Source organism: Salvelinus namaycush, chromosome 40, assembly GCF_016432855.1.
Source record: "Salvelinus namaycush isolate Seneca chromosome 40, SaNama_1.0, whole genome shotgun sequence".
Taxonomy (NCBI): domain Eukaryota; kingdom Metazoa; phylum Chordata; class Actinopteri; order Salmoniformes; family Salmonidae; genus Salvelinus; species Salvelinus namaycush.
This window is the reverse complement of record NC_052346.1, coordinates 4,604,939-4,749,117: the sequence shown is the minus strand read 5'-3', so window position 1 is coordinate 4,749,117 and position 144,179 is coordinate 4,604,939. Positions and strand designations below refer to the sequence as shown.

Below are 144,179 nucleotides of genomic sequence, written 5' to 3'. Positions count from 1 at the left end.
AAGGATCATATCACCTCCACCTTACCTGCCACCCTAGACCCACTCCAATTTGCTTACCGCCCCAAAAGATCCACAGACGACGCAATCGCAACCACGCTGCACATTGTCCTGTCCCATCTGGACAAGAGGCATACCTATGTAAGAATTCTGTTCATTGACTATAGCTCAGCATTCAACAGAATAGTACCCTCCAAGTTTATCATCAAGCTCGAGGCCCTGGGTCTGAACCCCGCCCTGTGCAACTGGGTCCTGAACTTCCTGATGGTTCACCCCCAGGTGGTGAAGGTAGGAAACAACACCTCCTCTTCGCTGATCCTCAACATAGGGGCCCCACTAGGGTGCTTGCTCAGCCCCCTCCTGCACTCCCTGATCACCCATGAATGCGTGGCCAAGCACACCTTCAACTCAATCATAAAGTTTGCAGACGACACAACAGTAGTAGGCTTGATTACCAACAGCGATGAGACAGCCTACAGGGAGGTGAGGGCTCTGGGAGTGTGGTGCCAGGAAAATAACCTCTCACTCAAAACCAACAAAACTAAGGAGATGATCATGGACTTCAGGAAACAGCAGAGGGAGCACCCCCTTATCCACATCAATGGGACCGCAGTGGAGAAGGTGGAAAGCTTCAAGTTCCTTGGCGTACACATCACTGACGAACTGAAATGGTCCACACACACAGACAGTGTGGTGAAGAAGGCGCAACAGTTAATACCCTCACAAACTTTTACAGATGCACAATTGAGAACATCCTGTCAGGCTGTATCACAGAGTGTCTTCACAAGTGTCTTCACATTTTCAATCTATCCTTGTCCAAGTCTGTAATCTTAACATGTTTCAAGATGACCACCATTGACCCTGTTCCCAAGAGCGCCAAGGTAACCTGCCTAGATGACTATATCGCTGTAGAACTCATCTGTAATTATGAAGTGCTTTGAAAGGCTGGTCATGACACACATCAACACCATCATCCCAGACACCCTAGACCAGGTATTCCCAAACTGTGTTACGGGCTACGCGCAATACCGTCAGGGGTACGCCAAATAAAAATGTGATTCACATTTTAAAATATATATATATATATATATTATTATTTTTTCTTGACATTTTCAAACAGTCCATTTATATTTTCCAACGGGGCTATACAATTGGGTGAGGTTTTTTTCTCACCTGAGTAGCCTCGTTACACTGCCAAAAATAAAATTTAACCATCTAGTGTTCAGCAAAATAACAACACAATGTCAAATACAGGTAGCCTAGTCAAATATTTGAATAATTAGCATCCAATCACATTAACCGTTACTCTCTCGCGGGAATTCCACTAACGGTCCGTACGTAGCCAAACGTAGCTTCTGCTCATTCCTTTTGCTCGAAAATTGATAAATGGTTAAAAAATGTAAGGCCCGTGTCCATAGAGACACATAACAGCTCTACTGGAAGTACTGCTACTACCATCAGTACTACACCTGCACCTGTCAACGACACAAGTTGTTCTGTTTCCACGAGCACATCCAATGCCAGCATCAGTAATTCTACATTTGTTGTTAGCCCAGCTAGCATGGACACTGACAGTTGTGAATCTGATGAAGCCGAAGAGCTACTGCCCCCTTACCTGGGAAAGCACCGAACAACAGACAGGGACGTTGGACCATCGAAAAGGTGCAAATATCATGAGAACTATAGAACCGTTCAAAAGTTTGGGGTCACATAACTGTCCTTGTTTTTGAAAGAAAAGCACATTTTTTGTCCATTAAAATAACATCAAATTGATCAGAAATACAGTGTAGACATAGTTAATGTTGTAAATTACTTCGCAAGCCCCATACTATTTTGGAGGACTTAATTCTTCCTGCCGCGGATATGGCTGGGACAATGCTGTGAGAAAAGGCCCAAAAAACTATACAGACAATGTCTTCATCAAACAACACTCTTTCACGACGCATCAGTGACATGGCAGGAGATGATCTGAAACAATTACTGCTTCACATACATACCATTGAATTTTATGCATTACAGTTGGATGAGTCAACAGACATGGCGGGCCTGGCACAGCTCCTGCTATATCCTGTCTAGGACTGGGGTTCCGCTAGCGGAACGTTTCACAAAGAAAAAAAAAAAAATGGCGAAATGACATAATTATAAATATTTAGCTTCAATTAAATCAGAAGTGTTATACACCATATCAAAGCTATACCTCTTGTTAATCTAGCCAATATGTCCGATTTCGAAAAGCTTCACTGCAAAAGCGATTATCGATCAGTAAACAACACATTAGGTACAGTTACAACAAAGTACATTAGTCACGAAAGTCTGAAATAGCAATAAAAGTCATCAATTACCTTAGGAAATTTTCTTCTTTTGGCAATCCTAAAGGTCACGACGAAACAATGAAGTGGCGTTTTGTTCGATATAATCCATTTTTATAGCCTAACACGAAACATTTTGTAAACGGCTTGTGTGGAAAATTCAGCTCCTTCAACTTTGGACGTAACATTCATTGTAATTACTCACTCTAAACGGACGTTTATCAAGTCATGTTTGGTCTCATTGCAATCCTCGGTTTGTTAGTAAAACAACCAAACATCGTGGTTCTTTTCCCGGGACATATTGACCGAAGAAATTTGATTTGAACACACCTAACAACGACGTCATTACGCGCCAATCGATTGACCTGTTCTTCGTTGATTGACTGTATTTCGGACCAATGACCACTGATCTTCTTGAAATCTAGCTGGATAGATAGCCAATGAGCAGAGGTACATGGGGACATCAAATGGTTCTACCCGGAAATAATAGGCTTCGTTGTAAAGCCATGCGTACACGCAGCTATTCGCCATTGAAAATCCGACAAGAAGGAGACTCGCCGTTTTACGCGCCGCAAAAGTTTTTTTGGAGCATTTTCAAGGCACAATTATGGCAAATAAATCAGCCAAATCAAAGACCAAGACCAAGTACACAGATGTGCACGATATAATTGGTGAAATAGACCGTAAAAGTGATAGTGAACATCTAATTGATTCCAGTGAGATTGAATCCGTTGATTCAGAATTTGAAGACATGTTTCTACACGGTGAAGACCAAGTTTTGGATCGGTGAGTAACGTTGTTTGGAATTAGTAATATCAAATATAATTCATTTGAGTTGTTTGAGATATTTGTATTTTATTTGCCTTATATAAAAATATGACTAGGACATGAAATATAAAGTACAGAGGTATATTGAAATGTAGAAAGTACATATTGCTCTACATTGTGGGTGTATGTCTGTGTGTCTGGACAAAACCTCACCATGGTCACAAATTGTGCTTCTATAATAGGTAATAATTATACAGACACATAATGCAATGGACAAAACCTCACCATGGTCACAAATTGTGTATATATAATATGTGTCTGTCTTTATTTCACAGTCCCAGCGATTCTGATTGGGAGCCAAGGTGCAAATCCCCCACTGAAGCTGGTCCATCCAGCTGGACCCCTGCTGTATCCGGCACCACACCTACCCCCGCCCGGCCATCAAGGGGTGGTAAGCCGGCGGCAAGGAAGCGGAGGAAGGGCAGCGTGGAACCGTCCAGCGTGGAACCTGCCAGAGCGGAGGAGGACCGTTGGCACTCTGTTCTTGAGGAGGATGTGGCCCCACCACCTCCACTTTTCCGCCCAAAACGCCCAGTAGGCCCTCAATTGGACCCAACTTCTAAATACAGCCCCATGCAACTTTTCCAGTTGTTCTACACCTCGGCAGTTGTTGATACCCTGGTGATGAACACTAATAAATATGGGGCTAAGAAGCAGGAAGGCAAGACAGAGGCATGGAAGGACATTTCCATTTCAGATCTGTTTTGCTACCTGTCTATGGTCATTTACATGGGGCTGGTAAAGTTGAAAACCCTGAAAGACTACTGGAAAACTGCACCCCTCTATCAACTGCCTTTCCCCTCAACGGTCATGTCTTGTAAGAGGTTTCTGACAATTTCACGGGCACTTCACATTAGTGACCCAGAGGTTGATAAGGACAACGAGGCGAAACGAGGCACAGCAGGGTTTGATAAGCTCTGCAAGATCAAACCTCTCTACCACGATATCGTTGAGGCATGCAAGACCTATTTTCAGCCCGCCCAGAACCTTTCCATAGATGAGAGAATGGTAGCCTCAAAGGCCAGAATTGGCCTAAAACAGTACATGCGCAACAAACCGACAAAATGGGGATACAAGCTGTTTGTTTTGGCCGATTCTGCGTGTGCATACACGTGCAATTTTTTTGTCTATGAGGGGAAGAACACTTGTGCGAGCGGTAAGGGACTCAGTTATGACTCTGTGATGCAGTTATTAGATTTCCAGCTGCTGGGGAAGGGCTACAAACTATGTGTAGACAACTTCTACACAAGCCCTACCCTGTTCACAGACCTGAGGAAGCTGGAGATGTGGGCCTGTGGCACCATTCGGACCAACAGAGTGGGTTTCCCAAAAACCAGGGTGAACGACATGCCTAAGCGGGCTGAGCGGGGTACCATGAGATGGATCCGTGAAGATGGTTTGCTGTTTGTGAAGTGGATGGACACTCGAGAGGTAGTCATGTGTTCTACTATTCACAAGTCGTTCGGTGGGGATCACGTTGTTCGACGTTTGAAAGGTCCTACAGGCGCTTGGACCGCCAGAAATGTCCCCATTCCAGATGCTGTGAAGGATTACAACAAGAGCATGGGGGGTGTAGACCTATCGGATGCGCTGATAGGATATTATAATGTCCTTCATAAAACCATGAAATGGTACAAAACTCTGTTCTATCATTTTATTGACATTGCTGTGGTGAATTCCTTCATCCTGCAGAAGGAAATGGCCAAGAACTGTGGACAGCCCCCCATCTCACAGCTAGCCTTTAGGGAGCAGCTCATCCAGGAGCTTGCTAACTACAGCAAGAACACTGTAGCACCTTCTGTCCCCTCTACCTCTGTCCCACCTGCTCCAACCAGCGGTACGCACATGCTGAGGTTCATCATTGCAGGCAGGGATGTGCCTCAGGGAAAAAGGGGCTCAGTAGGGCGGCTTCGTTGTGCCCTGTGCCACAAGAAGTCCCCTGTCACCTGCACCACCTGTGCTGTGACCCTCTGTTTCACGCCAGAGAGAGACTGCTATGGGATATGGCATCAGGAGCGCAACATTGTGTAGAGGACAGAGAGTCTTCACATGATTGAACATTTGAAGTGTAAATAGTTCCCCTTGTTATTTTTTTATTTTTTTGAAATATTCATTTTTTTTTCTTGAATTTTTCAAATATATATTTTTTGGGGTATGTTAGAATAATTGTTTTGTATTTTGTATATAGGTTTTGTATCATTGTATCATTGTACCAATTCGGCCACTTGGGTACATTTGGGAAACTTGTGAGGGACACCTGGTTGACCTCATGCTCAATGGCATGTACCTCACTCATTCCTGAATGTATCCATCTGAAACTTTGGTAAAATACTGTTGCCTACCTATGTTCTCATTTGAAATGATCCCCAGTATCATAACTGAATGTTTGGCCTTTCTTGTTGATTTTTAAAGATGCAACAACAGTAAAAGAACAAAAAACGTCTGTTGATTTCCTTGTATTTTCTTCTACCAGATCTATTGTGTTATATTCTCCTACATTCAATTCACATTTACACAAACTTCAGAATGTTTCCTTTCAAATGATACCAAGAATATGCATATCCTTCCTTCTAGGCCTGAGCTACAAGCAGTTAGATTAGGGTATGTTTTCAGGCGGAAATTGAGAAAAAGGGGGGCTATCCCAAACAGGATATGTCCGTTACGTTTATGGGGGGTCAATTAAGGAAGACATCCTCTTCTGCAAACCACTGGAAACCAGGACAACAGGAGAGGATATTTTTTAAGTACTGGACAGCTTTGTGACATCAAATGGACTTTGGTGGTCAAGATGTGTTGGCATCTGTACTGATGGCGCAAAAGCCATGACAGGGAGACATAGTGGAGTGGAAACGCGCGTGCAAGCAGGTTCTCCCGATGCCACTTGGGTACACTGCAGCATCCACCGAGAGGCTCTTGCTGCCAAGGGAATGCCTGAAAGCTTGAAAGAATTTTGGCAAAGAGATTTATTTATAGACTAATACACTTGAAACAAATAGCAAATAGATGTATTCATAGACTAAGTTGAAACAAATAGCCAAACCGAAAACTGCAGACATTACTAGTGCCTCCCCGTGATCAAAACGGCATAAAAAGAAATGAAACACAGCCTAACGTGATCATTGACAGCTGACTTGAAGGACACAAATAAAAAATGCTAAATACAGGCACGGACTGTGTGTGGAAAATTATTTAAGACTCTCTCCAATACAACCCAACATTGCAGAGTTATGTACATCCTTTCAAGCACACCCTTCTCATTAACCTGTGGTGAGTTATTCACAATTTTCGATTACCAAACAAGGTTTTACATGAAAGATGGTTAAATAAAGAGCTAAATTATTGATGATTATTATGTTATTATTTGTGCCCTGGTCCAATAAGAGCTCTTTGTCACTTTCCACAAGCCGGGTTGTGACAAAAACTCACACTAATTTTTATGTTAAATAAATGTATCGTATAGTGTGTGTGCGACAGGCTTACAATGATGGCAAAAAACAACATTTGAGAGTGCGCTGACCCTGGTGCTAGAGGGGGTACGCAGCTGGAGGTTGAATGTTTGAAGGGGTATGGGACTATAAAAAGTTTGGGAACCACTGCCCTAGACCCACTCTAATTCGCATACCGCCCCAACAGATCCACAGATGACACAATCTTAATTGCTCTTCACACTGCCCTCTCCCAACTGGACCAGAGGGGAAATAACTGTGTGAGCATGCTATTCATAGACTACAGCTCAGCGTTCAACACCATAGTCCCCTCCAAGCTCATCACCCTGAGACTGTACCCCTCCCTCTGCAGCTGGATCCTGGACTCCCTGATGGGCCAGCCCCAGGTGGTGAGGGTAGGCAACAACACCGCTGCCATGCTGACCCTCAACACAGGGGCACCTCAGGGGCATGTGCTTAGTCCACTCCTGTACTCCCTGTTCACCCACGACTGTGTAGCTACGCACAACTCCAATAAAATCATCAAGTTGGCTGAAGACACGACAGTGGTAGGCCTGATCAATGACGGCAATGAGTCAGCCTACAGGGAGGAGGTCAGAGGCAGTGTAGTGCCAGGACAACATTCTCTCCCTCAACGTCAGTAAAACCAAGGAGCTGATCGTGGACTATAAGAGAAAGAGGGGAGAACATGCCACATCAACGGGGCTGTTGTGGAGCAGGTCGAGAGCTTAAATTCGCTTGGCGTCCACATCACTAAAGACTTAACATGGTCCACACACACCCACACAGTCGAGGGAAAAGAAGCATCTCTTTCCCCTCAGGAGACTGAAAGATTTGGCAAGGGCCCTCGGATTCTCAAAGAGTTCTACAGCTGCACCATCGAGAGCATCACCATTTGGTATGACAAATGCACCGCCCTTGACCTCTAAGCGCTACAGAGAATGATGCAAACACCCAGTACGTCACTGGGGCCGAGCCGGAATCCCCCCCCCCCCCCCCCCCCTTCTAATTTCCTTAATTTTGTGGCTAGAGTCAAATACTTTCTGTGGCACACATCAGAGTCAAATACTTTCTTTAGAACAAACTTCAAGTCAGGATAGGCAACCGAAATGATGTATGTGTGTTATATTAAACATACAGGAGGGAGTAAAATGTAGGCAAGCAATAACCATTTCAGAACAACTACTAGTCGAATAAGACATGGGAGAGATGACGAATTTTGGCAAAGAGATTTATTTATAGACTAATACACTTGAAACAAATAGCAAATAGATGTATTCATAGACTAAGTTGAAACAAATAGCCAAACCGAAAACTGCAGACATTACTAGTGCCTCCCCGTGATCAAAACGGCATAAAAAAAATGAAACACAGCCTAACGTGATCATTGCCAGCTGACTTGAAGGACACAAATAAAAAATGCTTTCTGCTACTAAGATCAGTGAAATGTAGGCTAAACTGACAACGGAGTGAAGAGCAGAAATCTCAACTAGCAAGCAAGTCACAGCAATGAAGAATTGAGTGAGTGTGCGTTCACGCGAAGGGGGTGGAGAATCCTGGCTACAGTAGCATAGGCCTACTGTACTTTCAGTTTGGTGCCAGCATTTGAAGTCATCATTGTGGATTTAAAGCCTGTATTGTGTGGCTTTAATATTTCATGTCATAAAGCTTTCAAGACGTTTATGCATTTGAGCCTAACCAAAGACAATTTTGTTGAGCTGAGACAGTTTTCTTTGATGTGTAAATTATCAGACTGTTCGTTTATCTTCTTGAAGACATTGAAATAAATGAAATTACCTTTTGTTGGCATAATTCAAACTATAGGCGATGCAAATTAGTTTAAAACTAAACGATCCGATGGAGGAACATGCCAGGCTTAAGTCCTCTGAAGGACCTGACCTGAATATCACCATATATAGTTTTCTCTTTCAATGGTGTAATCAGTTAGCAAAGCATCTACTGTTGCTTGCTAGGTCTGCAGCCTGGTCTCATAGACTACACGTAACATAGTAAATGTACACTCAAATTAGTATGCTATGTTACATTTGGTATGGTTACATAAGACATATGGTTACTTAAGGCAAAAAAGATGGATGGGTGGGTGGATAATGCAAACGTCTGGTAACCCAAAAGTTGCATGTTCAAATCTCATTACGGAGAACTTTAGCCTTTTAGCTTATTAGCAACTTTTCAACTACTTACTACTTATTAGCTACTTTCCAACTACTTAGGATGTCAGCTAACCCTTTCCCTAACCCTGACCGTTCAACCTAACTCCTAACCTTAAGCCTTACCTTAACCATAACCCTAACGTTAGCCACAACAAACTGTAATTCGTAACATATCATATGAATTGTAATTCATATCATATCATAACAATTGGAGGATGGACATCCACAAATGAATACATATCATACGAAACGTAACATGTCATACTATATGTGGTGTATCGGATTTACGTAAAGAATAATACAAAATGCTCTGAGACCAGGTTTGTGCATGTTCTATGAATCAATTTAGCCTACCTTGTATTATTTATAATCATGTTTTATGTTGGCCTTCCGCTCACAATCTAACAGTTTTTTTCCAAAGATTTTTTATTTCTTAATGGCCTTGTCAAGTAACTGGCATGTGCCTCCTGAGTAGTGCAGCAGTCTAAGGCACTGCATTGCAGTGCTAGAGGCGTCACTACAGATCCGAGTTAGATCCCGGGCTGTGTCGCAGCCAGCCGCGACCGGGAGACCCATGAAGCGGCGCACAATTGGCCCAGCGTCGTCCGGGTTAGGGGAGGGTTTGGCCAGATGGGATGTCCTTGTTCCATCACGCTCTAGCGATTCCTTGTGGTGGCCGGGTGCATGCATGCTGACTTCAGTTGCCAGATGTATGGTGTTTCCTCCAAAACATTGGTGCTGCTGGCTTCCGGGTTAAGTGGGCAGTATGGCTTGGTGTGTGAGATATGACATTCCTCATTGTATGTTTATATGATTACATGATGAGCCCTGTATCTTTATATGGCCACGTAATGAGCGTTTCGTAATATAATAATAATAATATATGCCATTTAGCATACGCTTTTATCCACAGCATTTATCCAAAGTGACTTGCATTCCTCTACAATTATCCAAAGGGTGTTTTTATATGGCACAGTCTGTGGGTGGTGAACATAGGCGTTGCCATAAGGTGGACCTTATACAGCATTCCAATTAACAGGCTATAGCAAACACATTTAGACACTATATGAAGTGATCAGAAAGTACAAGTGTGAATGCTTTTGGGACACACCCAGATAGAGAGCTTCTAGGTCAAAGGTCATATCCTGCTCCCTGCGCTGGTAATTTGTCAGGCATGCACATGTAGATAGAGTTGACCTTCTCTTTGTAGCTTCTGTGCCCTCTGCCTAGTTTCTTCTCGCGAATACCAGAGACCTGAGAACAACAGAGGCTACATATCATCACATACTATATGTTAAACAGACACATGTATAGCTGGCTTTGCAGAACAAACATAATTTTTTTAAACATTTTAACACCTTTCAACCACTTCTATGTAAATAGATCAGTTAGCTACCTCGGGCTTGTGTTGTAGCACATCCTGTTGAGACAAAGTCCTACAACACAAGCAAAAAAAGCAGTCACACAATTAACCCTTCATGTCACAATATTCAATAACACTTGCAGGTAAATAGTTTCAGATTGATATGCAGTCTTAAAGGGAGAGATCACTTTCTACATTTAAGTAATTTAGCAGACACTCTTATCCAGCACAATTTACAGTATGGAGTGCATACATTTTTCATACTGTTCCCCCATGGGAATCAAACTCACAAACCTGGCGTTGCAAGCGCAATGTTCTACTAAGTGAGCTACACAGAACTACATTGAGTTTAAGGTCTTAGTCCTATTTCCATAAATACCGTTCTTTTATCAACCAGCACATTTGAGTTCAACCATAATATTTGTTGTAATATTTGTTCTATCTTTTCTGCGGGATGAAATTGAAATTGTAAACAGCTCTGCAATGCTTGGTTGAAAAAGAGAGATACTTTGAAGAAGTTTTCATTTTCAATGAATCGAATATGAGACATGGCAATCTGCACAAAGGCAAAAAGGTCATTTTTAAACAATGGATGAGCTTTTCTTAGTAATCTACTTGAGAACCATTTTTGGTTCAAGTGAAACTTGTGAAGCTTTTAGAGAGAGGTTTAGTGCTTTTATTTTTAATAATCTCAACCAACCCAGTTCATATTCATTATATAGATAGGCACGCTTCATCTTATCTGGTTTAACATCCCAGATAAAGCAAAGTATTCTTTACTCATATGATTTGAAAAAAACGAATCATCAGGAGTAAGCAGCGCCATAAGTAAGTGAGTAAAGTGATATATCACTATGGAGTTAATCAGTGTAGTTTTTCCATAAATAGACAGGTATTTACCTCTGCATGGTTGCAGGATCTTGTCTATTTTTACTAGTTTTCTATTGGAATTCATTGTGGAGAGCTAATTAATATATTTTGTGATATGAATACCAAGTATGTCTACTTCACCATCAGCCCATTATATAGGTAAACTGCAGGGTAATGTAAAAGCTGTGTTTTTTAAAGATCCAATGCTTAATATGGTACACGTATCATAATTGTTTGTCCAGAGAGGCCAGAAAAGTTATCTAGATCTTCAATGAGAATTTTCAGGGATCTAGATTGCGGACTTTATATAAAACTTGAGTCATCAGCATACATGGACACCTTTGTTTAGATTTCATTGGATTTCTAATCCTCTAATGTTATTATTTGATCTGATTTTAATTGCTAGCATTTCAATGGTCATAACGAGTAGAATGGTGACAGCGGACACCCTTGTTTAACCCCTCTAGACAGTTCAAAACTCTCTGAGAAGTAGCCCGTTTTTACTATTTTACACCTGGGGTTGCTAAGATGTTGTAGTACTCAAGACCGGTCTCGGTCTCGAGACCACATATTGAGTGTCTCGTCTTGTCTTGGTGTTAGATACATTTGTACTCGGTCTTGACTCGGTCTCGGACAGTGAGGACTTGTAATTTCTTCATGAGACCAGCGGAGTAAAAACACAGAATTATCATCTTCCGATAAGTCAGCACATGAAAGCACTTCACAAGGCCAAATATATACACTTCTTTCTTGAAACATGAATACAGTATCTTAACAGCCTTTATATGTATTATAGACATGTTGGCAAAGTGGCGAACCTATAGGAGAGTGCACTTTTTGTAAAACACAAAGGGCTAGTGGTGTAGTGTAGGCAATACGCAGGTACAGTATAAACCATCAACCCCATTTTTTTCAGTGGACATTGCGTATACTCACTTCTTAATTCCTACTGATGCATATCAAAGTAGTGTAGTGGAGGTATACGATTTATGAATTATGTAGTACAATAGAGAAATCATGCACAAAGTAGCCTACACAATCGCAAAGCACGTGAAATATATTCACATGCGCGCCACACACAGCCTAGTTTTAGCGGAATATCATCTGCAGACAGCAAGAGTGTGCAGCTCTCAACTGAAATTCTATTAAGAAATAATAGAATCTTTCACACAGGAGGTCTTTCCTTTGATGGGCTGTACATTTAGGAACTTCTTGGCAAAATGTGAGTTTACCCACTTCTCCAGGCACCACTACACCACTGCATAGGGCCGATGGAAAGACAGCAGTCACACACAGCATGATGTTAAAGGATAAGCAGTCCATAAACTCTGACATAATAAGCCAGTTGGTCCCAATCATAGGAATACAAAAACACCACCATTAAGCATTTCCCAATCTAAATTATTACTTCCCATTGAAGAAAACGTTTCACGTTTAGAACACAAACTTAAAGTGGAACTGACAGCAGTTTAACTACTTTGCAGATATGAAACAAACAGACAATCATACAGTGCATTCGGAAAGTATTCAGATCCTTTGACTTTTTGCACATTTTGTTACTTTACAGCCTTATTCTAAAATGGATTAAATTTAAAAAAATCCTCATCAATCTACACACAATACCCAATAATGACAAAGCGAAAACAGGTTAGCAAATTTGTCAAAAATAGAAATACCTTATTTACTTAAGTATTCAGACCCTTTGCTACGAGACTCGAAATTGAGCTCAGGTGCATCCTGTTTCCATTGATCACCCTTGAGATGTTTCTACAACTTGATTGGAGTCCACATGTGGTAAATTCAATTGATGGGACATTATTTGGAAATGCACACACCTGTCTACATAAGGTCCCACAGTTGACATTGGATCTCAGAGAAAAAACAAAGCCGAAGACTTCCAAGACAGGATTGTGTCGGGGCACAGATCTGGGGAAGTTTACCAAATTTTTTTTGCAGCATTGAAGGTCCTTAACCAGTGGCCTCCATCATTCTTAAATGGAAGATGTTTGGAACCACCAAAACTGAGCAATCGGGGGAAGGGAGGGCCTTGGTCAGGGAGGTGACTAAGAACCCGATTGTCACTCTGACAGCTCTTCAGAGTTCCTCTGTGGAGATGGGAGAACCTTCCAGAAGGACAACCATCTCTGCAGCACTCCGCCAATCAGGCCTTTATGGTAGAGTGGCCAGACAGAAGCCACTCCTCAGTAAAAGGCACATGACAGAACGCTTGGAGTTTGGAGACTAGTCAGGATTGAGGGAAAGATTAATGGAGCAAAGTACAGAGAGATCCTTGATGAAAACCTGCTCCAAAGTGCTCAGGACCTCAGACTGGGCTGAAGGTTCACCTTCCAACAGGACAATGACCCTAAGCACACAGCCAAGACAATGCGGGAGTGTCTTTGGGACAAGTCTCTGAATGTCCTTGAGTGGCCCAGCCAAAGCCCAGACTTGAACCCGATCTAACATCTCTGGAGAGACCTGAAAATGGCTGTGCAGCGTCGCTCCCCATCCAACCTGACAGAGCTTGAGAGGATCTGCGGAAAGGGAGAATCTCTCCAAATAGAGGTGTGCCGAACTTGTAGCGTCATACCCAAGAAGACTTGAGGCTGTAATCACTGTCAAAGGTTCTTCAACAAAGTACTAAGTAAAGGATCTGAATACTTATGTAAATGTATTATTTCAGTTTTTTATTATGGGGTATTGTGTGTAGATTGATGAGGGGAAAAAACAATATAATCAATTTTAAAATAAGGCCGTAATGTATGTAACAAAATGTGAAAAAAGTCAAGGGGTATGAATACTTTCCAAATGCACTGTATTATCAGTCAAATATATCTAATTCCCAGTTTATGCTACAAAACCAACTTTGTGGGGGGTTTTCAAAATAGGTTATATTTGACTCAACGTTCAATGTTGGACATACACCACGGCATTTTGGCAGAATAGATGGATGCAGTTCAATGCATGATTAAGATAATTCACCAATACATTTTTTGGTAGTCCAAAAAATATTGCTATCAGGTTGTAAATCACAGCTGGCCTGGTACATTGTTTGTTGCCTCCATTCGGGATGCACCGTTTCAGTTTCAATGACTCAATATTCTGGACAAAAACAGATGAATGTAACTAAGGCTGGGTGTCATGCCCTGACCATAGATTGCTTTGTATGGTTCTATGTTTTGTTTGGTCAGGGTGTGATGTGGGTGGGCATTCTATGTTGTATGTCTAGGTTGTCTATTTCTGTGTTTGGCCTAGTATGGTTCCCAATCAGAGGCAGGTGTCGGTCGTTGTCTCTGATTGGGAGTCATATTTAGGTAGCCTGTTTTTCTTTGGGTTTTGTGGGTGGTTGTTTCCTGTGTCTGTGTTATCACCATACGGGACTGTTTCGTTTTCGTTTTGTATTTCATGTTGTTATTTTGGTATTTCTTAGTGTTCAGTTAATAAACTGAATATGGACACTTACCACGCTGCATATTGGTCCGACATCTCTTCTCATTCCAACGACGAGCGTTACACTGGGAATGTCAATACAATCAAACTAGCAAGGGCAATGATCACAAGTCAGTCATAACGTGGCTAATAGGCTAGCGAATCTATTTATGTAGCAAGGTAGGTAAAAACCAGGAGCCCAAGTCCCTTTTGGGACCCTTTTTTTCTAAGAGTGTATATCACATCAGCTGTGTCAAATGTATTGTACATCAGTTGTGTGTACAGGGCCTTTATGTTTTGAATAAGATGTGCATATATGATATATTTAATAACTACAGTGGTGTAGTACATTTTCATGCCATCCTGTAACTCACCATGGTTTTTTTCATCTGTTGTCCCATCAGTTCCAGTGGTTCCATTGTCACTATGTTTCTTTTGGTTGGGAGAATGTGCACCTGTGTGTCCAATAGGTTGATAAAACGTAATCATAACCATACATAAAGCTGTTTTGTACACAACCAACAATATCGACAGACTGTAGAAATCAGCGGAATACATCACACAAAAGAGCACACGTCTTTGCAAAAAATCACAGTTAGATTCTGTGAAAGAATTAAGGCTACTGGCTACCTGACAGGCTCACTTTCCTGTTGAACTTGTCATCTTTCATCTCGAATCCGCAGGACATAAAACAATATAAAGTGCCTTGCAAAAGTATTCAGACCCCTTGGATTTCTCTACATTTTTATTGTGTTACAAAGTGGAAATAAAATGGATTGAATCGTCATATTTTTAAAGATAAATACAAATACAAAACTTTGCATAATATGAATGTAAAACCTTTGACTTCTTACCCCAGCATGTTGAAAAGACAAACAGAACCATGAAAAAACCATTGGCCATCCTCTCAAAACTTCTCTCTTACTTAATATTTAAATACAGTAGTACAAAACAATATGCAAGCAGCACCTTATCGTTTCTTGGCTAGTGCCATCTTTACTGTCTTGATACATTAAGTCCAAAGAAGTAGCAAAAATGTATTTCTCACTTTTCAACCGACACGTCAGAAATGCTAATGATTGTATTAGGATATCCTGTCCCCCCCCCCCCCCACACACACACACACACACACACACAAACAAACAGTCTCATCGCTCTCATCTTGGTCTTTATTGTAGCAGAAAATGTGTTCTCAATTAATTATCTGGTTAAATAAAAGGCACAATAAAAAATGAACACACACACATTATAAATGGTCATGACTTTCATCCCTTGCACTTGTTCGAGTGTCTGCTAGTGTCAAATACTGTGATAATGCAATAAATGTTTGGTTATTGCTGTAGGCCAAATACACTCCACAAAGAGCTCATATTGAGAAGCATGTTTCTGTACATGTGAAAAGATAAACAATTTGAAAAGACATCATGTTTCATCACACTGTGACCAATAGGGAGCAGCAGAAAACTAAACTCTTGATCAGCTCAGATTGTTGTAGTAGTGTAGTCATAGCAAGCAACATGATGGCTGGGCATAGAGCATAGTGTGCTTCAAACTCTGCGGTAGTACAGTATCTTATGTTTTATTGGAATTCCTGTGTGTGTCTGTGTGTGTGTGTGTGTGTATACACCCATGCGGACTCCGGCATAGGTGTATTGTAGTCAGCAGCTGTGACCGCTGGACCACACAGGCACTGAGGCCACTAGTCATTTATTCTGCATATTGATTGCCTTGAACATATAAAATAATTGAGCTAAAACAATTGATCTAACATAAAAATACATTTGCCCCCACAAATATGTCCAGTTATTATAATCCACATATGAGATGCGCTGTAGCCTACATAGACTACTTGAACTGGCACCCAGTGAACCTGCAGTCTAAGGCACAATGTAGGTACGGTCTGTATTGTATAAATACCGCTTCTAGCTGCCCCCTGGCAGTCATTCTAAATATTTCTTCAGCTATTCAAACCCTTCTGCTGCAGGATTCTTTTCCTACTGCTATTAAACAGGCCAAATTATGATCCGACATCTGTACGATAAAATTCTACCTGTTTGCGTATCTGTTTCACACACATTTTTTAAAGAAAAATACATAGGAGGTCAATACAACCTGTCAATTTATATTCGCACATTGTAAAAAAATAAGTAAAATAGCCTAATGGCCTTGTCAAATAACTGGCACGTGCCCCCGTTACCATTGGTGCCAGGTGGCGTACACCACTAAGGCGGTAAACTCTGAATCTTCGAGTTGCAGTAACTGTGCGTTCCAGGAAAAAGCTATTCACTTCTGGTCGCATATGTGACGAAGTGGATGATTATTATAACAATGCATATAAAAGGTTGTACATTTAAGTGTACACGTCTCCATACTGTGTCTAATAGCAGGTTAAAACTGAAGATTTGACTCCATCCGTGCTGGTAATTTGTCAGGTATGCACATGTAGATAGAGTTGACTTTCTCTTTGTAGCTTCTGTGCCCTTTCTTCTCACTCATACCAGAGACCTGAGAACAACAGAGACTACATATCATCACATACTATATGTTAAACAAACATGGTTTGCGTCATCATCAAACAGGGGATATAGCACATGCATAGCAGGCTTTGCAGAACAAACAGAATTTGGCCTTTTCGTTTGAACAACTTTTAATCACTTAAATAGATCAGTGATCTACCTTGGGCTGGTGTTCTACCACATCCTGTTGAGACATAGACCTATAACACAAACAAAGAGGATCAGCACTGTCACATAGACACACAATTAACCCTTTAAGTCAAAGAGCCTAATTGGTTTGTAAAATAACTGGCATGCTATTGTCACAATATTCAATAACACTTGCAGGTAAATAGTTTCAGATTGATATGCAGTCAGAAAGGGAGAGATCACTTTTTACATTTAAGTCATTTAGAAGACACTCTTATAAAGCACAATTTTCAGTAGTGAGTGCATACATTTTTTGAGCCACACGGGACTACATTGTGTTTAAGGTCTTAGTCCTGATCTTAATCTTAATCTAGTGTCCTCCAAATCGCTTTTTATCCATTAGCTGGATTAAACTGTGTCGTAGCTGAATCAGAATTAGTTAGGTAACATAGATAAATAAGATGTTTTATTTACTTTCATAATATGCTTATGTGAGATACTTGTCATTAGAATGTGTCTTTTTGGACTATACTGTTGGCAGTTGCATTTTTCCTTTCTTCTCTAGGGAAAAGTCACTTGGGGCCCAGAGAGGGGAGAGGTCAGGCTTGTCTTTTACATGTCTGGTAATATGCAGAACATCAGAAAGGGAGAGGTCAGAATGGAACATTGTCTTCATATGTGAATGTATCTGTTAAACCATGTGAAGGGATGGCGTGATTAAGGGGGAAACCAATTATCTCTTGGTCTACAATGTCTGTGCACAAGTCACTCCCCTCAGTGAGCTTGTCCAGGGGTGGGGTGTATTTGAGATGGGAGTATCTAAAGTTGACAATTGATATATGCCATTGGATGAGGTAATGTTTTGGTACTATGAAGTACCAAGAACGAGATTAGAACCTCGTCTTAGAGACCAAACTGAACGATAATTTATAGCTAATGCTATCTGGCTATGGGATACTCCTCTCTCAAGTAAAAGGCCCTTTGTGAAGTTCCTGAGATCTGTTGTTCAACATGTGAGTTGAGAGGGGTGTATCTTGGCTATAAAAGATACTAGAATTCTTTTGTAAGCACTCTCAGAATTCATTTATAAACACTGAATTGATCTGAGAGTCAAAGGGCTATGGTGAAGCTCATATGAATTAAATATGAAGTTTAAGTATAACTCTGACTTGTGTGTGGTTTAAAACTCTCCTCATTTAGTAATACAGGAAATTACCACGACAACTGTCAACATCCAGAATAACCTGGCTACAACTTTTGGAGAATGAAGTAATTCTAGCAGAAACTGATTGTTAAAAAAAAGTAATTACATTGTTGGGGTATTTATTGAATATTAAAACATACAACCTACCTGCAGTGAAGCCGCTCAACATTTACATTACATTCAGTCATCTAGCAGACTCCCATGCAGCGCGGCCCACAGGAGAAACCAGGGTCAAGCGCCCCGCCCAAGGGCACGTCGACAGATCTCCCACCAAGTCAAATCGAGGACCCGAACAAGAGACTTTTCGGCCACTGGCCCAAGCTCCCAACTGCTAGGCTACCAACCATCCAAGATCCCCTGACAGTTCCCCAAGAGCTGCCCCTCTGTCACGTTCTGAGCTTGGCCTGGTATGGTTCCCAATCAGAGGCAGCTGTCATTCGTTGTCTCTGATTGAGAACCATACTTAGGTAGCCTGTTTTCCCACTTTTGTTTGTGGGTGGTTGTTTTCTGTGTCTGTGTTTTCACCATACAGAACTGTTTCGATTTTCATTTCTTTCCTTCACTTTGTTATTTTGTATTTTCCGTGTTCTGGTATAATATATTATCATGGACACTTACAACGCTGCATTTTGGTCCGATCCTTCATACTCCTCATCAAACGAGGACGACAATCGTTACACCCTCAACCATCCGAGACCCTCACCCAAAGTCCCTCGCCTCACTCTCCACTTTTTGTTGTTGTTTATTTTGACTTTATTTTAGACTTTTATCTTTGACCGTCATTCTATCCCTCGCCCAGCAACTCCAGTCCCACTTGTCTCCAGTTCCACATACCAACCCTCAGTTTCCCTCAGCCCATCCCACCTATCTCTGCTGGCCACCCTCTCCGGATTTCTACGCCTCATATATCTTTCAACTATGCTGTGATGTTTAACATACAATTTGAATCTATCTAATCGAATAGAATCCACAAATTGCGAGTTGAAGATAAATACTTTTACTAAGAGTATTAGTATATTATTAATTGACCGACCAGGTCTCTTCAGATCTCCCAACAATGCTATTTCTATGGTCAATTTTAGATTAATGTTATGCTTTTTCAGCCATTCCTGAACCGGAGACCAGAAACAGGCTACCTGAGAGCAATACAAGAACAAAAGGTCAATTGATTCTGTATCCTCACAACAAAATCTGCAGAGCTGCGATGATTGTATGCCCCAAGTATTCAACATTTTCTTGTTGGCAAGAATTCTGTACAAGCATTTTAGCTGAAAAGCATGATGTCTTGAATCTTACGCCTTTTTATATATCAAGTCCTACAACCTGTACCATGAAATCCGTACATAAAAAATCTATTCACAGCAATTTTTTACAATCTGTATGGCACAGCTGTCAACATCCTGGTCCTCAAATGAAACTGGTATACATTCCTATTTTTGCTATTTTTGTTCCTCTGCCAGTTTTGATCCTTTATATTGGACAGACAGACGAGTTCCCTACTTCCACTTGCTGTCACGTTCCTGACCTGTTTTCTGTTGTTTGGTATGTGTTTAATTGGTCAGGGCGTGAGTTTGGGTGGGTAGTCTATGTTATGTGTTTTCTATGTTGGGTTAATGGGTTGCCTGGTATGGCTCTCAATTAGAGGCAGGTGTTTGGCGTTTCCTCTGATTGAGAGCCATATTAAGGTAGGTTGTTTCACATTGTTTGTTGTGGGTGGTTGTCTTCCATGTCTGTGTACGTGCACCACACGGGACTGTTTCGGTTTGTTCGTTCGTTTTATGTAGTCTGTTCCTGTTCATGCGTTCTTCGTGTTTATGTAAGTTCGTTAGTTCAGGTCTGTCTACGTGCGTTTGTTATTTTGTAATTATCAAGTGTATTTCGTGTCAGTGTTCGTCTTGTCAAATAAATCATTATGCATTCACAACCCGCTGCATTTTGGTCCTCCGATCCTTCTCTCCTCTCCTCGTCCGAGGAGGAGGAAGATCTAGACAACCGTTACAGAACCACCCACCAACATAGGATCAAGCAGCGGTGTAACGGGAGAGAGAGACAGCGCACGAAGGAGGAATGGACATGGGAGGATGTTTTGAACGGCAAGGGTTGCTACACATGGGAGGAGATCCTGGCTGGAAAGGATCGCCTCCCATGGGAACAGCTGGAGGCAGCTCGGAGAGTGGAGGAAACCGGAGAGAGGAACCGGCGTTATGAGGGGACGCGTCTAGCACGGAAGCCTGTGAGTAAACCCCAAAAATTTCTTGGGGGGGGGCTAGAAGGGAGAGTGGCGAAGTCAGGTAGGAGACCTGCGCCCACTCCCTGTACTTACCGTGGAGAGCGAGAGTACGGGCAGACACCGTGTTACGCAGTAGAGCACACGGTGTCTCCTGTACGTGTGCATAGCCCGGTGCGGGTTATTCCACCTCCCCGCACTGGCAGGGCTAGATTGAGTATTGAGCCGGATGTCATGAAGCCGGCCCTACATATCTGGCCACCAGTACGTCTCCTCGGGCCGGCTTACATGGCACCAGCCTTACGCATGGTGTCCCCGGTTCGCCTACATAGCCCGGTGCGGGTTATTCCACCTCCCCGCACTGGTCGGGCGACGGGGAGCATACAACCAGGTAAGGTTGGGCAGGCTCAGTGCTCAAGGGAGCCAGTACGCCTGCACGGTCCGGTATTTCCGGTGCCACCTCCCCGCTCCAGGCCAGTACCACCAGTGCCTACACCACGCACCAGGTTTCCAGTGCGTCTCCAGAGCCCTGTTCCTCCTCCACGCACTCTCCCTGTGGTGTGTGTATCCAGCCCAGTGCCTCCAGTTCCGGCACCACGCACCAAGCCTCATGTGCGTCCTCAGAGCCCTGTACGCACTGTTCCTTCTCCCCGCACTCGCCCTGAGGTGCGTGACCTCAGCCCGGTACCACCAGTGCCGGTACCACGCACCAGGCCTATAGTGCGCATCGAGAGTCCAGTGTGCCCTGTTCCTGCTCCCCGCACTAGCCTTGAGGTGCGTGTCTCCAGTCCGGTACCACCAGTTCCGGCACCACGCACCAGGCCTACTGTGCGCCTCAGCGGGTCAGAGTCGGCCGTCTGCCCAACGCCGCCTGTACTGCGCGTCTGCCCAGCGCCGTCTGAGCCATCTGTCTGCCCAGCGCCGTCTGAGCCATCTGTCTGCCCAGCGCCGTCTGAGCCATCTGTCTGCCCAGCGCCGTCTGAGCCATCTGTCTGCCCAGCGCCGTCTGAGCCATCCGTCTGCCCAGCGCCTTCTGAGCCATCCGTCTGCCCAGCGCCTTCTGAGCCATCCGTCTGCCCAGCGCCTTCTGAGCCATCCGTCTGCCCAGCGCCTTCTGAGCCATCCGTCTGCCCAGCGCCTTCTGAGCCATCCGTCTGCCACGAGCCATTAGAGCCGCCCGTCTGTCCCGAGCCATTAGAGCCGTCCGTCAGTCAGGAGCCGCTAGAGCCGTCCGTCAGTCAGGAGCTGCCAGAGCCGCCAGCCAGTCAGGAGCTGCCAGAGCCGCCAGCCAGTCAGAAGCTGCCAGAGCCGCCAGCCAGTCAGGAGCTGCCAGAGCCGCCAGCCAGTCAGGAGCTGCCAGAGCCGCCAGCCAGTCAGGAGCTGCCAGAGCCGCCAGCCAGTCAGGAGCTGCCAGAGCCGCCAGCCAGTCAGGAGCTGCCAGAGCCGCCAGCCAGTCAGGAGCTGCCAGAGCTGCCCTACAGTCATGAGCTGCCCTACAGTCATGAGCTGCCCTACAGTCATGAGCTGCCCTACAGTCATGAGCTGCCCTTCAGTCATGAGCTGCCCTTCAGTCATGAGCTGCCCTTCAGTCATGAGCTGCCCTTCAGTCATGAGCTGCCCTCCAGTCATGAGCTGCCCTCCAGTCATGAGCTGCCCTCCAGTCATGAGCTGCCCTCCAGTCATGAGCTGCCCTACAGTCATGAGCTGCCCTACAGTCATGAGCTGCCACTCAGTCCGGAGCTGCCACTCAGTCCGGAGCTGCCACCCAGTCCGGAGCTGCCACCCAGTCCGGAGCTGCCACTCAGTCCGGAGCTGCCATTAGTACAGAGTTGTCCCTCTGTCCTAAGCTACCTCTCTGTCCGGAGCTACCTCTCTGTCCTGAGCTACCTCTCTGTCCTGAGCTACCTCTCTGTCCTGAGCTACCTCTCTGGCCTGAGCTACCTCTCGTTCCTGAGTTGTCTCCTCTATGTAGGAGGGGCCTTAGTGAAGGTTCCTGGACCATGGTCCGGGGCGAGGGTCGCCACTCAAAGGACGCTAAGGAGAGGGACAAAGACAGTGGTGGAGTGGTGTCCTCGTCCACCGCCGGAGCCGCCACCGCGGACAGATGCCCACCCAGACCCTTCCCTTGAGTTTTAGGGGTGCGCCCGGAGTTCGCACCTTGAGGGGGGGGTTCTGTCACGTTCCTGACCTGTTTTCTGTTGTTTGGTATGTGTTTAATTGGTCAGGGCGTGAGTTTGGGTGGGTAGTCTATGTTATGTGTTTTCTATGTTGGGTTAATGGGTTGCCTGGTATGGCTCTCAATTAGAGGCAGGTGTTTGGCGTTTCCTCTGATTGAGAGCCATATTAAGGTAGGTTGTTTCACATTGTTTGTTGTGGGTGGTTGTCTTCCATGTCTGTGTACGTGCACCACACGGGACTGTTTCGGTTTGTTCGTTCGTTTTATGTAGTCTGTTCCTGTTCATGCGTTCTTCGTGTTTATGTAAGTTCGTTAGTTCAGGTCTGTCTACGTGCGTTTGTTATTTTGTAATTATCAAGTGTATTTCGTGTCAGTGTTCGTCTTGTCAAATAAATCATTATGTATCCATCACCCGCTGCGCCTTGGTCCACTCTCTCACCGAAAGACGACCGTTACACTTGCCTCCTCCATTTTTGGTGTAGTGCTGTAATCAATTAGTTGTAATCTTGAAATGAGCAGACCTTCCCATAACTCTACCATTCCAATTTACAATATCATTTAGGAAAAAAAATATTTTCCATAAATACCGGTCTTTTATCAACCAGAACATTTGAGTTCAACCATAATATTTGTTGTAATATTTGTTCTATCTTTTCTGCGGGATGAAATTGAAATTGTAAACAGCTCTACAATGCTTGGTTGAAAAAGAGAGATACTTTGAAGAAGTTTTCATTTTCAATGAATCGAATATGAGACATGGCAATCTGCACAAAGGCAAAAAGGTCATTTTTAAACAATGGATGAGCTTTTCTTAGTAATCTACTTGAGAACCATTTTGGGTTCAAGTGAAACTCGTGAAGCTTTTAGAGATAGGTTTAGTGCTTTTATATTTAATCATCTCAACCAACCCAGTTCATATTCATTATATAGGCACGCTTTATCTTGTCTGGTTTAACATCCCAGATAAAGCAAAATATTTTTTGCTCATTTGATTTGGAAAAACCCCTGAATCATCAGGAGTAGGCAGTGCCATAAGTAAGTGAGTAAACTGAGATATGATTATGGAGTTAATCAGTGTAATTTTTCTATATATAGACAGGTATTTACCTCTCCGTGGTGGCAGGGTCTTGTCTAATTTTATATTGAAATTCACTGTGGAGAGCTAATTTATATATTTTGTGATATGAATACTAAGTATGTCTACTTCACCGTCAGCCCATTTTTATAGATACTCTGCAGGGTAATTTAAAAGCTGTGTTGATTAATGATCCAATTCTTAATATTGTACACTTATCATCATTCTTTATCCAGAGATGCCAGAAAAGTTATCTAGAGCTTCAATGAGACGTTGCAAGGATCTAGCTTGCGGACTTTATATAAAACTTGAGTCATCGGCATACATGTACACTTTTGTTTTAAAGCATTGGATTTCTAATCCTCTAATGTTACTATTTGATCTGATTTTATTAGCTAGCATTTCAATGGCCATAACGAATAGAATGGTGACAGCAGACACCCTTCTTTAACTCCTCTTGACAGTTCAAAACTCTCTGAGAAGTAGCCACTTTTTACTATTTTACACCTGGGGCTGCTATAGTGTAGTAGTACTCAAGACCACATATTGAGTGTATCTGTCTTGTCTTGGTGTTAGATTCATTTGGACTCGGTCTTGACTTGGTCTCGAACAGTGAGACCAGCCAAGACCAGCGGAGTAAAAAACTCATAATAATCAGCTTCCATTCAGTCAGCACATAAAAGTGCTTCGCCAGGCCAAAGATATACACTCCTTTCTTGAAACGTGAATACAGTATCTTAACAGCCTTTATATGTATTATAACCTATAGGTTTGGCAGGTTTGTAATCATGAAATGGCAGCCACCTTAATACCAGCGTACTCATGTAGGAAGTGCACTTTTTGTAAAACCCAAAGGGCTAGTGATGTAGTGTAGGCTATACGCAGATACAGTATAAACCCTATACCCAACTATTTTTCAGTGGACATTGCGTACACTGACGTCTTAATTCCTACTGATGCATATCAAAGTTATCAGGTATGAAGGTAAGACTCAGATGCAGACCATGTCGATTAAACAATAGTTTAATATTCCAACAGGGGCAGGCAATAGACAGATCAAGGCAGGCAGGCATGGGTCAGTAAACCAGAGGTGGGGCAACGGTACCGGGTGGCAGGCAGGCTCAGGGTAAGGCAGAGGTCGGTAATCCAAAGGGGGGCAAAGGTACAGGTCGGCAGGCAGGCTCAGGGTCAGGCAGAGTGGTCAGGCAGGCGGGCTCAGAGTCAAGCAAGGGTCAAAACTAGGAGGGCGAGAAAAGAGATACTGGAAAATGATGGAAACGGGAGACGAAGGGCTGTGAGTCATGGGTTTGACTCTGGACACATGAAAGGTGGGATGTATACAAAGGGTACGGGGCAACAGAAGACGAACAGCAGAGGGGCTAATGATCTTGGAGATGGGGAACGGGTCGATAAACCGGGGGAAGAGTTTGCGGGATTCCACCCGGAGAGGCAGATCATGGGTGGATAGCCATACCTTCTGCCCCAGACTATACCGGGGAGCCGGGGTTCGATATCTCGGGTTCCGGAGTGGTAGCCGTGGGGTTATATCGGCGAGAGGGCATCCGGCTTGATGTTCTTTGGACCCCGGCCGGTAGGAGAGGGAAAAATTGAACCGGGTAAACAGCATGGCCCATCTCGCCTGCCTGGAGTTGAGGCGCTTGGCGATGCAGAGATACTCCAGGTTTTTGTGGTCGGTCCACAAAATGAATGGATGTTCCGCCCCTTCGAGCCAGTGCCTCCATTCCTTCGATGCCATCTTAACCGCGAGAAGCTCCCGATTCCCCACATCGTATTTCCTCTCTGTGGCGGTGAGGTGGTGGGAGAAGAAGGCCAGGGATGCGGCTTAAGGTCCAGGGCAGAACGTTGGGACAGACAGCCCCCACTCCGACATCCAAAGCATCGGCCTCCACCACGAACTGATGGGAAGGGTCTGGATGAACCAGGATCGGAGCCGTGGTAAAGCAATGTTTAAGGTCCCGGAACGTCCGGTCCGCGGCCGTGGACCACATGAACGGAACCTTGGTAGAGGTGAGGGCAGACAAGGGGGAGGCCAGGGTGCTGTAACCCCAGATAAAGCGGTGATAAAAGTTGGCGAACCCCAGGAAGCGTTGCAGCTGCACCCTGGACGTAGGCTGAGGCCAATCCACCACCGCTCTCACCTTCTCAGGATCCATCTTGATGCTCCCAGCAGAGATGATGTAGCCCAGGAAGAGAATGATGGAGCGATGGAACTCGCACTTTTCCGCCTTAACGAACAACAGGTTCTCCAAAAGGCGCTGGAGAACCTGCCGGACATAAAGCACATGTTCTTGGGGGAGCGGGAGAAGATGAGGATGTCATCAATGTAGACGAAGACGAACTGGTTCAGCATGTCACGGAGAACATCATTCACCAGAGCCTGGAACACGGCAAGGGCGTCGGTGAGGCCAAAGGACATGACCAGATATTCATAGTGGTCTTCCACTCGTCCCCCTCTCAGATCCGCACCAGGTGGTAGGGCATTACGTAGATCCAGCTTGGAAAACACAGTGGCCCCCTGGAGCGGTTCGAAGGCTGAGGAAATGAGTGGTAGGGGATAACGGTTCATAACAGTGATGTCAAAAAGTCCCCGGTAGTCAATGCACAGGTGCAGGGTCTTGTCGTTCTTCTCCACGAAGAAGAACCCTGCGCCAGCGGGAGAGGAAGAGTGACGAATAAATCCAGTAGATAGGGATTCCAATGTAGTCCTCCATAGCCTTGGTTTCAGGTCCTGACTGCGAGTACAGACGCCCTCGGGGCTGCGTGGTGCTAGGGAGAAGGTCAATCCCGAAGTCATAGGGGCAGTGTGGCAGAAGGGAAGTGGCCCAGGACTTTTTGAACACCTCCTGTAGGTCCTGGTATTCCGCGGGAATGGTGGAGACATCCGGAACCACCTCAGAGGACCCAGGAAGATGTCCCGGGGCAGGTTGCGCCGACTTCAGACAATTGGCGTGGCAGAACGGACTCCAGCCCATGATGGCACCCGTAGACCAATTGATGAGTGGGTTATGTCGCTGGAGCCAGGGGAATCCCAAAACCGAGTGGATCTGGGGGGTCTTGATGAGCAGGAACTGGAAAAAGAGAGACTATCTTTTCATGGTTGTTTGATCAATAGGAATGTAAAGTTCCCAAATAATTTAAGGAAATGTGAAAATGACCATGTCTAAGTGGCCGCTTGACATTTATTTAAAAAAAATATTAGTGTCATTTCTTCCTGAGGTTGTAGATGAAAATATTTGAATAAGATTTCATGTTGCTAAAATGCTGTCAGTTCCACTTTAAATGCAACAAAGTTTCATACACAAGTTATTTTCAAAGAGGCAGCAAGCACCCAGACGATGATGATCGTTTGAAACTTAACTTCTTGTTCAAAGTTATTGTTGAAAAGGGAGAAGCTAACAAATTAACAACAACATCCTCTTTCATAACACATGCTGCAGCCGCTGCAAACTAGCCGACAACAAAAGCTAGCTAAACTGTGGGAAAACTACTGCTCACTATTGCGCAGTGACCTGTTGGTCTTCACAGTGTTGCCAACTCCTCATTAAGGAAAGTAGCTATTGGCTGTCCTAAAAGTCGCTAGAAGTCGCTAAATGACGTCATCGCCTAATTTGCATAATTGGCCATGTGCATGTAATTGTGATGGACGCCGTAGAAGAGAGGAATAACGTCGTGGGAGAGACAAAAAAGTGAGTAAAAAACACCCTAAATATGTTTAGAACTACAAATAAGCAAGCTGCAGAGAGTGGCACACACAGCGAATAAGAACCAGATATTTGAGGCCATGCTCCTCCTTCAGCACTTTATGGACCCTATTGTTAATCCCCGTCATAACAGAGGCATTGTCAGTCCCTATCCCCAGGAGTTTCTCTTTTTTAAGACAACACTTCTCGAGGAAAGCCACAACAGCACAGGCTATAGATTTGGCATCTCCTCCCTCCAACTCAACAAGCCCCAGAAATGTTGATACAATTGTTTGCTTGGTGTCACTAAAGTACCTTATCACAACCCCCAGGTACTTAGAAACACTTACATCCGTGGGCTCATCGAGGAGGAGGCTGAAACGCTGGTCATCCACATCTGCGACCAACTTTTTCAGAAAGTATGCTGCTAGAACACCATTAATCATTTCTGTGCACTTTGTCCTGTGCATTTTGAAGTGAGTAGCAGCAGTGGAGTCTGAGAAACCCGCTCTACATGCTTCTCCAATGTGATCACATGCCAGCATGGAACAGTGTTCAGCGATAGCTAATGTCATGGTGGCCTCAGCCTTTTTTGCGTATGTTTTCGAGTTGTCATGTGTTTTTTTACATCACTAAGTTTGGCGTAGAAATCAGCCTTACAATACAGGCAGTATGCCCGTATATCATCTCCAATAAACGGCTTCAACCAGCCTTTGATTTCAGGGTTTGATTCCCACTCCTTTCTGTATTTTTGAGTGTACAGTTTAGACTGAGACATGATGAGCTAGCCAGCAAGATGTTTAGCTTATGTCACAGAGAGGCACACACACAGTGGACAAGGTGAGTAAGTGACAGGCTGTGTGAGTCAAATGCAGTGATTTATTTTTGTGCAGTGATTTATTTTAGACAAAGAACATTTTACATTTACATCCCGCCCTGTGTAAGCCAGGGCGGGATCAGCCAGCGGTGATTGGGTGATTCCACTGTCACTCCAAAATTAGGGCCTAATACAGTTCTCATTTGCAACTGCGACCTGGCCAAGATAAAGCAAAGCAGTTCGAAACATACAACAACACAGAGTTACACATGTAATAATCAAACATACAATCAATGATACAGTAGAAAAGTTGATATACAGCATGTGCAAATGAGGTAGGATAAGGGAGGTAAGGAAATAAATAGGCCATGGTGGCAAAGTAATTACAATATAGCAATTAAACACTAGAATGGTAGAATGTGCAGAAGATGAATGTGCAAGAAGAGATACTGGGGTGCAAAGGAGCAAGATAAATAAATAAATACAGTATGGGGATAAGGTAGATTGGATGGGCTATGTACAGGTGCAGTGATCTGTGAGCTGCTCTGACAGCTGGTGCTTAAAGCTAGTGAGGGAGATATGAGTCTCCAGCTTCAATGATTTTTGCAGTTCGTTCCAGTCATTGGCAGCAGAGAACTGGAAGGAGAGGCGGCCAAAGGAAGAATTGGCTTTGGGGGTGACCAGTGAGATATACCTGCTGGCAGATACCCTTCTCTAGCTTCTGATGGCTTAGGATATGGCAGAATTAGCTAGCTAGATTTATCTCCCCAGAGACCAGCAATGAAAAATCCTGATTGGATATTTTTTTCTATTCAGTGTTAACCTTTTCCTTTCCAACAAAAACTGAATAATTTTCATTATATTATTATAATCATTATTTTTTAAACCCTTAGCCCTGTGTAGAAGGCCCATTGTTCACCACTGTGTTTGGCTTAGCAATAATGTTGTTGAACACAGAAATACTGGACATTCTCTTATTATGGTTGTGATTCGACAAAATTGCAATCATGGTCTTGAATTGGACTCGCATTTTTCTGGTCTCGGTCTTGACTCGGTCTCCCCCCTCCCCCCCCCCACCCCCCGGGCTTGATCTTGACTCAGACTTGATTTGCTCCGGTCTTAGGCTTGAATCAGTCTCGCTTAGAATTCCTTACAATCAAATGCCGACCGCATTATCTACCAAGAGAATTCTCTTCGATTATAATCACAGCAGTGTATATCCCCCCCAAGCAGACACCTCGACGGCCCTGAAAGAACTTCATTGGACTCTATGTAAACTGTAAACCACATATCCTGAGGCTGCATTTATTGTAGCTGGGGATTTTAACAAAGCTAATCTGAAAACAAGGCTCCCAAAATTTTATCAGCATATCGAATGTGCGACCCGGGCTGGCAGCATTCTGGATCATTGCTACTCTAACTTCCGCGTCGCATACAAAGCCCTCCCTCACCCTCCTTTCGGCAAATCTGACCACGACTCCATTTTGTTGCTCCCAGTCTATAGACAGAAACTAAAACAGGAAACGCCCGTGCTCAGGTCTGTTCAACGCTGGTCCGACCAATCTGATTCAACGCTTCAAGGTTGCTTCGATCAAGTGGACTGGGATATGTTCCGGATATGTAGCCTCAGACAACAACATTGATGTATACGCTGATTCGGTGAGCAAGTTTATTAGCAAGTGCATCGGTGATGTTGTACCCCCGGTGACTATTAAAACCTTCCCCAATCAGAAACCGTGGATTGATGGCAGCATTTGCGCAAAACTGAAAGCGTGAACCACTGCTTTTAATCAGGGCAAGGCGACCGGAAACATGACCAAATACAAACAGTGTAGCTATTCCCTCCGCAAGGCAATCTAACAAGCTAAGCGTCAGTATAGAGACAAAGTAGAGTCGCAATTCAACGGCTCAGACACAAGAGGTATGTGGCAGGGTCTACAGTCAATCACGGATTACAAAAAGCAACAGAGCCTCTTCAACCTCAGGAGGCTGAAGAAATTTGGCTTGTCACCGAAAACACTCACAAACCTTTACAGATGCACAATCGAGAGCATCCTGCCGGGCTGTATCACGCCTGGTACGGCAACTGCTCCGCCCACAACCATAAGGCTCTCCAGAGGGCAGTGAGTCTGCACAACGCATTACCGGGGGCAAACTACCTGCCCTCCAGGACACCTACACCACCCGATGTCACAGGAAGGCCAAAAAGATCATCAAGGACAACAACCACCCGAGCCACTGCCTGTTCACCCCGCTATCATCCAGAAGGCGAGGTCAGTACAGGTGCATCAAAGCTGGGACCGAGAAACAGCTTCTATCTCAAGGCCATCAGACTTTTAACCTTTTCTCAATAGGGGGCGCCATTTCGACTTTGTAAAAAATCGTTCCCAAATTAAACTGCCTCGTACTCAATTCTTGCTCGTACAATATGCATATTATTATTACTATTGGATAGAAAACACTCTCTAGTTTCTAAAACCGTTTGAATTATATCTGTGAGTAAAACAGAACTCATTTTGCCTCAAACTTCCTGTCAGGAACTGAAAAATCTGAAATCGGGGGCTCTGTTCCAAGGTCAGTTTATTAATTTGCATGGAATCTATGGGTCTACATGCACTGCATACGCCTTCCCCTAGATGTCAGTAAGCAGTGAGAATTGGAATGGGGTGTCTAGCTAGATCTGAGGCAGAACAAGACTTCTTGGAACGGAAGGACTGGTCTTTTCATCGTCTGGCCTGACGCAAGATGGACGTGTGCATTGCGCTCTGAAAAGCTTTCGTTTTATAAGTTAGATATCTCCGGCTCTGATTTAATTTGATATATGTGTTAAAAATATCATAATGTAGTTATTTTAAACCGAGTTATATCAGTTTATATCAGTATATTGCGATTTTCGGTATTTTCTTTGTTCTGCGTTATGCTGAGTTGGACACATCTGCGCCACATGGCTAACGTTTGCTGATAATTACACAGTTGAAGACGACCTTCTACAACCGAGCAACGATTATTCTGGACAAATGACAACTTGTACAAGATTCTGATGGAAGCTCATCAAATAGTAAGAACTATTCATGATGTTAATTCGTATTTCTGTCGATAATGTTAAACTATTATTCCGCCATTAATTTCGGCGCGGTCTCGCTTTAACGTACGCTGTATGTCGTAGTAACGTTAATTTTAAAAATCTAACACAGCGGTTGCATTAAGAACTAGTGTATCTTTCATTTGCTGTCCAACCTGTATTTTTTTGTCAAGTTTATGATTAGTTATTGATTAGATTAGGTGCCTCTCCCAAGATTTCCCCCGACATTTTGTTTGCAGTTTGGCTACTATTCACGTTGTAAAACCACGATTTGTGCCGCTAAATATGCACATTTTCGAACAAACCATATATGTATTGTGTAATATGATGTTATAGGACTGTCATCTGATGAAGTTTGAGAAGTTTGAGAAGGTTAGTGAAAAAATTAATATCTTTTGCTGGTTTATTCGCTATCGCTAACGTTATGTTGAATGAATGGGGCTGTGTGGTAGGCTATTTTAGTAAGCTAATATAATGCTATATTGTGTTTTCGCTGTAAAACACTTAAAAAATCAGAAATATTGGCTGGATTCACAAGATGTTTGTCTTGAATTTGCTGTACACCGTGTATTTTTCATAAATGTTTTATGATGAGTATTTAGGTATTTCATGTTGGTTTCTGTAGTTATTCTAGCTGCTTTGGTGAGAGTTGTGATGGTGGCTGCAATGTAAAACTATGATTTATACCTGAAATATGCACATTTTTCTAACAAAACATATGCTATACAATAAATCTGTTATAGGACTGTCATCTGATGAAGTTGTTTCTTGGTTAGTGACTATTTATATCTTTATTTGGTCGAATTTGTGATGGCTACCTATGCAGTAAAAAAATGGTGAAAAAAAAAAAGTTGGGTCTTTTGTTAACGTGGTTAGCTAATAGAAATACATATTGTGTTTTCCCTGTAAAACATTTTAAAAATCGGAAATGATGGCTGGATTCACAAGATGTGTATCTTTCATCTGGTGTCTTGGACTTGTGATTTCATGATATTTAGATGCTAGTATTTACTTGTGGCGCTATGCTAGGCTATGCTAGTCAGCTTTTTTACTGATGAGGGTGCTCCCGGATCCGGGATGAGTACCAAGTAGAAGTTTTAAACAGCCATCACTAAATCAAATCAAATCAAATTTATTTATATAGCCTTTCTTACATCAGCTGATATATCAAAGTTCTGTACAGAAACCCAGCCTAAAACCCCAAACAGCAAGCAATGCAGGTGTTGAAGCACGGTGGCTAGGAAAAACTCCCTAGAAAGGCCAAAACCTAGGAAGAAACCTAGAGAGGAACCAGGCTATGAGGGGTGGCCAGTCCACTTCTGGCTGTGCCGGGTGCAGCCTCTCGACTAACATTGAGAGGCTGCTGCCAACATACAGACTCAATCTCTAGCCACTTTAATAATTAATAATCGGAGGTAATAAATGTACTATACTGTACTCTATACCATCTACTGCATCTTGCCTATGCCGCACGGCCATCGCTCATCCATATATTTATATGAACATATTCTTATTCATTCCTTTACACTTGTGTGTACAAGGTAGTTGTTGTGAAATTGTTAGATTACTTGTTAGATATTACTGCACGGTTGGAACTAGAAGCACAAGCATTTCGCTACACTCGCATTAACACCTGCTAACCATGTGTATGTGACCAATAAAATTTGATTTGATCTCAATCCCACTGAGCACATCTGGGACCTGTTGGATCGGAGGGTGAGGGCTAGGGCCATTCCCCCCAGAAATGTCCGGGAACTTGGTGGAAGAGTGGGGTAACATCTCACAGCAAGAACTGGCAAATCTGGTGCAGTCCATGGTGGAAGAGTGGGGTAACATCTCACAGCAAGAACTGGCAAATCTGGTGCAGTCCATGAGGAGGAGATGCACTGCAGTACTTAATGCAGCTGGTGGCCACACCAGATACTGACTGTTACTTTTGATTTTGACCCCCCCTTTGTTCAGGGACACATTATTCAATTTCTGTTAGTCACATGTCTGTGGATCTTGTTCAGTTTATGTCTCAGTTGTTGAATCTTGTTATGTTCATACAAATATTTACACGTTACGTTTGCTGAAAATAAACGCATTTGACAGTTAGAGGACGTTTCTTTTTTTGCTGAGTTTAGCTACCAATCGGAAGTGTCACGAATCCCGTTTCCTGAGTCTGTTTTTGCCTGTGTTCTGTCCTGGAGTGTTTTTCCGGTGTCCTGGAACGCACCCTGTCTGGTTGCCGGACGACGTAGCTAGTTGGGAGATCTCTGATTACCCGCACCTGTATCCCATCAGCTATCTGCACACCTGGTCCTGATCATCACCCCTCCACTTCATAAGCTCTGACCTGACATCCATTCCCTGCCGGATCGTTAGCCATGAACAGTATGTTATGCCAGCGTATCAGCCTCCAGTTTGATAGAGTTTGTTTTGTTGTTTTGTACGTCTTGCTTGCCTTGAACTTACCTCCGTTTGTTCTGTCTACAGTCATTCACCCGGAACACTCACCCCATCCCTGCCTGGTCGTCGGTGGCTTCTGTTACTCCCTTGGATCTGCCTATTCACTCCCATCAACTCACCTCCGCTGCCCGCTCCACCACCTGGATCTTTCTACCTTTACGGTTAAACTTGTAAATAAATACTCACCTTCGTCCTACTCTCCTTGTCCTGGTCTGCTTCTGGGTTCTACTTTAGAAAGACGTGACAGAACGATCCGGCCAGAAAATGGACCCAGCGGACCTGGACTCCGTTTGCCATGCCATTTCCCATCAGGAGAAGATATTGGGACAACACAGCACGGCGCTACAGGAGATAGCGTTTTCAGTTCAGAACTTCTCTGCTAGTCTGACGAGTATCCAGGCTCAGCTCATTTTGCCGGCGGATCGTCCACCACCTGTTTCACCTCTCTCACCTGCCGCTTCTGGAGCGGTTTCCTTCCGTGAGCCCAAGGTTCCGACACCTGATAAGTACGAAGGGGATTTGGGAAGATGCCGTTCATTTCTTATGCAGTGTGGTTTAGTTTTTGATCTGCAGCCCTACTCTTACGCCACAGATAAGGCTAGGATAGCTTTTATTATTGAACTGCTGCGTGGTAGAGCTCTGGAATGGGCTTCAGCTGTTTGGGAACAACAGGACACCTGTATGGCGTCATACCAGGAGTTCACGGCAGAGATGAGAAAGCTTTTTGACCATCCAGTCCGAGGTAAGGACGCAGCTAAGTGTTTGTTCTCTCTTCGCCAAGGAGCTCGTAGCGTGGCAGACTTTGTGATTGAGTTCCGGACATTGGCTGTGGAGAGTGGGTGGAATGAGGAGTCACTACAAGCGGCTTTTTACCAGGGGTTGTCGGAGCAACTCAAGGATGAGTTTGGTCGCATTATCTATTCGGGTGGATAACAGAGTCCGAGAGAGAAGGAGGGAGAAGCAGTGGGTCCCGTCTAATCAATCAGCTACTCGGTTACCATTCGGGTCAGGAAGTGAACCAGAACGTGTCAATCATGTTTCCCCACCCGGGATTAGTGGAGGAGTCCTGCCGCCAGATCCTGAACCTATGCAAGTGGGACGGTACGGGTTAACTAAGGAGGAGCGCCAACGTAGACGTGAGACCAACCGCTGCCTCTACTGTGGTAGCTCGGGACATTACATCTCCGCTTGTCCTCAGCGCCCGTTAAACTGCCCGGCTCGCTAAGGTTGGGAGGACTTTTAACGAGCCAGTTTCAACCTCCCAAGAACCCTGTCAGACCCCGTTTTCCTGTGATCCTCATGAATAAGAATCAGAGTTTAGCGATGAACGCTTTTATCGATTCAGGTGCCGATGGCAGCTTTATGGATGCCGACTTGCTGGAACAGCTGGGGCTTTCCAAGGAGCAATTGCCGGAAGCCATTGAAGCAACCACTCTGAACGGTAGTAGTCTGGCACGGATCACTATGAGGACTGAACCGGTTAAGATGTTGTTGTCGGGGAATCATTCAGAGTTTATCTCCTTCTTCATTCTGCCTTCGCCCCATGTTCCTCTGGTTCTTGGTTACCCCTGGCTGAGAGAACACAATCCCTCGTTTGATTGGGTGACGGGTAAGGTAACTAGTTGGAGCATTGAGTGTCATGCTAACTGCCTTAGGACTGCCTGTTCTCATGCTGTTCCCAGTCAGGGCAGTGAGTCTGCTCCCCCTGATTTGTCCCGGATGTTCTCCAAGACGGAGGAGAGTGGAGCCAAGACTGAGACGATTCTTCCCCAGAACTTTGTCGTGGGAGCCGTTACATGGAGGATTGAGGAGGATGTGATGGCGGCCCTTCGGACGCAGCCCGGCCCCAGTAACGGTCCACCAGGTCGGTTGTTCGTGCCTGAGTCGGTCCGTTCTGCTGTCCTTCAGTGGTCCCACGCCAGCAAGATAGTTTGTCACCCTGGCGTTGCTCGGACTATGGCGCTACTGCGCAGACGATTTTGGTGGCCTGCCATGGGAGAAGATACCCGGAGGTTTGTTGCCGCTTGTCCTGGTTGTGCGCAGAATAAGAGTACCGATCGGCCCAGCTCTGGGCTTCTTCACCCCCAATCTAATGGTCAGGCGGAGAGAGCCAACCAGAAGATGGAGTCCACGCTGCGCTCCCTTGGCTCCTCTGATCCCACCTCTTGGTCCTCTCAGTTACCCTGGGAGAGGGATCTCTCGGTTCCCTCTGTCCAGGCCCACATTCGTCGTTGCCACCGGACCTGGCATCGGGCCAGGAGGGCCCTTCTTAGAGTTTCTGACCGGTATCAGATCCAGGCGAATCGTCGCCGGATTCCTGCCCCCGCTTATACCGTCGGAGATAAGGTTTGGTTGGCTACACGGGATCTTCCTCTACGGCATGAGTCGAAGAAACTGTCACAGAGGTTCATTGGTCCGTTCGTGGTGGAGAGAATCATTAATCCTGTTGTGGTTCGACTCAAGTTGCCTGCAACGCTTAGAGTACACCCCACCTTTCATGTTTCCTGCCTCAAGCCGGTTCTCCTCAGTCCTCTGTTGCCCCCTCCTCCTCGTCCTCCTCCTCCTCGGATGATCGGAGGTGGTCCTGCCCACACGGTGCGCCGCATCATGGACTCCAGACGGCGGGGTCGAGGGTTCCAGTACCTCGTGGATTGGGAAGGATATGGCCCAGAGGAGAGGAGTTGGATTCCTCGGCGTCAGATCCTTGATGCTGACCTGTTTCGTGACTTCTACCGCCTCCACCCTGGCGCTCCGGGTAGTCCGCCCGGTGGCGTTCGTCGGAGGGGGGGTACTGTCACGAATCCCGTTTCCTGAGTCTGTTTTTGCCTGTGTTCTGTCCTGGAGTGTTTTTCCGGTGTCCTGGAACGCACCCTGTCTGGTTGCCGGACGACGTAGCTAGTTGGGAGATCTCTGATTACCCGCACCTGTATCCCATCAGCTATCTGCACACCTGGTCCTGATCATCACCCCTCCACTTCATAAGCTCTGACCTGACATCCATTCCCTGCCGGATCGTTAGCCATGAACAGTATGTTATGCCAGCGTATCAGCCTCCAGTTTGATAGAGTTTGTTTTGTTGTTTTGTACGTCTTGCTTGCCTTGAACTTACCTCCGTTTGTTCTGTCTACAGTCATTCACCCGGAACACTCACCCCATCCCTGCCTGGTCGTCGGTGGCTTCTGTTACTCCCTTGGATCTGCCTATTCACTCCCATCAACTCACCTCCGCTGCCCGCTCCACCACCTGGATCTTTCTACCTTTACGGTTAAACTTGTAAATAAATACTCACCTTCGTCCTACTCTCCTTGTCCTGGTCTGCTTCTGGGTTCTACTTTAGAAAGACGTGACAGGAAGAGGCTGATTTTCTTTTGTGGCTGGCAGTTGGCATGAACCAATTTATCGCGCACCACTCTTAGTGAGAATTGAAGCAACAAGTGCATTCTAAGAGGACTGAGAATACAGAAGGAGCCTACAATAGGGAAAAACGACAACTTTTGTTCAGAAATGGGGTGAAATCCTAAACAAATGTGTCGAAGGAAGTAAAAGAGGTTGAAGTTAAGATCAGTGAACATAAGGTTATAATGAAGGAGATTCTAGGCCCGAACTTCACAGCCATAGACGACGCGAATGAAAATAAACAATATAGGAGAGTCAAGCAGTCGAAGAGGGGACCAGGAACACCATCCATGGATACCGAGCTACAGCAGGACGCGGTAATTAAGCTCTCAAAAAAAAGAGCTCAGTTTTATCTAAGGGCCTATCTTTTGTACCTACAGTACATGTACAGACAAACCATTTGATACAAAAGTGTAGTAGGATGTCCCTTGGGGGTATCCGTAAATATGTATGACATGCGCAGACTAGGCTAGAAACATGTTGAAGCTAGAACCTCGTTGTCATGCCTCCTTATTTTAGATAATACTACATGGTGTTAGAAGTGGTTTTAATAATCACATAAATGTGAAGGACGTACCAAGTAAATCATACATACAGGCTGTTTCAAAGCAGGGATGGTACAGTGTTGGAGATAAACTGCGCAGATCATTATTGTGCTAGCTAACGAGCAAGGACTCGAGCAAGGACTCGTTACGTTTTGTTGATGAAACGTTACTTGAGAAAAGAGACCAAGTTGAGACGCTGGACAAGGTGGACTTAGGTATAGTAAAGGCAGTTTATTCAGAGGTAAAGATATCTGGTAAAGCGTGCTGCACGGACTCGTTCGTCTAGCTCGTAAGGAACTATCGGAAGAGAGCCCCTAAACATAGTGTGCATTAGATTTTATACATTGAAATGACGTAGGTTGAGTCTAGTAGTTCTGTTCTCCTGACTGGTCGATGAGGGTTGAGGAAAGTCCCGACGCTGTTGCTGTGTAGATTACGCTCCTTCACCCCAAAGACTGAGGTCAGACAGCTTCTGCAATATTGTCTGAGCTATTCGCACCTGTATACAATGGCCACTGTTCGCTCAAGGCTAACCACAGCTTCCCAGCTTCTTATCTGAGCTAACTGTTACTTCCAGCACACACACACATTTCAGACTGCTTGTTCATATCTTATGCTCAGATACATTTGTTGCAATTTCAGGCTGTGGCCTCATGGTTAGACAGAGCACTGGTAAGAGTAGAGACTAATGGAAAATGCAGTAGTTATAACAGGTTCTAAGTAGTTATAACAGGTTCTAACAGTCCAACGCTGTTAATTAAGGATATTATTTATTACAAAAGTTACTGCTTTGCAACATGTTGCAAGAGGAAGAAACTGGCGGGATTTTAGGGTTTGCAACTCCAAGTTCAACGGGCTCTCGCACAAACACGGACAGGCCAGTGGCTAGTGCTGACGGATTTTGCATTGGAATTTTGTTTGTATGGACATTCAAAACTGGCCGAAATGGATCATGCGCTTTGAAAGGTACAGAGTAGCATCAGGCTTAAACGTGAAAAATTTGGCATTTCAAGTTAATACACTCATCTACTCCATGGGTGGTGAAGCCGAGGATATATTAAACGCTTCACCGTTGACTGAGGAAGAGAAACTTAACTACAGTGCTGTTAAAGACTGTTTTGAAACGCGTTTTGTAGGGAGACACAACATTATATATTGAGAGAGCTAGGTTTAATGTGCACAAACAGGGTGAAACCACAGACAGTTTTAACACAGCTGTTCACAAGCTAGCAGAACATTGTCAGTTTGGCGCACTTAGGGAAGAGCTGATCCGAGATCGGATTGTAGTGGATATAAGAAATATATCACTTCCTGAAAAGGTACAGTTGGATTCCCAGCTTACCTTGTCCAAAGTTGTAAACCAGGTTAGGCAGAGTGAGACAGTAAAAAGACAGCAGATGATGCTGCTTGGCATCAGCCAGCAGCTCCTTGCAGAGCGAAGAGAGTGAGGAAATAAATGCGTTTTCATACCGAGCTAATAAAAGAGGGGAACTCAGAACAGAGACAGACGAGCTAATAAAAGAGGGGAACTCAGAACAGAGACAGACGAGCTAATAAAAGAGGGGAACTCAGAACAGAGACAGACGTGGAGAAAACAATCACAGACAGCACCAGTAGCTGGTTCAAGTGTTTGTCGCAAATGTGGGAAATCCCCTTTCCACAGCTGGAAAGATTGCCCAGTAATGGATGCGGAACGCAGGAAATGTCACAGGAGAGGACACTTTTCAGCTGTCTGTCGATTAAAGCAAATGCATGAGGTCTCAGAGGAGGTACAGCAGGACAACATCTTTCTGGGAGAAGGGCAAACAATGCTGGCTGGCACTCAGACATTAAACTCAATGGGGAGGTTGTGTCATTTAAACTAGAGATAGGGGCAGCAGTGACAGCAATTCCAACTAGGCTGTATAGCTATAGTAGAGATGACCCTTTGCTCTCTACAAACAAAAAACTGTACTGGCCCAGTAATAAGATATTACCAGTGGTAGGGCAGTTGGTGATTAAACTGGAGAGTAAAGACAAAAGTGCCATCCAGCCTGTCTTCGTCATTGACTCTCTGACCAGACCTGTAACGGCTTTCCTCCTCCTCTTCATCAGAAGAGGAGGAGCAGGGATTGAACCAATATGCAGCGGATTGTGACGACATGATTTATTAAAGAAAAAAACACGAACTCGACTATACACTAACAAAACAAATAAACGGTGTAGACAGATCTGAACGACGGACTCACATAACACACGAGAACGCACGAACAGGGAAAAAAACCTACACATAAATGACACTGAACAAACAAACCGAAACCAGTCCCGTGTGGCGCAACGACATACACAAACACAGGAGACAATCACCCACAACGAACACTGTGAAAACACCTACCTAAATATGACTCTTAATTAGAGGAACGCCAAACACCTGCCTCTAATTAAGAGCCATACCAGGCAACCCATAAACCAACATAGAAACAGAAAACATAGAATGCCCACCCAACCTCACGTCCTGACCAACTAACACATATAACAAACTAACAGAAATAGGTCAGGAACGTGACATAACCCCCCCCATAAGGTGTGAACTCCGGGCGCACCAGCACAAAGTCTAGGGGAGGGTCTGGGTGGGCATCTGACCACGGTGGTGGCTCAGGCTCCGGGCGAGGTCCCCACCCCACCATAGTCAATCCCAGCTTCCATCTCCCCCTATGAATGTCCACCCTCATCTTACCCCCACAAAATCCTTTTGGTAACATCAACAACCGGGGCAGCACCGGGACAGAGGGATAGATCAAGACAGAGGGATAGCTCAAGCCAGAGGGATAGATCAGGATATAGAGGTAGCTAAGGATAGAGAGGGAGATCAGGATAGAGGGGCAACTCCGGACTGAAAGGCAGCTCCGGACAGAGAGACAGCTCTGGACTGAGGGGCAGTTCTGGGTAAATAGCCGCTCCGGGCTAAGGGACAGCTCATGACTGGCTAACGGCTCTGGACGCTCATGGCTGGCTGACGGCTCTCGACGCTCATGGCTGGCTGACGGCTCTCGACGCTCATGGCTGGCTGACGGCTCTCGACGCTCATGGCTGGCTGACGGCTCTCGACGCTCATGGCTCGCTGACGGCTCTCGACGCTCATGGCTCGCTGACGGCTCTGGACGCTCATGGCTCGCTGACGGCTCTGGACGCTCATGGCTGGCTGAAGGCTCTGGACGCTCATGGCTCACTGACGGCTCTGGCAGATCCTGTCTGGTTGGCGGCTCTGGCAGATCCTGTCTGGTTGGCGGCTCTGGCAGATCCTGTCTGGTTGGCGGCTCTGGCAGATCCTGTCTGGTTGGCGGCTCTGGCAGATCCTGTCTGGTTGGCGGCTCTGGCAGATCCTGACTGATAACTGGCTCTAGCGGCTCCTGACTGACTATCGGCTCTGACGGCTCGGGACAGACGGGCGGCTCTAATGGCTCAGGACAGACGGATGGCTCAGACGGCGCTGGGGAGACGGATGGCTCAGACGGCGCTGGGGAGACGGATGGCTCAGACGGCGCTGGGGAGACGGATGGCTCAGATGGCGCTGGGGAGACGGATGGCTCAGATGGCGCTGCGGAGACGGATGGCTCAGACTGCACCTGTCTGGCGGAAGGCTCTGGCTGCTCCTGTCTGGCGGAAGGCTCTGTAGGCTCATGGCAGACGGGCAGCTTTGCAGGCTCATGGCAGACAGGCAGTTCATGCGCCGTTGGGCAGACGGCAGACTCTGGCCGGCTGAGACGCACTGTAGGCTTGGTGCGTGGTGCCGTAACTGGAGGCACCTGACTGAGGACACGCACTTCAAGCCTAGTGCGGGGAGCAGGGACAGGGCACACTGGACTCTCAAAGCGTGCTATATTCCTGGTGCGTGGTACCGGCACTGGTGGCACCGGGCTGAGTGCACGCACATCAGGACGAGTACGGGGAGAAACAACAGTGTGCACAGGACTTAGGAGATGCACATCTGGCTTAGTGCTCGGTGTCGGAACTGGAGGCACTAGGCTGGAGACACGCACCATAGGGAGAGTGCGTGGAGGAGGCACAGGGCTCTGAAAACGCACTGGAAGCCTGGTGCGTGGTGTAGGCACTGGTGGTACTGGGCTGGGGCGGGGAGGTAGTGCCGGAAATACCGGACCGTGAAGGCGTACTGGCTCCCTTGAGCACCGAGCCTGCCCAACCTTACCTGGTTGAATGCTCCCCGTCGCCCGACCAGTGCGGGGAGGTGGAATAACCCGCACCGGGCTATGTAGGCGAACCGGGCACACCATGCGTAAGGCTGGTGCCATGTAAGCCGGCCCGAAGAGACGCACTGGAGACCAGACGCGTTGAGCCGGCCTCATGACACCTGGCTCAATGCCCAATCTAGCCCTACCAGTGCGGGGAGGTGGAATAACCCGCACTGGGCTATGCACTCGTACAGGAGACACCGTGCGCTCTACTGCGTAACACGGCGCCTGCCCGTACTCCCGCTCTCCACGGTAAGCCTGGGAAATGGGCGCAGGTCTCCTACCTGCCCTTGGCCCACTACCTCTTAGCCCCCCCCCAAGAAATTTTTGGGGTCTCCTCTCGGACTTCCAGCCACGTCTCCTTGCTGCCTCCTCATACCAACGCTCTTGGGCTCGCGCTGCCTCCATCTCCTCACGAGCGCGGCGATATTCTCCCGACTGTGCCCATGGACCTCTCCCGTCCAATATTTCCTCCCAAGTCCATGATTCCTGTGTATTATCCTGCTTGAACTCACGCCGCTTGGTTCTGGATTGGTGGGTGATTCTGTAACGGCTTTCCTCTTCCTCTTCATCAGAAGAGGAAGAGCAAGGATCGAACCAAAATGCAGCTGAGTTTGTAGACATGATTTATTAACGAAAAACACGAACTCGACTAATACACTAACAAAACAAATAAACGGTGTAGACAGATCTGAACGACGGACTCACATAACACACGAGAACGCACGAACAGGGAAAAAAGCCTACACATAAATGACACTGAACAAACAAACCGAAACCAGTCCCGTGTGGCGTAACGACATACACAAACACAGGAGACAATCACCCACAACGAACACTGTGAAAACACCTACCTAAATATGACTCTTAATTAGAGGAACGCCAAACACCTGCCTCTAATTAAGAGCCATACCAGGCAACCCATAAACCAACATAGAAACAGAAAACATAGAATGCCCACCCAACCTCACGTCCTGACCAACTAACACATATAACAAACTAACAGAAATAGGTCAGGAACGTGACAAGACCATTGCTGGGGCTGCCAGCAATTGAAGCATTGCAACTCATTGAGAGAGTGAGCGAACTGGAGGACCCAGGTGAGGATTTCAAAAATAAATTCTCAAAAGTGAGAATTCTCAAAAGTGGCCTAGGAAGGATAGAAGGTGTCTACAAAATCCGCCTGAAAGAGGATGCTGTCCCCTATGCCCTTACCACCCCCCACCGTGTGCCTATCCCTTTATTGGCCAGAGTAAAGGAAGAGTTGGGGAGGATGGAAGAAATTGGGGCGGTGTCTAAAATAGAGTCCCACTGACTGGTGTGCAGGGATGGTGGTGGTCCCAAAAGCCAATGGGGACATAAGGATCTGTGTGGACATGACTAACTTCAATGAGGCACTCTGCAGAGAGAGACACATCTTACCATCAGTGGAGCAGTCACTGGCTCAGTTGGATGGCTCACAAGTCTTCACAAAGCTGGATGCCCGCTCAGGCTTCTGGCAGATACCGCTGTCACCAGAGAGTAGGGCGCTCACAACGTTTATAACACCGTTTGGCCAGTACTGTTTTAACGGTTTGCCATTTGGAATCGCTTCCGGTCTTGAGCATTTCCAAAGACGCATGTCCCAGCTGTTGGATGGGCTGAGTGGCATCATATTCCACGTGGATGACGTGCTCGTGTGTGGACGGGACAGAGCAGAACATGATTTAAGGCTCACAGCAGTTCTGACCCGACTCCAGGAGACTGGCCTGACACTCAATGAAAAATGCACTTTTGCTCAGTCAGAGGTCTTGTTCTTGGGACACAAAATCAGTGCAGCTGGAATAGAGCCGGACCCGGAGAAGATCAGTGCAATCACAGATATGCTCATCCCCCAGAACGTGGCTGAAGTCAGGACCTTCTTAGGCATGGCCACATATGTGGGTAAGTTCCTCCCACGGTTTTCAGATACAACCAAACCCCTGAGAGACTTACTAGCCAAAGAGAATGACTGGTCAAGTGCAACAGGTGGCGTTTGACAAAATCAAAAGAGACCTGGCCTCAGAGTGTGATGACCCAGTACCGTCCCCACGCTAAGACAAAGGTATCAGCAGATGCATCAACCTTTGGGCTAGGGGCGGTCCTCACACAGATGCACGACAACATGGAGTGGGGTCCAATAGCATACATTTCCCAAAACTTATCTGACACGGACCAAAGGTATGCATGCACAAGTGGAGAAAGGCGTTGGCTATCACATGGGCATGTGAAAGGCTCAGCCAATACCTTATTGGCCTGCAGTTTACAGCAAAGACTGACCACAAACCACTGTTGGTGTCACGCCCTGACTGTAGAGATCTTTTTATTCTCTATGTTTGGTTGGTCAGGGTGTGACTCGGGTGGGAAACTCTATGTTCTGTGTTTCTATGTTTTGGCCGGGTATGGTTCTCAATCAGGGACAGCTGTCTATCGTTGTCTCTGATTGGGAATCATACTTAGGCAGCCTTTTATCCTTTTGTATTTTGTGGGTAGTTGTCTTTGTTAGTGGCCTGTATAGCCCGCTTCACGTTCGTTTTTGTTGTTTCTTGTTTTGTTGGCGACATTTATAATAAATAAAAAGGTACGCTGACCACGCTGCACCTTGGTCCGGTCATTTCCACGACGACGGTGATCGTGACAGTTGGCTCTGTTAGGGACAAAAGCACTGGACGACTTGCCTCCCAGAGTTCTGCGCTTCCGCCTCAGATTACTGAGGTTCACCTACAAGATGGTGTATGTGCCAGGGAAGGCACTGATCACAGCAGACACACTCTCCAGGGCCCCAATTAAACATCCATTATCAGAGGAGGAGCAATGTCTAGATGGTGAGGTACAGGTGTCCATTAATGCAGAAAGAGACAGTCTACCTGCATCTCAGACCAAACTGCAGCAGATTGCAGAGGATCAACAACGAGAACCCATCTGCCGACAGATAGTGCAAAAAGGGATGGCCCAGGCAGGAGGAACTGCCTCAGCTGCTGAAGCCTTATTGGGTGCACCAAAGTGACTTCCACTGTAATGGAGACCTTCTCATGAAAGGACAACGGATAGTTATCCCAGAGACTCTACAACCAGAAATGATAGACAGAGTGTATGAGGGACACATGGGGATAACCAAATGCAGACTGAGGGCTCATCAATCAGTGTGGTGGCTTTGTCTGAGTACTCAGATTGCCAAGCTGGTGGCCCAGTGTGAGGTGTGTACAAAATGTCAACCATGTCATCTGGAGCCAATGATTGCAATGGAGCTGCCAAAACGGCCATGGCAAAAGCTATGGGCAGAAATGTTCTATTGGGAAAATGACACTTATATGCTAGTTGTAGATTACTATTCAAGATACACTGAAATAGCAAAGATACCCATAACCACATCAGCTGATGTTATCAATGGATATAAGTCCATTTCTTCCAGGCAAGGGGTCGCTGAGTTCCTGGTTACAGATAACGCTCCCCAGTTCTTCGTGAGCTCCTTTTCTGCTTTTGCCACAGAATATGTCTTCACACATGTGACCAGTAGCCCCTACCATGCACAGAGTAATGGTGAGGCAGAGAGAGCTGTGAAAACAGTCAAGGGACTGCTGAAAAAGAACAAGGATCCATACAGGGCTCTGTTAGCTTACAGAGTTACACCACTGCATCATGGGCTGCCGCCTGCTGAGCTCCTGATGGGCAGGAGGCTGCGCTCCTCATTGCCTGTCTCGCCGGCTCAGTTTAAACCCCGATGGCCTAACAGGAAGGCCTTCGCTGAGAGGGACAAATGGCTGAAACAAACGCTCCTATGGTGAGACCAGCGCTGGCAGAAGGTCAACGTGTGTGGATTATAAACTCACCACGCTCCTATGTGGTTGACACAAGCTCAGAGGAGCTACGGAGGAAAAAAACACACATCAGAGCTCTTCCAGATCTACCAGCCACACAGACTGAGGCCACAGACAACGCACAAAAAGAGGGGGAAGGAGAGAGAATGCTCACAGAGCCACAAGCTCGTCCAAAAAGGGATGTGCAGCATCCCTGTCCAGCAAAAAAGAGACTGTACCGAAGTTAATGTTCATACTGTGTGATTTAATGCTTTCATACTGTTTCAGGATGTGAAGTAGCATGTTAGAGAATAATTCTGGTTTCCAAATTGCATTTCAGTTATGCTTCAGTGGTTATGCGTGGTGAGTTCTTGTTCATTGGAGAGGGGACGATGTAGTAGGATGTCCCTTGGAGGTATCCGTACCTATGTATGACACGCGCAGACTAGGCTAGTAAACATGCTGAAGCTAGAACCTCGTTGTCGTGCCTCCTTATTTTAGATAATACCACAGAAAGTAGATCTGTTTAAATTCTTTCTCAAGATTGAACCTAAGCACATGTTTTCTCTAAACACTGTTTCGGAACTAGAAACCCAACAAAGAACTGGTACCCATTTTAAGCCCAAAAGCAAATTATGTCCTATAGTTAACAACTCCTCGATTAATAGCTATTGTAGGTTAGTCGAACAAGAAGCCATGTCAGTATATAGGAGAAAAGCAAATCTTTTTTTTAAAACCTTTATTCAATGAACTAATGAAAGATTCCGCTTTTGTTATCAAACCTGCAGACAAGGGGGGTGCTGTGGTCGTTTTAGACTATGAAAAATACAAAGAAGAGATTCAGAGACAACTCCGTATTGAATGTTTCTATAGAAAACTGAGTGTTGTTCCCACACAGGTGTTCCAAAGGGATGCATGCTCTAATCTGGAGCAAGCCCTATTAAATAACCATATCTCAAAAACTGAATATGAATAGCTTTGCTGAAAATGTGCCATACGTCCATGCCTGTACATTTTGCCGAAATTAACTAAAACTAAAAGACAGCAAGGCAATTATCCAGGCAGACCAGTGGTTGCAGGAATAGGATCAATGCTAGAGCATATGCAAGCATTGCCATCATATGTAAAACACTAGACTTCATTAACAACTGAACAAGTTCCACAGACACGTGACTAACAGAAATTGAATAATGTGTCCCTGAACAAAGGGGGGGTCAAAAAAGTAACAGTCAGTATCTGGTGTGGCCACCAGCTGCATTAAGCACTGCAGTGCATCTCCTCCTCATGGACTCCACCAGATTTGCCAGTTCTTGCTGTGAGATGTTACCCCACTCTTCCACCAAGGCACCTGCAAGTTCCCGGACATTTCTGGGGGGAATGGCCCTAGCCCTCACCCTCCGATCCAACAGGTCCCAGACGTGCTCAATGGGATTGAGATCCGGGCTCTTCGCTGGCCATGGCAAAACACTGACATTCCTGTCTTGCAGGAAATCACGCACAGAACGAGCAGTATGGCTGGTGGCATTGTCATGCTGGAGGGTCATGTCAGGGTGAGCCTGCAGGAAGGGTACCACATGAGGGAGGAGGATGTCTTCCCTGTAACGCACAGTGTTGAGATTGCCTGCAATGACAACAAGCTCAGTCCGATGATGCTGTGACACACCGCCCCAGACAGACCCTCCCCCTCCAAATCGATCCCGCTCCAGAGTACAGGACTTGGTGTAACGCTCATTCCTTCGACGATAAACGCAAATCCGACCATCACCCCTGGTGAGACAAAACCGTGACTCGTCAGGGAAGAGCACTTTTTGCCAGTCCTGTCTGGTTCAGCGATGGTGGGTTTGTGCCCATAGGCGACGTTGTTGCCGGTGATGTCTGGTGAGGACCTGCCTTACAACAGTCCTACAAGCCCTCAGTCCAGCCTCTCTTAGCCTTTTGCGAACAGTCTGAGCACTGATGGAAGGATTGTGCATTCCTGGTGTAACTCGGGCAATTGTTGTTGCCATCCTGTACCTGTCCCGCAGGTGGGCTGTTCGGATGTACCGATCCTGTGCAGGTGTTGTTACACGTTGTCTGCCACTGCGAGGCCTGTAGCGCTGTCTTAGGCTGACCCGTTTACGAACCTTTGCCGGTCCTGACCCTGAGCCTGACTGCTGTTCTGTACCTTATGGACTCTGCCCTCGATTGCGGACCTCTGCCTGCCTTTGACCTGTCTTTTGCCTGCCCCCTGTTTGGGTCAATAAACATCTGTGACTCTAGCTGTCTGCATCTGGGTCTTATCCTGAGTTCTGATAGGTGGACCATTTCAGATCGTAAGTGATGTGTACGCCGAGGACCTTGAAGCTTTCCACCTTCTTCACTGTGGTCCCGTCGATGTGGATAGGGACGTGCTCCCTCTGCTATTTCGTGAAGTCCACGATCAGCTCCTTTGTTTTGTTGACGTTGAGTGAGAGGTTATTTTCCTGGCACCACTCTCCCAGGACCCTCACCTCCTCCCTGTAGGCTGTCACGTCATTGTTGGAAATTAGGCCTACTACTGTTGTGTCATCTGCAAACTTGATGATTGAGTTGGAGGCGTGCTTGGCCACACAGTCATGGGTGAACAGGGAGTACAGGAAGGGGCTGAGCACGCACCCTTGTGGGGCCCCAGTGTTGAGGATCAGCGGGGGTGAGTTGTTTTTTCCTACCCCCACCACCTGGGGGCGGCCCGTCAGGAAGTCCAGGACCCAGTTGCACAGGGTGGGGTTCAGACCCAGGGCCCCAAGCTTTATGATGAGTTTGGAGGGTACTATGGTGTTGAATGCTGAGCTATAGACAATGAACAGCATTCTTACATAGGTATTTCTCTTGTCCAAATGGGATAGGGCAGCGTGCAGTGCGATGGCGATTGCGTCGTCTGTGGATCTATGTAAATGTATTACTCATGTCGGCCACGGAGAAAGTGAGCCCACAGTCCTTGGTAGCGGGCCGCTTCGGTGGCACTGTGTTATTCTCAAAGCGGACAATGAAGGTGTTTAGCTTGTCCGGAAGCAAGACGTCAGTGTCCGCAACGTGGCTGGTTTTTCTTTTGTAGTCCCTGATTGTCTATAGACCCTGCCACATACGTCTCGTGTCTGAGCCGTTGAATTGCGACTCCATTTTGTCTCTGTACTGACGTTTTGCCTGTCTGATTACCTTACAGAGGGAATCGCTACACTGTTTGTGTTCTACCATATTCCCAGTCACCTTGCTGTGTGTGTGTGTGTGTGTGTGTGTGTGTGTGTGTGTGTGTGTGTGTGTGTGTGTGTGTGTGTGTGTGTGTCTGTGTGTGTGTGTGTGTGTGTGTGTGTGTGTGTGTGTGTGTGTGTGTGTGTGTGTGTGTGTGTGTGTGTGTGTGTGTGTGTGTGTGTGTGTGTGTGTGTGCGTGAGTGAGTGCTGGAGGATTGTGTGTGTATATGTGTCCGTGAGTGCTGGGTGATTGTGTGTATATGTGTGCGTGAGTGCTGGGTGATTGTGTGTATATGTGTCCGTGAGTGCTGGGTGATTGTGTGTGTATATGTGTCCGTGAGTGCTGGGTGATTGTGTGTGTATATGTGTCCGTGAGTGCTGGGTGATTGTGTGTGTATATGTGTGCGTGAGTGCTGGGTGATTGTGTGTATATGTGTCCGTGAGTGCTGGGTGATTGTGTGTGTATATGTGTCCGTGAGTGCTGGGTGATTGTGTGTGTATATGTGTCCGTGAGTGCTGAGTGATTATGTGTGTGTGTTTGTGTGTGAGACATGTTTGTATATGAAAAGACAAGGAGGCCGCACCTCTTGACCACACCTGACATTTTATGAGCAAAGCGGACTACAAGTTAGTAAAACGTTTTTTTTTTCTCCTAAGACGAAGAATACTTATTTTTATTGTAACAACAGAGTAAAAGAATGACTTTGATACCGCTAGGACACTGAACCCTATGTTGAGGTTTGAAGTCACACGGCCCTCGTCTGTCTCTTGATTACTGGAAATGTGCACAGCTTAATAAGAAACTAATATTTCCTACTGATATTCCCAATATTACCTAAGATCTCAGATATTACCTACTGACATTCAGATGAGCAGGGCAGCAAGGCCGATGACTTTCAGCATGGCTAAATGTTTAACTGGATACATTACCAATCTCATGAATTTGTTTTGGATTTCATTTTTAAATCCAAATGAACAGTACCTCATCTGGAGCAGGCCTCAGAAGTGAATGTCTGCCACATTCATATTATTTTCCCAACCATATCAACACTCAGAAACATTAGCTTTACCTCCTCTGACTGGTAATTGTTTTAAACACTTCTCATTATTTGTTGCAATGTGTCAGTGGTGGAAAAAGTACCCAATTGTCTTCATAGAAAATTACACAAGTAAAAGTGAAAGTTACCCAGTAAAATGCTACTTGAGTAAAAGTCTAAAAGAATTTGGTTTTAAATATACTTAAGTATCAAAAGTAAATGTAATTGCTAAAATATACTTAAGTATCAAAAGTAAAAGTAGATGTCATTTCAAATTCCTTATACTAAGCAATCCAGACGGCACATATAAAAATATATATATAATTACCGGCAGTGGCGACCCATCATTCAGGGCAGGTGGGGCAAAGCGCCATCTGTTTTTAAGCCCCACCCGGAAAAAAATGAAATCAAAAATGAAATATTTTTCTTTGTTTTTTTTGTTGCCTTTTTAATACGTGTCACATATCAATTTGCAAACAATGTAAAAAAAAAAGAATAATATTAATTTAGTTAATAATGCCGCTTACAAACTTTTTTGCTTTCTTGAGTAAGGCAGCTCCAAAACACGGGTGTTTCAGCCTAGCTCAGTGCTTTCTGTGGTGGTGGAAAAGCCAGCAAAAAATACGTAGCATAGGGATTGGTTCAGTGGTCTGTCACTCATGGAGACACTACGCAATTGCAAAATCTATGAGTAGAGCTTGAAAATTCAAGCCCCTTGGTTGCTGCCATAGAGTTACATTAGAAGTGCCCATCCAAGAAGGCTCAAGGTCATTGGCCACTGATAAAATGACAACAAATCACGTTATATCTACCGTAGCTTTGATAGGACTGATCATACTTTCAAAATCCTAGCTAGCAAGCTAGCAGTCATCATCATGAATCAAGTCGACAATCTACTGGCAAATCCTTTTCAATCCTTGTCATATGAAGATAAGTAATGAAGAGAAATTATAGATAAAACTTATCGATGCTCATCGGCCATTGGACAAAAACATTACACAACAAGTTGGAAATCGCAAATTCAACAATAGGTGGTTTGGAAGGAATCAGTGGCTAACTGCAAGCATTGCAAATCAATCACTAGCCTGCTATTCAGTGGAGTGGGTGTGTGGTCTCTTTTCCAAGCTTAAAAGGAAAAACATTCAACATTGGCCATGCTGTCAATCCAGCATGACTTCTGCTCAAAACAACTGGAAACTCAGAACTGGGAAATCTCAGACTTCAGTGAGTTCAAGACAACTGGGAACTTGGGAAAAAAGGAGGTCCGACTGGGAAAATACGTTTTGAACGGTCATCCAACTCAGAACTGCAAGTCGAGAACTCGGGCCTCTTTCTAGAGCTCTGACCTGAAGATCACTGACGTCATCATGATTCAACATTGTTTTTTTGATAGTTCCCTGTTGTCTTGAATGCACCATATATCCAGAGAATGCCAGACTTTGATGACAAAATTTGCCCAAGAAGGACTGCTTGCGCCACCTTCCTGTTCAAGTGAGCACAGCACAACAAGAGTCCAAAAATGTATTGTATGCTGCTGCATAAATTATGTAAAATGCCAGGGAGATATGTATACTGAAGCTAATGTTGTGTGTATGTTGTGTAGTAAGCTGTTAGTAGCATCGGCGTAATCATTTGGTACATTTTCCCCTCATAATTTAGCCTACTGTTCTGACTTGGTGGTGCACATGCAGTGGTGGGAAAAGTACTCAATTGTCATACTTGAGTAAAAGTAAAGATACCTTAATAGAAAATGACTCAAGTGAAAGTGAAAGTCACCCAGTAAAATACTACTTGAGTAAAAGTCTAAAAGTATTTGGTTTAAAAAATATTCCAAAAGTAAATGTAATTGCTAAAATGTACTTACGTGTGTCAAAAGTAAAAGTAAAAGTATAAACCATTTCAAATTCCTTATAGTAAGCAAACCGGACAGCACAATTGTATTCTTTTTTATTGATGGATAGCCAGGGGCACACTCCAACACTCAGACATCATTTACAAACAAAACATTTGTGTTTAATGAGTGTACAGATCAGAGGCAGTAGGGATCACCAGGGATGTTCTCTTGATAAGTATTGAATTGGACAATTTTCCTGTCAATATGTAACGGGTACTTTTGGGTGTCAGGGAAAATGTATGGAGAAAAAAGTACACCATTTTCTTTAGGAATGTAGTGAAGTAAAAGTAGGCAAAAATATAAATAGTAAAGTACAGATACCCCCCAAAAATACTTAAGTAGTACTTTAAAGTATTTTTACTTAAGTACTTTACACCACTGTGTACATGTAGCCTATAGCCTGTTTTAGAGAAATGTAATCATTGAATATTGTAAGAGCTTTCATTGTCTGCTTATATGCCCCCTTTATTTATCCTACGGTTCTGACCTGGTGTACAGGGAGAATACTGTAAGAACGGCCCATGTTCTGAATTCTGTCACTGTACATTTCAAAAGTGCTGAACAAATAGTTATATTGACTACGTCCTAGCTCGCTCATTAATGTCTTAATCGAAATTACGGATCGCCTCTTATCCGCTCGTCATCTCCTTATGCCATAGTTTGTACATCTCAAATGTCAGTAGAAACCACATTTGTTTAAGCAAGTCAGCCATATCAGCTATATTTTTTTTAAAGGCAGTAAATGAGGCTTAATGAACTGTTTCAGTGCCAGACAAGGCTCTGCTGATAGCCAGCTGTAGCAGTGGTAAGGTGTTGGGATTCTGCTGTTGGGACAGCTTTATGTAGGCCCTAACAGTTTGTGGGCACTGTTTGTCACCGTTATAGTGCAATGAATATATTGTTTATTGTTGTGGAGTGGCTTTGCTGGCATGCATTAAAAAATTTAATGATAGAATTTGCTCCACCAAGATTTAGATGCTAAAATCGGCACTGATTACCGGATAGCCAGGGGCATACTCCAACACACAGACATCATTCAGAAACAAAGCATTTGTGTATCCGCCAGATCAGAGGCAATAGAGATGACCAGAGACGTTCTTGATAAGTGTGTGAATTGGACCATTTTCCTGTCCTGCTAAACATTCAAAATGTCACGAGTACTTTTGGGTGTCAGGGGAAATTCATGGAGTAATGTTGATGTTTCAACGTCACAATATACTGTATGCTTCCCTACATTTTTTCAACTGGTAAAGGTGGAACTTCAGATGAGTCTTGTGAGGCCTGTGGGCGTCCTAGAGCAAAAAAACAAACATGTACGTGTTCGTGAGAGTCACCTTGCCATAACTGCAGGCAACAGGATTATGGAATGTCTTGCCCTTTTGATTATGGAGTGTGGTGCCGTCTGAAGTTTATGGAGTATTTTGCCATTTTAATGATGTTGTTTATGGCACAGTCTGTGAGTGGTTTACATAAAGGTGTTGCCATAAGGTGGACCTTAGACAACATTCCAATAACAGGCTATAGCGAACCAGTTTAGAAACGACTGTATATAAAGTGATCAGGAAAGTACATGTGAAATTTACCATGCACATTTATGGATTAATACTTACATTTGCTATTTTTTTTTAAATTCTCAAATCAGAGGAATTATATTTTACTAATTAGTATTTTACTCATTCCTCTGTCTTTAAAGATCGAAGTGACTAAAGATCTATTTGCTCTTTATTCATGTATTACACATGTATCATTCACTTATTTAGGTTTAAAGAGAATGATTAATCAGTAATTGTTGTGAATTACTTGCTCAAATCTAGAGTACCGGACTGCAGTCAGACTGCAGTGTTTCCAAGTTAGAGGTCATTCCCTGCTCCCTGTGCTGGTAATGGTCAGGCATGCACAAGTAGATTGAGTTGATCTTCTCTTTGTAGCTTTGGTGTCCTCTTTCTACTCTCCTCTCTGCACACCAGAGACCTGAGAACACACAACAACAGAGGCTACATATCATCACACACTTTATGTTAAACAGACACATGTTTTTTCGCGTCATCATCAAACAGGGGATATAGCACACGTATACAGATAGGATCATATTTTGATTACGCCGTTGTTGCAGGAAATGTCAGCAGGTTGACATAAAGTGCAGTCAACTTAACTCTAAGGGCAACAATTATCTGATTGGTTTAGGGCAGAACAAATCTGATTGGTTTAAAAAAAAAAATCACAGACATTTCCTACACAGAAGGAAATGCAAACATGTAGTTTATATGAGGTTGAAAAAGGCCTCTAAAGTTTATTTCCACTTTAAAATGGCAGACTTGATTAGCACTAACTAAAAATGTAACCAACAAAATGTCCATGAATTATAATCCATACAGTAATTCATATTTCCTGTTACTGCAGGATTATTTTCCCGCTATGAGAAACGGGTTAAATTAAGATCCTACACCTGTAGTAGCCTTTGCAGGATAAACATAATTTGGCAATTTAATTTGAACACCTATCAATCATTAAGTAAGTAGATCAGTTAGCTACCTCGGGCTGGTGTTTTACCACATCCTGTTGACACATAGTCCTACAAAACAAACAGAGAGCATCAGCGCTGTCTCACACACACACATACACACACACACACAATAATTCAGCCCTGGCATTCTATCCACACCTGCCCACATCACTGTGCGCGCCATCAACTCAAATCATGAGTAATCATCTTAGAAAAGTCATTCATAGGGCTTTAATAGGAAGTATGATAAATAGACTATTGAGGTATTCAATAAATTAGTTGTTTCATCTAACACGTCTAAGCAGGAATGCATGATTCAAGATAATTTGATGTGTAACCTAATCTAGTGATCAGAGCCCCCAGAAAACGTGTGGCGAGACAACATTTACCCCGGTACTTTCAATCTAATGTGGCGTCGCCACACCACTTTCAAAGCAGCAGCACCGAACGTGTTTACCAGAGATATTCATTAGTTCATTTCATAGACAAGCATAGAAAAACGTTTTGCAATGGAAAAGAAAGCAGGCATTTCAGCCCGTTTGTGTCTGCTTTGTCTTAGTAAATGCAAAGCTCCCCCCTGATTTCACACGGTAACCCCCCACACTTGCTGCAACAGGTGGATTCACTTGTCAGTCACTTGTAACTCCTAGCTACAGCCTACAGAGCCTCATCAACCACTCTTCTCAACAACTCTGACTCTGCACTTGGTTTCTTTCCTTACTCACGCTACTCTCCGGTCTGTGGAATCCTGGTGGAATCTGACTTTGTAGCTGTGTTATCTAGTGGTGACCCTCCTCTCCTGCCTGCCTGGTTGCCTGCCTCATACGAGAGCGAACACAAATGTCCATGGAAAACAAGGTATGTGTTAACAAAAGCAGTTCATAAAAGCAGTTTAGTCAATTTAGTTCTCTAAAACTATCTAGAATGATTCAATCTATAGCTAGCTAACAAAACTACTGATGTTAGCTTGTTGGTGATTATTCACGAATTAAGCAGAGCCAGAAAGGAAACCTGAGTGCCCCACCTCAGCCGACGCGTCGGCTGAGATGGTACCAATTATAAGCTAGTACCAATCACGTCTACCTTATTTGACGGTTTAATTAAACTGACTGTGTCCGCTCACTCATTCTGCTGCTGCTTGCTGCGCTAAAGTCTTCTTGGGTATGACGCTACAAGCTTGGCATACCTGTATTTGGGGAGTTTTCCCATTCTTCTCTGCAGATCCTCTCAAGATCTGTCAGGTTGGATGGGGAGCGTCGCTGAACAGTTATTTTCAGGTCTCTCCAGAGATGTTCGATCGGGTTCAAGTCCAGGCTTTGACTGGGCCACTCAAGGACATTCAGAGACTTGTCTCAAAGCCACTCCAGCATTGACTTGGTTGTGTGCTTAGGGTCGTTGACCTGTTGGAAGGTGAACCTTCGCCCAGTCTGTAGTCCTGAGTGCTCTGTAGCATGTTTTCATCAAGGATCTCTCGGTACTTTGCTCCGTTCATATTTCTCTCGATCCTGACTAGTCTCCCAGTCCCTGTCGCTGAAAAACATCCCCACAGCATGATGCTGCCATCACCATGCTTGATCGTAGGAATGGTGCCAGATTTCCTCCAGACGGGACGCTTGGCATTCAGGCCAAAGAGTTCAATCTTGGTTTCATCAGACCAGAGAAAAAAGCCATGTGCCTTTTACTGAAGAGTGGCTTCTGTCTGGCCACTCTACCATAAAGGTCTGATTGGTGGAGTTCTGCAGAGAAGTTAGTCCTTCTGGAAGGTTCTCCACAGAGGAACCAATGGGTTCTTGATCATCCAAGGCCCTTCTCTACCGATTGCTCAGTTTGGCCGGGCGGCCAGCTCTAAAAGGTGTCTCGGTGGTTCCAAGACGTTACAACACTGAACAAAAATATAAACGCAACATGCAATGATTTAAAAGATTTTACTGAGTTACAGTTCATAATATGAAATCAGTCAATTGATATAAATTCATTAGGCCCTAATCTACGGATTTCACATGACTGGGAATACAGATATGCATCTGTTGGTCACAGATACATTTTAAAAAAGTAGGGGCGTGGTTCAGAAAACCAGTCAGTATCTGGTGTGACCACCATTTGCTTCATGCAGCGCGACACATCTCCTTCACATAGAGTTGATCAGGCTGTTGATTGTGGCCTGTGGAATGTTGTCCCACACCTCTTCAATGGCAGTGCGAAGTTGCTGGATATTGTTAGGAACTAGAACAGGCTGCCGTACATGTCAATCCAGAGCATCCCAAACTTGCTCAATTGGTGACATGTCTAGTGAGTGGAAGAACTGGAACATTATAAGCTTCCAGGAATTGTGTACAACTATTCGCGACATGGGGCCATGCATTATCATGTTAAAACATGAGGTGATGGCGGTGGATGAATGGCACGAAAATGGGCCTCAGGATCTCGTCACGGTATATCTGTGCATTCAAATTGCCATTGATAAAATGCAATTGTGTTTGTTGTCCGTAGCTTATGCCTGCCCATACCATAACCCCACTGCCACCATGGGGCTCTCTGTTCACAATGTTGACATCAGCAAACCGCTCGCCCACATGACACCATCTGCCCGGTGCTCATCAAAGATGAGTCAGGTCACCTGCAGTCAGGTCAAGATCCTGGTGAGGACGACAACCACGCAGTTGAGCTTCCCTGAGACGGTTTCTGACAATTTGTGCAGAAATTCTACGGTTGTCCCAGTTTCATCAGCTGTTCAGGTGGCTGGTCTCAGACGATCCCACAGGTGACAAAGTCGGATGTCAAGGGCCTGGGCTGGCATGGTTACATATGGTCTGGAGTTGTGAGGCTGGTTGAACGTACTGCCAATTCGCTAAAACGACATTGGAGGCGGCTTATGATAGAGAGATTAACATTCAATTCTCTGCCAACAGCTCTGGTGGGCATTCCAAAAAATGATACATCTGTGGCATTGTGTTGTGTGACAACTGCATATTTTAGAGTGATGATTTATTGTCCCCAGCACAAGGTGCACCTGTGTAATGATCATACTGTTTAATCAGCTTCTTCATATGCTATAACTGTCAAGTGGATGGATTATCTTGGCAAAGGAGAAATGCTCACTAACAGAGATGTAAACAAATTTGTGCACACAATTTGAGAGAAATAAGCTTTTTGTGCACATGCGTACATTTCGGGGATATTTTATTTCAGCTCGTGAAACATGGGACCAACACTTTACATGTTGTGTTTATATTTTTGTTCAGGACCATGGCATTTTCTTTCTGAACCGTTTGTGGCACAAATTCTTTTACTTTTAGATTTGTGTGTATTGTTGTGAATTGTTAGATACTACTGCACTGTCTGAGCTAGGAACACAAGCATTTCGCTACACCCGCAATAACATCTGCTAAATATGTGTATGTGACCAATAAAATGTGATTTGAATTTCATGGCTTAAAAGTAAAAACGCTACAAATTCTTTCCACAAAACAGTCTACACCACAATATGAACCCATTTGTCCAACCATAATATACCAAACAAAAATAGAAACACAACATGTAAAGTGTTGGTCCCATGTTTCGTGAGCCTGTGTTGTGATTCTCACACTGTTCAAACCCCACAATTGGATAAAAAGCTTGTGAAGCTCTCTTAACCTATAGATCACACAATTGCAAAAAAATGATCTGAACTAAATACTATTATAAAAAAATATTTTTGAATTTCTGTGCACCACGCTGAGTTCACAAAAATGATCTGAAAGGAAACAAGTGTGAAAACACCCTTATTGACAAAGGACGAAGAACATAGACCAATAGGAAAGAAGCAAAGCGTCTAAACATAAAAAATATGGCCTGGTGGGTGATAACAACAGAGTGCAATATAAAGGGGAAGTAATCAGGGAGGTGATGAAGTCCAGGTGTACCTAATGAGGTGCAGGTGTGCGTAAGGATGGGTTGCCAGGACCGGTAGTTAGTAGACCGGCAACTTCGAGCACTGGGGAGCTGGAGTGGACGTGACAAGAGACACCAAAGACCTAAACTCAATTGGTTTTAGATGTGTATGTCATTTGGACTGGAAGCTATTGAAAATGTGATATGTAAGTGAATTGATAACCACAGCTGTATAGGATAAATATTTGTAGAAAATCAAAGGGGAGGAATACAAAATCAATAAAAGGTGTACCTTTGATAAGAGAGGTCAAGGAACCCACCACACTTGTCTGTAGATCTGTAGCTCATATGCACAGAGAGCTATTTGACCCATCACAGGAAATATTTGTGTCAAATCAGTGAAATGAAAAATGGCAATTCTAATGGGTGTAGCCTATTATGGACGGGGGAAGTCAGAGACCTAACCTCAAGTGGTTTCAGATGTATATGTCATGTGGATAGGAAGCTATTGAACATCCGATCTGTATGTGAATTAATATCCAAATCTGTAATAGGAAAAATATTTGTAGAGAATCAAAGGGGAGGAATAAAAAAAAAGTGCACCTTTGATAAGAGAGTTGAAGGAACCCACAGCCCTTGTCTGTAGATCTGTATCTCATCTGGATTGAAAGGTATTCAAAATTAGGCCTATCAGAAGAAATATGCCTATACAATCAGGGAAGTGGTGAACTGGAATTTTGATGAATGTAGCATGGATGAGGGGGGTCAGTGACTTCACAGCATGTGGTTGTACATTTCCATTTCACCTGGATAGGGAGCTTTTGAAAAGTATCCTTGTGAATGGGTCAAATATAGTACCCTTAGTAGTTAGAGGTAACTAATAAAAATGTTGGGCCCGTCAGCGGCTGGAGGCCCTATGCAGTGTGTGTAATCTTCATGGGAATGTAAAACATAAACATTTTTGCGTACATGCAGTCACATGTATTGCACTTTAACGATGGTCCCTAAACCACCTGAAAACAGCGCAATGCCTCCTTCATTTAACTCCTGTTAAAGATTCACTATTCAGAAATTCCTCCGCCATTTCATGGTTGCTAAAATTCAAATTGTTCGCCTAATTTCAGTTTGTGACAAAACAAGGAACTATAGTGTGGAGAATCATTGTACCATCTAAACCGCTGTGAAATATATTTTCCATAACCAAAAATATTGTATTTCCAGTTGTTTGAAGCTGGTGTACAAAAACCGAAAGTAAAAAACGCAACAAAACGAAACATCTCTCTCATCATCCTAGGACCTTGAGGAGCGAATTGAGAAAATCTAAAGTACTTTTTTTTTTACTGTGGTGGAAGTAAACCATCTGGCGCGAGCAATGCGATTTCATTGGGGCAGTTCCCCCTCATAGCAAATAGCTGGCAAAACAATCGAAGCAATGTTCGCATGACCTATGCGCCCACGGAGCTGGCAGCCAGTAACCAGGTTTCCATCCAACCTTTTTATGCCAGTAAAGTACATGTCAGATAAAAAATGTCATAACAGTCCTGATGGAAACAGAAGATTTGTCAGTAAACTTTCCAAATGTCCGAGACACACAGAGACACTGAGGCTGCATTTACAAAGGTAGCCGAATTCACATATTTTTTTTCCACTAATTGGTATTTTGACCAATCCCATCAGACCTTTTCACATCAGATCTTTTTCAGAGCTGTTCTCGATTGGTCAAAAGACCAATTAGTGAGGAAAAAAATCTGAATTGGGCTGCTTGTGTAAATGCAGCCACACACACACACACACACACACACACTGGTAGTAAATGGTAGGAATTCCAATAAAACATAAGCTATTGTGCTACCTTAGAGTTTGAAGCACACTATGCTCTATGCCCAGCCATCATGTTGCTTGCTATGACTACACTACTACAACAATCTAAGCTTGTCAAGAGTTTTCTGCTGCTGTGATGAGACATATTGTCTTTTCACATGTATAGTAACATGCTTCTCAATACAAGTTTTTTGTGGAGTATATTTGGCCTACAGTAACAACCAAAAATGTGTTGCATTATCACAGTATTTGACAAGCAAACACTCAGAGTACCATCGAATCTGTGAAATGTAAGGGTTTAGGTCAGGTGAAATGTTTTACACACCGATACAATTGATGAAAGTCATGGCCTTTTATACTTGCAAATTACAATACCTACTGTGTGTGTGTGTGTGTGTAACCCAAGTCTGTATGTGTGATGCAGAAAAGACAAGGAGGCGGCACCTCTTGACCACACCTGACCTTTTATTGGCCTTGTTCACAGTTTCAAAATATGATACTTGCACACAACTATGAGCAAATAGGACTACAAGTTAGTAAAACGTTTATTTATTTTTCTAAGACTAAGAATACTTATTTTCATTGTAAAAACGGAATAAAAGAATGACTTTGATACCGCTAGGACACTGAACCCTACGTTGAGGTTTGAAGTCGCACGGCCCTCGTCTGTCTCTTGATTATTGGAAATGTACACAGCTTAATAAGAAACTAATATTCCTCTGATATTTCCTACTGATATTCCCAATATTACCTAAGATCTCAGATATTACCTACTGACATTCAGATGAGCAGGGCAGCAAGGCAGACTACTTTCAGCATGGCTAAATGTTTAACTGGATACATTACCAATCTCATGAATTCGTTTTGGATTTCATTTTTAAATCCAAATGAACAGTACCTCATCTGGAGCAGGCCTCAGAAGTGAATGGCTGCCCTGTTCACATTACACACATATCTGAGCTTTGGGCTAAGTTGATAACCATGCAGCTTGTAGCGTCTTGTCTAGGACAGGGGGTTGAGGGGCCACTGCACTATACTGAGATGGTTTGCGTTTGTTGGTTGAACAAGGCTCAATACTCCCCCCTCCGTGGAAGCATTACTTTCCCAACTATATCAGCACTCAGAAATGTTTGCTTTACCTCCTCTGGCTGGTGATTGTGCTAAACGCCTCTCATTATTTGTTGCAATGTGTTCATGGCGATACTGATTGCTGAATCATTCGGCCTCCGGTGAAATGATAGGACTTAGTCGGAATGAAAGCACCATTGAAATGTTCATCAGAGAGAAATCAGTGTTCGAATCAGTCTTAAAAGGCACATTATCTGGAGCGTGGTGTACTCTGGTCTGGGTCCTGTTCATTTGGGCACACAACGGAACACGTTTTAAAATGTTTTTGCCAAAGCAAACGAAAACAAACCAGTTACAGTACTTCCTTTCTGTTTGTCTGTTTTTGTCCGTTTGGTGCCTAATCAACACAACCCTGGTGTTTTTCTAAAGTAGGGTGATGGGTAACACATATGCCAAACTTTGAGGAAGGAAGATAGGAGGGGGATTCTATTTCTCTAAACTGTATGTTTGAATAACCTAAAATAGAATTGGGATTTATTTCAAATGAACAACAGTAGAGCAGTTCCCAGAGCAACAATACCTTAACCACTAAACCATTTTAAATAGCATTTTTTGTAAAATAACGAAAATAGATATAAAAGCGGCAAAACTAACATGGAATCAATTGACGCCCATAAAAACATTACAGACATTCCATTTAGACACACAGTTCAACCTCCAATTTCACAATATGATGTTTCAACGTCACAATATAGAAAGGCTCAGACAGACTGAAGACAAGTATCAGGAAGTATATCCTTGAGGCACTTACAGTAATAAATGTTTCCGTAGTTGAAAAGCAAGGTTGATTTTAAGGCCCGTAAATTGTTTCACTTCAGCATTTAGCTTCTGCCACTGTCCAGTTATCAGAATTAGTGTCAATGGGTTTCTGATATGTACAGTTTTCATTTGTAGCACAAATCAATCAACTGGATAACCAATACAATTTAAAAGATGACCTCTTCATCATATATTTGTACATATGAACATCGGTAAAGCAACATGGCATATTGCTTGACAATATGACTCTTGGTTGATCTGTGTCCACACCTGACCGACATGATAGACGTTAGTGTGTTGACCACTGTGTAAATGAATTCATTGCGAGGCCCTTAGTCTGACATTTCCTTACAGTTTTGAAATATACATTGCGAACTGAGCACTTTGGCTACACTGCTTATGGTTGTAACATTTCATGAGATGGAATCAAAAAGTCGTTTTCTTTCAAACTTTGTCAAGGAAGGCCTGTTTTGTGGATATGAGTTATTTATTTGTTTCTCTCTTGTTCAACAATACTTTGTGCTGATAGGGCGAGATCTTTATCATCATGGCGGCTGTGTGTAGAGGAAGGGAAGAAAGTATTTGGCCCACAGTAGTTTCCATGGTTCCCATAGTTATCAATAAAATATGTTTATCAAGGTTTTTTGATACATGCTGTGGATTAAAAACGTAAATGCCAAGATTGATGTCAATTTTCATTTAACCAGTGGTCCTTTCTTTTTTAATTTTTTTGATGTTGTTTGCAATTCTATGAGAATGTGATGTTTCACCTCACAGATAAAAAAATAAATCAATCTAATAGGCATTATACAGCTTTCTACACATACTGTAGGTCTATTAGGCGAAATAAATTACTTGTATATGTTTGAGTAGATGAGGTGAAATGATTGTAATACATACACACACGCTCAAGTGTAACCCTGACAGTACTGCAAACATAACTTGCTCAATAGAAATATAACATTTAACATCAAGCTAAATGGCTAGTCAAAAAATGTAAACATCGGAGGCGTTTGATCATTTTTGGTTATAACTCTTGATAGAAAATATGTGAATTAAAAAACAGCACATTTTTGTTAAATAATAACCTCCTCTTGTACGATACAAATCCTGCTGAAAATGACCTTTTTTCTTTCTGTTACCTTTTAAATAGATTGATAAAAACAGTACAAAAAATGCTGTCTTATAAAATACAAGTTTATCTTTCTTTTAAAACTAAAGGCTCCTTGCACATTGCACAGCATTTTAAACTCTTTTTACCGAATAACAAGCTGATGTTAACTTCCCTCACAGCGAGAGTTAAGGCTCTGCTTTGCTCCCATGCTTTTTCACATTGATTTCACTTTCATACTGTCAAATCGTCTGACCTTGCCCTGCTGCTGGCTTTGCTTAAACTGCTGAGTGGTCTGGTGTCTGCTATCGTGTCGGTAGCCTCCACGTCGGGGTCCGCGGGGCCCTCGTCCTCGCCGCTTTCCGGTAGGACCCTCACCTCCGCCCCAGTGGTCTGGACGTAGGAAGGCAAAGACTCGTCGTACACTTTAGAGACGTTCTCACTTTCCGCCTGGTAAGGTACGGGCAGCCTGCCTGCCTCCATGCCCACCTCTGTTAAGGGGAAGAAGTGCGATGCGGGCTTGTCCTCCTCCAGCTGCCGGTAGCCCTTGGCCTTCTGGATGGACGACACGGCCATGGAGTGCAGGCTCTTTTCCGCAGGGGGGCTCTGGCTTTCGCCGTCCTGACCGCCCTGGGTCTGGGGCGGTGGCTTGCGGAACACGAAGCGGATCTTCTTCAGGCCCAGGTGGCTGATCTCCACGAAGTTGAGGAAGAGCGAGACACATGCCACGGCCAACATGAAGATGATGAAGACAGTCTTCTCGGTGGGGCGCGACACGAAGCAGTCCACGGTGTTGGGGCAGGGCCAGCGGCTGCACTGGTACAGCGGCAGGATGCGGAAGCCGTACAGGAAGTACTGGCCCACCACGAATCCCACCTCGAATAGCGTCTTGAAGATGATGTGGCAGATGTAGGTCCTCAGCAGGGTGCCCTCCAGCCTGAACTTCTTGCTGCCCTTGGTGCTGGTCTCCTTGGTGGTGCGCACACTGCCCTGGTCAGGCGCTAGCGGCAGCCTCTCCTCACTCAGCTCCTGCTGGCGGTTCAACTCAGCCTCCTCGCGCTCCTTGCGCTTCTCCTCCATGTGGACATAGTGCACAGCGTGGCCCACGTACACCAGCGAGGGTGTAGACACAAAGATGATCTGGAGAACCCACAGACGGATGTGCGAGATGGGGAAAGCCTCGTCGTAGCACACGTTCTCGCAACCAGGCTGCTGGGTGTTGCACACGTAATCCGACTGCTCATCGCCCCACACAAACTCAGCGGCTGTGCCCAGGATGAGGATCCGGAAGATGAAGAGCACTGTGAGCCACACCCTCCCAATCACCGTCGAGTGTTCATTTACTTCCTCTAATATGTTTCCCAAGAAGCTCCAGTCACCCATGATCAACAATCAGCGCTACATATTGAGGGTTGGAGAAGAGAAAAGCAAGTTATAAATCGATCTGACAACAAAGAAATCCTTGTGTTGCATCCACAACTCTCCTTTGTCGATCCCCATATAACAATCAAAAATGTTCTTTATAGCTAGCTACATTGCTGCTAGCTAACTACAGCAATGATGAGCCACACTCACTCACTCTTGGTCAAATCCAGAGAGCGCAAACACAAAATCGCTGCATGCCTCTTTGCCTCACCCCAAATGACTAAAACCAACAGTCCAAAAGCACATTTTAGCTACAAACACCATAGCAATAAACACCTTAACTCTCTAAACTCTATATAAATAATCAATCCCAGGATAAATTATTCCAGAAACACGCATATAATATTGGTGAAAGTTAACAAATGGGCAACTTGCCACAGTGAGAGCTCCAGTGTAGTTGTGTTCCCCTTCTCTTGGCACCCAATGGTGTGAAGTGAACTTTTTTCCTCTCTCTTTCCCACCTAAGGCCCCTAGTCCTTGTCGCACCACTGAGCAGAAGTGAATGAATTGAGTCTGATGGTTGGTTTTTAGTTTGCTGCAATATTTAAGCTGGGAGCCAGACAGCCTTTATTCGCCGGGCGACGTGTGGTGACGCAGAAAACAATGGGATCACCCAACACAAATGGGAATGTATGGGACACCGCAGTTGGGAATGATACCAACTCATGTAGTGTACAATATACATGGTGTGTCCTATTGAATGGTTTTATATTAGGCAGGGGAAGGAGGACAGGCAAGGCACATCCTAATAAACTAGCTGCTGACAATAAAGCTGTTTACTGACTTGGTTAGAAAGAGAGATACATCAACTGATGTAGATTGTTTATTGGTGAATTAGACATTTCATGTGGAATGTACTGTGATCAGCAATAAATAATATGCTGTACACTGTTCTGAAATGTGTGTGATTTTTTTGAGAAAGTTTACATTTTGTTGGTATTGATCAACAATGTTGATTGTAAGGTCAGGCCATCCTTGTTTCTGTGGGCTTTTATAAATGCCTAGGAATGTATGATCTAACATTTTAGCAAAAAACAGGACTTTGGTTTGCTCATAATCAAAATAAATATTGGTAACACTTTATTTAAAGCATCCAGGTATAAAGCTTTTCCAATTTTGTTCTTGGATTTTACTATGTCAAAAAGGTCAGGCGTTGGTTTGGTCAGCTGTGACCCACAAAAATGTAAACTGAGATGTGGGCAACATATACTATGAGAACGATATTGTTCTACCGTCTAAACAGTTTATCTTATGATGTTCCCAGGAAACTGTAAGCAGACCCAACGTTATAAAGAGACAAAAGACTTAACAATTATTTGCTAATGTTCATTTATTTGCAATTTGTCTTCCAACCATTTCCACTACATCTGTGTATATGGATGTTCATCAAGATATCGTACACTCAATGGCTAAAAGTGTCCCTCAAAGACAACAATTAACTTTACTGCAGCTATTTCAGATGTACAGATATCTCGGTAGAAATTTGCACATTTTCGCCTAAAATGACATACCCAAATCTAACTGCCTGTAGCTCAGGACCTGAAGCAAGGATATTTATATTCTTGATATCATGTGAAAGGAAACACTTTGAAGTTTTTAGAAATGTGAAATGAATGTAGGAGAATATAGCACATTAGATATGGTAAAAAACCAAACCTTTTTTCTACTTTTTTTGTACCATCATTTTTTAAATGCAAGAGAATAATGTAATAATGTATTATTCCAGCCCAGGCACAATTTAGATTTTGGCCACTAGGTGGCAGCAGTGTATGTGCAAAGTTTTAGACTGATCCAATGAACGATTGCATTTCAGTTCCACATTTTGAATCAAGACTGCCCAAATATGCCTAATTGGTTTATTAATAACTTTAAGTTCATAACTGTGCACTCTCCTCAAGCAATAGCATGGTATTATTTCACTGTAATAGCTACTGTAAATTGTACAGTGCAGTTATATTAACAAGAATTTAAGCTTTCTGCCACTATCCGATATGTCTATGTCCTGGGAAATGTTCTTGTTACTTACAACCTCATGATAATCGTATTAGCCTACGTTAGCTCAACCGTCCCGCGGGGGACCCACCGATCCTGTAGAGGTGTTAACCTAACAAGATCATGGTTTGTTACCCAAATACAGTTACTATGTAATGTAGTAAAATGGCATCAGAGCTGGAAAGCGCTAAATTACCTATTTCCGTTATTACCATGTTATTGCAAATTTATTCTGCGCCATAGAATGCTACCAATATTTCTGTATTGCTAGTATTGTATTTGTCTATGAATTATTTTTATTGCATCTTTATTTTATTTGTATATTTAGCTTGGCCCCAGTGTTTAAATGTACACAAACTACCATATTATCTGATGTTATTGTCTGCAGTGTTTAGTCGTACTCAAACAAAATATAAGACATAAGATTGTACATGTGGGCTACCTAATGTGTTAGATATGGGGTTAACACTTTGGTGTACAGGGGTATAATGCATATGAGTGCATCATAATGCATAAGCCTTGTAATAAGTACCTTTGAACTGCTTATGATGTGTTAGTATCGTCTTATAATGTAACCGGAGCTAATATCGGTCATTTTGAAACAGTTGAAAAATTGACACATAGAAAGATGTATCATATTATTAATTGATATAATATTATAACAAGTAATAACACATAACTCCATGCCTTAACCTTTACGGGACGGTTGAGCTAACGTGCGTCCTGGACATAGACATGTCTTATATGTGCAGAAAGCTTAAATGGTTGTTAATCGAACTGCACTGTCCAATTTACAGTAGCTATTACAGTGAAAAAAGACCATGCTATTGTTTGAGGAGAGTGCACAACAACAAAAAGCGTTTACTGGTTTGATACATTGACCTCTGAAGGTCAATAATGTACTTGCATTCAGTAATCTTGCTCTGATTTGTCATCCTGAAGGTCCCAGAGATAAAATATAGCGTAGTTTTATTTGATAAAATCAATTTTTATATTGAAATGTAGGAACTGGGTTCTACAGTTTGAACCCCTGCTGTCTCTGGCTCCACACCCACCCCGCCCGGCCATCTAGATGTGTGAAAGTTAGTGTATAAGCTAATGATCCATCATGTATGACATTCCTGGGAGTGTGTTAAATTAAATTTTGTATTACCATATTATTTTTGTATGTTCTCTATAGTTATGTACTTGAAAATGTATCAATTGACCAATCTGCAACTTTGCACACACACTGCTGCCATCTAGTGGCCAAAATCTAAATGCCGCCTAAACTGCAATATTATATGATGGCCTTTCTCCTGCATTTCAATGATAATGGGAAAAAACATGTTTTTTTGTTTGTATTATTGTTTACCAGATCTAATGTGTTAAATTCTCCTTCATTAATTTCACATTTAAACAAACTTCAAAGTGTTTCCTTTCAAATGCTATAAAGAATATCCTTACTTCAGGGCCTGAGCTACAGGCAGTTATATTTGGGTATGTCATTTTAGGCAAATAAAAAAAAATAAAAAAGGGTGTTACTTAAGTGTTACTAAAACCGGTTTCAACAGGGCGTGTCCTCAGGGTCATAAATCACAAACCACATCCTCTCTGCTGATTCTATTGGATCCACAACAGGACGTACCTTTCATCCAATGAGAAAGCAATCTGCAGATGATACCTTCTGTCTCTCATTGGCTGAAGTGCGACAGTGGGCCCTCGGGTATGAGGGGGCTTGCTGATGACCCACTTGTTTTTAAGTAGAATACTGCATATTTTCTTTGCCACAGCTGTAAGTATCAGTTCCATGGATTGCAATATGCCCCCAAAAAGTTCCATCATCCCTCTAGATAGGAAGTTTCATTCCAAAACGCTATATATCAGAAATGTTGGTAAATAAGCTTTTATTGTTTAAAGAAATTATGAAAGAGATGTGTTTTTTTCACTATATAATCATGGCATGGGGTTGTTCAATGATAAACATGTACAATATAGGTTTACAATATATCACATGATGGTTTCATTTCAGATTGACAAATAATCATGGTTTTTTTGCAAAATGCTATATATCCGCCCCTCAGAGAAATAAGTAGTACTGCTAGGTTTTACACAGTCAAATGTAACAAATAACAAAACTATTTTATAAAGAACTGCACAAATGATACATTTGTGACATCAATATAAAACATTATAATAATAATATTATTCAATACAGTAATACGAGATCTGTATGTAAAACATTTCCATTTGACATTTTTGTAATTTAGCAGATGCTCTTATCCAGAGCAACTTACAGTAAATGCATTCCTCTTGAAAGAGCTTGGTGAGACTACCACATATCACAGACAAATATACAGGATATAAATATTCCATTCCAGCTAAACTATTTATATACTGTATAGCGTTTTGCAAAAAAACACATTTTCATGCACATCTAAAATATATATATTTTAAATCTAAGAATTTGTCATATTTTACATCCACATGAAGGTACCCATAAGCAATAATTTCTAATTAAAAAAACCCACAAATGTAAAAAATTGGTGCGTTTTGGAAATAAGCTCTTCATTATATCCCATTTTATCTGAAGTGTTTGATGACTGACCGGAGGTGGAAAGCATGGGTTAGAGTCTTTGAGTGACTATATAACTGGTCCAACTATATGATATTACAGAAGAAAAAGTATAATGCTGTATTTCAAAACATATCAAGTCTAAATGTATTTCGGTGAGAAAAATCGTTTGTGCGAGAACACAGGACAGCCAGCAGTAGTGATGCCCTTCAGCACATTGAGGCTGGGGTCATGGAGGTCATAGCACTAGACTGAGGGAAGAGTCAGACCAGACAGTAGTGGGTCAAGGATGCCTGCTAGTTCTGACCGTGTAGTTTGGTTAATGTTTCATCTCAGGAACAAAATGAAGCTGCCATTTTTTTTTTACAGCTTTTACATTGTTGTCCCTACATCTTGTGCATCAATAACCAGTTTTCCGCTTACTTTCCCTAAAGTGAATTTGAAAGGGTATCCAGGTACATAGACACATGTAGGCTAACGGGGCTAGTTCTCCGCACTGTACTTGTCTGTTAATGGCACTACTTGTTGATATTGCCAGTGCTAACGACCTAAGCCGAATTCAGGACTGTGAATGGCGCAGGGATTTTGCACAAAAGCATGATGTCATGATGGGGCATGCGGGCTCTATTGAGCAAGGGCGCTGAGGCGTGAGCCCAGATTGTGCCAATGAAGCACCTACTCGTCGCTAAGCAGAGGACTATCCCGCCAACAAAGTTATCTCACGCTTATCTGCCTACACGCCGTCGCGCCACACGTTTCCTGCTCTTGGAGTTGCGATTTAGCTGACGATCCCAGAATGATGCGATGATTTGGGATCGAGAGGATGCAAGGCATTAGGGGAAATGAAGGCCAGAGGGGACTCTCACGCTAGCATGTAGTAGTCATTTGGAGGGGAAGCATGCTAGTGCGAGTGGGTCTGGCTTTCATTGCCCCCTATATGGAAATAGGACAGCGCAGCCATTTAAACAGGCATAACAACGCAGACTAGTGTCTCTCTTTTAGGATTACACACCTGCATGAATTTATTTAGCAGTACCCAATACCCAAAGCACTGAGGTTATTTCTTAGAGCTATTTCTTGCACTGTGATAATATGGCTATAAGTATTCTTCTTGATCTTTGGGTGCTGCACAGTGGGTCTCTCTGTCTGTCAGTTAGTGAACGTCCCAGTCCCACATTGATTCCCCTCATCTCGTTTTCCTGTCATAATCCCATTAATCTCTATTCCAGGATCAGTCTTTTGATGACACCCAGGCGGGACGCTCTCTTCTCTCTTCATACCAGAGATACCAACCACAATAAGAAGGATTTGTCCGATTCAGCTCACTTACACTGGTGTGTGGGGGGCATAGGGAATGGAGCGAATGGATGGAGGGATGGTCCCTCTTTGCTGCCTTCCAGTGGAAAAGCGATGTTATAGTTGGAGTGGGACAAAGCCAGGGCAGCAATGATGCATTGCATGTGTAATAAACTGTTATCTCACCCTCTCAACCAAACTTTAATGTGGGTATTTTTTGTTGTTGATGTTAGTTGATGTCATGGAATGCAGTCAAACTGAATGTGCACATAGACAGTACCAGTCAAAAGTTTGGACACACCTACTCATTCCAGGATTTGTACTATTTTCTACATTGTAGAATAATACTGAAGACATCAAAACTATGAAATAACACATATGGAATCATGTAGTAACCAAAAAAGTGTTAAACAAATCAAAATATATTTTAGATTTCAGATTCTTCAAAGTAGCCACCCTTTGTCTTGATGACAGCTTCGTACACGCTTGGCATTCTCTCAACCAGCTTCATGGGGTAGTCACCTAGAATTAATTTCAATTAACAGGTGTGCCTTGTTAAAAGTTCATCTGTGGAATTTATTTTCTTCTTAATATATTTGAGCCAATCAGTTGTGTTGTGACAAGGTAGGGGTGGTATACAGAAGATAGCCCTATTTGGTAAAAGACCAAGTCCATATTATATCAAGAACAGCTCAAATAAGCAAAGAGAAACGACAGTCCATCATTACTTTAACTTCTTATGGCTGAAGGGGCAGTATTGAGTAGCTTGGATGAAAGGTTCCCAGAGTAAACGGCCTGCTCCTATGTCATAGTTGCTAATATATGCATATTATTAGTAGTATTGGATAGAAAACACTCTGAAGTTTCTAAAACTGTTTGAATTATGTCTGTGAGTATAACAGAACTCATATTGCAGGCAAAAACCTGAGAAGTTCCACTTCCTGTTTGGATATTTTCTGGGGGTGCCAGATTTTCAACCAAGCTCTCATTGAAAATACAGAGAGATATGGATGGGTTTTCACTTCCTACGGCTTCCACTAGATGTCAACAGTCAGTAGAACTTTGTCTGATGACTCTAATGTGAAGGGGGGGCCAAAGGAGACAGGAATGAGTAATCACTTCCATGAGGTGCCCACGCATTGAACTGCCGCGTTCACGTGAGAGGGAGCTCCGTTCCATCGGTCAATTGAAGTCGATGTAATTCTCTGGTTGGAACGTTATTCAAGATGTATGTTAACAACATTCTAAAGATTGATTCAGTACATCGTTTGACATGTTTCTACTGACTGTAACGGAACTTTTGGACATTTCGTCACGTTATAGTGGACGTGCTTTGAGACTTTGTTTAGGGCGTTTGGTAAACAATTCGAAAGTAGCTAATTGGACATAAATAACGGACATTATCGAACAAATCAAGCATTTATTGTGGACCTGGGATTCCTAGGACTGCATTCTGATGAAGTTCATCAAAGGTAAGTGTCAGGTTTTGGCCAAGACTGTTCGGGTTTTGGTCACTAGATGTCCCCATTTCACCTTTTTTGTACCTTTTGTTTTTCTTGCTCTAATTATTGTTTGCACCTGTAGGTCATTCCCTTGTTAGTATTTAAACCCTGTGTGTTCCTCAGTTCCTTGCTCAGTGTTTGTAAGTTAGCACCCAGCCCCAGCCCAAGCCTTGTTTTATATAGATATTTCTCTTGTTGGATTTTCCAGAGGTTCTCTGGTTTAGTTCTTGTGTATTATTTGAGTAGTCTTTTGAGGTTTGTTTTTCCCTGCTGTTTTTTACCACTTTGTGGAGTTTCTTTTGTATTTTGGAGGATTTCCACTTTGTGCCTCTTGGCTTTATTTTTGGACATTGTGGATTTAGTTTCTTTGCCTGAAGATTTTGTTCTTTAATTAAACCACCATCTCTAGTACTGCTGTGTCTGCCTCATCTTCTGGGTTCTGACGATTATTAGTGACTGTTTCTCGCACCGGGTCCTGACAGTAAGGAAACACATATCATGTAATATCTGGTTTCTGTTGAGTCCAACATGGCGGCTAATTTGGCTATTGTTCTGAGCTCCGTCTCAGATTATTGCATGGTTTATTTTTCCGTAAAGTTTTTTTGAAATCTTACACAGCGGTTGCATTAAGGAGAGGTATATCTATAATTCCATGTGTATAACTTGTATTATCATCTACATTTATGATGAGTATTTCTGTTGAAACGATGTGGCTATGCAAAATCACTTGATGTTTTTGCAACTAGTGAATCTAACGCGCCAATGTAAACTCCGATTTTTTGATATAAATATGAACTTTATCAAACAAAACATGCATGTATTGTGTAACATGAAGTCCTATGAGTGTCATCTGATGAAGATAATCAAAGGTTAGTGATTCATTTTATCTCTATTTCTGGTTTTTGTGAAAGCTATCTTTCGCTGGAAAAATCTTGTGCAATTTTGGCCACTAGATGGCAGCAGTGTATGTGCAAAGTTTTTAGACTGACCCAATGAACCATTGCATTTCCGTTCCACATTTTGTATCAAGACTGCCCAAATGTGCCTAATTGGTTTATTAATAACTTTTCAAGTTCATAACTGTGCACTCTCCTCAAGCAATAGCATGGTATTATTTCACTGTAATAGCTACTGTAAATTGGACAGTGCAGTTAGATTAACAATAATTTAAGCTTTCTGCCAATATCAGATATGTCCATGTCCTGGGAAATGTTCTTGTTACTTACAACCTCATGATAATCGCATTAGCCTACATTAGCTCAACCGTCCCGTGGAAGGGACACCAACCCGAAGAAGTTTTAAAGTGGCCAGTGATTCCTAGTCTATGCCTATAGGCAGCCTTCTGGATGATAGCGGGGTGAACAGGCAGTGGCTCGGATGGTTGATGTCCTTGATAATCTTTTTGACCTTCCTGTGACATCGGGTGCTATAGATGTCCTGGATGGCGGGTAGTTTGCCCCCGGTAATGCGTTGGGCAGACCACCCTCTGGAGAGCTTTGCGGTTGCGGGCGGTGCAGTTGCCATACCAGGCAGTAATACAGCCTGACAGGATGCTTTCCATTGTGCATCAGTAAAAAATTGGGTTTTAGGGGGTTTAGAGGGTTTTAGGTGACAAGCCAAATTATCTTTGTGGGTGGTCCATTTCAGTTTGTCAGTGATGTGTATGCCGAGGAACTTGAAGCATTCCACCTTCTCCACTGCGTTCCCGTTGATGCAGATAGGGGGGTGTTTCCTGAAGTCCACAATCATCTCCTTTGTTTTGTTGGCATTGAGTGAGAGGTTGTTTTCCAGGCACCACACTCCCAAAACCCTCACCTCCTCCCTGTAGGCTGTCTCGTCATCGTTGGTAATCAAGCCTACTACTGTTGTGTTGTCTGCAAACTTGATGATTGAGTTGGAGGCGTGCTTGGCCACGTAGTCATGGGTGAACAGGGAGTACAGGAGGGGGCTGAGCACGCACCCTTGTGGGGCCCCAGTGTTGAGGATCAGCGAAGAGGAGGTGATGTTTCCTACCTTCTGGGGGCGACCCACCAGGAAGTCCAGGACCCAGTTGCACAGGGCGGGGTTCAGACCCAGGGCCTCGAGTAGGTGTCCAAACTTTTGACCGGTACTGTATATACTGTCGTTTTTGTTTTTAAGCAAAGTGAAGTTATCTTGCTTGATTTGAATGAAATTGAGCTTCATTGTACTGTGTAAGTCAAAATATTATTAATGTGTCTAATAATTGTGGTATCACAGCATTTGACACTAGTTAAAGACACATTCCTTAATTAAAAAACAACAAAACAGAAACCCCACACAGGGATGGCCCTGGAGAAATATGGCCCTGGAGAAATATGACCACTCTCAAAATCACAGATGTCACAAATGCCAGCATTCCTGTACATCACAGGAATGCTGGCGGCTACACCTTATCCCTGTTCTATAGTCACCAATGATCTCACCCCTAATCATGCTTCCAAACAACCAGTGTTGGCTATAGATCCCACCCTGTTGGACACAGCCATAACCACACACGCACGCACAGACACAGACACAGACACAGACACAGACACACTTACTTAATGGACAAGGGACAAGGCCATAGAAGAGAGGGGAAAGAGCTGATTGATTGTTCCCTCCAATTTGAGCAGAAGTGAATCCAGAGCTTCCTCTGTGACTGTGTGGGGCTGAAGGGCCAGTGGGAGGAAAGATAGGCTCATGGCTCATACAATGGAGGAAAGAGAAAGAGTGGAACTGGTGCTGTAGTCACAGTGGAGAGAAAGAGAAAGCGGTGGAGAGTAAGAAATTGTGTGTTTAGCAATGAGAAAGACAAGAAAAGATAAATACATGAAAGAAGGAAGTAGAGATGATGAAAGAAAGGGTGAAGAAAGAGAGAGAGTTAAAGGAGTATCAGAACTCAGCGCTTTTGTTCCACCCAAAGCATCCAGTCAGATATGAGTTCACCCCCAAGATCCTGTTGCCAGCTGCTACAACACAATGTTATCAGCCTGTGCGCACGCAATGGCCATTCCGTTCTGTTTGGACACACACACATACACACACGCGCACACACACGCTTAATCGTTCTCTCAGTCGTACACACACAAACACACCATCTCTCATGATCAGGATTCTATCAGGTTTCAGATACAGGCTTCCCTCAGCACCACCCATGTGGATGGGACACACTTTGTCAGATGATAACCCTGCCCTGCATGGTGTGGCTATCACACGCCAGGCTTTAACAGCGCTGGGGGCTCTTTATAAAAATAGGGTATCAAGAGATTATTGTTTATGTCCCACTACACTCTAGATTTATTTCACAGAAAATAAATCTGGGCTAAAAGTAACAGTTGAAGATGTCAATGGATGTGAGGGTGTCACACCCTGATCTGTTTCATCTGTCTTTGTGATTGTCTCCACCCCCCTCCAGGTGTCGCCCATCTTCCCCATTATCCCCTGTGTATTTATACCTGTGTTCTCTGTTTGTCTGTTGCCAGTTTGTTTTGTTTCGTCAAGCCTACCAGTGTTTTTCCCCTCTGTTCCTGTCTCTTGATTGTTCCTGTTTTCTAGTTTTCCTGGTTTTGACCTTTTCTGCCTGCCCTGAGCCTGCCTGCCGTCCTGTACCTTTGCCCCACCTATCTGGATTACTGACCCCTGCCTGCTCTTGACCTGTATTTTGCCTGCCCCTGTTGGATTAATAAACTGTTCTTAATTCGACGTTGTCTGTATCTGGGTCTTACCTTGAAACGTGATAGTACGAACTATCCATGACTGATCCAGCAGACACGGGCAACGCCATCTCCTCCCAAGGAGCCACCATCGGTAGGCACGAGGAATTGCTTCGTGGCCATATGGAGGGGGTCTAAAAGTTGGCTGAACGACATGACTGGACGTTGGACATTTTGTTGGAGCAATTCCGCGTGTTGTCTGGGAGGCAGCCTACCACAGTGGTAACCCCACAGCCCCTCAGTAACTCAGCTGCTAGCAGCGCCTTCTCTTCGGTCACTCCACCTTCTCGGGAGCCCCGCTTACCTCCCCCAGAATGATTCAATGGAGAGCCATTGAACACACCTGTCGGGTGTTTCTAGCTCAGTGTTCCCCCGTCTTCGAGCTTCAGCCCTCCTCCTTCCCCTCGGATCGCTCCAAGATAGCCTATCTCATCATGCTGATGTCTGGGAGGACTCTCACCTGGGCTACTTCTGTATGGGAACAACAGCCGGCCACATGCATTAATCTGGAGGGGTTCGTGGGAGAGCTGAAGAAGGTTTTTGATGCCCCGTTCTCCGGGAGAGAAGCTGCTGAAAAGCTAATCCAGCTTCGCCAGAACTCCCGCAGTTTTTTTTATTATTTTTTAAAAATGTTTATTTAACCTTTATTTAACCAGGTAGGCTAGTTGAGAACAAGTTCTCATTTACAACTGCGACCTGGCCAAGATAAAGCATAGCAGTGTGGACAGACAACAACACAGTAACACAGAGTTACACATGGAGTAAACAATAAACAAGTCAATAACACAGTAGGGGGAAAAAAGAGTCTATATTCATTGTGTGCAAAAGGCATGAGGAGGTAGACAATAAATAGGCCATAGGAGCGAATAATTACAATTTAGCAGATTAACACTGGAGTGATAAATCATCAGATGATCATGTGCAAGTAGAGATACTGGTGTGCAAAAGAGCAGGAAAGTAAATAAATAAAAACAGTATGGGGATGAGGTAGGTAAATTGGGTGGGCTATTTACAGATGGACTATGTACAGCTGCAGCGATCGGTTCGCTGCTCAGATAGCAGATGTTTAAAGTTGGTGAGGGAAATAAAAGTCTCCAACTTCAGCGATTTTTGCAATTCGTTCCAGTCACAGGCAGCAGAGAACTGGAAGGAAAGGCGGCCAAATGAGGTGTTGGCTTTGGGGATGATCAGTGAGATATACCTGCTGGAGCACGTGCTACGGGTGGGTGTTGTTATCGTGACCAGTGAACTGAGATAAGGCGGAGCTTTACCTAGCATGGATTTACACTGCAGTGTGGCAGACTATGCAGTGGATTCACGCATGTTGGCAGTGGAGATTGCATGGAACCAGGAAGCGCTGTTCGATATGTTCTGCACGGCGTCTCGGAGGAGGTCAAGGACGAGCTTGCCTATGGATCCCCTCATCGCGTTGACCATCCGCATCGATGGGTGATTACGGGAATGGCGGAGGGAGAGGAAATTCAATTTCGCTCACAGGTCCAGGGATTTCACCAGGCCTCCGAGTCATCCCTGAAGTCCCCGACAGTCCCGTTGCCGAGAGAACCTGAGGCTTACTGACCTCCACCGAGAGTCGCGGAAGACGGCCGAGTCACCTCTTCCCGAGCCTATGCAACTAGGCAAAGCTGGGCTGTTGCTAGAGGAACGGCAATACAGGATCAACACAAAGAGTTGTCTGTATTGCAGGACTCTCGGTCATTTTGTGTCCTCTTGTCCTTTAATAGACCAGGCTCACCGGTAGGAGCGAGTACTCTAGTGGGCCATATGGAGAACTTTTCTGCTTCCCTTGCTCGCACCCCTTTTCATGCCATTCTGCTGTGGGGAACCAGTCTACATTTCTTTAAGTTCTCATTGACTCTGGGGCCGAAGCGAACTTTTTGGACGCAACCCTGGCTTCCGAGCTGAACATCCAACTCAGCCCCTCTCCATTCCCATGGATGTTAGAGCGCTGGATGGGCGCTCTATAGGCCGGGTCACTCATAATACCACTCCCATCAACCTACGGGTGTCAGGGATTCACAGTGAGACTATTCATTTTCTGCTCATCAAGTCTCCTCAGATTCCCATGGTTTTGGGATTCTCCTGACTCAAGCGACACAATCCCCTCATCAACTGGTCTACGGGTGCCATCATGGGCTGGAGTCCCTTCTGCCACACCCATTGTCTGAAGTCAGCGCAACCTGCCCCGGGACATCTTTCTGGGGGCTCGGAAGGTGCCCCGGACCTCTCCGCCATCCCCGCGGAGTACCCGGACCTACGGGAGGTGTTCAGCAAGGCCCGGGCCACTTTGCTTCTGCCGCACCAAACCTATGACTGTTGGATTGACCTTCTCCCTAACACCACGCCGCCCCGGTCAGGACCGGAGACCAAGGCTATGGAGACCTACATTGGGGAATCCCTATCTGCTGGATTTATCCGTCCCTCTTCCTCTCCCACCGGGGCAAGGTTCTTCTTCATGGAGAAAAAGGACAAGACTCTGCACCCGTGCATTGACTACTGGGGACTCAATGACATTACTATTATTAAGAACCGTTACCAGCTACCACTCATTTCCTCAGCCTTTGAGCCGCTCCAGGGGGCCACTGTGTTTTCCAAGCTGGATCTACGGAACGCCTACCACTTGGTGCGGATACGAGAGTATCTGGTCATGCCTTTTGGCCTCAACAACGCCCCTGCTGTGTTCCAGGCTCTGGTAAATGATGTCCTCCTCAACATGTTAAACCGGTTCGTCTTTGTCTACATTGATGACATCCTCGTCTTCTCCCGCTCCCCCCAAGAACACGTGCTCCACGTTCGGCAGTTTCTTCAACGCCTTCTGGAGAGTCAACTATTTGTGAAGGCAGAGAAGTGTGAGTTCCATTGCTCCACCATCTCCTTTCTGGGTTACATCATCTCTGCTGGGAGTGTCCAGATGGATCCCGGGAACGTTTCCTGGGGTTTGCCAACTTTTATGAACGCTTTATCCGGGGTTACAGCACCTTGGCTTCTGCTCTGTCTGCACTCACCTCAGAACCTCTGCCTGCTCTTGACCCGTCTTTTGCCTGCCCCTGTTGGATTAATAAACCGTTGTCTGCATCTGGGTCTTACCTTGAAACGTGATACCTTGAAACGAGGGAAGTACCTGGAAATTGTAATTATGTCTAAAACTTGAATACTTCTTGTTAAAAGGCCACAGTTCAAAAGATTGTGTTATGATACTCAATAGCACTCACATTTAGCTTCCTGAGAGACATCACAATGGAACTTGGTACATTTATTTTCCTCAAACTCAAAAATATATAACTTTGATCTAGATCTGTAATCTACACCAAGGTTTTGTTCTTTTGCCATTTCATAAATCCTATTTGTGGAGAAATAAACTGAACCGGGTCAATCGGTAGAAACTGAATGACTCTATGAGTCTAGCATGTACATTATGTGCAGTCAGACGGTGAGGTACCCCACCAAGCAGTGTGAGATTAGGCCAAGGCAGAGGGATGACTGTGAGTCAGGTATCTAGACCAAGAGACCCAACCCTACAGAATGTTGTAGTAGTAGTAGTAGAAAATGTCTGTAAAAACAGTGTTTTTACAGACATTACCAATCTTCACTCGACCAGCAACACGTGCCAGTAATGTGGAAAAACTCTATAATTATACCCATTCCTAAAGCATCTAATCCCTCTGTGCTGAATGACTACCGCCCTGTCGCCTTGACATCTTTAGTAATGAAATGACTTGAGAAAATTGTGAATTGTAATGTTCTCAGCGCCACCTAGAAGCTCCTCGACCCGTTTCAGTTTGCCTATCAGCCCAGCAGAGGAGTTGAGGATGGCATTCTTACTCTCCTCATCATGGTCTATAGACATCTAGAGGGTGCCAAATCCCATGTCAGGGTTTTGGATGTTAACTTTTTTTCTGCTTTCAACACAATCCAGCCTTACATTCTGGCACAGAGACTCATTCGGGACTTCTCCTTAGATGAGGGGCTGGTTTTGTGGCTGTTGGACTTCCTGAGCCAGCGCTCACAGCGGGTCAAAATAGGTCCACATGTGTCGGACATACGCACCACCAACACAGGCTCTCCTCAGGGATGTGTTTTGTCCCCACTCCTGTCCATCTTGTACACTAATAGTTGTAATAGTTCCCATCCTGACAGACACCTCGTTAAGTTCGCTGATGACACTGCCTTGATCAGCCTGTTGCATGATGATGAGGAACACCATGGCCCGGTCCTAAATTACTTGGTAGAATGGTGTGATGAATCACACTTGGTCCTCAATACCAACAAGACCAAAGAGATGTGCATAGACTTCATAGACACCTACCTGCAACATCTATCAGAGGTCAGAACATAGAGATTGTAGAGGAATACAAATATCTGGGTGTCCTCTTGGACAATACTCTTCAGTGGAATAAATGTACAGACCTGATCTACAAAAAGAGTCAACAGAGACTGTACTTTTAATGTTGACTGTACTGACTCTGTTTGTTTGTTGGTTTGGCAATGCCACTGTCAGCCAGAGAAATATGCTGAGAAGGATTATAACCACAGCATGCAGGGTACTTGGAGTCAAACAGACAGGCCTGGATGAGATCTTTAAGGTCAAGGCCCTCTGCAAGGCTCACTAAATAATTTTAGATCCAAGCCACCCCCTGTACCCGGACTTTGAACTACTCCCTGCTGGGCGCAGGTATAGGGCTCCCCTCTGCAGGAAAAACAGAACTAGACAATCATTTGTGACAGGTGTGATAGCCCTTCTAAATAGCTCAGGCTAATGTTCCTATCGACCCAGTAAGGCCAGCAGGCTAGTCTCTTTATATTCGTATGTAACTGTTATGAAAGTTGTGCTGTCAATTTGGGTGGCAGGTAGCCTAGTGGTTAGAGCGTTGGGCCAGTAACTGAAAGGTTGCTAGATCGAATCCCCGAGCTGACAAGGTAAAACTCTGTCGTTCTGCCCCTGAACAAGGCAGTCAATCCACTGTTCCTAGGCTGCCATTGTAAATAAGAATGTGTTCTTAACTGACTTGCCTAGTTAAATAAGATGTTTTGTATTTAAACGCCACTTTAAACGTGTAAATGACACTGCAACAAAATTTCCCCATGGGGACAATAAAGTCAGTAAAGTGTAGGTAGTAGCAGTAGTAGTACTTTTGCTTCACTACACGTTCCCCTGCTTTGATTGGTGTAACGATAGAAACCACAAGTGTCTATCCAGATAATGAAAAGGCACCCTCGAAAGAAAGTTCAAGGAACTTAAAGTTACATGTCGTTCGTGGCGTGCATGATCATGAGCAAACCCACTGGGCAAAATTGGGTTGAGTCAATGTTGTTTCCATGTCATTTCAACCAACAACAAAAAATATGATGACGTTGAATCAACGTGGTTGGAAAAATCATTGGATTTGCAAAAAAGTCATCAATGTAAGAGCATTTTTTTGTGTCAACTTTAACCAAAATCCAATGACCAAACCATCTTTGTTGAATTCACGTTGAATTCAGAATAGTTGACAACTCAACCAAATGTAAATCAAAACTAGACATTGAACTGACGTCTGTGCCCAGTGAGAAGTCATTGTAGCCTATCATCACTTCCCATGTGAGAACCATGAGCACGCGCTTTGTTGTACCACAGCAGAAGCCTGCCAGCAGCCGGCTTACCAAAGATTGCAACATGTCCATTACAATGTAGAAAAACGCATATCAGCTATCTTTCAATAGTTATCCATATTACAGGCACTTCATCTTATTGTAACTATTTCTATGACGAATTTGCGGCCGCAATTTATGGAAGCTGCCAAACTTTGGAGATAACAATAGATGACAAAGTTAAAGATAGGCAAGGGGTTTCCCTAAATCAATGCTTATGACAAATCCTGCTCCAGAAAAAGCCATAGAGCCAGCTGGCTAATCTATTGAATACAGTGTAGTAAAAAAACACCAGCAATAGCACATAACATTAGCTAGATAAGGTTAGCATGCTAGCTAGCTACACTGACAGCTGTCAGTGCCCTATTTGTTGATGTTTACTCCACATTGAAATTCCCACACCCAATTCATAAATAAGTATAAGTAGCCTTCGTCGTTCTTCGGAGGTGGAACCTAAACGTGCGTTTTCTTTCTAGGACAGGAAATTACGTTGAAATAGTGGCGGCAATTTCCTCTGGGTAGAGTATTTTAAAATCATTTCAATTTCAATAGAAAAAGTACAGACATTTAATGATTAGATAAAAGAACACCTTCCCTTCTTTCTCATCGCATCATCAAATATATTAATACATGTTCACACATAAAAAGGATAGTTTAAAAATGACAAATACACCATATCCTATGGAGAACATTGCTAAAGCTTAGCTCTGGATGAGTAAACAAGTCCCAGATCTCAGAACTGTTTTGTGATGTCTCCCACTTTCATGAACTCATCTTGCATATCATTATGTTTGATTGATAACCCAGCTATGTGTGATTGGATTGCTGATAGTACGTTGTAGCACCAAGTTTAAAGGTGTTTGTGCACATAGAACTTTCTAATTGGTAATTTTCATCATAATGTATATATTTTTTCAGACATATCTCACATGTGAAGGACCACATAAAGAGCAACTCTATATGAATAACAATTTGTTTCCTGCAATTCATATGATATGTTAGGAATTCCGATTCGTACAATACGTTACAAATTTGTAAGTACTTAAGATCCCGTTCAATCTCTTTAAATCGTTGAGCCACTTTCTACCTAGTTTTAGTCGTTTCAGTTCAGACTGGAGTATTTTTTCATCAAAACCAAAAATATATATAAAAATGTTTTTTTTACTCAGACACCTGCAATCCATTCAAAACCTCCCACAACTATCAAAGTTGGGTCGGCTAAAGTGCACTGAATATCAACATGTAAGATTGTTGTCACAAAGTCATTGTAGGCCTATGGTTTTCTAATCTCTTTTTTCTATAGTTTCATGACTCTTCAAAAGGCACTATAGTGGATATTGTGTGTGACCGTAGGACTATCTTGTATGCACTTTTCAGGAACACTTCAAAGGTTTGGACTGCAATTTTGTCTTGTTGGTTGGATAGACTGCTAATTCAGAATCATCCAAAGATCAATGAAGAATGAATTCATGTTATCTGAATTCATGTTAACTTCACTGTTAAACTCTTTTTTCAAACTGGAAGAGTTCCTAATAATTCCAACTTCACATACTTTATCTTGCATGAGGTAATTCAGAGAGGAGCAAGGATTTGACAGAGTACCGTGAAATTGAAAATTGAGTTGAAAATGTGTCTGGTATTCACTTTTCCTTGCAGTGAGAACGTTCCCGGGGCGGGCCGGGCCGGGTCGCCATCGCACAAAGTGCTTTCCCCTCTCTGTCTCTCGCTCTCTCTCTGTTCTTTCTATTCTTAATACCAAATTCAGATGTCAGTTCGGGGAAAGAAATATCAGCACAACTTTTGTTGGGCGGAGTCGATAAGAGGGAACCCTTTTGCTGAGTAGGGAAAGCTGCTGTCTTTCTCCTTATTGTTCAGGGAGGTTAAAGAAAAGAATGAGAGGTGACACGGGTCCACCAGGGGAAACAGAGGCGAACACCAAGGGGTCTACTTTGCTTTTTGTTTTTGTCTCTTTTTGTGCTCGAGACAGAGATTTTAATGGTCAAAGTATTAACCTCCTAAAGAGACGCCTATGTCTTTTTTTTACAATTGTGAAGCCAAACGACATGATTGTGCTGACATTGCAACACAACAGTGTTCATTTAGCCAATAAAAATAATGACTAAAATATTAGTCAAACACCTATATTTCAGTGGCATTTGACTAAATAGGCCCAGAACAAACTATAATTACATTTCAGTTGACTAAAACGAGATGAGACAAAATGATCTCTGTGACTAAAATCTGACTGCCAAGTGGACTGAACTAGAGTTTTTGGAGAGATTGAGAGCTTTTCAGTGATAAGCACAGTTCATAATAGCAGCACGGACGCGCTGTGCAGTTCTATTCTGCAGTGGGAAGGACGCCACACAGCCTACATCAGCTGCGGGGGAGCAAGCGATGAGCGTGGGCAGGCAGGCAGATAGACTCCGCTCCACCTCCAATTTTAAACCGTCTGACTCGATTCAGACTTGAGGTTTAGTGACTCGACTACATCACTGGGTGAAACAGTCATTTGCTCCCGTTCTACTTTTGGACACCAATGCGGCTGCAGCATCTGTGGAACGTTGATAACAATGGCAATGTCACCGAGTGATGGAGGTGCAACCCATACTACTTTGCGGCACCGTCTCTCTCTCTCAAGACTAAATCAATAGAATTGTGGCAAAATGTACCCAACAATGTACCCAATTTCCAACAAATATGTCACTTATGAATGAGACAACATCTAATATGCATGTCACATATTGACATAATGTGAAAGTTTTACATGTAATAATAATATATTCCACTTAGCATATGCTTTTATGGCAACACATAATGGTATTCATGCTATTGGACTAGGACATTTTTTTCATTGTCCAAATCATAAACTTAAGGCTAGATTATCGCAGACGTATAGCAGAAGATTGAAGATTGAAGATTGCTCGATTGAAGTTTTAGGGCAATGTTCCCGCGTTCGCTGAGACTGCATTCACAGTTAAACACTGCATATGTTGTCTCATTCAGAAGATTACCTTAAAATGTTAATACAGGTCTTCCGCGATACGGATTGAATCCAGCCCTTAAATTGAGCTACAGAATCAATTGTAGACATTTTGGTATGATTTGGACATGAAACATTATATCGAGATAGAGACTGGCATTGGATTCATGCCACAGTAAACCAATGTCATTTTGGAATTTGGTTGAACTATTTAAGAGATTGAGTTGGAATTTCACAATGACGAAGATTAGCAACAGTTGGACAACTCCTCTCATTTTCTATACATTAAGTCTTTTGGCTTACTCTATTCTGTAAATCTGCATATTAACTCGTTTTCATTATATAAATCATCATATCCCATCCAGACCTGTCCCATTTCAGGTACTTTGATTGTTTAATTAAGCTTGGAGGTGCCAGGTGTGCGGGGTTTGCACTTTTGGCACAATTTATTGGTTTCATTCCACTAGGCAAGCTCAATCAAGTGCAACTAATGTATTGGGCCGGAAAACAAATACTATTTGAACCCAGGTCTGGACCCACCCCTAGATGAAATATGTACTTAAGTATTCTGAACGGTTACATTAGGTTGCTGAATCTAGTCAGTGTACCCATTCTCACCACATTAGTGTGTCCTCTCTCTCCCCTTTCCCCTTTTATCAGGACATAAGCAAGGCTCTTCCTGATAGGCTCATAGGCAGGCGGTTGCCCTGGCATTGCTCTCACCTACGCTGGGTGGAGTGAGAGTGCTAAATAAAGGGAAGGCATTTTATCTACGTTCTCATGACCAGCAATATAGAGACGTGATATGAGAGGTGTCAGGAGTCAGAGTGGTGCTGATGACAAGTGCTAGAGGCCTGCTCACGCTTTCCACTTAAAGTTACAAACCCCATCACCGTAGAGGGAGGGAGGGAGGGAGGGAATTACCGAGAACAGTGGAAGAGACAGAGAGTGAAAGGATTATCACCTTAGCCTAATGATTATCACCTAATGCGTATCACATAACATTTTGGCCGCCAAACCGACTTCATCAGAAAGAGGAACATCGATGTTTCCCATTTGCTTCAACTGGGGCCCCCTACAGGTTGTCTCACAGGTCAAAAGCCCCCTATTGCTGGCACAGGTCACTGTATTGTCTAATGCTCCTTGACAGAGCTGTGATTGGTCCAACCCAAAGCGTGTTGAGTGGCCAACCGAACTAGGACATGAAAAGATTTAGAAACCTGTAAAGAGTAAAGATTGAGAAGCTGTAAACAGCTTCCTGATACAGACCTATTCATTCAAATTAAAGGGGCAGTTCACTCCAAATATCTAACTTGGATGTTTTCCGACATTAAATGTGGCCTAATGTAGAGATGAGTCTATGTCCTATGCCATCGAATGTGTAGATACAGCTACATGTATACGCCTCAAATTCCAAATAAATGGAAAATGATAAGCGCATACTAAAATCTGGAAATTATATGGCGATTATCTTTTCCATTCCACAGATGGCCTGGGACAGATACTTATCTCAACATAAGACCACTTTTGAAATGCCTGAAAACATCTGACCAACTTTGATTTTGGAATGTACTTTCCCTTTAACATGATTGTCAACATTTAAGCAGGAAAACAACACTTCTGTTATAGAAAGTCTAAAGTAGTGTTAACTTCCCCCAGATTTGTGTGGACACTGGTGCCAGGAACCTAACTCCAGACTAGACAATCACCTACCAAGAAAACCGGCTAAATGTGTACCCTCTCGGACAGATGTTTTGTCACAAGTCTGAACATCACAAAGCTGTTCTTTCTGATTTGAGGTTGGAGAAGAAGGGGTAAATAAAGGCCTAGCACCCACAGGAGACAAACACTCTCTCTGTGTGGTTACGATTGAGCTCCTCTGGCCATGCTGATTGGTCTACAATGACTGACATGACAGTTGATGCTATAAATCTGATTTTTTAGACCAACCATGTGCTTGCCTGAAAATTCTCCATGGTCCTTTGTGAAAGGCACATTTGTTTTTGTAGAAGGAATAATTGTCGTCGAATCATGCCAGGGCTGTAGGCGATCAGTTGAATTTTGAACGGTTGGAATACTGCAGCTGTCCATATCAATGCCAGAACACAGCCTATATTCTGATTATTTAAAAATGTGTTCCAAAAGGTTTCTTTGGCTGTCCCTATAGGAGAACCCTTTTTGGTTCCAGGTAAAACCCTCTGTGAAAAGGGTTCTACCTGGAACACAAAAGGGTTCTACATAGAACCAAAAAGAGTTCTCCAAAGGGTTCTCCTATGGGACAGCCAAATAACCCTTTTAGGTTCTAGATAACACCTATTTTTCTAGGAGTGTAGGGGAGACCATGGGCGTCAAGGGTTTCACTGGTGTAAGTACAATATTACAAGGCTGATATGATAATGTCTCCAATGTTGTCTTGATGTTAACATTCAACAGCTTACAGGCCATTTCTACAGTTACCACTGTACACTCTCTCAGAATAAAAGGTGCTATCTAGAACCTAAAAGGGTTTTTCGGCTGTCCCCATAGGAGAACTCTTGGAAAATCAGGTTGTAATTTGGTTACTTGAAAATAGATTGCATGAGCCCCTCTCTTTCGCTCAGTCTGTGTGTGTGCGTGTGCGGTGCACTCCTGTGTGCGTGTGTGTGGGTCTATGTATGGTTCAGGGAGCAGAGACAAAATGGGAGTTAGTGGCCAATGTAGAATTGCCATTGTGTTCTAATACAATCTGACTTCCCCTCCTGACCTGAGATATTCCTCTCTCTAGAATAGATTACCAGGCAGGCAAACCGAGGGCATTGTGGGCTGAGAGAGAGAGGAAGGCAAAGGAGGAGGAGGAGAGGAGGAGGAGGAAGGGAGGAGGCTATTGGAGGGCTGCCGGGTGCTGGGTATGGTAGGAAGGACAGGCCACAAGTGATGTCTGGTATTTCTTCCACTGCCACCATGCTTAAGGCTGCATTTCTGCCCGTGGTCTGTTTAGTAGTCTCCTACATTACAAACAGCTGCTCTTGCTCATCAGCCTGAGGTCTGTGCCCTCATCTACTCCGTCCGTCCTCGAAGTCTGCATCACCAGTCCCTCTACCCTGATCTCTGCCAAGGAATGAAAAAAGAGAAAGAGAGGGAAATAGTAATTATAGTTGACGAAAACATTTTAGTTTTCTTACAGTTGAAAGATTCTGTTTTCTTCCGCTGATCATTGACAGATAGTGGATTTGATCCCTCAACACATCAAGCCAACTGGTGAGAGACTCAATTTTCTGCCCCAGAGGAGAGAGATAAACAGCTTTCTGCTTGGACTCTTTTTGAGAGACTCGACATTGGGGGACAAACCCAGTCATCTTTAGCCAGGACACTGAAAGAGACTAAGTTTTCTGCTTTACCCTGACAGACACAACTTTCTGTGTCAAGACAAGACGAGCAGTCTTCTGTCTGAACAGAGACACACCCTAGAAAGAGAGACCAAGACCTCTGGATTTCACCCTCTCAGGGACAGCTTTTTGCCTTAATACTGAAACGGAGACTACGACTGTTCTACTACAATATTCCTTACCCCTAATATTGAGAGTCCTTCACTTTTCTTCCCTGTCACCTGAGCACTGAGAAAACCTTTCTGCATTTTCATTTTTAACAGAAAAGGCACCAGCCTGGTCTAAGCAGCTGCATCTCAGGTAGAGTAACTGTGTGTGTGTGTGTGTGTGTGTGTGTGTGTGTGTGTGTGTGTGTGTGTGTGTGTGTGTGTGTGTGTGTGTGTGTGTGTGTGTGTGTGTGTGTGTGTCTGTCTGTCTGTCTGTCTGTCTGTCTGTCTGTCTGTCTGTCTGTCTGTCTGTCTGTCTGTCTGTCTGTCTGTCTGTCTGTCTGTCTGTCTGTCTGTCTGTCTGTCTGTCTGTCTGTCTGTCTGTCTGTCTGTCTGTCTGTCTGTCTGTCTGTCTGTCTGTCTGTCTGTCTGTCTGTCTGTCTGTCTGTCTGTCTGTCTGTCTGTCTGTCTGTCTGTCTGTCTGTCTGTCTGTCTGTCTGTCTGTCTGTCTGTCTGTCTGTCTGTCTGTCTGTCTGTCTGTCTGTCTGTCTGTCTGTCTGTCTGTCTGTCTGTCTGTCTGTCTGTCTGTCTGTCTGTCTGTCTGTCTGTCTGTCTGTCTGTCTGTCTGTCTGTCTGTCTGTCTGTCTGTCTGTCTGTCTGTCTGTCTGTCTGTCTGTCTGTCTGTCTGTCTGTCTGTCTGTCTGTCTGTCTGTCTGTCTGTCTGTCTGTCTGTCTGTCTGTCTGTCTGTCTGTCTGTCTGTCTGTCTGTCTGTCTGTCTGTCTGTCTGTCTGTCTGTCTGTCTGTCTGTCTGTCTGTCTGTGGTGGAAAAAGTACCCAATTGTCATACTTGAGTAAAAGTAAAGATACATTAATAGAAAATTACTCAAGTAAAAGTGAAAGTCACCCAGTAAAATACTACTTGAGTAAAAGTCTAAAAGTATTGGGTTTAAATATACTTAAGTATCAAAAGTAAATGTAATTGCTAAAATATACTTAATTATCAAAAGTAAAAGTACAAAATATTTTTTATTCCTTATATTAAGCAAACCAGACAGCACCATTTTCTTGTTTTTTAAATATACAGATAGCCAGGGGCACACTCAAATACTTATACATAATTTACAAATGAAGTATGTGTTTAGTGAGTCCGCTAGATCAGAGGAAAAAGGGATGACCAGGGATGTTCTCTTGAAACGTGTGTGAATTGGACCCTTGTCCTGTCCTGCTAAGCATTCAAAATGTAACTTTGTGTGCTTTTGAGTGTCACGGAAAATGTATGGAGCACAAAATACACAATTTTCTTTAGGAACGCAGTGAAGTAAATGTAAAAGTTGTACTTAATTAGTACTTTAAAGTATTTTTACTCAAGTATTTTACACCACTGGCGCGTGCATGTATGTGTGGATGCATGCCTTGGACAACACATATAACTTTACATTAGCAGTTTCTAAGCCAGCATAGATCTGTAGCATCTGCTGTGACGTTGAAGGATTAAGCCTTGTTTTTGTTAGTAATGAAATATTATCCGACCTGTCAGATGAATTTGAGATCTAAAGTTGACTCTTTCAGGCCAAGGGATTGCAGCCAAAACATATTAAAGCAGTTTATAGTCAACTGCTCTGGCATTGTCTCCAAAGACAAAACCATCCTTGTCTTTTAGACTTTTTGTTTGTGCTTCTGGTGATCATGCTAGCAGCACCGAGCAAATCGGATGATAAACCAGAGAGCACATGCAAGATAAGTGACATGAAATCGAGCCGAAAATAAAACAAACATGACATAGGAAGGAAAAGAGCAGCAAGCCAAACAATATAGAGAGCAGGAGAAAGTCATAATAGGGAAGTCATACTTTCTCAGAGCTTAGACTATTGTTATTAATAATGGGTGGACCCTTATCCTGATGTAATCTCTTAATATTACATTGTCCTGTGACCTTGAGGCGAAATGTGGCCAACAGTATTCAATGGGCTTCGAGTGACATGAAAGAATGGTGTTGGAGGCTGAAAGGAAAGGACATGATGTCAGACAAACTCTGAGACATCCATAGTTAGATGGTGCTGATGCCTTTGTACACACTATATATACCTTTCTCATTAACCTTTCGTAGAAGCAGTTGACTTTAGACACTTAAATAAGTTGCTTGATAAATAATTAAGCTTCGAATGATTAGTGGCAATTATTCAATCAAAGCTAATTCTCCATATTGTTTAAAGATATAGGGCTATGCTCTGTGAAATTGAAAAATGGTCTTAAGTAGTCTCTTAAAAGTAAATAAGTAAAAGGGACTGAACGATTCAGGAGTCCATTACCGTCATTGGCCAGACTTCTAAAAGTCAAGTAAAAGTGTGGAATTGCGAATAGACTATAAGGATAGGCTAAAGATGATCCAAACCCTTTAGTCTGTAGCTCCCAGGTGGCAATAACTGGGAGTAAATGGTGTGGGTGTCTACCAAGACATAACATAACAAAGTCATGGCTGCTTTACTCTACAATTACAGTACCTCTACGGAAGGCTATCCTTCAGGTGCCAAACTTCAGTAAACCCTGCTGGAGAGATAGTTCACCTTTTTGAAGTTTCATCTTATTTTCTACTTTAAAATGTGAACTATCCCTGATGGGAATATTTTTCATTTGTGACTAACTGGTCTGTATGAAGATTGATTATGTTAATAATAACCTTTTTATGAGCAGTGTGGGAAGGCAAAGGCCCCAGTGGACTGTCTCCCCTATTTCAAATTAGGCTAAGAGTCAAAATCATCTATCTTGCTGTGACTGACCTAGAGGGACCATACTGTATGTATGCCATGACCTCCAGAAATGTGGAAATCGTGTTTGGTGTGGAGTGTACAGCAATCAAGCCACATTGTGTAGATCTAGACAACATGGGTCTGCGAATGATTTAATAAATAAAAAAATCTTTAACCTTTCTTTAACTAGGCAAGTCAGTTAAGAACACATTCTTATTTACAATGACGGCCTAGGAACAGCAAGGAGCATAAGAGTGAGAACAAGAATGATAAGGGAGTCAAGGAGCTTTGGGACAGACACAAGACAAAATGTAGAATAAAGGATTTCCTTATATCACAGAACAGAAAGAACCACCCTGTCCTCTCCTATCAGGTGTCCCAGACTGTTTTCAAGGTATTTCCCCCTTCTCTCTCCATTCAACAGCTGCCCTCAGTATCAAGAGCACAGGAATATAATTGCCATAAGGGACATTCCCATTTAAGTCAATGTTCTGTGTAGCCATGAGTGTGAAATTGCCGTGGTCTGACGGGCTTTGTCCATTCTAGTTTTCTGATTTATACGGAATTCAGACAAGCACCAAGCACTGTAAAGCGAGCATCATTGTTCTCCTTCCCGAGGTTAACAACAGAAGGAGCAGGGCGGAAGGGCAGAGGGAGCACCTTCTTCCTCCCTAAAGTACCCCCAGCTGCCAAGACCCCAGTCAGGTACATTGTCCTGGTGCTGATCTAGTAAGACGGGGCCTGCAAAGTGCCAACAAGCACTGAGGAAAAGCATAATGAGCTGGTCTGGGGTATTTATTTTGAACACTGACTGCTTGGCCTGCTTGGTGTGAGAAAAACCGATGGAAGAGTTTTTTCTCAAAGCGCAGAGATGAGCTTTTCTGAGACTCGTTTTCTTGAGTACGGGCGATTTCCTTTTAAGCGCCTTGGCAGTAGGAAATCATATTGTTTGACATTGCTTCCTCGACTGCCTAGGGGGAGACAGGATGGCGACCAAGACCCCTCAGACAGAAATGTAAAGGGAGGTGAGTTTCTATGGGAAGTGAGTCGGTCTCAATGACTGTTGTCAAACTGATTTTTTAAATAGACGTGCACCAGCAGTAAAAACCATTCTTCCCCCTAGAAATAAATTCCAGGTTATTTTGCCATGTTTGAATAGCCGTTTCTATAAACCAATATGGACCAGTATTAATTCTATTATGTCTTATAAAAAACGACTTTCCACTCAACCATAGTTCCCACAACTTGCCTGAGGTCACTGTCATGTGGCCACTAGAGCTTAAATCGTCCTCACACACAAACTACTGGTCCGCTGTAGATAAAGAAGGGAAACGCTATTACCCCACTCCCTCTTCCTCAGACACACACACACATGTGCACACACACATGCACTTACAGACACACACACACACACACAGTCTAATCAACACCCTCATTTGAGCTTAAAGAGCACTGATCCTGCAGCTCCATACTTTCCATTGGTCCTGCCCTTCAGGAGAAGTGAGGGAGAAAGAGAGGGAAAATGCTACAAAGTTACAGTAATACACAGTCTCGTCTAGAGAGAAAGACTGAGGATCTATACAGTCTGAAGAAAATACAGCCTTCAGTGCCAGATGGATTTTAGTCGAAGAAAGGTTTAATGTCTCTGCTGGTAAGACTGAACACAACTTCTTAGCAGTGAACGCAACCTTAACTTGAACCACTTGGTCTGTACAACGGTAATTATCATACTGCATAGCTTGTCAAACATCAAGCTTGCATAGCTGTCTTTTTACATATGCTATTTAGTTTAATAAAGGTTTTCTCTGTGTGCCTACTGTATGAAACTAAGTACTATGAAAAGTTGTTCAATAGACACTACTTAAGTTTATCCTTTGTTTGAGTGTGAGTGGGGGGAGTCTGGAGTACACACGACTGTACTGTCTGTGCTGATGGAGCCGATGTGGAATCGCCAGCTGGTGAACTGTGTGTGCTAGTAGTGTTCAACATAGAAGTAGCTGTTTCCTTTGCTCTGCAAGGGCCAAGGCTTTGGTATCGGGGCAGGTAACGCTGCTAGTTCGAGTGCAGATGTAAAAGAGCTGACAGTAGAGTTCATGGAGTGATGAAATGGTAAAGCTCCGGTGTTCATAAGTTAGACCTGAACAACCACCAAAAAGAAGAACACTTTCCTATACTAAAAATAATATAGTTATTTACTGTATATTGTCATATGACCATATGACGTCTGTTATTGGAAAATGCTTTTGAGGGAACGGATCCTTTGGAAATGTCTTGACTCAGTTCTGAGACTGATTCATTTCTATCAACAGAAACAAAGTGCATCGATGTATTAGTGCTTAGCTCTTTATACATGTTTTACATCTTCCTTATTGACTTTGTTTGTTTTCAATGTGTCAAGAAATACGCACCACCAATCTCTGGCCAAAGGAAATGTAAATCAGTATGTCTCACTCTTTCCCAGGCTAAGTAATGCAAAGATAAGCCCTGTGACATGTTTATTTCTGTGTTTCTGTTGACTTTAGACTTCCTTAAAACTGACATCCGATTTCCCAGATTGCTGGGCCAGGCAGGGCTGTGGGAACATACTTGGCTCAAACTAGGTCAGTCTACTGAGCCCACTGTGGTCACACAGGGGGGAAAAGTCTATTAATGTACCCACTCCACAGCCCCAAATACATCGCCTGGTACAAAACAGCATAGAATCGTTAACAGCATCACTCAGTACAGTACAGCACAGCATTGCTCAGTATAGTACAGCACAGCATTACTCAGTACAGTAAGGTACTGTACACAGAGCAGCTCAGCACAGCACAGAATACTTTGGTGTAATGAAGAGAAACTTGGAATCCAGCCACAATAATAACACAAGTCAACACTGCATGACACAAGTGTGACAAGTCACAAAGTGTGACAAGCCATGAAACAGAATAATCAAATGTCCTGAAAAAAGAAACACAAATAAAATATCCCACAGAACAACAGCACTTTCATTCAATGCAGAAGTGTAATTAATGTATCTATAAGTGCAGTAGATCGTAGTTAACGTGGTCCCAGATCTGTTTGTAATGGCTTGCCAACTCCTATCGTCAGTGGCATACCAGTGACCATCGGAGTTGGAAAGACAACGCAAACAGATCTGGGACCAGGCTAGACGGTAGTTATAGATGGTGACTGACTGTTCCCTGACTGCTCTACTCTCTCCCAGGCCGTTCCAGAGGTGTGGTGTGTGACGGGTGATGGCCGACTGGAGTCTCCTGGGCAACTTCTTGGAAGAGGTGCAGGAACACTCAACGTCTGTGGGCAAGGTGTGGCTCACCATCCTCTTCATCTTCCGTATTCTGGTCTTGGGCACGGCCGCCGAGTCGTCATGGGGCGACGAGCAGGAGGACTTCACCTGCGACACGGAGCAGCCCGGTTGCGAGAACGTTTGTTACGACACGGCCTTCCCCATCGCCCACATTCGCTACTGGGTGCTGCAGATTGTCTTCGTGTCCACACCGTCGCTCATCTACATGGGCCACGCCGTGCACACGGTGCGCATGGAAGAGAAACGCCGGCGCAAGGAGCAGGAGGACCAGGGGGGAGGGGACGGGGAGGAAGGAGGGGAAGGAGGAGAGGAGAAGCATTATCTGGAGCACGGGGAAGACAAGGGGGGAGAGTGCGGGAAGGAGGGCAGCGGCATGGGCAGGGTGCGTCTGCGCGGGGCGCTGCTGCAGACTTACGTGTTGAGCATCCTGATCCGGACGCTAATGGAGGTGGTCTTCATCGTGGTGCAGTACATCCTCTACGGGGTCTTCCTCAATGCCCTGTACGTGTGCCACAGCCGGCCCTGTCCACACCCGGTTAACTGTTACGTCTCGCGGCCCACGGAGAAGAATGTGTTCATCGTGTTCATGCTGGCCGTGTCGGGCGTGTCGCTGTTTCTCAGCGCCGTGGAGCTCTACCACCTGGCCTTTAAGCAGTGTCAGAGGTTTCTGAGGAGGAAACGACAACAGCAACAACAACAGCAGCAACAGCTGCTACAAGGACGCACGCCCTCAAGTGCTACGGTCATCACCGCTGAACCTGACAGCCCACCCCGTCCATCCATGCCCTGCACCCCGCCCCCAGACTTCAGCCAGTGTGTTAGCTCTTCCCCTCACACACACCCCATGCATTCCCAATCCCACCCCCATCCTAGCTGCCCCCCCTTCAACAACCGGCTGGCCCACCAGCAGAACTCAGTCAACATGGCCACTGAGCGCCACCGTGTTGTCCACAATGACCTTGAAACGGAAGACTTCCTGCACGTGACCTATGAGGGGCACGCCGACACACCCAACGCCTGCACCCCGCCCCCTTCGCTGCTCCAAAACGGCTTCCAAAATGGTTTCCTGAAGGACAAGAGGCGTCTGAGCAAGACCAGCGGCTCCAGTAGCCGTGTGCGACCGGATGACTTGGCTGTATAGCCCCAATTCCCAACACACACACTGTCCCTGGATCGTTTCAAACACACACACAAGACTGGGATGACTATGACTCATCTGTTGTGGGGGACTAATTTGAACACTGCATGGCACAAGTCAACAAAGTCACAAAGTATCACAAGTCATGAAACGTAATACTCGAACTAATCAAACACAGCTGTAGAGGGGTTAGTGCCTTCATATTTAGCCCTCAGGACTAATCCACTAATGTGACTGTCTGAGACCTCTGTCTGACTGCGTCCTAAATGGCACCCTATTGCCTATATCGCGCACTACTTTAAACCAGGGCACATATAGCTTTGGTCAAAAGTAGTGCACTATATAGGGGAATAAGGTGCCATTTGAGACAGAGACATTGACTCTGACTGCTGTCGCGGAGTCTCTCCCTGAGAGACAGGGGGGCCTTGTGCCAGACCTGAGAATGAGTGGGTCACTGCCGCACTATCAGCTCTGTGACACTGACTGGCTGCTGGGGACAGCTAAGTGGGACAGATGACAGCCAGTCTGTTACTCAGAGAGAGAGAGATATGTGAAGGACGGCTGCCTGTCAGTGACCCACAAACGCAACGCGTAGACGAATGCTCTGCGTGTGTCAGCTCGCTCTCTCTTACCGCATGCACACGAACACGAACACACACACTACTTTTACCAGAGGCACGCAGACACTTTCGTCGGCATACAACACAAACACGCAGACACACCATGTGAATCCTGATGTTGTCATCACTTCCCACCAGAGATCCAATAGGACCTACAGGGATGACCTACAGGGATGAAAAAAATGATTTTCTTGTGTACTATGTGTGGTTAAAGAGAGACAGACAAACTACAACCTATTCTGATCAGGGCTTTATTTATGTGGAGCCATCATAGGTTAAAGCAGACATCACAAGCTTCCCAGGGTGTGGGGAGGACAGAGTTCGTAGTGCATAGTTCAGATACCCTGACTGACCTGGTGCCCCGTTTCCCAAAACCATCTTAAGGCTAAATTCATCGTTAGAACCTTCGTTGGAGCATCATTATATCTCAGAGCTTTTTCTCAAAACCATCGTTATTAACTTTGCATTTGAAAACGCTCGTAATCTAATGACTGCCTCAGACAACTCCTAGAACAGCTAAGTGCGTCAGATGCTTTTTCGCCCTCCCTCGTCACTTTATACACACAAATCTCTGCTAAATATTGAATCGCATGGTTTATATGTCTCTGTGACGCCGATAACTTCAGAACAAAGTCGACTAGAAATACAAAGATGCCAATGTGTTTACAATTGATACAAACAAGTGACAAATACGCTTCAAATGAAAACCGAGATGACTGCATTAAAATATAAACAGTAGGCTGCAGGCCTATTTTAATAATATTGAAATACATTTAATGTTCAATCAATTGAGTTCTATTTTGTTCAGGGGCACAACTTTGGTTTTAGAAGTGGGGGGGACATAATAAAAATAAAAAAGTTTTTATCCAGTCAGATATACACTCAAAACAGCCTACCCGACCGCTCGGAGGAGTCCGCATGGTCCTAAAGCACAGCGTTGCATCGTTTTGTATCATATTCCAATGATATGGGGGGACAAAAATGCAATTTCGGAATGTAGAGGGGGGGGGGGGGGGGGGGGCATGTCCCTCATCCCCAGTGAAAGTTGCACCCCTGATTTTGTTACTTGTAGGCTACTGTCAGTATTTGTCTCAACATATTCCCTGATGTGTGTGCGCAATGATGTGCCAAATCGGTGATTTAGTGCATTTTCATTGGGTAAACATTATTCATAATAAGCTGCCTCAATAGGAGCTGTAGTATTGTGAAATAATGATAATGTTAAGAAAATATTTGAATGGAGAAAGCTGATCCGAGACCAGCGCTCCTTTTCTTTCGAGCCTATCAGTATCAATGCTCCAACGACGCACTTTGCGACCGTTCTCTCTGCGTGGTGTTTTGGCAGACGCATGTTACATCTTCCTTCTGTCGTTGTAGGAAAGATGCATCATTAAAACACTCATAACCCAAACCGGCTGCGCGCGTGCGCCATCGTGCGCTATTGTGCATAAATGTATTTTGCCCCCCCCACACCAAACGCGATCACGACAAGCAGGTTAAAATATCAAAACAAACTCTGAACCAATGACATTAATTTGGGGGCAGGTCGAAAAGCATTAAACATGTATGGCAATTTAGCTAGTTAGCTTGCACTTGCTAGCTAACATTAATTTGTCCTATTTAGCTAGCTTGCTGTTGCTAGCTAATTTGTCCTGGGATATAAACATTGAGTTGTTATTTAACCTGAAATGCACAAGGACCTCTACTCCTACAATGAATCCACACATAAAACGGCCAACTGAATCGTTTCTAGTCATCTCTCCTCCTTCCAGGCTTTTTCATCTTTGAACTTATATGGTGATCGCATCTAAACTTTCATTGTATTACCACGACAACCAGCAACAAAGTTCGTCTTTCAATCACCCACGTGGGTATAACCAATGAGGAGATGGCACGTGGGTACCTGCTTCTATAAACCAATGAGGAGATGACTTTCAGCGTGATATGCGTCAGAAATAGGAACGACTTCTATTTTAGCTCTTGGCGTCTCAGACGCTCGTTGGCGCGCACGAGCAGTGTGGGTGCAATAATTGAATAACATGCCGCTCGCGCACGCAACGTGTCCGGTCTGGTCAGCATGATCGCTATCGGAAAACCGGGCAGAGACCTTGAACGTGATCTTGCCAAACAAGTGCCTGTCTATTGTCAAGGAAATACCGTTTTAGTGCATCACTGTCAGCTCGTGAGTTAGCAGACTGAAGAGCAAGCCAGAAAGGAATTCTCTTAATATTTGGAAAGTCATTCCCTTTCAGAATTATCAAACAGAAGGGCTGATATATATATATATATATATAATAGGATCTAGCTTTTTTATCTGGCAAAGTATGTGGTCGAAAACTGAAATAGTTTTGCACTGGTTTACTGAATCTGTGTGTATAGTCTTTTAAAAAATCTCAGATTTACATTTTGAAATGTTTAACTAAATCTAAATAAGAATTAACCCAAAAAAGTTGTCTAGCTAATTTTCAACACATCTTTGTTTAATGTGAATTATATCGTATTGGGGTGGTGTCATTGCAATCACATTTTTGTCAACTTTGCACTTTAGCAAAAAGCAATGTGAAAATCTATGTATCTTTAGTGTTACAAATGTTTTCATGTTCATTTTGTATATAAAAGTATATATTGTCTGCCGTTAGAAACACATTTAACCGTGACACATGATAGGAATTTGCAAGCTACGTCTTATCTACTCATGTTTTAAGTATAGCGATTCTATTTTGCACACTGATGACAATAATGTTCACTGTTCTATCTGCACTATATTGTATATTGACTGTGTGTACGTAAAGACCACCGATTCTCTTCGCATTAAGACAAAATGTAAGACGAGCACAAACTCAATATATACATCCCATATGTACCATGCACTGTATTTGACTGATATTTTCGGACCTATGAACACACCTCATCTGAGATAATTGTTTTTAACTGGCCTCTTATCGAGCAACAGGGTCAATCATTTGAGTTTCAGTATCAGTATCCATTTGTCCTGATCTTTTATAACCCCTCGTTATAGCCATATTTAATATGTGTGTATAAACCAGAGGCATGAATGCCAGGCTTCACAGCTGCAGGACACACTTACCCTCTCTAAAATTAGTCGAGGGCAAAGTCCCCTTGGCCAGGCTGACGGACCAGGCTGTTCTCTGGAATGCTGGGTAATTATAGTGCCTTGGTGGACATTTGGAGCCAGAGGAAACCTTGAGAACTGATTCCCAGTGTTTTATACGTTTTGATAATAGGCTAGGGAACTATTCCAACGTTTCCCAGGGCATGGTCTGGATGGGAGCCAAAGAGAATTCCCTGGGGGTTGGTTAACTTACATACAATGAGTATGTATGGACATTCAATGGAAATAGTCTCAATACCTGTGCTTGAATTCACAACTTATCTCAGAGTAGCAGTGCCGATCTAGGATCAGTTTAGACACTTTGAGGAATACGGGCCCCGATTGTATAGTTATCATTTTGGCCTGATACACTCGAAGCATTATTTCAACACGGGATTAAAATCACTTGCCAACACCAGTCTGTCAGATATTGCTGCCAGTTCCAATCTTCAATAACAAAAAGGGTTTAACAATGCACTAGGCTCTATTGAGCAGTAGTTCAACCAGGTACCCCTGGGGGTGCTTTGCCTATCCACAGGGAATAGTCGAAGAGACTCAAAAGACCATAGGCTTACTGGTGCAATGCACACGTGGGGGTACTTCAGGGAACAAAATGTGCTTGGTGGTACAGTAACCCAAAAAGTTAGAGAACCACTGGAGTAGAGTACCAAAATATGATAGTTGTTGGCATGGGCCCCGGAACTCTTAAGAATGGGATGTAAGCACCACTGACCAGTGTTTCTCCACTAGGTGGCCATATTGCTCTATACAGTGTGAGATCCATTGCAATCGACACAAAGGATTTTTCCGTATAGTTGATGGAAAATGACATTAATCATACGTAGATTACACCTCCAAAAAGGTGTGATTGACTGGTGTGCTAGGGGAAAACAGTATACGACACAACACAGGCCACTTGTATACCAAACAATAGATTTTATTTGTCTTCCAACACCACAGCCCTGTACCAAATTCAATGGAGTCACATGACAATGTGTGAACACAGGAGAGGCAGGGACACAGACACAACCCATTACCTCATTTTCTGTTTCGTTTTTTTGTGTGTGACATTTTTGTTTAAAAAAAGTATGCAAAATTCCATGGTCACCCCTCCAAGTAATCCAGACATGGTTAAGGCTGCTTCTTCTTCACTCTCCTCTATGTACTCCTAGCCTGGAAGGGTGAGAGCAGAGGCTTTACTTACTGCCGTGTCCATTTGTCCGTTAGGGCTGAGAGGGGTTTGAGGTGTGACAGACATCACCCCCCCCAACCCACAACCCCATATCCAATTCTAGGCCTCATCAGCACCTCACTGCGTATGCCAGAGAATCACCCATCCTACCAAGTGTTTTTTGACAATAAAAACAGGAGAAAGGAAAACACTTTCTTTACAGTTAAATCATGTTTGTGCTTTTTCAATAATACTATTATCTGTATGAGGTCATTGTTTGGCATATCATGTAGAGTAACAAAGGAAAATGCAGTTTTTAAAATACTTTGACCCCCCCTACATGGTAAACAGCATTTCAGAGTGGGAGTTGCAGCGACATTTGGCTACCTACCCCCCCCTTTCCACACCCCCACCCTCCTTTACAAAAGAAGATGGGAAAACAGAAACTAGAAGTCACTAGTAAAATCCCTTTAACAACACAATTACTGTACACCAATACAAAGAGCATTGAATCTGTGGAGGGTAGTGATGAGATGAGATGTAAACATACAGCCAAAAATGGGACAAAAAAAAAAAAAAAAGTAAAAAAAAAAAAAATGGTGACCTTTTTGTCTTTTCATTCAGTTCGTTGTGTTTTTAATGCTTGTTCTTTACATTTCGTAATTTAGCTGTTCTTATAACAACAGTACAACTACGGACCTCTGGTCCCGGGTCATCCCTTGAGTTTTTATGAAGAGGCCCATTTCCTATCCGCCCGTAGAACACTGGAGCTTAGACTCGTGCCGTACATTCCACGTTTTCCCAAACAGAGAAAGATCAGTCCCCTCTGAAATGGTGTACATCCGCCTTCCCCTCAGTGTGAACACGCTGCAGTTCCACCACCACACCCGACAGACTGCTAAACCAGCCCAAAAGTGTCTCGGGATGTGTGAGTATGTGCCAGAGTGAAAGTATGTGTCCCCAGTCCACACAACAACCCGCCTAAGAGAGCACAAGTCTCATGTGTATTCCTTTGTTGGCGCAGGTTCTAGACTCCAGGTTCTAGACTCCTAGGTTCCGAGTCAGGTCTTTAGTTTCTACTTGGCTGTAGCAGCTCAGAACATGAGGTTCCCGGGGTTTCCGGGACCAGGGTTGAAGCCCATGCCCATGTCCCCTGCCATGCCGCGAGGCCTCATCTGAGGCGGCATCATCATAGTCTGCTGGGGGCCACCCATGCCGTGGAGTGACATCATCATGTTGGGCGAGCCCACGGGGCCCGTGTGATTGTACATGGGCCCCCCCCTCTCTTTAACCTGCATCATCCCCTGCCCAGGTCCTCCCATCATGCCCGGCTGCTGCCCCGGCGACAGCATCCGGTGCTGGGGTCCCATCATGCCCTGGGGCATGAAGCCGGGGTGACCCGGGTGTGGCTGCCGCATGGAATTGTGGCCAGGGTTCCCCATTGGCATGTCTTGGGGCCCCCCCATGTGGCCAGGGCCCGGCGGACCCCCCATCCCCTGCATGGGCATCCCCATCCTGGGGTTCCCCTCCACCATCATTCCCTGCATCTGGGGAGGGAAGCCCTGGGGGCCGGAGGGGTGAGGAGGTTTCACCCCCGGGCCTTCGCCTCCGCGGGGGAAGTAGGACAGAGTCTGGCTGGGCTTTTCCGATGGGATAATCCGGGAGAGGTCAAACTCTGGCATTCCGGTGGCTCCCGTTCGCATGACCTCGTGGAGGTCGTTATCGTTGTTGAACATGTTGAAGTCCTGGCCTCCTCCAGGGGTGTTGGGTTTACACATGCCGCCCGGATCCCCGCCGGGGCCCATGTTGCCCATTCGGCCCATCTCCACCTGGAAACCCATGCCGTGAGGGAAACCACCCTGGGGCCCGGGGCCGTTGTGGGGGAAGGGGACCTGCTGAGGAGGAGAGTGGCCAGGGGGGAATCCCTGGCCTCGGTGGGGGAAGCCCATACGGCCCTGAGGTATCATCTGAGGGTTGCCCATCCCTGGGTCCTGCCCGCCGGGCATCATCATGCCGTGGGGCCCCATCATGCCCGGCCCCATGGGCACCTGGTGGGGTCCCCCCATCGGGTTGGGCGAGGGCATCTGGTTAGGCATGCCGTGGGAGAGGGGCTGGGAGCCCATGGTGTTCATGCCCATGGGGCTGAGAGCGGGCATGGGGCCTTGTGACGTGGGAGCCATCATGCGGTTGTGGCCTGGGTGGTGGTTCATTCCCATACCTATAGGAGGCAGCAGAGAGACAGGCAGGGTGAGATCACTACATTCAAACCATAAAACAAAGAGCAAAAACATAAAATGCTTAAGCATACGCTTACGCCTCAGTATAGTGAATGTTCCAGGTTCCAGGGGTATGAGTAGAAGAAAATTGGAAAGGTGCAAATTTGGATACAGATATGTATAGGTATTTATGATTTGTGACGCGTTAACGGAAAATGGCCTGGTCTAAACGGCTACCTCTCTGGTACAGCTGTGTGTGTGTTTGTATGCCAAATATAACAGCATGTTGGAGCTCTTACCAGACATGTTCATGGGTGGCAGGTTCGGCGAGCGGGCCGGCGGCGAGTCGTCGTCCGAGCTCGCCACCGTTTTGATGGCGTCGTGGTAGAGGGGCGTGGAAGTGGGCATGGCGAACTTGGACATGCGTGACATCATGATGGACAGGGGGTTCTGAGATATCGTGGGCTCAGGGGGCAGGGCGTAGGGGCTGCCAGACGGAAGACTGGAAGCACTACTGGAAGGGGGTGCTGTGGTGGGACCATTCCCTCCTGAAGGGGAGAGTGAGAGGACGACGAGAAGGGGGGAGAGAAGAGGGAGAGGAAGAGAAGGGGAGCGAGAGAAGAGGGAGAGAGAGGAGAGATCAGTTACATAAATCCACTGTATCTTCTTATGCAGAGCATACGTAGGGCTGAATCCTAATTAAACTCAAGCTTTCACACAAATCTCCCATTGCCTGAGTCTGAGTTAAAAGCACAGATCTCAAGTCAAGATTCAGTCCATAAAGCACAATCTACTGAACTGAATTGACGGAAAGCTAACAGAGGAGAAACTTCTGGGACTCACCTTGCTCCACGTTGCCCATCATGTTGGGTGAGGTCATGCTGAGTGGGGGCTGCTTGTTGTTCTGGGGGATGCCTGGGCTCTGCATGGGGGGCTTGGGAGATGATGTCCACCCTGGGGAGGGTGCCGGGAGCGAGGGTGACTTCATGTGGACGGGAGAGGCTCCGGCCGAACCCATCATGGGGGGAGACTTGATGGAGGCAGCGGCCGCGGCCACTGCCGCCGCCGAGGGCCCCTGGAGCATGCCGGCCAACTGGGAGGGCGTCTGGGGGGACTTGAGGTTCCCAGAGGGCGAGCCCAGCATGGGGGACTGGACCTGCCTCAGCGTAGGGGACTTGAGGGGGTTGATGTTGGGTGAGTTAGCCTGGCCGCCCTGGATGTCCTGAGGACCCTTGCGGCCCCCCATGTTCCTCTGGTTGGGAGGCGGGCCCGAGTTGGGGGGCATGTGGCTGAGGCGACCGTTGCCTCCGTGGTTGGGTCCTCGCTGGTCAGGGCCGAAGGGGGGTTCGACTCTGGGGCACCTAGGGTTCCCTGGCCCGTGAGGCCCCATACCTGGGAAGTGGCGGTTGGGGCCCATGTTGAAGTCCCCTGGGTGGTGCCCCTGGTCAGGGAAGGGAGGCCCTTGCATCATCTTCTGAGGGCCCATGTTCTCTGGCATGGAGCCTCCTCTCATCTTCATCATCTCCTCGGGGCTCATGTTCATGGGAGGCTCCCCCCTCATCTTAGCCTGCATCATCTGGGGGTTGGGCCCCATGTTCATGTTCCCGGGGCCCATGCTGAACTCGGGGCCCATGTCCCGGCCCAGGCCCTTGACAAACTCCATCCTAGAGGATGGGCTCATTGGGCCAACGTCGCTAGGCATTCTGGGAAACATCATGCCTCCTCCGTTAGGGCCGTTGCCGGGGCCGTTCATTGGCCCCCGGGGGCCGTTTCCCCCCATCATCCTGTTCATCTCCATGATCATGCCCGGTGGCAGCCCCATGCCCTGCTTGTCACCCCCCATGCCCTGCTGGAACATGGCCTCCTGCACCGCCTGTGGGTTGGGGAACCTCTCCACCCGACCCCCTGGCCCTACAAACGGCCCCTGTCCGGGCAGGAAGCCCCTGCCGTCGCCCATGTTGGGTCCCATGTCGTCGGGCCAACTCATTCCAGGCCGGGGCCCCCCGGGGTTGGGGCCGCCCTCCATACCCGGGTTCATCATGCCAGGAGGGAAGCCGCCGGGCATCCTCTGCATGTGGGGATGCATGGGGCCCCGGGGGCCCATGCTCATCTGCTCTGGGAAGTGCTCGGGGCCCCACATCTCCCCAGCTGAATTGATCTGGTAGGGAGGCGGGGGCCCGCGCATCATGGGGCCCCGGGGGCCTTGTTGGTGCATCATCATGTCGCCCATGGGCCCCCGGTGCTGCATCTGCTCCTGCTTCCTTTTCTTCTCCTCGTAGAACTCCTGCTGCAGCTTCAGCCATGCCATCTGCTCCGGGTTCATCCCTGTGTGATCCCTGTGCTCACCGCCGGGCCCTCCGTGAGAATTCATAGGCGGTCCAGGAGGCGGAGGCCCCAGCTCGTCCGGGGAGAATGACATGTCTCTGAGGCCTCCGGGCCCAAACGTAGTGCCATCGGAACGGGGCCCCACAGGGCCTCCAGGCTTCCCCAGGCTCTGGGACTGGGCCATCATGGCCTGGAGGGGGCCCTGCTCCCCAGGCTTCTTGGGCACCCCCTCCATCATGCCAGGGTTGGGCCCAGGAGGCCCGCCTGGGTTGCCCTGCCCCATGGCTACCATGTCTTTGAGGGATAACTCCTTTTCATCGGGGAAGAGCATGCGCTGGATGTCCCGTAGCGTCTGCAGGGAGCGTTCGCGGTGCTCCAGCTGCTCCTGGGACAGGCCCTCAGAGTTGTCCCCCATGCTGGACATCAGCTCGTGTGCCAGCTGCTGCTGCTGGGCCGTGAGTTTGGCGTCGGCACCATTGGGAAGGTCCAGAGAGGGGAAGCCCTGTTGGGATGCCCCAGAGGGGGTCTGGTGGCCGGGCGTCCCTCCAGGGTTGCTATTAGCGTCGTGGGGCGTGCCGTTCTGGGGGCCTCCACTCTTAGAGTCCATGCCCCCAGAGGAGGCCCCGTCCTGGGGGAAGCTCCCAGGCTTGGCCCCCTGAGGCTGGGTCTCTGCTGGCTGCTGTTGGCCTGGTGGAGGTGCTTTGGAGGCCTGCTGGTGGTTCTGGTCAGAAGGGTGAGATGACTGCTGCTGGGGGGCTCCACCCAGCTGCTTGGAGTCACCCCGAGGGGGTCCCATCTGATTATTCTACAACACAGGGTGAGGGCGAGAGAGGGGTTGGTGGGGTTACCAAATGTTCCCGCTCACTGACACGTACACATTAAGAGAGGCTTATCAAAGCATGCCAGGGTGCATAATTAATATAGCTTAAAAAAATACAATTATTTTGAGTTGGACAAATATCATAGCCTTGTCCGAACCACGCTTAAAGTTTTAGCATTGTTATATAACATTATATTACCAGACCAACAAAGGGGCACAATACAAATGGTCTGCTAATGGCAAAATGACAGATTTTTGATGATACCCCAAATGGTATGATAAATAACAGGCTAGTTAAATGTGGTTTTGTATTGAAGTGGGTTAGACTTACCACAGGTAGATGGGGCTTGTTGCCCTTGGAGTTGTTGTTCATGTGGAAGGCAATGATGTTGTCCGAGTGGCCCGTGAAGACCGCATCAGCCGCCCTGCAGACAGCGGAGCACACTCATGAGTAGGTGTGTGTGCACGCGTTTCAAACAGGCAACAGGTGCAAGAGGCTCATTTCAAAATCAGGTTAATAAATGAAGAATTGAAACCCATCATCAAAGTCATATATTGGAGCACAATTGTGAACTATACACACTGCAGACATTAAAAAAGTTCAAATGCAAACTTTTTTTTCTCTCTTTTGTTCTGGGTAACAATTAGGTACCTTACTGTGAATGTTCTCAATGAAAATGGTCAAAAAGAAACAAAAAAACGACTTCTTAGCAAAGGGCAATTTCTCAAGCAAGAGTTTAGCTAGGACTGTCGGGGAGTGGTCTGCGTGGGGAGGGAAAAAAGCTCTTATTGTTCTAGTAACTAAGTTACTACATGGTGATATCATGGGCCTTTAAATACATCTGCTTAGCATATTCACTCCTCAGAATCCCAGACAATAGGCAAAAGGAATGGACAGAAGGTGAAAAGGGAAGGCATCTATACTTGGTTTCAATCAGCAATAACCACGAAGGACCCTCAAGACGATCAGAAACCATAATCACCCATCTGCGAATAGGCCACAGCGGCCTCAATGACTCTCTCCAATTACTTCTCCCATTCATGTAGACTAGAGTGCAGAATCTAGAACACCTCCATCCATCTCATAACATTCCAGTCTGGAAGGTGGTGGCAATGCACCCACTACTGGTATGCACACCACCATAACACCCCGACGAGGAAGGAGTCCTTCGTTCACTGCAGCTCAAGGATGCAATCCTACTAATTAGTCTTCTGACTAGTCATATCAGCTCTTTTGCCAATAATTGGGCAAAACATCTGAATTGGGATGCCTGTGTAAACACCGCAAATGTGTTATGGGAGTTCAAGCAACTATAAAATCGGTAATAGCCAGTTGAACTACACAGGTGAACTAAACAGTTGAGCGTTCCATGGTTAGGGACGAGTGGCAGGGCTGCAATGGCCTCCTGTTGTCCACCTCTCCTCATCAATCTATCAAATGCATTTATAAAGTCCTTTTTACATCAGCAGATGTCACAAAGTGCTGATACAGAAACCCAGCCTAAAGCCCCAAAGAGCAAGCAATGCAGATGTAGAAGCACAGTGACTAGGAGAAACTCCCTAGCAAGGCAGGGAACTCTCTAGTAACCTAGAGAGGAACCAGGCTCTGAGGGGTGGCCAGTTCTCTTCTGGCTCTGCCAGGTGGAGAATAAAAGAATACATAGACATTAAGGCTAGGTCGTTCTTCGAGATGTTCAAACGTTCATAGATGACCAGCAGGGTCAAATAATAGTGGCTATAGAGGGTGCAACAGGTCAGCACCTCAGGAGTAAATGTCAGTGGGCTTTTCATAGCCGAGCATACAGAGGTCGAGACAGGCAGAACACACTGATCAGGGGGTTGGCTGGGCTACTCAGGGCAGATAAGTGGTGGGGGAAGAGAGAGAGAGCTTGTTGTCATCACTTGTCAATCAAATGGGACCACCCCACTAGGGGACAACCCGGAGTTTGGGTGACCCTCTGTCATTATTCACAGACAGTCTGTCAGTGACCGGCAGAACACACTGGCTGGCTAGGCTACTCAGGGCAGACAAGGATGTGTGGGGGGTAAAGGGTGTGTGAGGAGGAGATGGTAGTGCACGGGTCAGAGACAAGGGAAGGGGACAACACCCCACACTAAGGTTTCCATCAGGTGACTTCACTTCATTTTGAATGCATTCACTAGTCTCCACCCTTCTCCAGAAGTGTGAACTTGCACCCTCCTTGTCAGATTTAAAAGCATCGGATTGGTCAAAGAAGCATTGGCCTGAGGGAGTTTCCGCCATTGTTAAATCCAGAGAGTTCAGGGTGTGGTATACTTTAATGTACAGATCATGAACAATGACCAATCAACCATACAAACAAACAGCCAGAGCTAGCTTACTTGTTGGCCATCTCTGTGGTGAAGACGTACACAACCTTTGACCCGGGCTTGGGACCGCTGCCGCCCAGCTCCATGCTCTGCCCTCCAACGTTATTGTGTGTCGACGTGGCCGAGCTGAGCGCGTTGGAGTCCAGAGGCTTCATCTCTATCAAATTGCAGTCTGGGGAGAGAAACAGGAAGTAGAGGTGAGAATGAGAGAACACTATGGACCCAGACCATGATGGTCTGGTTGTCTCCAGGTTGTCTCCATTGTGCATCTACATATCGCTGTATGTGGTTCCTTAGACTTTAAAACACTTCTCCAGGAGCGCTGTGAGATCAGATATAATGTGTTCACTGCAATAAATACAACCTGGAACTATTCCGATGAGATATACAGTATCAAGCGTCTCCGAGTAGAATCAGTTCCTCGCTGTCCATGTAGTCTTATTCAAATGTGATCTAAAAAGCTAAACTGCTCCTAGATCAGCACTCCTACTCTGAGACGCTTGACACATACGGCACCAGATCATTAGGCCTGTGTAATCTCATTTAGGAGGGCCATGGGGAGCACTCGGAGCAAATCACGCTTCTGTTCCTTCCCAACCCCAGTTCACTGGTCTGGTCACAGATCTGTTTGGCTGCGTTTACACAGGCAGCCCAACTGACATTTTTTCCACTAATTGGTCTTTTGACCAATCACATCCGATCTTCTCACATCATATTTTTTTCAGAGCTGATCTGATTGGTCAAATGATCAATCTGTGAAAAAGAGGTCTGAATTGGGCTGCCTGTGTAAACGCTGCCAGAGTACCGTTTGTGGCAGTGACCATAGGAGTTGGTAAGACTGTACAAACAGATCTGGGACCAGTTGACCAGGTAGCTACCGTACTTACTAAAGAACCCTGGGTCTTCCTCGTCACTCTCGCCCCCAGAGCACCAGTCCGCTCCACTGTAGGGCTGCCGCCGCTCTGCTACACACAGCCTCTTGGCTCGGCTGCCCAGCTCTACACCAGAGAGAGAGATGAAGGAGCTAAGTCTGGCAAGTGTCAATCAAGCACACCTATAAAGCTGTACTCATTACGACTTACTGATTTTGCCATGCACAAGTGAAGGTAATTGAACAACACATTTGGGCCTAGCTGGTGTTTGATGGGTTTACAATAATGTGATGCAGCATTCATAGCCTGGTTCCAGATCCGTTTGTGCTGCCTTGCTAAATCCTATGGACAATGACGATATGAGTTGGCTATAACAGAACAAACAGACCTGGGGCCAGGCTAGGCGGCAGCATTAACACATTACGACCAAATAACGTGTTGACTATTCACTAGTTCAGATCAATGCTTTCAGCGGACCAATGGGTGGAGGGAGACGAGCTGTGAGGCAGTAAAGTGGGCGGTCCTGATTGATCTCAGAGAGAGAAAGACGGGGGGGGGGGGGGCTGTAAATAATTTAGCCCGGTGTCTTTTAAACAGACAACAATCACAGGGAGCCCAGCGGGACACTGGGGGGGTGGCCTGGGTCGTGTTCATGCGGCAAAACGTTGTGCAACGGAAAACAAAAGCAAGCGTTCAGATCGTACAGCCCCATTTCACTCCATTTTTGAGTGTTTTCTTCCGATTTGTGCCTACCGAATATGACCCTTACCTCTTACCCCAAAGTCTCACATGTAAACAACCAAACATGCACAAACAGTCACTAATTTAAGATAGCATTTTAAACTTTAAAGGCCGGTTTCCCTGACCCAGATTAAGCAGCGTGCTTATTAATGGAGGCTCTCCAATAAGTCTCTATCAAGTACTTTTAATCCAGGACTAGGCTTAATCTGCGTCCCTACAACAGCTCCCGGTCCGACATTGTACATATACTTTAAAATTAAGTCAGTCTCACATCACTAGGAGTGTGCACTGTCGACACACCAAACCACACGCTTTCAAAACTGCAGGACCTTCTGTCCCCACCGCCAGCCCCAAACCTGTGGGCCCCTCCAGGCAAGCAGCTGTGAGCAATGCACTGCAGGCCCCGAGGCCAAGAGCCTGAAAACTTTATGAGGTGGTGTGTGTGTGTGTGTGTGTGTGTGTGTGTGTGTGTGTGTGTGTGTGTGTGTGTGTGTGTGTGTGTGTGTGTGTGTGTGTGTGTGTGTGTGTGAGTGTGTTAGCTGGAGATGGACATGGAGTGGAAGCTCCCTGTGCAGAATGCTCCACATGCTACATCAACAGACGCGCATGCCACAAACAAATGGCCACTGGCACACACCTAAAGCATGTAAATTAAATCAAAAATTACCTAACAATCTACATTAACACTAGGCAATCAAACTGACGTGTCTGGAGGGATATTCTGGGTATTTTATTAATATACACTACACCCATTCCCATTTCTTTTCACATGCTTTTACCATTTGGCCCACTGTCATTTTCATTCATCTATAAAATATCTAGTTGTGGTTAGGCTCAATACCAAAAGAAAAATACTGTTCACGTTTATATGATTTCATATCATGAAAGACGTAGAACCAGATCCCGCTCAGTAACAGCAATCTCAGTAGTAACCACCAGATGTCTCAGTGAAATGGAAATACTAAGGGGAAAACGACTGGACACCCCCTTGAACACAGTGAGATGGTTTCTTCCAAGGCTCCAGCCTACAGAGTTTTTTCCACCAGGAGATAAACGGGGTTGTGTATGTCTTAATGCAGCACTACAGCCAGCCCCGAGGAGGAACACACACACACACACACACACACACACACACACACACACACACACACACACACACACACACACACACACACACACACACACACACACACACACACACACACACACACACACACACACACACACACACGCTCCCTCTTACTAGGGCGAAAGCTACCAAGAATAGTGTGACTAATGACATTCCCTGTGGGGTCCTGGGGGCCATCGTGACATGCCAGATAAGCCTGTGAGCCATCTTATAAGGACACGACTCTACATCCGTCACAAAGCCCACTCAGACAACTCCATATCATGAGTTAATAATTCACACCTCAACATCCTAGACCTAGTCCTTGTATTTTGACGCTTTGAGTTCACCCCTCTGACTAGTTGATGTCCCGGCGGAGAACAAGGTGCAACAGCAAGGTGATGTTGAACGTGAAGAAAAAAACAACACTGGTTTTCAACGGGAGTTTCTTACTATTTGGTATGAACAGTCATTTTTCACTAGGGGACAATAATCTGCCTTGAGATTCTGGAGAAATAGACAGTAAGAGTAGCATGTGCATATCTGAACTCTGAATCGGGCCCCATGAGACTATTATGATGTAGTGATACTGTAGGTGCCATAGGATGTTGATCATTACCCTGTCTTCCATATCAAAAGCCTTCTTTTAGGTTGACAGACTAAAACCTGTTGATGGCTCCATCACTAGTTGTAGGGGAGGGCTCGGCCTTACCTTTCTGATCCCCCTCGTTGTTGGGCGTCCCCGTGTCACGATGCTCAAACGACTCCACCGAAGTGCTTCTTTCCCTCTTCATTTTGCCCTTGGCCCCGTTGCCTGCATTCAGGCCTTGTCCGTTTTTTAGTCCCAGGCTCCCTACGGGCCCCTTGGGGCCTAGAATTTTGGGGTCACAGGGCGAGGGCTGCGATTGGCTGCCAGCGCCCCCCGGCTTTCCCTGATTGGGCAGTTTTGAGTCCATCTGGGCGGCGCTGGAGGGAGACATGACGGGTGGGGAGCGTACCATGGCCTCCTGCTTCTGTTTGGGACTGCTGAAGGAGAGGAAAGACAACCAGAGTTAGTGGGGGAAAATCAAACAATATGCAATTGCTGTTCTCAACAAAAAAACTTTTTTTTTTAAATACGCAAGTCTTATCACATGCGCTTAACAGTAGAAACTAATACACCCATTATTTACATCAAACCACCAACCACCGTCATTATCAGGCTGAGGAAGGCACATGGCAGCTCCCCACCCTGAGAAAGCATCACTCTTAAATCAGCAGCTGGGTCATGTTCATTTAGGCACCAATACGTTAGAAAAGGGACTGAAACATTTTGTTGCGTGCCCTAATGAACACAGCCCAGATCCTGGTTGGGGAGGCATGACGCACGCAGGTGAGTGATTACAAAAAGGGTAAACAGGACCACCTCCAGTCCTCACCCATTCTTTGTTGACAGAGTTGGGAACAGCAGGGGAGGTGGAGGGGGGTGTTAATATATAATCGGTGCCTTGTTAAAGTAGGCACTAGTACACAGCCATATTTCTCCCTGTGCTGGGCCGAAACCTAGAGACAGGAACACAACTCGCCCCATTGCCATGGAGACCAGTTACACATGGACAAAGCAGGGGAAAAGGGGGCTGCTCGATGAAGTTGGAGGAGAAACGGGAAGTAGAACACAGGGAAGCACAACAGATACGGAACGGGTAGTCTGACCAAAGATGGTGGATAAATGAAGATAGTTCACTCGGGCATTGAAAAAGAATTGTCAGTTCCGGTCTACTTAACTGGATGTGTCTTCTATAGACACCAATGCAATAGCACCTGGGTCTGGTCTACTTAGTTCATGGAATTTGCAGCCTTCCTCTTCCGTCTCTGGTCTGACCACACACTAATTTAGCTTGAGAACTGCCGGAATCCATTGCTGGTGGTACGAGGTTCAGCATGACCACTGCATTGGGCTAAAAGTCCAGGGACAGATCGAAAATAGTTGACTGGCAGCGTCACAGCACTCAATGGGAGTAACAACAATCTCCAAACAAGACCCTACCAGGCCTCCCTTTCCAGCTAGCAGTGAAACATAAGCCCTAGTACTCTCCTAAAAACCCAGCCAAAATGGCCTCGCGGCCAAAACCGGAGCCAATATGGATCCGAAGCCAAACGTTGAGCCAATATGGCCGGCGTGCCTACTGTGAGACGGGCCCCAGCAGGGCTTTGGCAGTGCAGCTGCAGCCTTTATACTAGTCCCAGAGGGCCTGAGTCAGCACGGGCCGACCCGGGATGGGCTGGCAGAGAGGCAGCTGCAGGGTGGAGACACTCAGGCCACTGTTCCAGGGCTCACGCATAGCCAGGACCTGCTGCACTAGGTTAAGCTTTAACAGGCCAAAGTAGTTCACCAAGTCTGGTCGTCGTGTAACCTCATACAGGATGCCAGATCTGATCTCGCCTGACCTCTTAGCAGGTTTAGGAGCGGAGGACTTAGATCCAACTGCGAGACAGGATTCAATAAATACCACGCTATAACTACAACACAGAACGGAGAGTCAGACGGCACGGCAGTTAACACGGTGGTCTTAATCAGAGAAGGACAAACAGTTCATTCTAGGTCGTCTTGATTGCAGTGACTGTCCCGGAGAAGTGCTAAACATCTCCAGAACCACGTCGAGATGGTCTATAGCAATCTTCTGAGATAAAAGCAAACGGGCGGCGTGAGGCAACGTGGAAGGCATTCAAACTCTTTCATTACGCAGCGGGATTGACAGGTTATCAAGCGGGGATGTACAGCCTGTGGCCCGTGGAGTGGCCCGGGAGCGGAGGATAATTTATCCTTAAAAGTTGAGTTGTACCCCTGTTTTAAAGAGCCAAGAGAGAGACATAATAGCACATGGACCCAGCTCACCTCTGCGTATTAGCCGATGGGGAGTTCCTCACTTTGGGATTGCTGGAATGCATTGACGGCGATCCCAGGGAGACAGAGGGCGGAGTCAAGTGCTGGTGCGGGCTGGCCGAGGGTGTGGCCTTGGCCCGGGGGTTCCTGTGGCCTGTGCCGGCGAGGGCGGAGTTGTGGTTATTAGAGGGGGGGTTAGTGTTGCTATTGGCTCGGCCACTGTCTGGGCCCGCCTCGTCCCGCTCCTTCTTGACACGCTCTTTCCGGCTGAAGTTTCCTGCTGTGGCTGCTGCTCTTTCCTCTTGCACCTCCAGCATCATCTGGATGTCAGTGAGGTGTTGTGTGCCTGGAGTCTCAAGGAGCTCTCACAGTCCTTGGGCACACTGGTAAAGGAAGGAAAGGAAAAAAGAAAAACAGGAGAAAATGTTAAGGAACTTCACAATGTGTGCATGTTGGTGACTTGCAAAAGTTTTTGGAACGCCACTATTGTATCAGGCAACCCTGGCATTATAAAATCTCCTCGGATGGTTCGCCGTCACTCAAAACAAGCCGGCGACATTGGCAACTAACCAAATCATGACCGCTTACTTGGTTTGACATTGCACAGCTCCGTAGCATTAGATACTGATCTACCAACTGACAGGACAACAGTATCATAGACCAGGGGTTGAGAAACACAGACAGAGGCTCTGTTTGAACAGCCACACAAACATACTACTAAGTATTCAATCCTAATGCATGGCTTTACTCTAAGTGGTATGCTAGTGTGGGTGGAAGTAGAGAGGCCCATTCCTCCCGTGTAACCTTGTTTGGCGTGTCATCCTCCTCTACCCCAGGGCCATTTTTCTCCAAATCACTATCATGAGACAGTTCCCTGTGCTCTGAGAACACGCACACCCAGACACCCTACCCCCAACAACCACCACAACCCTGCACGTGGAAATGAAGAATCACAGCTTTTGTTACTGTCTACATTCCAACTGGAACCCTATTCCCTATATAGTGCACTACTTTTGACTAGGGCCCATAGAGTTCCGGTCAAAAGTAGTGCACCATGTAGGGAATAGGGTGCCATTTGGGATACAGCCACTGTACATGTGTATGTGAGAAGGAGCTAGTCTCCCATGTGCACTGGTAAGCATGCTAGTGCTGGTTCGTGAATGAAGGCATAGGTGTGTGTGTGTGCATGCACGTGGGTGTCAATGTGTATTCTCAGTGCGAATAAAACTGTTTCTTTTTAAGTATTGCTCACTACCCTCAGGTAGGGATATGAGAAACTCCTCCATAAAGCTGCACTGTCAAGATAGCATAAAATATTCAGCAAGGCTTCCAAGATACTCTGATGATGCAAGAGGTTCCATAAGCCCCCTCTGGCTAAAGGGTAGGAGACTGAAATCAGTGAGAGAATCATCCAAATATGAAAGTAAGGCTGAAACTTCAGCATGGCCACAACCACCAAAACACAATTCAATACTAGACTCACAATCAAAACCCAAAATTAGTTCAAAGATGACCAAGAGTTTCTTAACTCTCAACTAGTGATGCACCGATATGACATTTTTGGCCGATACCGATATCCGATATTTTCCTCCCCCCCCCCACAAAAAAAAAACAATACAGATAACCGATATTTAACATTTTAACAGCCTTTTAAGCATTCTAGTACAGTTAAATAGTTAACACACACACATGGACGCAGCGGTCTAAGGCACTGCATCGCAGTGTCGTCCGGGTTTGGCCGGGGTAGGACGTCATTGTAAATAAGAATTTGTTCTTAACTGACTTGCCTAGTTAAATAAAGGCTACACGCACACCACACTGACCAAAAAGTTAGTGTGTTGCCATTTACGTATGTCCCCATTACCAGTAAAACGTAATCAAAACCTATTTTTCACTTACTTGCTGTGCTGTTTCTTTGTTCATTTGTTCAGTCGTTTCATTCTCAACCAGGATTTCTATGGAAATACACCGTTTGAGTCTTTGACGCGTCAAATAAGCTTGTTGAACAATCAGGACCTGAATATGACCGCACATCACATAATAATTTAACGCGTTCATACATTTTTTACGTAGTTATTACACATTGACTACACTATCACTGCTATTTCATATGTCACAACGATTCATATGCTATGATGCTGGTAAAGTTGTCTGGCGTACATACAGTGCTGGTCATAACGAAAGCTAGCTAGCTCATGGATGCAAACAATGTTCTTCCCCATAAACATAGCAAAACGACATCTGTTTCAGTAGCTATAGTTAGCTAGCTAACTATATAGCTAGGTGTCATCATCTAAAATAACCCTAATTTATAAGACAGTTCTTATTTGAATAATGGTTGAACTGGCAAATCTGGTGCAGTCCATGAGGAGGAGATGCACTGCAGTACTTAATGCAGCTGGTGGCCACACCAGATACTGACTGTTACTTTTGATTTTGACCCCCCTTTGTTCAGGGACACATTATTATACATTTGTTAGTTACATGTCTGTGGAACTTGTTCAGTTTGTCTCAGTTGTTGAATCTTGTTATGTCCATACAAATATTTAAAATGTTAAGTTTGCTGAAAATAAACTCAGTTGACAGTGAGGGGATGTTTTTTTTGTTGCTGAGTATATAACCACATTAAAACGAGTCCTATATCGACATAACCTGAAAGGCCACTCAGCAAGGAAGAAACCACTGCTCCAAAACTGCCATAAAAAAGCCAGACTACGGTTTGCAACTGCACATGGGGACAAAGATCATACTTTTTGGAGAAATGTCCTCAAAAACAAAAATAGAAATGTTTGGCCATAATGACCATTGTTATGTTTGGAGGAAAAAGGGGGAGGCTTGCAAGCCGAAGAACACCATCCAAACCGTGAAGCACGGGGGTGGCAGCATCATGTTGTGGGGGTGCTTTGCTGCAGGAGGGACTGGTGCACTTCACAAAATAGATGGCATCATGAGAAAGGAAAATGATGTGGATATATTGAAGCAACATCTCAAGACATCAGTCAGGAAGTTAAAGATTGGTCGCAAATGGGTCTTCCAAATGGACAATGATCCCAAGCATACTTCCAAAGTTGTGGCAAAATGGCTTAAGGACAACATAGTCAAGGTATTGGAGTGGCCATCACTAAGCCCTGACCTCAATCCTATAGAACATTTGTGGGCAGAACAGAAAAAGCGACCAAGGAGGCCTACAAACCTGACTCAGTTACACCAGCTCTGTCAGGAGGAATGGGCCAAAATTCACCCAACTGATTGTGGGAAGCTTGTGGAAGGCTACCCGAAACGTTTGACCCAAGTAAACCATTTAAAGGCAATGCTACCAAATACTAATTCAGTATATAAACTTCTGACCCACTGGGAATGTGATGAAAGAAATAAAAGCTGAAATAAAATCACTCTACTATTATTCTGACATTTCACATTCTTAAAATAAAGTGGTGATCCTAACTGACCTAAAACAGGGAATTTTTACTAGGATTAAATGTCAGGAATTGTGAAAAACTGAGTTTTAATGTATTTGGCTAAGGTGTATGAAAACTTCCGACTTCAACTGTAGCAGTGACGCTATTACGGTGTAAATCCGGTAGGGCAACATCTGAAAAAGCGCGCACTTGGTAGTGTGCACCGTTGCTCAACCAGTCGCGAAAGCCAACATCAACCACGACAGAGAACGATTGATTGTCAAGGGCAATGAATTCCATTATCTTGGCGTTAATGGATTTCGCCTTTGAGTTGTCTTGCTGAAATGTTCTTACTCTTTCAAATGACTGATAAGACTTGTTGACTGCTCGATCCACACAGCAGACATTGTGTGCTAGGTTAGGAATGCTGTGTTGCACGTGTAGCGCAAAATTTTACGTGGCGCCGTTACATCATGTACCTACATTATATAGGTATGCACGTCAGCTTTGACATCGGTTTTGCACATCGCCGTTAAACTAGACATCGGGCCGATACCGATATTGGCATTTTTGGCTAATATCGCCTGAATCCGATATATCATACATCCCTACTCTCAATCCTAAAAAAAAGCTAGTTGGCTGCCAGTGCATTAAATATTTGGTTCTGGCTTCTGAGATGACTAAAAAGCTTAAAGATGATGAACACCACTCAGTAAACTACTTCAACAGCCCTCCTACCTTGACGTGCAAACTACATGTGAAATCTAATAATCTAGTGACAAGAGGATGGGATCGGACTCTGGAAACCAGGGTCCTATTCACTAGACATCAAACAGAGGCAAACGGACCGAAACGGGGAGCGGCTACCTGGACTTAAAAGATAACCAATAAGAAACTCATATTTTGCAAGACATACCATGCTACGTTTAGCTATGGTGCACTAATGAATACGGCCCAGCAATGGGAGCACGTCTCAGCAGACGTAGCAGGCTCGGTATCAGAGTGCGTGAGTCAGGTTTTGTAGAGGTCCTGCTATATCTAACACCTCCGTGCCCTCCGGGGTATGCAGTGGGGGGGGGGGGGGAAATTAGGTCATCAAAACCCAGAAAGAGAGGAGGAGTCAGGTGGGAGGATGTGAAAGAGAGGGGTGAGCTCACCAGTATCAAGCCTTGAACAGCTCTACCTCTCCCATCAAAGACTGAGAAAAACAACAAAACAGGGTTCTGTTCATTAGAGCACATCATCGCAAAACATTTCTAACCGGCAGACACGTGGGCTTGGTGTGTCCATCAATTATGAGGTATATAACAGAGGTATATAACAGAGTTGTGTTCATTAGGGCACACAGGTTTGTTTTTTTAAATGCAACGGAATACATAGCATATATATTATTGGACAAGTTCAGATCGTACCTCTCCGTTTCACTGGAGCGTTTGTCCATGTCGTGCCTAATTAACACAACCCAGGCCAGTTTCCCTAGGCAGGGCTTCTGCCCTCTCCTACCAAACATAGTATATTCATGATATTCAAAAAAGACACAGAGACACGTGTCTGTATAAGGCCATGAAGAGTCTGAGAGAGAGAAAACGGTTTCCATTCCACCACTCGAGTGCGGTAAGCACCGGCATCGAGTCAGTCGAGCTTCTGCGCCGGGGAGCGAAAGACAGAGACGTTACACTTCACTAACGAGCGTGCACCCACGCGGTCGCCATGGCAACGCCACTGGTGTCTGAATCTGAACGACTCCCAACACAACAACTCGGGAGTGTTTGAGCGCGCCGCGCCGCTCCACAGACAAGCACCCACCCCCACACACTCGGAGACACACTGGGAAAGATACACACACACCGTGGGTTTTCAAATGATCTGGACCCTACACCTTCAGTTCAGACTAAATAGAATTTTCCTTCAGTAAGAAGAAGATGCCAAAACACTGAATAGCCCAATTTGGGCACCTCAACATCCAGAAATCATCTAGAAGTAAACCTACACCGTAGCATGCTGTGAATCAAAGCTGTCTGACTGAATGTGATGTGTGAATGCAGGCATGCAGGCTGCGTGTGTGTGTGTTTACCCCAGGGGCAGAGTGAAACTAGGCAGCCTCCAGCACTGCGGGGGAAAGAGACAGGGGGACCACAACCTCCCCAACCAGCCTCATTCAAACACACACACACACACACACACACACACACACACACACCTCTCTCACGGAACCAACCTAGAAATTCCAGAATGCACCAGCATTTCCTGCTCTGTCCCTTGGCCTGTACTGTGAGATCTTGGATGGACTAAATAAACGGGATGATGACACAGTTTAGCAGGCCCGCTGGTCCAGCGCCAGGACAGGAGGACATAACAACGTGACTACAGAGTGGTGCAGCTGCAGCCTTCACTAGGCCGGGTCGGGTCAGGTCACAGTGCCTCGCCTAATGCCCCTCTCTGCAATGGACCAGAAAACAAGCCAAAAATCGCTGACACTTTGTGACGATGGTGAGAGGAGAAAGGGGAGAGGGACACACGAGGGACAAAAAGGAGTGGAAGAGAAAGAAGATTGGAACGAGAGAAAGAGGAAAAGCGGGAGAAACGAGGGGAGAGAGGAGGAGCAAGCGAGGGAGACGAGGAGACAGGGACAGGCGCTCACCCACCGGTATCCTCTCCCACCGATAACTAGCCAGGTTCGTCTCCGTCTAGCGATCATAGCAACTAATTGGAAGAATTTAAACAAACTATTAGCCCAGCTCAGCGCAACAACAGAGAGCCATTCACACAGACAAGACAGAACAGAGGCTCTACAGCAGTCTGCTTTGCTGTGGTGCCACAGGGGGTCCATGCTAATAGCTGATGTGTCTCCTTAAATGCCTGTATAAACTGCAACCGCTTGCTGTTTACTCTAACAGCCTTCTCTGTGTAACTGTTTGTGTGAGCGAGAGAGGGGGAGAGACAGAGTCAATGAAAAAGAAAGAGAGAGAGTCAACAAGAGAGACTCACATTTATTTTTGCATTGCTGGAGGGCTGTGCAAAGCGTTGCAACATCCCCTCTCTCAAAGAGCACTCATTTCCATACTCCCAGCGAAGAGACGAGCACTCTCAAATTGACCTTGAAGAGGGCTCCAAATAAACCCGCCGCAAAGACACCAAAGTGTGTCTTTTTATCCTACTGAGCACCAGATAAACATCACGCAATTGTGTGAAGTCTCCCCCTAGACGTACTGCGTACTCCAGAAATATCCTGAAAAAAAGGGGGGTGCTGGATAGAATTAGTCCAACCAACAAATCTCATAGAGTGCATGTAACCTGGTGGTGGTTATGCAATATGCATGAATGAATGGAAAATGGAAAGTATGGATCCCAAATTACACTCCGATATTTCACAAACACAGACCTCCATTTGCTGAAGGACCCTTTTTGCTGACACGCACACATGCACGTAGGGTACACACACACGCAGGCCACATACACACACCCTCGCTGTGCCCACCAGCATCTACCATCCATATTATGTCAATTCCATTTTGAAGCAAAGCCACTACTGGTCAGTTGCGACTCTCTCCCCCTCCCTCCATCCCTCCTGTAGTGAGCACATAACCAACAGAGGGAGAGTATAGGCTATGTACTTGGCTGCCCACAGGGACAAAGGCTCACACACATGCAAACGAAGCCTGGCCAAAATCTCCAGATTCAAGACTGGCAGTCCCACCAGACAAAAACATGTGTGCATTTTTCACATGCGTATGAGTACACACACACACCAGCACACAAACGCGTACAAATGTACACGCACAATAATAATGTATGATCAAAGTGTAGAAGAGTGCGACACTGAGATAAAATGGGTTTTCTACAGCATTTCATCAGATTCAAGACAATCCTGGGTGGGTTCTTCTTCTTATTAACACAGACAAGGCAAAGTCATTCTGCAAACCATCGGTCAGCCTGTTTTCTGCCTGCCTGCCGGTCCGGCCCATCCAACCTCCTTCCCGTTCTGTCTGTCTACACTAGGAGTAAACCTTGGTTTTCAGCTGATTTTACATCTGTACCGCTTTCCAAACACGCTCACATTTCAATAGACGTCAGGGACATTAACTGGTTGGCTGCTTGCAGAAGTAGGGTAACATACATTATGATCCTCTTCCAAAGACAAACTAGCATCACACCAAACCGTTTCACTGGCTAACGGTTGCTGTCAGTCTTGACAAATGTCGTCGGTGTCACCTCCACTCCCTGTGAACTTTAAAACCACAGTTTGCGCTCAAGGGGCGTGACACATGACACACTCTCGGGAGGACGACACACTCCTACGATACTCTGGCTCGGCTCAGTGTGTGCACGTAAAGGTTGCTCGCAGCCATTAACCGGTGGGTATAAGATGAGACTGAAAACACTTCACTCAGAATGAGCCAGACATGAAAGCTAGAGACGGCTATGGCTACTCATGAGTCTAAAACATCATTTTAGATCGAAATTAGCATATTTTAAAATGTTTCACCAAGCCCAAAAATAATAATAATGGTGATTTGGGACTTTAAGAGCAGATAACGCTATAATGCTCCGCTAACTAATACAGTCTGTTTCCACTAGCATTGCTAACATGCTTCAAAAATGCTAGCCAGGAGATTCCGGCCATTGCTAAATAACCAATGGTTTGGATGAAATGACAACCTATGTAAGACGAAAATAAGTTCGTTTTTTAAAGCCAACTATCATTTTTAACTTCAGGTGAGTATTACAAAGTCTGGGGAAAAAAATACCCAGATTGGTTCAAGGAAGAAGGAGAATAAGAAGGCTTAACTTATGAACATACAGTTCTTTGTTGCCAGTTTTCTTCTAGGAAATTGATTATGGTTGACGTCAGGCGCTCATTCCAGGGAACTGCTGTTCTGTGGACAGGCAGCTCTTGTTTTGAAATCACCATCCTCAAATAAGTCCTTGTATTGCTTTCATAGAGGATGCCCAAGTCAAAGCGCATGTCTTGGAAAGAACTAGGCTTAACTCTGAGATCTTGTGGTCTCTATTTTGCATTCTAATCGAGATAACCAGTAATCTGCAGGCGCCTTTGAGCCAATGTCACTGAAAGAGGTCCGAAGTAAAAATGTTCACCTGGGCCACGGAGCTAACTACAGGGAGTGAGGTACACTGTACTGCCTCTAGTGTGCCTGCGCCTCAGGGACAAAGATGAAGGAAAAATGGATGTACCCTCTCTACCAACCACTTACTCTCTACCTCTCCTCTCATCCAACCTGTACTGCTCGCCCTCCTCTCCATTCCCCTCCACCCCCCAGCTCTTGCTTCACCAGGCTAATGCTCACCCCCTCCTCCCCCCACCCCCTGCAGTCAACCGGCTTGTCTGTGCGTGTGTGTGTAGCACTCACCATGTCCCTCTGTGTCACGATATAGCCGTGGCCATGTCTGCATTGCAATGGGCCGGCGCTCGTCAAATCCCCCAACGCTGCTGGAGACAAAGAGAGAGACATCTCTCAAATCACAACACCACACTGTCCAACATGGCTGGCACACACAGGCTTAGCAGACAGAGCTACTGGGCAAGCACTTGAGCGGCTCCCCTTTTCACGATATAACGCAACTCGATTTAGCAGTATATAACAGCACGTAGACAGCTAGTGGTTCAGTATAGCAGGAATGAGGACTATTTACATGTACAAATATACACGATTAGGAATAGCATGAAGGAAAATCAAAAGGGGAGACCATTAAATGTCATTTAAACCATGACATTTCATCTTAATTTCTTTAGCATGTAACGTGCAAACAGAACACCTCCACCGGACATTCTAATTGGTTTGTTAATTACACTTCCTATTAGTCTACCTGCTCATTGCAGCAATTTAAAAACAGATCTATTGAAATGAACACTGAACGCATATCCTATTGAAATGAACACTAGACGCATATCCTATTGAAATGAACACTAGACGCATATCCTATTGAAATGAACACTAGACGCATATCCTATTGAAATGAACACTAGACGCATATCCTATTGAAATGAACACTAGACGCATATCCTATTGAAATGAACACTAGACGCATATCCTATTGAAATGAACACTAGACGCATATCCTATTGAAATGAACACTAGACGCATATCCTATTGAAATGAACACTAGACGCATATCCTATTGAAATGAACACTAGACGCATATCCTATTGAAATGAACACTAGACGCATATCCTATTGAAATGAACACTAGACGCATATCCTATTGAAATGAACACTAGACGCATATCCTATTGAAATGAACACTAGACGCATATCCTATTGAAATGAACACTAGACGCATATCCTATTGAAATGAACACTAGACGCATATCCTATTGAAATGAACACTAGACGCATATCCTATTGAAATGAACACTAGACGCATATCCTATTGAAATGAACACTAGACGCATATCCTATTGAAATGAACACTAGACGCATATCCTATTGAAATGAACACTAGACGCATATCCTATTGAAATGAACACTAGACGCATATCCTATTGAAATGAACACTAGACGCATATCCTATTGAAATGAACACTAGACGCATATCATATTGAAATGAACACTAGACGCATATCCCATTGAAATGAACACTAGACGCATATCCTATTGAAATGAACACTAGACGCATATCCTATTGAAATGAACACTAGACGCATATCCCATTGAAATGAACACTAGACGCATATCCCATTGAAATGAACACTAGACGCATATCATATTGAAATGAACACTAGACGCATATCATATTGAAATGAACACTAGACGCATATCCTATTGAAATGAACACTAGACGCATATCCTATTGAAATGAACACTAGACGCATATCCTATTGAAATGAACACATGATGCTGTTCAGAACATGATGCTGTTCAGTCACGATGGAGCGACGCCCATGTCAGATGATGTAAAACATGCCCTGTTCAGAACATGATGCTTGTTCAGTCATGATGGAGCGACGCCCATGTCAGATGATGTAAAACATGCCCTGTTCAGTCATGATGCTGTTCAGTCATGATGCTGTTCAGTCATGATGCTGTTCAGTCATGATGGAGCGACGCCCATGTCAGATGATGTAAAACATGCCCTGTTCAGAACATGATGCTGTTCAGTCATGATGGAGCGACGCCCATGTCAGATGATGTAAAACATGCCCTGTTCAGTCATGATGCTGTTCAGTCATGATGCTGTTCAGTCATGATGCTGTTCAGTCATGATGGAGCGACGCCCATGTCAGATGATGTAAAACATGCCCTGTTCAGTCATGATGCTGTTCAGTCATGATGCTGTTCAGTCATGATGCTGTTCAGTCATGATGGAGCGACGCCCATGTCAGATGATGTAAAACATGCCCTGTTCAGAACATGATGCTGTTCAGTCATGATGCTGTTCAGTCATGATGCTGTTCAGTCACGATGGAGCGACGCCCATGTCAGATGATGTAAAACATGCCCTGTTCAGAACATGATGCTTGTTCAGTCATGATGGAGCGACGCCCATGTCAGATGATGTAAAACATCCCCTGTTCAGAACATGATGCTGTTCAGTCACGATGCTGTTCAGTCATGATGGAGCGACGCCCATGTCAGATGATGTAAAACATGCCCTGTTCAGTCATGATGCTGTTCGGTCACGATGGAGCGACGCCCATGTCAGATGATGTAAAGCATGCCCTGTTCAGAACATGATGCTGTTCAGTCACGATGGAGCGACGCCCATGTCAGATGATGTAAAACATGCCCTGTTCAGAACATGATGCTTGTTCAGTCATGATGCTGTTCAGTCACGATGGAGCGACGCCCATGTCAGATGATGTAATCCCCACTCTCTCCCACACACACACGCTGGTGTGGACAAGAGTGCGTGTGTGAGTGGACAAAAGTAACGTGGCAGTTCAGCGTTCACCTTTCAGTGGGTGAGCTAATCTGCTTACAGTGGCTGGGGCCGGGGCCAAAATCTCATCAGCACTGCCAAAGACCATCATCCGGAGCAGGTCAACCCTAGCGCCAGCACACTCACTTAATTCCTCTAATCTGCACACGTTGTGTGTGTGTGTGTGTGTGTGTGTGTGTGTGTGTGTGTGTGTGTGTAAGCCACATCTGCGTGCTTGCGTTTGCATGCAGTACATCTGTGTCCAAACAAGCAATCCTCCACCACCAGGAAGTTCAGTTTGATGCCAAGGAGTAGCAGCTGGACACTAACTTGAAACCAACATGAAAACAACAGTGTACCAGGGCAGGCACACTTCATTAAGCACAGCTCAAGTAAGAAAGTATTTGACCCAGGTCTGCTGTCCCTGCTTCTGGGTTAAGACGTCCTGATTGGCCCCAACACTGCCGGGGTCAGCTCATCACACAGTCAATAGGTCACAATATCTGCAGCCAATCGTGGTACTAAGATGATCTACCAACAGCGCCGACTGAACAAAAAGGTCCACAAACCAGCAAGACAATCACAGCAATCTATACCAAAAACCATAGCCGAACGTTTCCTAGCGGGCGGTTAAGAAATATAATTTGACGTAAAGGCGGCGGCTGTGTGTGTGTGTAAATACATCCTTCCTTGAAGTCATGACTGATCTGACGCGAATGGATTGGTGTAAGCTATGAAACCTACGGGGAGGAACGGAGGAAGAAAGGCAGCATACGAAAAGGGAAAACAGACCAACGTGAATGTCGGCAGCGGGCAACGGGTGGCCGTCCCATCGCCTCCAACCACAGAACATCGGACGTTATTATCTATACTTGACGATCCTGCATGTTGAATCAGCACTGGCCGCCGACACCAAGCGGGTGATCTACTGCGTACGCCCGATGTTCCTCTTCGTCTGTATTCACTCGAACAGTATTCAAACCGAGCCAGAGAAACTGAATGACTGTGTATATGGAAAGAGTGAATTGGGCATTGGGGATTTGATCTCAGGAGCGAGAGCGAGACCGTATCGGTAGAATAGTATCATTGATGAGCAGATGGGGAAATAGAAAATATTAATGCAGAGGGCTATCAGGCATCCCAGTCACAGGGGTTGCATTACGGCTTGACTGCGGCAGAGCGGAGGGGCAGAGAGGAGGGGTTGTCACTGCATCGCTCATACATAATGAGAGGAGCATGATCAGCAGATGTGGCCTCCCTCTCAGACTCAACACACACAAACACGTATCATTACTGAGATACTCAAACCGAAACCAGTAAACCGATTGCTGTCCAAGCCTTACACAAAGACAGAAGTCTCAAAAGACACACAGAACACAGCTCACTAAACAGATTAAGCTACTGACAAACCAAAGCCCGCATCCCACTAAACCTATTACCAACAAAAACCCTACAAATTCCCCTCAACAGACAAGCAGACCCACAAACATTTGACCAACAAATCCAGTGGTAGACCTAACCCTGTGCAACACCCTCTGACATGGGGCTGTGACTATACCAGTATCGCTGTATTTTTTCCATGGCAAAAATGTAAAACACGACACAGATCAAACTCTTTGGTCCTTTAAAAACCTGCAGCATGTCAAATAGCGTGCTATAGCTTGGGAAATAAATACATGTGACTCTGGTCGACAGCATGTTTGTTTTCAACAGTAGGGCTGTTTTCCTAAATAAGTTAAAACCATGTGTTTTGTTCCCTTGCCACGATACTAACAAGTAGTCCCAGCTCTACTCTGTATTACGGGCCAAATAGTGTTGACCTCGACTTAGGCCTGAACTAGCCTGGTCCCAGATCGGTTTGTGCCGTTGACGCAAACTGGTGAGGGCCAAAAAAGTGGCCAAAAATCATTGCGCAGAAAATCTGTGTAAACAGCAACAAAATGTGCTTATTTTAAGAGTGGGGTTGTCACAATACCAACGATACATTTGACATTTCAATTTAGCAGACGCTCTTATCCAGAGCAACTTAACAGTTGTGAGTGCATACATTGTTTCTACTTTTTATTATCATCATACTACCAGGCCAAGTATCACGATACCAAGTACATCACGATACCAAATACACCACGATACCAAATACACCGCCTACACACTCTCCCTCCCACACACGCTTCACTTACTCCCTCCCTCTCCCACACACATTCTATTTCTCTCTCCCACACACTGCTCCCAAAAGTTAGGCAAGAATTTTAGGAATTTTTTACTAAGATTTATCTTAGAACTACATTGATTAGACATATGGATAATTTCTTTCGGAAGGCCATATCTGTTTTCCCTGTGCCATCCAAATGTGTGCATAGCCAAGGTACCATGTTGTTAGCTAGCTAGCTAGCCAGGTAACATGACTAAACAAGGTTGTTTGTACTCAAACTAAAAACTGAGTAGTTTAAAGCGGCCCGCAACATGGTTTATTCAATTATATAAAACGGCCTGCTTGTTCTTACAGGCGAAATGAAAAGATACGCTCGCACTGTGAGCCGTTCCGATATTTAAACAACTGTAACAGACACCCCACCACTGTCTGCACACCCCAGCACATTTTTTTGCCGTTCTACACGATTCGCGTGGATTACCTATTTTGAGATCAAAACGGCAAATAAATCGCCTTAAAAGTGACAAGTCTGCATCCCTGTCTATGCCAGTGGCTTTCAGAAGCTGTGTGACAGCGAAGCTTAGTCAGACTGGTCTGTTTGTTCTTACAGTCGAAATTAAACGTACCCACTTCGCTCGCGCTCTGAGCCGCTCCAATAATTAAACGAAGGTAACAGAAAACCCATCACTGTCTGCATACCCCAGCTTGCTATCACGCAGAAGGAACGGACGGAGAGAAGCGGCTGAGTTGGCTAATGGCTGGTCTGGGGGATGTGGCTGGCTGCTCACAGCTGTCACACCTGATATTGGATGAAGCGTCTGCTATCACGCTCTGAACTCTGATATTCTATTTGTAGGACGTGTAGGGATGCCATGTGCCCAGTCGTTAATTTCGATACGAGAACATAAACCATTATTTAGTGATCACACAGGGAGAAAATCGGTTTGCGCCTCTCTTTTATAGCTCGCCCTGCGTCTGCGCACTTTTCGTCAGACTGACGCCTCGATCACACCAACAACGAACCTTGGCACGTTGGTACACCAACAGCGCTTGGCACGTTGGTGCACCAGAAGTACATGGCACGTTGGTACACCAGAAGTACATGGCACGTTGGTACACCAGAAGTATGTTCATTTCCTTTCTTTTTCTACTTTGTTTATTGAATTTTCAACACCAGCATTTACAAAATAATTGCACTTGTAAGTTTCTTGGTAGTAATATAAAACAACACATCAAAACAGAGAGAGAGACAGACAAAAAAATACACAAATTTTTTTGGGGGGGGAAATTCTATATTTTGATAAATGGAAATCCTCTGTACCCCCTTCTCATGCTCTTTGGATTAAATCCATTTTGAATTGCATAAAGTTGGAAATAATTAAACACACACTCAATGGGTCTGTATATAAATTCTATGCAATGTGGGCTCCCTTCTTTTCTTATGTTACACGACTACATTTCCCTGCAGTACATTCATTTCCAATGCCACACTGCGTTTGTAGTGCGTTCTGTGTGGGGGATACGTTGGATTTATTGAACATATGCATCAAACTGTATGCGTAGACGGCTTGACAGAATGGTCAATGATAGTAGAAGCTGAATGTTGAACTTTTGTTGCACACATATCCAGATGATGATGATGCCTTGTACCATTTTGCGCAAAAACACTGTCTGTGTAATAGAGGCATTATACAGTTGAAGTCAGAAGTTTACATACACCTAAGCCAAATACATTTAAACTCAAGTTTTCACAATTCCTGACATCTAATCCTAGTAAAAAATTCCCTGTCTTAGGTCAGCTAGGATCACCACTTTATTTTAAGAATGTGAAATGTCAGAAAATAGTAGAGAGAATGATTTATTTCAGCTTTTGTTTCTTTCATCACATTCCCAGTGGGTCAGAAGTTAACATACACTCAATTAGTATTTGGTAGCATTGCTTAAAATTGTTTAACTTGGGTCAAACGTTTCAGGTAGCCTTCCACAAGCTTCCCACAAGAAGTTGGGTGAATTCTGGCACATTCCTCCTGACAGAGCTGGTGTAACTGAGTCAGGTTTGTAGGCCACCTTGCTCGCACACCCTTTTTCAGTTCTGCCCACAAATGTTCTATAGGATTGAGGTCAGGGCTTAGTGATGGCCACTCCAATACCTTGACTATGTTGTCCTTAAGCCATTTTGCCACAACTTTTGAAGTATGCTTGGGATCATTGTCCATTTGGAAGACCCATTTGCGACCAAGCTTTAACTTCCTGACTGATGTCTTGAGATGTTGCTTCAATATATCCACATAATCCACATAAGGACATTTCTCCAAAAAGTACTATCTTTGTCTCCATGTGCAGTTGCAAACTGTAGTCTGGCTTTTTTATGGCGGTTGTGGAGCAGTGGCTTCTTCCTTGTTGAGTAGCCTTTCAGGTTATGTCGATATATGACTCGTTTTACTGTGGATATAGATACTTTTGTACCCGTTTCCTCCAGCATCTTCACAAGGTCCTTTGCTGTTGTTCTGGGATTGATTTGCACTTTTCGCACCAAAGTACGTTCATCTCTAGGAGACAGAACGTGTCTCCTTCCTGAGCGGTATGACGGCAGCGTGGTCCCATGGTGTTTATACTTGCGTACTATTGTTTGTACAGATGAACGTGGTACCTTCAGGCGTTTGGAAATTGCTGCCAAGGATGAACCAGACTTGTGGAGGTCTACAATTTGTTTTCTGATGTCTTGGCTGATTTCTTTTGATTTTCCCATGATGTCAAGCAAAGACGCACTGAGATGGAAGGTAGGCCTTGAAATACATCCACAGGTACACCTCTAATTACATTTACATTACATTTAAGTCATTTAGCAGACGCTCTTATCCAGAGCGACTTACAAATTGGAAAGTTCATACATATTCATCCTGGTCCCCCCGTGGGAATTGAACCCTGGTCCCCCCGTGGGAATTGAACCCACAACCCTGGCGTTGCAAGCGCCATGCTCTACCAACTGAGCCACACGGGACCACGGGACCACCTCAAATGATGTCAATTAGCCTATCAGAAGCTTCTAAAGGTATGACATAATTTTCTGGAATTTTCCAAGCTGTTTAAAGGCACAATCAACTTAGTGTATGTAAACTTCTGACCCACTGGAATTGTGATACAGTGAATTATGTGTGAAATAATCTATCTGTAAACAATTGTTGGAAAAATTACTTGTGTCATGCACAAAGTAGATGTCCTAACCGACTTGCCAAAACTATAGTTTGTTAACAAGAAATGTGTGGAGTGTTTGAAAAACGAGTTAATGACTCCAACCTAAGTGTATGTAAACTTCCGACTTCAACTGTATATGGGTTAGCTGACAACGTCACGTCACGTGTCTTGTTTTGAGGTGTTGACTGATTTCATGTCAATGCTAATATGGCTCAAATTCACTAGCTAGCTAACCAACAACTAACGACGTATTTGAGACAAGTGCTCATTGGGCAAATGTGTTCATTTTCAATAAACATTGGAGACTTAATATAATTTACATGTTGTCAACAAGCTATGCCAACCCCGTCTGTTTTGCACCATAGTTGAGCACACGTCGGTTTTGTTGCTAAACAACCAACCAGTCAATAGCAAATAACACCTGATTGGTACTTAATGAAACTGGTCAATGGTTCTGCATGAATCTCATTTACATGTTCTCATATAACACTGTTCACGCAATAGGCCTACGTAGCCATGAACTATTTGAACAGGTAAGTTCTCGGCTAAGCGGTTAAAAGTAAGTACGGCATTTACCACTTGGAGCAGTGGAACCGAGTTTGTGACTCACCAATCTACACAACCCAGGCTCTTTCTCCATGGTCTAACAATGATGTAACGAAATCATTGTATCCTTCCCTTCAACTGCAATGATAAGCCGTGACAGGTCAAATGTAAGCTCGTAGAACAGGAATTTCAGTTATGTCATTTCAGTATACGTAGTGCAGGAAGTTCAGCTCTGTAATTTCAGTGCAGGAAAAAAAATTTTTTTTAAACAGGTCAAAGAGAATTTCTGGACCGCATAGAGAAGCCAAGCTTAGTCTACAAAGTCCTGTTCATTTATCACAAGGCTGATCTACGGCCCCTGGCATTCCCCTCTGCCAGTCTGTTTCACCCCGCCACCCCTTTTGGAATGGGTTCGTGGGCGCAGACACACGCCGCCAAACGGTTGGCGCATGGGCGGACACGGTGTCAGACCATCAGCTGGTGACGCGAGTGATGCGTATTGGCATGGACACAGCAGACACACAGAGCAGGAGAACTCACAGTGGTTGACTAGAGGTTGCGCTTACAATACCGCTGAACAACGCTTGTGTTCCTATCATAACATCCTAGCGCCGGGAGCATTTAAATCGATGGGTGATGAAAGCCTGTGCCCCTATATCAAACTGTGTTTAGCTAGAACAAGCACGCCGCAGGAACTGGAGCAGAATCCTTTGCCAGTGAGAGACGGTTCAAAAAGCAGCCCATTTAATGTCCTGGCAGGCCTCAGCTCTTCTTGGCACGCTGGCACAACCTGGCCTTGGCATCGGGAAGAAACCATTGGCAATACATTGCCACTCCAGAACTCATTGCGCTTGGCAAAGCCTCGCCAGTGCACTCATATAGCATAAGGTTACAATGTCTTGCCAATGCTTAACCAGCCATTTTATGGTTACAGAGTGAAAGGGAAAAGGAAAATGTGCCTCGTTAGCAGAAGGGATTATTTGGGATAGAAAGAGGGGAATGGAGGAGAGAAATCCCAGAGTTCTCCTGTTTCAGTGGAGGATGCCAAAACGCACCCCTCCCCCACCCACCAGTAAAGCGTTCCAAATCAGCGCACCCTACATTTTTCAACTCAGGGAGGGATAAGGTATCAGGAGACCTGGCAACCTTCATACTCGCATCATGAGCTGAAATGAAATGATTCCACTACAAGGAATTGAGCTTAACTCAGTAGCCACCAGCCAATCAGAGAGATTGTTTCCATTTTCAGGGGGTGTCACTAGCCAATCACAGAAAGCCATTCCCTCACTGGGGGTACCACTAGCCAATCACAGAAAGTAGGGGTGTAACGGTTCGTCAAACCAACGGTTCGCCACATATTGCAGTTACTGCAGTTCGTTTCTATTTATTTAAGTGTTGGTATTTCTGATTGTGAAATAACACCAAAGACTCATCAAAAACAACACTAAAATAAAGTGCAATATGCGTGTGAAATCTATGTAAAAACATGGCTCGGGCATTGTATAGGCCTATGCTATAATATTGTTCTTACAAAGAGAAAAAGTTGCACAATTGTGTGACTAATAAAGGGGTCGTGTCTGTAGCGCAGTACTTCTCATCTCCCACTCTGGGCTAATGTCACTGTCACTGTTAAGTAGCACTCGGCAGCCCTGGAGGTCCATCCATCTGTAGTAAGCGCAACACACGCAACACAACTTTGGCTTTGGCTTGCTTATATAGAGCAGGTACTACCCATTTGCTGAAATGGGTGCGAGAGGGAAGTTCGTAACGTGGCTTGAGCACTTTCACGAGGTACTGAAACACCCTATTCTCAACCACCGAGAAGGTGCGCAGCTATAAACACCTATCGCTCTTGTCACTTCTTTGGCCTGGTCAGAATCAGCTGCAAAGGGCAAAGGGCAGCGTGAAAACAGACGGGAGACAAAGTTGTGTTGTTGTATCCATCTTGCTCCGGTGGTAGGAATACTGGGGTGATTTCGGCATAAATGTTAAGTGTCAACATGGTTTGAGGTGTTGGCAGCTACATAAGCCATTCTCGTTGAGCAGTTTTTTGTCCATCTCCGTTATAATCTAATGGAAAGCCAAAATGTTCCCAAACTAGAGATTTAAACGATGATCGAGGATCCTCCTGGTTGTGATAGTTCATTTAGAGGCATGTGACAGTACCGGCAAACTCTGAACCACTGCGAAACCCTACAATTTCAGATTACACAGGGAGAGGAGAGAGCGAGAGAGACCATGACAGAGAGAGAGATAGGTGATAAGAATTCTCATTATGCAGGAGGGAGAAGTAAAAAGAGAATGTTCCATTTCTCCAATGGGGTTTTGAGGAATAGTAACCAACCATGCCAGATTAAAAAGAGGCCCATTTATTAGAGCCATAGTCTGTGGCAGCTGTGGCAGTGACAGATGGCCCAGTGCACTATGGGAGAGTAGCTGGGTCACAGCCAGGTCAGTTGGGCACTGGTGGAAAGGGCAGCAACACCCACACACTGCACATGAGTGGAGAGGGAGAGATGGCACTTCACCATGGTCATGTTCATTAGGCTTTAAATAGTAGAAAACCGACTGATACTGGGTTGGACTAACTGGGTTTGTCCAATTGATAAATGTTTGAAAACATTTCCAGTTCAGTGCCCTATGAACATGACCCAACATGGCCTACTCTTATGAAAACACAGGGACTGCTCACATCAGACTCTCCCAACAGTCTAACACCATCAACAGTATGTGCAGAATGTCACCAATCACAATCAACCAGAACAGAACACCCTCCAATACCTAATCCACACACCTGAGTCAAGCCAAAATTGCTAGAACTGTGCTCGGAAGGACAATGTGAACAGAAACATTTTAGCCAGTACGGATTTGGTGAGCATTTTAGTGTCACTCTAATTTACATCACCAACAATACTGAAATCCAAAATGAAGCATTAGCCTATATGTAGAGCCAGGAGTATGTCATGCCCACGTAACTGGACGAACTGGACGTAACTGGTCCCAATTAAAAGGACTAGGGCTGGGCGATATGGCCAAAATATTATATCACCGTATTTTTAATTTTTTTTTAATGGACATTTGACGTTTTTTTCAGTTTTTCAATAATACAAGTTCTACATTTGCTTTATGAGTAGTGAGTGATCCCAGGCTGACTACACCGCTCAAGGTCAGTTCTATTTGTGATGCAGATCGCACTGCAAGTCCTGTACAGTGAAATGCTTACTTACAGGCTCTAACCAATAGTGCAAAAAATGTTAGGTGAACAATAGGCAAGTAAAGAAATAAAACAACAGTAAAAACACAAGCTATATACAGTAGCTATAGGCTAGTAGCTACAGGCTATAAAAGAAGAGAGGCTACATAGAGACACCGGTTAGGCAGGCTGATTGAGGTAGTATGTACGTGTAGATATGGTTAAAGTGACTATGCATATATGATAAACAGAGAGTAGTAGTAGTGTAAAAGAGGGGTTGGCGGGTGGCGGGTGGTGGGACACAATGCATATAGCCCGGTTAGCCAATGTGCGGGTGCACTGGTTGGTCGGCCCAATAGAGGTAGTATGTACATGAATGTATAGTTGACTAGGCATAGGCATATATGATAAACAGAGAGTAGAACAATGTAAAAAAGAGGGGTTGGGAGGGGCACACAATGCAAATAGTCTGGGTAGCCATTTGATTACCTGTTCAGGAGTCTTATGGCTTGGGGGTAAAAACTGTTGAGAAGCCTTTTTGTCCTAGACTTGGCATTCCGGTACCACTTGCCATGCGGTAGTAGAGAGAACAGTCCATGACTGAGGTGGCTGGGGTCTTTGACAATTTTTAGGGCCTTCCTCTGACACCGCCTGGTGTAGAGGTCCTGGATGCCAGGCAGCTTAGCCCCAGCGATGTACTGGGCCATACGCACTACCCTCTGTAGTTCCTTGCGGTCAGAGGCCGAGCAATTGCCGTACCAGGCAGTGATGCAACCAGTCAGGATACTCTCAATGTTGCAGCTGTAGAACCTTTTGAGGATCTCAGGACCCATGCCAAATCTTTTTAGTTTCCTAAGGGGGAATAGGCTTTGTATTGCCCTCTTCACGACTGTCTTGGTGTTTCTGGACCATTCTTGTTTGTTGTTGATGTGGACACCAAGGAACTTGAAGCTCTCAACCAGCTCCACTACAGCCCCGTCAATGAGAATGGGGGCGTGCTCGGTCCTCCTTTTCCTGTAGTCCACAATCATCTCCTTAGTCTTGGTTACGTTGAGGGATAGGTTGTTATTCTGGCACCACCCGGCCAGGTCTCTGACCGCCTCCCTATAGGCTATCTCGTCGTTGATCAGGCCTACCACTGTTGTGTCGTCTGCAAACTTAATGATGGTGTTGGTGTCATGCCTGGCCATGCAGTCGTGGGTGAACAGAGAGTACAGGGGGTGACTGAGCACGCACCCCTGTGGAGCTCCAGTGTTGAGGATCAGCGTGGCAGATGTGTTGCTACCTACCCTCACCACCTGGGGGCGGCCAATCAAGAAGTCCTCTGTACCTGCGTCGCTTCCTCTTGCAAATAACGGGGATGTCGGCCCTGTGGGGTGTTTAGAGAATGTCTTGTGCATCATCGTTGTAGAAAAAATGTTTGTCTAATCCGAGGTGAGTGATCCCTGTCCTGATACCCAGAAGCTCTTTTTTGCCGTAAAATACGGTTGCAGAAACATTATGTACAAAATAAGTTACAAATAACTCTAAAAAAAAACATAATAGCACAATTGGTTGGGCGCCCGTAAAACTGCTGCCATTTCTTCCGGCGCCATTTTAACAAAAGAAAAAGCCTAGGAGGAGAGGACTAGAAATGATTCGGTTGACCATTTTGTGTGTGGATTAATTGTCGGAGTAGAGGACCTTGTGCATTTCAGGTAAAATAACAACTCAATGTTTTATCCCAGGAATAATTAGCTAGCAACAGCAAGCTAGCTAAATAGGACAAATTAGCTAGCAAGTGCAAGCTAGCTAGCTAAATTGCCATTAATGTTTAATGCTTTTCGACCAGTCCCCAAATTAATGTAATTAGTTCAGAGTTTGTTTTGATATTTTAACCTGCATGTCGTGATCGCGTTTGGTGTGGGGGGACAAAATAAATGTATGCACGATGGCGCACGCGCGCCGCCGGTTTGGGTTCCGTGTTAGAATGTTTCTCCATTCTGATTGTTTTATACTGTTTTATACTGTTCAATACAACTTCAACCAAAACAAATTCCAGCACTTATCGTTTCTGCATTTCCTGCACTCAATTACAGTGGTGGAAAAAGTACCCAATTGTTATAGTTGAGTAAAAGTAAAGATACGTTAACAGAAAATTACTCAAAAGTGAAAGTCACCCAGTAAAATACTACTTGAGTAAAAGTATTGGGTTTTAAATATACTTAAGTATCAAAAAAGTAAAAGTATAAATAATTTTAAATTCCATATATTAAGCAAGCCAGATGGAACCATTAAAAAAAAAAATATGTATTTATGGATAGCCAGGGGCACATTCCAACAAAATTTACAAACAAAACATTTGTGTTTAGTGAGTCCTCCAGATCAGAGGCAGTAGATGACCAGGGATGTTCTCTTGACAAGTGCGTGAATTGGACCATTTTCCTGTCCTGCTAAACATTAAAAATGTAACGAGTACTTTTAGGTGTCAGGGAAAATGCATGGAGTAAAAAGTACAGTATTTTCTTTAGGAATGTAGTGAAGTATAAGTAGTCAAAAATAAAAAATAGTAAAGTACAGACACCAAAAAAAACGACTTACATAGTAATTGAAAGTATTTTTACTTTACACCACTGCTCAATTGAGAGAATTTCCACACTGCACGATATGGGCAAATCATCTAGGACTTATTTTTATTACAAATATTGCATTTGTGATTTGACTTTCCAATTAGAGCAAAAAACTGTTGGAATCATGGAAATAGAATGACTATTCTAATTCTATAGTTAGAATATAATAGTGGGCACTTTGAATACAGTGTTGTTTGAGATGACAACAAATGAAAATGCCCGGGAGGGGTTACTGTGAAGGTAGGAACTGAAGTGTTGATAAGCGTTTCCTAGAGGACCCTATGAGCTTTGGCTACATTGCATGTTTTCTCTTACCTACATCATGTAGCCAACATATTCTTGCTTTGCATATTCCTCTTTGATTTTGAAGATACTGTTGCACAAACAACATGCTGAATTAGGTCTACACCATAACTGGTATTATCAGGCTGTATTAGCTAGCTACGTTTGCTCTTACTCAGTAAGCTATTAGCATTCGCGACTAACAATAAGCGTCTCACAAGATTTAGGGCAACTTGCTAAGAAAAGACAAATTAGCTGTTTGCTGATATAAGAAACACAAACTAATAGTGTCCACGCTAGTGGATTTATATTAAGAAGCAAAGTGAAAACAGCATTGTTGTCATCAACATTGTTGTATGTGCTGCATAGACCATGCAGACTGAACGCAAGTGTCTCATGGTTGAGGACCATCAAATGCGCTCCTTGAGTGACAGGGGGCGTGGCTAGGTATGTGTTGCGCGGAGAGAAAGAGCGGAGGGAAATGACTCAAGTAGCAAAGTAAACTATAAAAATTGACATCACACATGGCGTATCACATTTAACAAACCAAAACATTCAAATACCGGTATAGAAGGTAAAGTAAAAACCCAAACCGGTCCCTGCATCAATACCGGTATATCATAAAATACGGTATACCGCCCAGCCATGGAGACAGCGCACGCCTCACACCACACAGTCTCCTATACATATGCGCACACACACCATTTCCTGTCTGTCAGCCTCTGTGTTCCTACATCTGAGGCCATTAGTGGGTGTGTAGGTCACGGAATGTGATTACAGGATGGTATGCTGGGCTGTTTCATGCCATGTGTATGTGCACGCCCTCAGCTCTGCCCAGGCTGGCGTCACACATGGTGTGTGTGTGTGTGTGTGTGTCTAGGCAGGGCCTGAGATAATGGAACAGTATGCTGTGTAGCAGGGCTTAACAGGGTGCCCTGTCCTCTGCCCAGGGCCTGAACCCATCCCCCCACACCACACACACATCTGAGATTTGTGGAGTAAACTATCACTTCAAGATTTCCCTGTTACTGCTCTTTGAGTTCTTTAAGTTTAGACTCTTAGATCCCATGCACAAAAAGATAAACACGCAACTTAAGCAGTTAGATGTCATGGGAAGAGTCGATATCTGTGAATACGTTGTCATAGACAAAAAATAATAAAACGTTTGATTAACCATATTGTAGCCCGTGATACGTGTTGTCCCTAACCTTCCTAATGCTTGAATATAATTGACACATTCACCAACAAGCACAAAAACATTTACACATATCACATTCCTGTAAAATCCAAACCACAACAGTGACAAAGTAACATGGTGGCTACATACATGTGTGTGAGTTTGTGTGCGTGATGTCCCTTACCTTAAAATGACCCCAGGTCTCAGAGACCCCGGCTACTCCTCATGAGGAGAGCCTATCCCTGGGTTCCCTTTTGTCGTGCCCTTTGACCTTGGTCCGGCAGACAAAGCAAGCTGACTGGCTTAGCGTCTGCCCGGAGTCACAACTGTCACAGAGCCTCAAATCCCAGCACTCCCTCTCAGCAGATCACAGTGCCCATTCACAAACCTGGAGAGCGAAAAAAAGACAACCATCAGGGGTGTATTCAGGGTCTTTAAAACTCTCAGAATATCGCAGATAGAACAAATCCAGTTGACACAATCCCCTATTCCATCTGAGAGACAATAATTTCTGTTCTACGCAATACATTCTCTCTCCGAACATTCCGTGACATTACATCCCTCCTAAACAGGCCTCAGATCTCCAAAGAAGACCTAAATACACTTTTGGTTGAGGAAAATGATTAGTAACAGACCACACATGTTTACATCTCAGTCATAAACTCAGCAAAAACAGAAACATCCCTTTTTCAGGACCCTGTCTTTCAAAGATTATTCGTAAAAATCCCAGATCTTCATTGTAAAGAGTTTAAACACTGTCTCCCATGCTTGTTCAATGAACCATGAACAATTAATGAACATGCACCTGTGGAACGGTCGTTAAGACACTAACAGCTTACCGATGGTAGGCAATTAAGGTCACAGTTATGAAAACTTAGGACACTAAAGAGGCATTTCTACTGACTCTGAAAAACACCAAAAGAAAGATGCCTAGGGTCCGTGCTCATCTGCATGAACGATGTGGCCAGGGCAATAACTTGCAATGTCCATACTGTGTGATGCCTAAGACAGTGCTACAGGGAGACAGGACGGACAGTGGCAGACCACGTGTAAAAACACCTGCACAGGATCAATACATCCAAACATCACACCTGTGGGACAGGTACAGGATGGTAACAACAACTGCCCGAGTTACACCAGGAACGCACAATCCCTCCATCAGTGCTCAGACTGTCCGCAATAGGCTGAGAAAGGCTGGACTGAGGGCTTGTAGGCCTGTTGTAAGGCAGGTCCTCACCAAACAACACCGGCAACAATGTCGCCTATGGGCACAAACCCACCGTCACTGGACCAGACAGGACTGGCAAAAAGTGCTCTTCACTGACGAGTTGCGGTTTTGTCTCACCAGGGGTGATGGTCGGATTCGTGTTTATCGTCGAAGGAATGAATGTTTCACCGAGGCCTGTACTCTGGAGCGGGATCGATTTGGTGGTGGAGGGTCCGTCTAATCTGGGGCGGTGTGTCACAGCATCATCGGACTGAGCTTGTTGTCATTGCAGGCAATCTTAATGCTGTGCGTTACAGGGAAGACATCCTCCTCCCTCATGTGGTACCCATCTTACAGGCTCATCCTGACATGACCCTCCAGCATGACAATGCCACCAGCCATACTGCTCGTTTTGTGTGTGATTTCCTGCAAGACAGGAATGTCAGTGTTCTGCCATGGCCAGCGAAGAGCCCGGATCTCAATCCCATTGAGCACGTCTGGGACCTGTTGGATCGGAGGGATTAGGGCTAGGGCCATTCCCCCCAGAAATGTCTGGGAACTTGCAGGTGGCTTGGTGGAAGAGTGGGGTAACATCTCACAGCAAGAACTGGCAAATCTGGTGCAGTCCATGAGGAGGAGATGCACTGCAGTACTTAATGCAGCTGGAGGCCACACCAGATACTGACTGTTACTTTGATTTTGATCCCCCCTCCTTTGTTCAGGGACACATTATTCCATTTCTGTTAGTCACATGTCTGTGGAACTTGTTCAGTTTATGTCTCAGTTGTTGAATCTTATGTTCATACAAATATTTACACATGTTAAGTTTGCTGAAAATAAACGCAGTTGACAGTGAGAGGAGGTTTCTTTTTTTGCTGAGTTTATCAAGCCGCTTTTAAAAAAACGGCACAATCGATACATTCAGTGTCTGTTTGAAAAGCGGTGTGACTTTTTGGAGGTTTCAGGGCAATGTCTTAGAGAGGAATAATAGGAAGGAAATAGGAAGAGGCAGACACAGTCGGTCCCAAATCGAACGTGTTTGTTAGATTATTTGTTTTATTTTAGATTTGGTTTCTTCTTTCTCTGGCTGCAACAGAGGCCATGCAATTTAGCAATTATACATTTAACAACTACGATGCACAAGGGAAAAGATCTATAGAAAACTTGTCTAATATGTACAGGATACATCCCACATATACAAAGGCAATGGAACCACATGGAAGATTCTACCCACAGTGCAAAGGGAATAGATAGCAGACTACCTACATGTTAACTACATATCCACAGCATTTGTGACGCATGTCAGCTTTGACATTAGGTTAGAGGCCCAGGTTTAAGCCACTGCACAGCAGCAAAACTATGGGACAGCAAGGATGAAATAACAATTGATCCAAAAGGACATCTTGGAAATAGAGTTCCCCTAGCCTGGTATGCATCACCTTTTAGGCCTTAATGATCATTTTAAACCTTGGATGCATAGTTGAAACAATGGCAACGCAGCCACCCCACCTGTTTTGGTAAAAAGCTGAGATTGGCCTGGAGAACTGTAACCACTATCAAATTCAGACAGAGATATGAATGAAACCCTGACCATGATATCAAAATGATCGTTTTAACCATGTTGAGGCTATACAGTGTTTGTTTACATTTAGGTCACTGTCACAAACATTGGCGTAAAAAAATATTTGGGGTTCTGATGGGGTAAAACACTTGAACTAAGCTCATGAGGCATTTATAAGTTATATTCTTCAAGAATCAATGGGTATATATCATTCATTTATAAGTCCAAAAATGGATGTAACAACTAAGGATTCTAGCTTTAACCTACTGTATTGCAGCAGATGTATTTTCCATGCTGGCAAAAATTTGTGTTATACGGCTTCATCAGCTATTCTGACCAGTATCATTTGCCATGGCATCATTCACATCTTCTATATGAATAGTCCACACCACCAAAATAACCTTTTGGCAAATATTGATTCTGCCCAAACATTCGTGAGCAGAGTGAATAGGCCAACGTTTTGGTTATCTAACTAACCTACCATTCAAGCAGGAACCACAACCAGGTGGACACAGGACATGACGCAGTATTCTCTATGGGTAGAACAAGTAAACAGACCGTCTTTGCTCAAGAAACAAATGGGCTAGTTACACAGCATAAATACCATCTATATAACTACAAAGGGGTGGTGATGCAAGTTTCCAACTAATTGACACAACACCTATTATGAATAATATAAACGTATAATTCAACATTTTCCAGTACCTCCAATCCAGTGTTTACATATGCAAAGGAGTGTGGGCTACATTCATTTCAGATTATGTTGCAGACGTCCCATTCCATATTGAGTCGGATACCATGAATGGAAAAATAACTGTACCCCCTCGTAGCTTTTTTTGTTGGCCAGGCAGTTACAAACCATCTCCTTTCACGCTCGTCTTAACAAGCGGATCAAAACCATGAGCCACTGCAACATTGTAACACGAAAGGTAACGATAGGTTTAGTTTACTCGACCATGGCTGTTCGAGCCTTCCACTGGAAAACGTCGGGTTGATCACAGAATGGGACAAAAAGCTTCAGGCCAAGTCGGCGAATCACGATCAACATTGCAGGATGTGTTGCTTACTGCTTTGCAATGATTTCACCACGTGTAGACCTGAATACGTGTAGTAATTAAAATTTTATGTGAAACCGAAAGTCAGAATTGGTTAGTATTAGTGGGGAAAGTAAGTAACCCCCACAAATCGATGCATTACGAAAATAGAAAGCAGCAGCATGTGTGTTGCAATGGACAAATACCCATCTACACAAATTAATAGGACAAAACTAGCACTAGGGACAACTTTGAAGCGATATATTGAAATAGCAAATTGAAGTATGTTTAAAGGTGTAACGTTAACTTCAGAGAATAAGGGGCTGACTTCCTAACGGAGCAAGGCCAAGTATGTTTACAGCTGAACGGGCATGGGATGAAAAATTATATATAGCTTGGTTAGGTATAGTAACGTGAGATGCAAAGGGAAACCCTCTCTTACCCATTGTGTCTGACACAATATCCTTCATTATTGAACACGATATCACATATGTATACAGAGCTCCACGAGTCCCATCTTTCTTCGGTGAGGACAAATTATTCCATACACAAATAGACTTACACCAATAATTATCCTCGAGTAAAGTAAACCATTTTCAAAAGAAGTTAGGCCTACGCGAAAGACGAGATTAAAATGTTATTTTCCACGATAAACAAGAACAGTAGAATAGTTCCAGATTTTGCATAAATAAATCTCCACTCCTGACTAGTATACTCCAAGCGATAACAAGGGCTTCTCTAAGACGTTCCAAACTTGTGCAGCTTTTTTTTCTCTCAAAGGAGTTGTTCCTGTTTCGCCAAAGCTTGGGGGAGGGGTGTTTGTCAAGCAAGCTGAAAAGCCCAGCCAGTTTAGAACACAGACAAAACTCACAGAGAAGTGAGAGCGAAGTCAATTTGTTATAGCCTACTAGGAACGACAGGGTAAAGATGATAATCGACTAACCAATTGCAAGACTAAGATAACCATACAATATCCTATGCATTTTGGGAAGTTAAAATGTTTGCCTATTAGACTGGACAGTAAATAGCAGTGGTGTAAAAATACTTTGAAGTATTTTTACACCACTTAAGTCGTTTTTGGTGTATCTGTACTTGACTATTTATCTTTTTTACAACTTTTACTTCACGTCATTCCTAAAGATGTATATTTTACTCCATACATTTTTCCTGACACCAAAAGTACTCCTTACATGTTGAATGCTTAGCAAGGACAGGAAAATGGTTCAATAGAGCCCCACAGTGGAGGTGTCATAATACCCATAAAACCTAGCGGTCAAACAGGGAAATGGTTCCAATCATTTTTCCACCATTAATTTTTCCCATGGGGGATTTTAGAAAAAAGGGCTGTTTGTGTAGGCTTACCCAGGAATGATGTTTCAACAACCATGTAAATCTCTCTTGGACAAGGTGACTTTTATCAATATGCTCGGCTCTATTTACTCTTTAAAAAATGCTAATTATGATCAAAGTAGACATCGTGCAAAACTACAAATCCCTGCAAGCTCCTGCACGTCACATCTAGCTGACACCTTTGCTAACAGGTATTGTATCGATGTAAAACTTGCACAAGACAGTTCACAGAATTGTCCATTTAAAGAAATGTTGCCAATTTATGAATTACTACAGTTAGTTAACATTAGATAGTTAACCCAGAGATGTTTACCTTTGCCTCGATTCGGCAGTCTCATTTAGATCATCATGGCATTTGTAGTTCTTTATGATATCCACATTAGCAGCTAATTAGCGTTTAATTTTTGGTGGGTAAATACAGGCAAATATATAGATAAGTCACCTTGTCCTGGAGAGATTTACACGGTTATCAAAACATCACAAAAGGGTAAGCCTACACGAAGCACAGCCCTTATTTTAAGTTTCTAAAATCCCTTATGGGAAAAATGAATGGTGGAAAAACTATTAGAACCCTTTCCTTGTTTGACCGCTAGGTTTTATAGGTATTATGACTCATACTGTGGTACTCTATACATGCGCTTATCTCTGGTCTGCCTCTGATCTGGTGGACTCACTAAACACACATGCTTCATTTGTAAATGATGTCGGCTCCAGCCTCTCCAATCTAACGTGTGTTTGTATGTGTGTGTATATCAGGGGGGTTGGATGAAAGCAGAAGACAAAATTCCACCTCGTGTGGACTAATAAAGTATACTTCTTGTCTTGTTTCCTCTGCTACCCCCACTTTGAAAAATAGTTTAACCCAAATTCTTAATCAGATTCTAGGTCAAGTCAATGTGCCATACTGTATGTGAACTGTTAGATCAATTGTAGTTGAAAGAGCCGTGCACCGCATGCCTGCACAGGAGACTATAGTAAATGAAGAAGCAGACACTTTCCTATAGCCTGACGTCTTTTTAGATGTGCTCAAAGGTTTGAACATCAAAGGTGTAGGTGTGTTCTCTTCAAACTGCACCTGGCTACACCAACTTGATTCCCTCCACCCTTGCACTTATCCACTTGTTCTTCTTTGAACAGGTTTTGTTTTATATGGGTCTACCTGGCACCTACTTTGCCCCTCCCCCATAGGTTATATATTGGTTTAGGTAAGAGTCTGTTAAATGACAAGAAGTGAATGTGAAAGTATGTCCATCATCTGTCTGTCTAACTGTCTGTGTCTGTCTTTGTCAAATGTAGCAGACTGGAGACATGAACAATCAACCTGGACAGATTCATATGATGGATCACTTAAACCCCTGGCATCTCAAGATGCCAGTAGTAGCCAACCTAGATATAACAAAGTAAATGGAAATCTTGGGCACTCCAATTAGTATAATATGTTAAGTTTCGTATGGTATGTATTAATTTGTGGATGTCCAT

General features: G+C 44.6%; 3 protein-coding genes across 3 annotated transcripts; 1 reads left to right on the top strand and 2 right to left on the bottom strand.

Moving 5' to 3' along the window:
- Nucleotides 1–63,340: 63,340 nt before the first annotated feature.
- Nucleotides 63,341–64,489, bottom strand: gja8b (gap junction protein alpha 8 paralog b). The gene has a single exon (XM_038980009.1). The coding sequence runs from the start codon at nt 64,487–64,489 to the stop codon at nt 63,341–63,343; it is 1,149 nt and encodes a 382-aa protein (XP_038835937.1).
- A 29,216-nt stretch (nt 64,490–93,705) lies between these two features.
- On the top strand, nt 93,706–96,556 carry gja5b (gap junction protein, alpha 5b). The gene has a single exon (XM_038979887.1). It carries the CDS (start codon nt 93,713–93,715, stop codon nt 94,922–94,924), a length of 1,212 nt encoding a protein of 403 aa, XP_038835815.1. The 5' UTR covers nt 93,706–93,712; the 3' UTR covers nt 94,925–96,556.
- Nucleotides 96,557–99,569: 3,013 nt separating this feature from the next.
- On the bottom strand, nt 99,570–142,151 carry LOC120033451 (B-cell CLL/lymphoma 9 protein-like). Its single transcript, XM_038979811.1, has 11 exons — nt 141,793–142,151; nt 137,733–137,936; nt 121,886–121,965; nt 113,131–113,501; nt 110,968–111,281; nt 108,422–108,532; nt 107,547–107,706; nt 105,517–105,610; nt 102,884–105,170; nt 102,340–102,588; nt 99,570–102,042 (listed from the first exon to the last, which is right to left on the bottom strand). The coding sequence occupies exons 4-11, from the start codon at nt 113,436–113,438 to the stop codon at nt 100,919–100,921; spliced, it is 4,647 nt and encodes a 1,548-aa protein (XP_038835739.1). The 5' UTR covers nt 113,439–113,501; nt 121,886–121,965; nt 137,733–137,936; nt 141,793–142,151; the 3' UTR covers nt 99,570–100,918.
- Nucleotides 142,152–144,179: the final 2,028 nt, after the last annotated feature.

Bases quoted from the DNA above. Each gene is read 5' to 3' on its own strand.
- gja8b (XM_038980009.1), bottom strand. From the start codon at position 64,489: ATGGGTGACTGGAGCTTCTTGGGAAACATATTAGAGGAAGTAAATGAA.
- gja5b (XM_038979887.1), top strand. From the start codon at position 93,713: ATGGCCGACTGGAGTCTCCTGGGCAACTTCTTGGAAGAGGTGCAGGAA.
- LOC120033451 (XM_038979811.1), bottom strand. From the start codon at position 113,438: ATGATGCTGGAGGTGCAAGAGGAAAGAGCAGCAGCCACAGCAGGAAAC. The intron at 105,171-105,516 runs GTAAGTCTAACC...CCTGTGTTGTAG, and splicing joins ACAAGCCCCATCTACCTGTG to AATAATCAGATGGGACCCCC. The intron at 102,589-102,883 runs GTGAGTCCCAGA...TCTCCCCTTCAG, and splicing joins GATGGGCAACGTGGAGCAAG to GAGGGAATGGTCCCACCACA.